The sequence below is a fragment of the Vulpes vulpes genome, chromosome 10 (genome assembly GCF_048418805.1).
Source record: "Vulpes vulpes isolate BD-2025 chromosome 10, VulVul3, whole genome shotgun sequence".
In the NCBI taxonomy this organism is placed as follows: domain Eukaryota; kingdom Metazoa; phylum Chordata; class Mammalia; order Carnivora; family Canidae; genus Vulpes; species Vulpes vulpes.
The window spans coordinates 67,243,293-67,387,471 of NC_132789.1; the positions used below are offsets into that span (position 1 = coordinate 67,243,293).

Sequence of the window (144,179 nt, forward strand, 5' to 3'; positions counted from 1 at the left end):
TAAAAATTTTAAAAAGTGACCATGTAGGTCTTCTGCCAATTTTTAAATTGGATTTTTGTGTGTGTGTGTTGAGTTGTAAAAGTTCTTTATATATTTGGGTTATTAACTTTTTATTGGATATATCATTTGCAAATATGTTCTCCCATTTAGTAGGTTGCCTTTTTGCTTTGTCAATGGTTTCCCTCACTGCACAAAAGCTTTATATTTTGGCCTGAGGAGACCTATCCATAAAATTGTTGCTAAGGTCATGTCTAAAAGATTGCTATGTTCTCTTTTAGGAGTTTTATGGTGTCAGCTCTCACATTTAGGTCTTTAATCCATTTTGAGTTTATTTTTGTTTATTGTGAAAGAAAGTAGTCTAGGTTTCATTCTTTTACATATAGCTGTCCAGATTTCCCAGCACCATTTATTGCAAAGGTTGTCTTTTCCCCATTGTATATTCTTGATTCTTTTGTCATAGATTAATTGACCATATAAGTGGAAGTTTATTTCTAAACTCTTCATTCCATTATATTAGTTTCATGTATACAACGTAATGATTCAACAACTTTATACATTACACAGTGCTCATTACAGTAAGTGCAGTCACCATCTGTCACCAAACAATGTTATTACAATATTATCAACTATATTTTCTATGCTATACTTTTCATCCCTGTGACTTATTTATTTTATAACTGGAAGTTTGTACATCTTAATCTTCTTTTGTAGTTCTTATCTGTTCTTCTCTTGCTCTATTCCTTTGAGGTTTGATGGCCTTCTTTAGTGTTATGTTTGGATTTCTTTGTGTGTGTGTGTGTGTGCGTGTGTGTGCGCACGTGTGCACACATACATGTGCGTGTGTATTTATTATAGATTTTTGGTTTGTGGTTACCATTGGTTCAAATATAACATTTTACATGTATAGGAGTGTGTGTTGAACTAATAGTCTCTTAAGTTTGAACACATTCTAAAAGCACTAATTTTTTACCCTCCATTTCACTTTTTACATGTATATGATGTCATATTTACATCTTTATTTTGTATATCCTTGACTAATTTTTTGTAGATAAAATTGATTTTACTACTTTCATGTTTAATTTTTTTTTTATTTATAATAGTCACAGAGAGAGAGAGAGAGAGGCAGAGACACAGGCAGAGGGAGAAGCAGGCTCCATGCACCGGGATCGATCCCCGGTCTCCAGGATCGCACCTTGGGCCAAAGGCAGGCGCTAAGCCGCTGCGCCACCCAGGGATCCCCTACTTTCATGTTTAAACCTCCATACTGGCTTTAGAAGTGATTAATCTAGTACCTTTACTGTATGTTTGCTTTTACCTGTGAAATTTTTTCCTTTCCTAATTTTCTTCTAGTTATGACCTCTTTTTTCCACTTAAAGAATTCTCTTTAACATTTCTGGTAAGGCTGGTTTAGTGGTGATGCACTCCTTTAACTTTTGTGTACCTGGGAAACTCTTTATCTCTTCTATTCTGAATGATAAGATTCTTGGTTATAGTTGTTTTATTTGTAGCACTTTGAATATATTATGCTACTTTCTGCTAAAAAAATCAGCTGATTACCTTATAAGTTTACCTTCTATGTAACTATTTTCTCTTGGTGCATTTAAAATTCTCTCTTTATTGGGGATCCTGGGTGGCTCAGTTGATTGAGCATCATAATCTCAATTTTGGCTCAGGTCATGATCTTGGGGTTGTGGGTTGGAGCCCTGTGTCAGGCTCCATGCTCACCGTGGAGTCTGCTTTTCCCTCTCCCTCTGCAACTCCCTCAGCTCTCTCTCTCTGAAATAAATACATAAAATATTTTTAAAATCTCTATTATTACTCTTTGCCATTTTAATTATTATATGTTTTGGTATGGACCTCCTCGGCTTCATCCTTTTAGAGGCTCTCTGTGCTTGCTGGTCTGTTTGTTTCCCCAGATTTGGGATGTTTTCAGCTATTATTCTTCATATATGCTTTCTGCCTTCTCTCTCTCTTCTTCTGAGATCATTATAACGCAAATGTTATCATACTTGATGATGTCACAGAGTTCCCTTAACCTATTCTCTTTTTTTTTTTTTTTTTTTTCTGTTCAGCTTGGTTGCCTTCCACTATCCTGTTGTCCAGATTACTAATTTGTTTTGCATTTTCTAATCTGCCATTGATTCCCTCTGGTGTACTTTTTTTTTTAATTGAATTCTTCAGCTCTGACTCTTTTTTAATATTTTCTCTTTGTTCAAGTCCTCACTGAGTTCATCCATGAGTATCTTTAGGACCATTGTTTTGACCATCTCTTTATCAGGCATACTGTTTATCTCCATTTCGTTTACCTATAATTTTTATTTTGTTCTTTCATTTGGGACATACTCTTCTGTCTCCCTATTTTTCTCTCTGTGTTTGTTTCTATGTATTAGGTAGGTCAGTTATGTCTCTTGGTCTTGAAAGTAGTGGCTTTGGGACAACTGGGTGGCTCAGCAGTTGAGCATCTGCCTTTAGCTCAGGGCATGATCCTGGAACCCTGGATCCAGTCCCACATCGTGTTTCCCCGCAGGGAGCCTGCTTCTCTGTCTGCCTGTCTCTGCCTCTCTCTCTCTCTCTCTCTCTCTCTCTCTGTGTGTGTGTGTGTGTGTGTGTGTCTCATGAATAAATAAATAAAATCTGAAAGAAAGAAAAAGGAAGAAAGGAAGGAAAAAAGAAAGAAAAGAAAGAAAGAAAGAAGGAAAAGAAAGAAAAGAAAAAAAAGAAAAGAAAAGAAAGAAAAGAAAAGAAAAGAAAGAAAAGAAAAGAAAAAAAATAAGAATGTAAGAATGTATTGGCCTTATGTAGAAGAGGTCCTGTGATGCCCTATGGCACAATGCCTTCTGGTCATCAGAACCAGGCACTCCAAGTGTGTCTCCTATGTGGGTTGCATGCACTCTCCTATTGTGGCCGAGCTGTGATTGTCTTCGGCCCAGTTAGTTTTAATGATCTATTTTGCTTGCTGTGGGCAAACTGGGCAGTTTCCTTCCCGCATTGTGGAGAGGCCTGTCTGTAGCCCACTTGGGCTTATTGGCGGGTGAGGCAGGCACTTGCCCTAGTTCTCTGCAGTTAGCCTCTGTGTCACAGCAGCAGATGCACCAAGGCAGGGTTTGCTCCCTGGCAGGGCAAGGAGAAGACCAGCTGCAGGAACTATAGGTGCACTGATGTGTGGGGTTATCTTTCCCTGCTCTCACCAGGGCATGAGTCACTTTTGTGTGCACCAGTCATGGCTAGGACTGCCTGCCAGGTACAGTGGGTCAGAAGCTGCTTTGGAGGGATGCCTGCTGAGGCAGGCAGGTTGGATGCAATGAATTAATAGTGGAATACTGGGCAGGTCATGTGGTTCTAACAAGATAGATGGAGGGTGTCAACGCTGGTTGCAGAAAGTGTATGGCTATCTAGTTTGAGGAATTGGAAAAGAAATGGCACCCACCAGCACTTTTATTTCTGGAGAAATCTGCAGATCCCTGCCCCTCCAGCACACATTCTAAGATTATTTAATGAATCTCCCTGACATATACCTCAGACACTTTTCAAACTGCGGCTTCTAAGCTGTGTCTTAGGCCAATTTTTTAATATGCTGACTTCTTAAGGGCAGCGACTCAGTTTTCTACCACCCTCTGGCTCTCCTAGAGTTAAACCTGCTTGTTTTTAAAGCCGTGATTGTTATGCCCCACCAGTTTTAAAGTTCTCGAAATTAAGCCCCCCTGGTTTTAAAAACTAGATGTTATGGGAACTGTATTCTCAGTGCAGGTCTCCAGTGCCAGAGATGCCCGTGTAAGCAAAAGATCCTTTTGCTTTTCTGTACTTGTGATGCTCTTCTTGTTTGTGGTTAGTCCTGCCAGGCCTTGGTTCCCAGCTATGTCGCTGTCCCTCCTACCCTCATGATGTGGCTTCCTCTGTCTGATGAGCTGTGAAAGGTCTGTTGTGTCAGTCGTCAGGTGGTTTTCAGAGTTAGTTGCATGGATGTAGCTGTAATGTATGTGTATCCAACGGGGAAAGGTAAGCTCAGAAGTCTCCTACCATCTTCTTAAAACTCCTAGGTCTTTGATAGATAAATATATAGATTACATAATCTCTATATCCACTTAATATATTTGAATTAGGAGTTTACAATTTCTCAATTGTTTTTATGAGCTATTCCAAAACATCTTTCCAGATTGGAGTTAAGTAATATGTCTGAGTCTGGTCTTTTTTCTTCTAATGTGTTTTGATTTTTTGTTTTGAGTTTTTAAAACTATATCTTAGAAGTCCTTAAAATGTCAATATGTCCCAACAGCCTTATGTTGGGGAGACTATCTTGTTACACAAAAACTCTTTAGAACATTTGAAAGTATGTTTAAAGAAATGCTTAAAGCTGCTATGTGAAAGACACTGTTAAGAGAATGAAGAGATAAGCCACAAATTGTAGCAAATATGTGCAAAACACGTATCTGACATAGGATTTGCATCTAAAATAAACAACCTTTTAAAATCCAATATTAAGGAAACAACCCAATTTAAAAATAGACAAAAGAGTCGAAAAAACACCTCAGCAGAGAAGATAAACAGATGGCAAATAAGCTTATGAAAAGATGCTCGCCATCATTTGTCATTAGGGAACTACAAATTAAAATAATAATGATATGCTATTACCCATCTATTAGAACGGCTAAAATCCAACAAACTGACAATAAAAATTGCTAGAGACAATGTGGAGCAGCAGGATTTATCATTCATAGCCACTGGGCATGAAAAATGATACAGCCACTTAAGAAGACAGTTTTGTGTTTTCTTACAAACCTAAACATAGTTGTACCATATAGTCCAGCAATCATGCTCCTAGGCATTTACCCAACTGATTTGAAAACTTATGTCTGCCAAAACTGAATGTTTATAGGAGCTTAATTAATAGTCACCAAAAAACTGGAAACAACTAAAATGTCCTTCATAGGTAAATGGATAACCAAACTGTGACACAGCCAGACAATGGAATATTATTCTATGATAAAAAGAAATAAGCTATCAAGCCATGAAAGACACAGATGGATATTAAATGCGTATTGCTAATTGAAAGAAGCTAGTCTGAAAAGACTACATATTGTGTAATTTCAATTATATGACACTCTGGAAAAAGGAAAAACTGCAAAGACAATTAAAATCAATGGTTTCTAGAGGTACAGGGAGAGGGAAGGAATATTGAATACATAAAGCACAAAGGCTGTTTAAGGGCAATTAAACAGTTCTGTGTTTTCTATAATGGTGGGCATACAACACTACATATTTGTCAAGACCAGTACATTGAGAAGCCTAAAACATGTGTCCTCATATACAGATTTTCTGGTTCCATCAGCATAGCAGTTTTATTAAATTCTGTTGTTTCCTCACAATTAAGAGGGGGGAAAATGTGTGGTTTTGCTTATAATTATATACCCTATTACTAAGCATTTTCTGGCTGGGGAAAGGTACCAAGGATTTGACCAGTTATTAATGAAACCTGAGTCTTCCACTTAATAATTTTACACATCAGGTGACTGTGATGATTGTGAGAATTTTTCACAAACTGGCTTCTGGCTCCATTCCTGCCAGGTCCATAAGTCACATTCACTAGGGCATCCTGATATGGCCTCTGGCCATACACTTTTGGGTCATAGTGTCCTAGTGAATTGGCATAGTGGCCAGTGGAAGTGTTACTAGAAGCCATTCCCAGAACACCAGAACACTAATACCTTAAAGATAAATGGAAATGTTTGCAAATTTTACAAAAATATATTACTACGTGAACACATTGCTAGCTCCTTCCTACGATATATAAAAGACCTACAGGTATAAGTGAGGACCAGAAATTTAAATTCCCCCAGCTTCACAGAAAATCAGCCTCAGGTGTTAGGAGTCTTTGGAAATTCTGTTTATCTATCTATCATCTACTATCTATCTATCATCTATCTATCATCTATCATCTATCAATCATCTGTCAAGGTAAAGCAGCAATCAAGATTATTAGCTAAGAGTGAGAATGGGAATGCAGTGGGGGGTTTGGGAGAGAAAATATACAATAGGGGTACCTGAGTGGCTCAGTTGATTAAGCATCTGCCTTTGGCTCAGGACCCTGGGATCGAGCCCCACATTGGGCTCTCTACTCAGCAGAGATCCTGCTTCTCTCTGTCTGACAGTGCCTACTGTGTTCTCTCTGTCAAATTAAAAAAAAAAATCTTTAAAAAAATAACGTATAAAATAGCTATGAGAATGGAAAAGTAAAGAGACTAGAGAAGAGAAATAGAATAGAATTATAATTGTTGGAGCAGCATTAAGACCCACTTGATGGGAAGGAATCTAGAGAAAAATTAGTAGGCATGATGGTGTATTGCATACCAGCCATGTTTAGCCATACAAGTACAGATAAAGAGTGGATGGAGAACTGGATTTGAGCAAGGGTGTCATTTACCAGGCAAAATTTAGGAAGTGAGAGGGATCAAGAAGAAAGTATATGCAAGAGAGTAATTATAATGCTGGATTGTTGGATTTTAACATGTTTAAGGAGAGGAGAGAGGACATCAAAGTTGACAGTAGAATCAATAGACTGACAAGCCCACTGGGTCAAAGGGAGTAAACTGGAAAGATACAAAGTGGTGGTGGTCAGAGATGGAATATATGAAATTGAGATATAAATGTGTTACAGTTAATTACAATGATAAAGTCTATAGGAAGACTTAGATGGTTAGGGTGATGTTAAGAACTGGTTCATTAGGAAAGAAGTTCAAGGACCTGAAAAGATAGGATGTTGAAAGGATCACATATGTTGCATATAAAAATCCCAAGAGTTAAGAATGAAATATATACACCAGTAGGCAGAGGAGTATAATGAAACCCCACGTAAGCATAATTTAGCTTCAACTTGACTCAACTACTGAAGGATCTTGTTTTATCTAAGTCTCCTATCTATACCCCCTTCCTACTCCCCCTTTCATATTACTTTTAGGCCAATACCTAAAAATATTTAATCTGTAAATATTTGTGTATATTACTAAATTATAACTTTTTAAAACATAACCACAGTATGCTTGTCACACAGTATGCTTGTCACACCTAAGAAAAATGGGGAATTCCTTAATATTAAAAAGTCAGTATTCATATTTCAATTGTCTCACATCATTGTATACTTCAATATTGCACTACAGCAGGGTATAAAATAGAGGCAAAAGTCTTCCTTTATTATTGAATTAGGTTCCTCTAGAGATCAACACCACTAAGTACTTTATGTTAACTTCCAGAACTTTTTGGCATGAGCAAACCATACATGTATATGTGTCTATGTATGTATATGTGTATACGCATATGTATATATAATACTATTCTGTAATCTTACCTTTTCCATTTATTAGAAGAATGTGTAACACTCTGGATCAGCCCAGAGAAATCTTTATCCACTGTGCCATAATGACCAGGAAAGTATACATGGACACTGAGATTGTAATGGAATGTGTGCCCTTTGGAATTCCAGTCTACATTTAGTACTTTCAGAACTTTTCCTTCATCTTCTTACTCAAAATTAAAAGGAGGCTCTCTTCTGAGGATTTATCTCTTTAGCCCTCTCAGTTAGTGACTGTGTTTCCTCCATAACTGGTAGTGGGACCAGAAGAGGGTTCTTTGCTCTTCATTGCTGCTTCTGTATTTTCTCCTCAAGTCCTCCCAGATTTGAATCTCTTATCATTAGACTCTATATCCACTGCCACTCCCTGTTGCTTCTATGTATAACTCCCGGGTTCCTCTCCTTCATTTCTTAATGAAGAAATCTATTTCTTAGCACCTGGTCACTGTCACTCAATTCGTGTTCCAAATTGTTCATAATAAAACGTCATAGAAAATAACATCAGACATTGCAATTGCAGTAGGTAGTATCTGTTCAGTTCAAATTTTTATTTCAATTACATCTTATTATTTGTATTAAATTTGGGGAATACAGTGGTATAAATATTCATAGTCCTACTCCTCATATTGTTTATGGCTTAAAGGGTAAAAAAAATCAATTCCCCAATCTCGCCCTCCCCAACCCCCTGCTAAAATTACAAGCTGGACTACAGAGGGTTTTGTAGGCTATATTAAGATATTTGGGTTTTCTTCTGTAGATAATGAGAAACCATTTAAGTGTTTTAACCAGAGAAAAATAACATCAGATGTCTCTATATTCAACTCTAACTTGAGAAACTGATTGTAAAAGGACTAGTGATGTGTGTAGCCTCAGTTAGAGGGCTATTCTAGTTGTCTAGGCTTATATTTGTAATAGTTTGCAATATAAACACTGAGCAAACAGGATCAGCAAAGTTTAAAAGAAAGGGGTGTATAAGCATTGCATCATAATGCTAGGGGATGTCATCTCAAAAGTCAAAAACCAACCAGAGGTCAAGCAGGATATTTATTGCCTAAACCATATGAGCCACCATGGTGTTTGATCTTGCCATTCCTCTTCTCAGAAACACAATGGGAAGTTTCCCATGTCCCCTAAGACTGTCTACCCTCCTTGTTATGGTATTCAAGGCTGTGCTCTCATCTCTATATTTCTTTTCGCATTATATGCACAGAGGATACTGGTTTGACCTGATCAAATAAGCCCAGAATTTTTATTGCTTCTTGTTTTGGAAAGTACTGCTCAAACAGGGCATAATTCCTCCATCAAAACTTGTCTTATTGTTGTAAGTCTTAGCCCAAATACCAACTCCTCCATAGTCCCACCTAGTCTTTCTCTCTCAAATTTAAAAAATGAAAAATGGATAAAGAATGAGAGCAAGAGAACATAAGCAGGGGGGAGGAACAGAGGGAGAGGGAGAAGCAGACTCCCCACTGAGTGGGAGCCTGACATGGGGCTCTATCCCAGGACCCGGGATCATGACCTGAGCCAAAGGCAGACACTTAACTGAGTCACCCAGGTGGCCCCATTTCTCCTTCTTGCATGCTTTAAGGACATGCTCTTAGCTTTGCATTTAGGTAATTACTTCAGTGTGGTTTTATGCATAGTACAGTAGTTTTCATATCGTCTCCTCACTAGAAACCTTTTGAGATCAAACAATGTTAACAGGCCAGGTAATCAAAGAAGATTTCAGTAACCAGTAAATATTGAGTTAAAATGATTCATTTCATGTCCATATGATGACAAAATCTAGGTTAATGAGTTTCTGTAGAAAAATTTGATATTAGTTTAATAAATGCTCAACCATTTTTTAAAGATTTATTTAGAGAGTGTGAACAGGACGGGGAGGGGAAAGGAGAGAAAATCTCAGACTCCATGCTGAGTGCTGAGCCCCACTTGGGACTAGTGTCACAACCCTGATATCACAACCTGAGCCAAAATGAAGAGTCGGATGCCCAACTGACTATGCCACCCAGGTGCTCCCTCAACCATGTTTTAAATATATGTGATAAGCTTGAGATATCGACAGGTCAAACTTATGAGAGTGCATAAAATTCTTTATTTAGAACAATAAAGTATATGTATATATAATGTAATTTCAAATTCAAACCTGTATAAAAAAGGGTCAGGACATATACCTAGTTTAAAAAGTACACATATAGTATATACACATACACATCACATTTTACAACCTTTTTTATTTAATTACACTTCAGTCATAATAAACTAGAATAGTGTTGACATACATTTACATTACAATATGCAAACTCCAATCTATGACTGAACTAGCAATATATCTATGCATCCATCTAAATGTTTGAATACTTTTCAAGTCCATCAATTTAAAAAATAGTGACAAGTGGACACTATAATCACACATTAATCCTTAGAATATAGGATATTTTTATTGAAAATTTTTGAGTCTTACAGTTGAGAAATCAAGTAATTGAAAATACTATGTTTTTTAGTTTAAAGAATTATCTTAATTTTATTTTTAAAAATAACATCATAAGAATGTAGTGGAGATGGCAGTTATAAATTTACAATGCTTAGGAAACATTTTAGGATTATGAATATCCCCTTTAATAGAAATTGCTTCTAAAACATCTTGTTAGGAAATGAAAGTACCATTATTTTACCTGTAACAAAGGCATTTCCAGACCTGTTAATAGAAGCAACAATAGCAGAAAGTGTCATCAAACACCATAAATTACTAGTTTCAATCTTTTTTTTTTATACAAAATAATACTGTTTCAAAGATAAACTGGCTTAATTAAAATTCTTATCCCACTTTCTAATTTTCAGATGTAATTTATGGATGACCCCTTTCCAAATGGATTATAAATTATCTTTTGGCACTCAGAAACTTTGAACATCTTACATTTTGTGCTCTAAGCTTTTAATAAAATAAAAGCATTTAAATGCTTAATTTGGTGCACTTCCAAATGTTACACATATCTTATAGTATCTTTTCCTAAAATGTACTCATGGTTTTCATTCTTCAGAGGCGATCCAAAAATGTTTACTTAAGCAAAGGAAAAAGCCATCTCTTGTGTAAATGGTTATCCAATTCACCCTACATGAGATTGAATTTTACTTTTACTAATGGATCCTATTTACATTACAAACAAGAACAGCAATGACTTTTTATGTTCAAATTGCTTATTCACAGAAATCAGAGTAGAATATTTTATGTGGAGTAATTTCAGATCTATTTTATTGTCTTTGTCAGTCATATATCAATAGGTTTCACACCCAAGATGTGACCTCCAACTTCACCATATAGATAAATAAAAAACCTAGATCCAAAGAGGTGACTTACCAATATCATTTAACGGCAGAGTGGAGGCTTCGGACAATTTCCCCCACATCCATCTCACTATGCCAAACTGTCTTTTTGAAAAATATTTCTTAAAGAATAGGTGAGAATGGCTAAATGTCTCATATTGGAATTACATTTTGAAACCAAAACTGAGCTGCGGAAAGACAGTAAGAGATACCCATGAATTCTGAATGGAATTTTCTGTTAATTTCAAACTTCAATTGAATTAAGATACCTAAAATATGCCCAGAATTTCCCCCAAACTACTTTAATACTCAATTAAATGTGTTTAATTCTTACTAAAAGCAAACACCTTTAGTAAGCCTTATAAACATACTTTCTCATATATTTTCATTCTTCACATACTTAATCCTTTTAAGAGAACAGGGGACTTATTCTGTTATATTGAAATAACTGAATTTGTCTGACTTATTAAAAAGTGGCAGTGGTAAGCACGTAAGATCATTATACAAAATCCAGCAACACTCCAATATCCAATATTACTGAGCAGGCACCATTTATCACAGAACCAGAGAACCAGTTTCTTTATAGGCTTGTGTTCTACCAAAGAAAGAAGTGCAAAGCTTTTAGTAAAATTTAGAATCTGCAGACTTCTGAGATCATTTTAAAAGGCAATTCTGAAATGTTACAGAAGATAACTATCAGATACATGATACCAATTTAAAAGGTGATTTCATGGTTTATAATATCAGTTGTGAGTTTTCCATGATGTCTGAAGTATATTCAGTACACGTAATGGATAAAATAAAGATATATATATATTTATCTCAGAGCAGATATGACAATTCCCAAGCAGCAAGCATCCAAAATAACGTTCAGCCTTTTTCTACTGTTCATGTATTTTATCGAACTTTAGCGTCTTAAAAAATTGGTAATTCACATAACTCTCAATGAGCCAATACGTTTAATTAGGCACAATATATTGCCCCTCGCTTAGCCATGCCATATTTTATAACTTGATGAATTTGTTTATTTAAGTCTATTGATTAGGACCATGCCCTTGAGTGGTAAAACCCAGCTCCTAGCTTTGAGAACAAAAGTGCATTTATTGTACTCTCAAGCTCATTAAATAGCATTTTCTCCTCCCGAAGGAAATCGAAACCACTGGTGAAATAAATCAAACCATTACATTGACCAGTATCAATCTTCCCAACCTACGTCTGACCTACACACGTAGCTCATACTAATTTATATCTATTTTCCTCAAAACAATCTATGTCACACACCGAGACAGGTCCTTTCAGCAATTAAACTGATCTCTGGTTTTATTACTAATAGATTATACCAGGGGGTGGTTAAGGGCCTGAATAAGTCAATGCAGCTTCCCAAAGCACCTGGGTTGTATCTTCGAGAAATGACTATCTCATGAGGAACCCCAGCACTTTAGAGAAGGAAGGGCTTAGAGAAATCCTCTGGGCTCTTTGGTACAAGAAAGAGCAAAAGCCACTTCACTGGAGTTCTATCTGGATCTGCTTTGAATATGATAAAAATCCAACTTGGCCAGAAATTCTTGTACTTTTGAAATCAAAGGAAAGCTCACAGCTTTTCATGCCCTTTTGTATCACTACACTGAAAATGGTCATCGAGGGTAGAACGTGACAATAATATCACAAGAATGAAGTTATGATAGAAAACTTTGGATTCCTTAATGTGTATGTTCATGATCTATTAAAAGAGTCTTCATCAAAATAAACCACAAGAAATCACTTTAGTCAGATGTTCCTTTGACTATAAAAAAAAAATGGTACTGAAAATTCACATACTGTCTTAAGTTTTAGTTTTATAAGCATGATGTCCATCTTGGGAATTCTTACCAAGTCACTCTCAATATGACAAACGCTGTCACACATTTTAAATAGCAAACTGACATGCATAACTACATAAAGCTCGCTATTTTTAATTCATAAACATTAATGAATATACAGTGCCTAATTTTAAATAAATGGATCCTTTAAACTGATAATGGTGATTATACAAGAAATAACTAAAGTTGCCTGATTCCTTGCCTTCTTATAAAAGCCAAGTAGCCTAGTTTTCAATACCCATGATACCATGTGGATGTGGTTTTCTAATTTGAGATACTAAATATAATTTTTACTTTCTCTCATGGTGTAAATTGAAAATGGGACCTTCATACATTCTGCAATTTTCCTGAAGTCCCTTTACATAACTCTGTAATAGTTTCAGAATATAAACATTTCATAATATATTTTGCAAGCACAATTTCTACACTCTTCTAGAGGTAGGGGGGAAAGGGTGCCGAATGTGTTCCTCAGTGAATGTCCTGCTGTTCATTGTTCATAGCTTCTTCAAGCCGTCTTTTAGAAAGTCTCCTCTCTCTACAGGCATCGATGTTTTCTAGGGGGAGTGGTAGGGTTTTTTTTTTTTTTTTAATGTTTTTCTTCAACTTAAACTAAAAACAAAAAACCCAGTTCATTCATTTCTCCCCCCACCCCATCCCTTGTAACTAGCAATCTGTCCTTTGTATCTATGAGCTCGGTATTTTTAATTTACTTTTCTAGATTTCACATATAAGTGAGATCATATAATATCTGTTGTTCTGACTTACTTCACTTAGCATAATGCCCTCAAGGTCCATCCATGTTGTCACAAATTGTAAGATTTCATCTTTAGAGCTGAACGATAATCCTGTGTGTGTACACACATATTTATCCATGCATCCATTGGTGGACTTACATTGTTTCCTTATCTTGGTTATTATAAATAATAATGCAAGGAACATAGGGGCTTATTTATCTTTTAGAATTAAGTGTTGTTTTCATTTTCCTTGGATAAATACCCAGAAGGGGAATTGCTAGATAATACAGCAATTCTATTTTAAATTTTTTGAGGAAACTCAAAATTTTTCATAGTGACTGCATCAATATACATTCCCACCAATAGTGCACAAGGGTTCCCCTCTCTCCACATCCTAATAATTTTCATCTTTTTGATAATAGCCATTCTGAAGGTATGAGGGGATATCTTATTGTGGTTTTGATTTGCTCTGGTGACTGATGTTGAGTATCTTTTCATTTATCTGTTGGCCATATGTAGGTCTTCTTTGGAAAAATGTCTATTCAGATCTTCTGCCCATTTTTAAATTAGATTTTCTTGCTATTGAGTTGTAGGAGTTCTTTGTAGATTTTAGGTATTAGCCCCTTTTCAGATGTATGATTTGCAATTACTTTCTCCCATTCAGTAGGTGTTTATTTATTTTTTATTTTTCATTTTTTTATTTTGTTGATGGCATCACTGTTATAATTCAGTACTGGCTCCCAGGCATGGATAGATCCAGCTAACCATGTCCATTTGTCTAGTGGGATGTAGGTTTATGTTGAGAAGAGACGGAGATCAGACCCAGACCATTAGCATCTACAAGGCTGACATGCTGCCTACTCCAATCATTTTGTTTCCACTGCTTTCTACATGTAGAGTTGTTGATGCTATCATTTGTTTTTAAATGTTTTTCCAGATCCCTTTAAGAAAAATTATTACCTCTCCACTATTCAGGATGAAATCTACTTGCAGAGACCAAGATAACTATGAACTGCAGGTTGTAACTGAAAATAAAGCTATGTGGCTTTTCAGCAATTAGACACTTCTGGAGGCATATAAAATGGTGCATGCAGTCTGGGACGCGTGCTTTCTCTCCCAACATTGGTTGCAAGTTCTAAATGAGACCACAAGTTCCCCAGGTCCTTAAAATAGAGTCCTGCTCCATGCAAGTTCTTCTTTATAGATGATTAATTCAGTGCCAGTTTCACAGTAAAACACTTTGTTCCAATTTGTGAATCATCCATATAGAGTCATGGGTAGCAAGAACAGATAAAAATGCAGTCTGCACTCCAGACAGAATATGAATTTGTTTAAAGCTGCTTCATTTATGAAGCAAACATGAACTGTTACCCGCCTAGAGAGGAAAGAAAAGAGAGAGGTTAGAGTGTATCTGCCTTTTCATTCTCAATAGCTGAATTCATAGAACTACAGATTGAGTAATAGACTAAAATAAATGCTTCACTTACACAGCCAGAAGAACTTGACAAATCTTTTCCTAGATGCAATGACTAGTCACTCTCTGTGATCTTCCTGGTAACACTTAACATTATCTGAAATGACCTTACTGTTTGGTTTTCTCCTCCCATTCGAATGTAAGCTTCATGAGGATAGAGAACTTTGTCTTTTTTTTTTTCTTCAAGATTTTATTTATTTGAAAGAGAGAGCGAGAGAGAGTGAGCAGGAGGAGGGGGGAAAGGGAGAGGGGAGAAGCAGACTCCTCGCTGAGCAGGGAGCCCTACACGGAGCTCCATCCCAGGACCCTGGGATCACGACCTGAGCCAAAGGCAGACACTTAACCAACTGAGCCACCCAGGTGCTCCATTTGTCTATCTTTTTTGCTGCTGTACTCCAAAAACCTAGAACGGTGCCTGACACAAAGGACATACTCAGTAAATATTCCTTGAACATAAGGATGGATGAAGGAACACCTGGTGGCTTTCACACCCGTTTGCATACCACAGATGGTTTCCATTTGTGGTAAGAGGGTTATCTTGTAGCCCTGAATTTCTCTAACCAGGCTATGAAAAGGTAGTAGGTAAGGGGAGAGGTTTTTAAAAGACAAAGGCAGTGTCTAGAGAGAAAAAGAGTAGCATGAAGGAGGTTTCCAGTGAAGTGGATCAGAGACCATCAACAAACAGCCTTCTGGCCACTGAGCAATGCCAGTGTCTTGACTGCCTAGCTAGGTTCAAGCCATTGCTTCTCCTAACAGGAATAGGAGCAGCAAGATCTCTTTCAATGCTGCCAGCCAAGAAAAAAAAGACAAATCCTGGCACCACATCCTAACAAAGCCTCTGGGGAGGTTCGTTTGGCCTACCACAGCTTATACTTGTTGAAACTTGAAAGCCAGACATTGTTTCAGTTCTTCAGAGCTGGTGTTAATCCACTGAACTTTGGACTCAGCTTTGAGATTTTCAACTTTTGAGTCAAGTATCTGTACTTCCTTAACTTTTTTTCAGTCACAATGCCTAAATAAATATATCTATTACTTTTTCTTCCCTACTCAATACTTTCTCCTTGTCATTACCTACCAATTCCAGAATCTCGCTTTTTAAATATTTGAGATCAGTGCAAAGGTTAAATATAAATTGTATACAATTCCATAGTATAAGTGGTAAGAAGTGCAGTATTTTTTCCAGTCTCTGTAAATGAATATGCTAAAAACCATGTTATATGACAATTTACCAAACAGAGAACTCTAGAAACTAGAGAACCTGCATCTGGGAAAGGAGAATTAAATCCTGAGAAAAAAAATAAGAAACATTAAGAAAACTTCATAAATCCAAAATATATAGCAGATGTTTTAAAATAAAGCTTGATTAAAAAAAGCAAAAGGAAATCACACAAAAAGCAAAAGGATATATTTTTTAAAAAGTTAGGAATAGCTTAAAATTCTAAACCTAAGTAGAGAAGCAAGATTGGAAATCTATTTCTAGTTTTGTCCCCAGGTGTCTTAGCAAAGAAAATAAACTTGAAGATTTCACAACTGTGTTCCCATAGAACAAAAACTACAATTTTTATAATGATACCCTGGATCCTAGCAATCTCATGAAATGGGCAGAGTAAGTTGTATTATTCCCCTTACTATCTTTGAAAAACCAGGAGTTAAAAGACAACTGACTCACCCAAGAACATACAGCTTATCCAGTTCCAGAGCCAAGGCCTCAAGTCTAATCCCTTCTTATCCTTTCTATTATAATGTGTATACAGAAGGAACTCAAAAATCCTCTGAAGCTCCAGAAATTCTTAGGAAATATCCAATAAAGAGTCACAGATCTTGCCAAGTCCTGTATGTGCTAAATGGCCAAACTTGTCTCAAGGTCATCCATGTTCCAACTCTAGGATCTATTATCTCTTAGCTCAGATCTGCAGGAAATGTCCAGGTTGTGTTTCTCTTATGAATCTCTCCACCAGCCTAGTTGTAATAAGAATTACTTTCAACACTTACCATGCTGGGATGTGTCACTAAACACTGCTGTCCTAGTGTCTACCAATTCATGCTACTTCTTACTGTCAGCCAAACTGGGCCTTCTCAGTGGTAATGCAGTCCTTCTCCTGAGGCCTCAATTAAAATTCTTTGTAGCTGACTCCCAAATCCCAAATCTATTATTTTCAACCATGACTGTTCTTTGAATTTCCAGTCTAACATATCTGGCCACTGGTCAGTATTTACTAACAGCTCATTTTCTTTTAATGGTATTGTCACCTCGTTAGTCCTATAGGTTCCAAATCATCCTTGAGTACTACTTGTGATGTCAAGCTTCACATCCCCCCAGTAATTAGAATATGTGGATTCTTTTACTGCATATCTCCAAAGTCGTTCATGCTTTCTCATTTCCATGGCCCTCATCCTGATTCAGGTCATCAGTCTCTCATCTGTTTGGAAGAATATCTGGTGGACTCCCTGACTCCGGTTCACTGCTCCCCACCCATCTGGTCTGGCTGCACCAACATCTCATTACAGCTTTTATTGTATCACTCACATTTTTTTTAAGGTTTTATTTATTTATTTATTTATTTATTTATTTATTCATGAGAGACAGAGAGAGAGAGAGACAGAGACCTAGGCAGAGAGAGAAGCAGGCTTCATGCAAGAAGCCCGATGTGGGACTCGATCCCAGATCCTGGGATCACGCCCTGAGCCAAAGGCAGACGCTCAACCACTGAGCCACCGAGGCATCCCACTCGTATCTTTTCTAAGCCCTCCAACAACTCCTTCCATTACTCAATACGGTCCACGTTCTGTACTTGGAATATTTCAAACCTATGCCCACATTCTTGTTTCTCAGCCCTTTAACTTCTCATTGTGTGGCCTTCCCCTGGAGTCCAACTGTACAAATGAACTCTTGAACACACTCCCTGCACTTCTGGCTTCCCTGACTCAGTTTATGGCATTTGCAGTATCTGGATCACCCCTTTCCTATTGCTATTAAAATTTTATCAATCATCCGAGGTCAAGCTCGGTATAAAGGCCACCACCATCACCTACGAGATGAAGACTTTCTCCTATTGCTGATTTCTCTCTCCCTTCCGATAAGGCAACTGTATATGGGTGCACATGGTACAGTTCAAAGAGGTACATCCATACCACACTTATGTTGAGGACATATCCTGTACAACCTTATGCAGTGATCTTACCTTCAACCTCTTTGCATTTTCCTTGTAAGCTCCTTTTATTGCTTTTTTAACTTCATAAACTTCTAGTTTCCTTTTAAAAATAGGTTATATTCATATGTCTTACTTCCTTTGGTAGGCTATAAGCAATTTGAGGACACAACTAGGTTATATTAAGCTCTGCATCCAACAATGTACTTAGTAGAGTGTGTTGGAATCATTTGTGGGAAATGAACAAAGAGCACAATTTTCCTATATTCTTTTCTTTCTTCTCAAACTGCTACACACCAGCTAATATATGAAAAATTCTTGTGGGATGTCACCTATGTATATTTGGCATCAGCTTGTTGGATTAAATTTTTTGTGTAGATATTTTCATGTTTGGTGTCAAATAAACACAACTTTAGTATGTTTTATCTTAGAGCCAGTTTCTTTTGTTCCTAGCTCATTACCTTATAATCCTTCTATTTTCTTTCTTTGTTTTTAAAGTATCAAACCTTCCTCCTCTTCATTTTCCATTATAGGTTATTTTTATTTGAAGAACTATTCCATTTTTTATTCTAGTATTCCAATATTTGTCGTAATTTGTTTTAGTTGGTGAAACTTCCACGTCAGGGAGTAATTGTTGCCATAAAGCTGCATCATTCCCTGTACTTTCCCCTTCCTTATTAACCAAGAAAATGGCTATAACCCAAATTATATCTAATTTTTAAAATATATAATAACAATTGCACATTATGTTTCTGTCTTGGGACTTTTTAGTACTGTTTTATTTCTTGGCAAATTTCTTCTCCTACCACATCATATTCTGTTCTCCTAAACCTCTTCTTTCACCACAATCCTCTCCACAAATTATACTTCAAGTTTCTGGAAAGATTTTAAACATCTGTTGGTATAGGGACAAGCAAAAGACTTTACACAACTGAGTACTCAGTAAATGATTACAAATGACACCTATACATTTTGACTTTGGGGTCTATAGATTCATGATGACAAGCTGGCTCATTTGTCTTCCTTTTTCCTATACTTTCCATGTCTATTTTGTTTACATTTTCACAATTTCTATTCTCACATGATTGCAGTTCTCGGAGGAGATTCTCATCCTCTTCATTTTTTTCCCCCAGCAAATATTCATTCATCACTTGCATGCACAAAGTATTAGCTATATAGTTTAGTGGGATTCCAAAAAGAAATTCAGAAACAAATCCTGCCCTGTAAGAACTTATGGTTCAGCAGAGGACACAAAATGTCTATAAAAGTAACTGAAGTCCTATTAATGTGTATAACATGAGTATTACATGTCCTATGAAACATAACATGAAATATAATTAGAGGGACCAAAATTTGGGGAGTCAGCCTTTTGGAAGTGGTGATATCTGAGCAGAGTCTTGAGAGCTTTGCAGACATGATGAATAAGGTACTTTATGAAGGAGAATGCCACCGTAGATTCCTTATCCATTTCACACCTACTACTCAATGTGTGAGGAGTTATTTCTAAACAATCCAGAACTTCTTTTAAAACCTAGTTTGATTCATTGTACATGAGAAACATTTCACATTTTAAGAAAAACAGTCATTTCCCATGACTGTATTTCCCCTTGCTATTGCCTCAAATCAGCAAATTACACATATACTACACTAAAAGTAAACCCTACTTCACTTTCTTAAAGATTTTTTAAAATTTATTTTATTGAGGTAAGAACTCTTAATGTGAGATGTACCCTCTTACCACATGTTTAAGTACACAATACAGCATTGTTAACTATGGGCATAATATTTTACATTCTGCATTACAGCAGGTTATCTAGAACTTTTTCATCTTGTAAACAAAAAAAAACCTATTTCAGAAGGACTGTCTTCCTTGCCAGTGGTTAACTTTCATTCAGGGTTTATTCACTCTGTTGCTCATTGAACAAACATTTAGCAAGAGTCTACAACACGTAGGCAACAAGTGAGTTGCTCATGAAGGAGATAGAGCAAGAACCAGACTGGTCCCTGACTGCTGCCCTGACTACATATAACTAAGCTACAAGTTGCTTGACTATGGTTGCTTTAAAATGCAGTTTTTTCTCTTAAACAGGTGCCTTGGGTTTTCCCATCATAATCCATTTTCCAAATGTCACAGGACAAATGCACAATTAAAAACCACATGATTAAAGACCTATGTGCCAAAACAGCATCCCAGCGATACAATCCAAAACCAAACAGAGGACATTACTTGAGACTTGATGACTCAATTAACCATGTAAAATGTGGTTTGTGGATGTCTAGCTTAAGGGAGCTGAAATGGCTTAGAAGCAACAGTGAGGCTCATGCTGGGGTTGAATGGCAGAGAAACTATTTTTCCTAGAAACCTATGATTTCAGCTTGCAGAGTATTGCTCCAGAAAATAAAAAGTATCGAGTGAAAGGTCTATTTGTTAACATTATTTGACAGATAACATGAGCTTAGAGAGAAGGTGAGATAGTGAGCAGGAAAAAAAGAGCTATTTATGCTTTGGATATAGTGATCAAGGGCCTGCTTAAAGGCCCAAATGAAGTCCCTGTAATAGCAAGGTTAAAGTATTAGAAAAATATGTGACATAATTATTATATCATGTTACTTGGGGCTGTTGAAAAATGTTTTCCAACTATCAAAGTGAGCTCCTGGAGGAGTCTAAAAGTTCTCTGACGCAGCATCCCTGGGGAAGTTCCAATCTGGAGCTAAATTTCTGAATCTGGGACAAAAATGAAGCTGACAGGATAGTGATCTATAAAGAAAAGGCAAAGCTCACCACAGACCATATACCTCATAACTCTGGAGAGTAAATGATCTTGTGACAAGGAGGAAGTGCAGGGAAAGAGCTGAAGTCCTAGGGAGATGAGAGGACTTTTTTTGTGTGTTCTACTGCAATAAATGTGCTTGAGATCCCATGGCCATGACAAAACTGGCAGCCAGTTAGCAGCAGAAGTGGAAATGAGAAGAGCATGAGCTGATGCTGGGTCAAGTTAGAGCTATTCTGGGGCCTGCCCCGACTCCTCCCCCACCCGCTAATCTGGGGCCCACAGCTCAGCCCGAGGGAGTAGACAGGAGAGGAAAGAGGAACATTAGTGTCTCCTGGGAATAGTTCCTCCCTCTCCTTTCTCTCACAAGCCCTCCAAAGACACACACTATCACAATAGGTATCTGTTTCTGGTTTACGTTTACTGTGTCCTAGGCTTTGGCTTGCGACGAGGCACAAATTACCACCAGCCATGTGGCAGGTGGCATTTTGCCTTGACACCTTTCTTCTCCTGATTTAGAAGATAGTTTGATCACTTTCTATCATTTTATAAGAGTCACACCTAATTGAAATTGATTGTATTTATTCTTCCTCTATTATTTCATTTTAGTCCCTAGTTTGTTCTATTCCCTTGGTCTAATTTTTTCTCTGGCCTCAAAACAGTAAACACTCCACTATTAGTTTTTTGTATACCTCCCATACAAGATGAATCCACTCACTAATCAGGACTACTGCTCACTGCTTGCCTCTCAAAATGTAAGCACATACATAACTGAACTGTGCATGTCTAATTTACTCTAACAGCTTCAGTTAACCTACTGATATCAATTTAACCATTGGCTTAATAAATTTTGTTTTTAAATTTTGGCATCTGGGATGCCTGGGTGGCTAAGTGGTTGAGCTTCTGCCTTTGGCTCAGGTCATGATCCTGATGTCCTGGGATCGAGGCTCCCTGCAGGGAGGCTGCTTCTCCCTCTGCCTATGACTCTACCTCTCTCTTTGTGTCTCTCATGACTAAATAAAATAAAATAAAATAATAAATTAATTAATTAATTAATTTTTGGCATCTAAGACACTGTACAGTTCTTGTTGAATCTTTCAGCTTGAATTCTAAAAACTTACCAAGGTACGAAAGTAACAGTGTTGATAGAAGCCACAATTACACCTCTTGAAACTCCCTCTCCTTCTCTTGCAACATACTGAAAAACAACAAGAAAAACGCTTATTTGCTTTTGGACAGAGATTCTGTACAAAGCCCAGACACCCCACCGTGATCTGGGCCTTATAAAAGGTAGTTTTTCTATAAATACAAAAGATGGCAAAATTGAGTAGAAAGTTTACCTTCATAAGCAATACTAAAGAGAATAAAAGACTTTATATCTGCCTCAATATAGTCTTTCTAAGTAGTGTAAAAATTCTCTCTACATATGCCTATACACATACTAAAAATGCCTACCTGTATTTGATACATATATATATGTATGTGTATATATATATATATATATATAGTATACACACACACATAGTATATACTCAAAGGCATGATAGAAGAGAAAGTAACATGCCAAATGAAAACTATAGCTGGAGGTAAATCAACATATTAGTACTGTGGCAGCATGGGGTAGGGTAAGGCGTGATCAGTGTCAGCTACAGTAGGTGGAATGATAATTTTGTGTTTGGCTTTTGAGAAAATACTCGATAGGTTGAGAAAAGTTAAGGGCTCTGAACACTAGCATGAAGTCAAATATATCAAGGATGTGAGAGAAAGTCACTGCAAGTATCCTGACTAGGAACTAACCTTATGAACTGGGGTTTAAGGAAGAATGTGGCAAGGGTATGGTTCAGAAGGGTGAAGGAAGAGCAAGATTCTGTGGAAGCTCAGCCAAGACATTATAAAGATATGGTTGAAGATGGTAACAATTGCCAAAGAGCTGAAAGACACAGAGAGGAGGAATCAGTATGTCTTGCTGGTAGCATGGAAGTGAAGGAGAATATGCAGATGGGCCTTCAGAGCTCTGTGACTGGGGCTCTAAGCAAGATTCTGCTGCTTATAAAAATGGAGCTGAGGTGACCATTACGGATACGTTAAGATGGGTCAAGAAGACATCACTGTGAAGGTATTTTCCAGGTAAGTGGAGATGTAGGACTGAAGCAAGTGGGAGAGGCAGCAAATGTGGATAAAGACCATTGATATATGTTGGGAGCTGCCACAGAGAGCAAACAACTTCTTAAAGATGTGTAAGCATGTGCATGGTATGGGAAATGGAGACGTCAAGCTGACTTATGCACATATGTAGCAAAACAGAATACCTTATTTCATTATCCTCTTCATTAATCTGTATATTTTCAACTGTCCTTGTGAGATTTGGTTGTTTCTTCTGGGAAAAGAACAAGGATATATATTGTAAGAATATCAATGAATGGTATAATATTTAAGATCTTGATATTTTATACTTTTATATTTTATGTCAATAACTCCAATATCAGGTTTTGTTTCCAGCATGTAAAATACTTTTGCAATAAAAATATGAAAAATGCACTGTATTATCAACTCAACATTTTTAGGGTGTTGCAGACAAAAAAGTAATAAAGAAACTGATATTTAAATAGTAATTGAATTCAAAAGACATTTCAAAAAGTTGACTCTCAATGATTTAGCACATTTAAAAATTTTAGCCAGGTCTCTGTAAGAAGAGAACACAAGAACAGAAATCCAAAATAGCAGATAATACAAATGGCATTTTATTTGGCTTGAAGCACATCATATGACTTGCAGTATATTTCTTCCTTTTTATATTTAGTTCAGGCAATTAAAACCAGTTCCCATTTCTTAAGTGTGCATTTTCAGTTACAGGGGTTGTCTCCTAAGCATAAGGAATAACGGGAAAACATTAAGATTTAGAGTTTGGTGAGACTAAGTTAAGGTAGGATCTTTTCTCAGGAAATGGCAGTTTTTTAATCATATATATTAACCCTTACCTTCCAGTATAAGGCTCCAAAAGCAAACCCAATTACAAGAGAAAAGAATGCTGGCAATGCCATGGCTGCCCATTGTAAGTTGGAGTCTCCAATGGAATTTGAGACCTTCCCTGTAATTAAAACAGTACAGTGGTGAACATAGCATATTCATGCTAGAGGTTTTGCTTTTATGCTGTGGTTGTCCCCAACTGTTTCCGTACTCATGACCTAGCTCTATTTAAAATATTTGAAACACAGATTTTTCTGAGTATTGTTCTGGGTCAGCAATACAAGTCCATGTCATCTCCAAAATACATAAAGTTGAAAAATGAGACCCACAGAAGGACATCTGACTTGGTTGACGTTGACACATACGGAACACAGACAACATATTCCTAAAAATGATTTATGCTATCAAGCAAATCCATCTTCTATGACTTTATCTTCTAGAACCTTTTTGCCTTCTCACTCTTCACACCCTGCCAAGAAATTTTAAAAAGGACATTTTGCAACCTGGATCAAGGTCAGTATGCATTAAGCTGTTTGGCTTGCTGCAAATATTAAGTTATTAAATGTACTTTGTGGTTAGAGTATTTTTAGGTACCTCATGCTCAGAGTCATGGCGTTTCCTCATCATATCTGCAGTATACATTTACTGGATGCCAGGACTGTGCTAAAGACTAAAGGTTTCATATTTCAGACCTTTTGTGTTGGAAATCCTGAGACCACGGAACACTAAAGAATGGCTAAAAGCACCAATGTCTTCTCATTGCTTACTCAAAGTAAAAATGAGAGAGTGAGAGAGAGAACATGTGAGAATAACTTGGGACACCTTTTTATCCTGCTTGGCTTTTCTGTGAGCAGCAGAATGATTTATGAATTCACCAAAACACATCTACAACAAGGGTCTCTTTTCTCTGTCTCCTTTTTTTTTTTTCCTTTACTCTGTCTCCTTACAAGGAACAACTTGGTTGGTTGTTAGAGACAATGACACATATGCCTACTTGTATGAAAAGAACTGAAAATCTTCAGTTTTCTGTTGATGATGGAATACATTTAGAAATTATACACTTTCAGCAAGTATAGGATCAAAATGTAAACTAACCCAAGGTAAAGTGACTGTTTCACAATATTTGGGTTACTGTGTCAGCCTACAGTCACCTATTTAACATACTAAGTACCTAGGTACATAATGTAAAAGAACCAAACCACTGTATGTGTATAAACATTTATAAGGAGAAAATGAACTTACAGATTTAACCTGAGAGGCAAGAAACAAATCTTATCTACTGCAGGGAGAACAGAAATTGCCCATTTCCCCACCATTTATAAAAATGGGAGCCAGAAATTCATTAATTCTAGGATTGCTGTTTCCGAAGGGCTCTAACAGGAAGCTGGTGTGTGTGTTGGGAGGGAGGGTGAGTCATGAGTGCCCCTTACACTTCAGAAAAGAGGATTGGGTAGGCAAGTGGGGTCTTCCATTCATAGAACCATGAATCACTTCCTTGAGACTAGACTAGCATATCATCTGGCCCACTCCCCATCCTATAGCTTCGTGGGAAATAAGTCTTAGGCATTTTAAAGTAGAATTCAACATGAATTCTTTCATCAAAATAAGCTAGAGTTACAAAATGAGATAACTAAAGTGGCACTATTATAATAACAGAGCTATTTTAAGGGTTATTTAAGATTGTGTGTACCAGTCTGGGATTTAACTACCATTTATCAAAGTGTTCTCTCTCAGAAAAATGGATTCAGAATTATAAGCAATTCTTGACATTTTAGGGATTTTAATATCGCTGTCTGTACATAATTTGGCTATTTGTGGTTGAATTCCAGTAACAAGTTTGACTCCTCCTTGATGGCCACTCTGCTATGGCCCACAGCATCTATCTGACCAGGTGACCTCCTGGAGGGATCCCCTAATGAAGGTATACAGAGAGAACAAAGGAAGCTACTGATATTTTTGTCCCCAGACTCCAGTGGAAAACTAATGAGCTAGGATGGTGCTATCGAACAGTCTATTACATGTTTGGGTAGCCAGATGCCCTGGAATAAAGGCGGCCAAACACTCTATTCTTGCTGGTCTTTGCAAATACCAAATCTTGACTTGAGCCACTCAGACGACAGGAAAGATCAGGACCACCAGTAACAAGTAGAAGCGCCTTACTAGACAGTAATTCCCAATTCTGGGATTCCTGCTCATAAGCTTTCTCAGGTAGGACAGCCCCTAAAGAAGGGGTTCCAAACAAATCCATGTTGGATGAGACCTATTTAAAGAGAACTCGCTTCACTCTTCCAGAGTACTGTGATTTTTTTTTTTTTAAACCACTTTAAAAGTTCCACCCACAGGACTAAGGCCCCAAAGCCCTAGAATCTGACTCACACACAGCACCAGTCCACCTGCTGGAGGGAGGGGCCTGGTAAAGACTAGGAGGGGAACAGGATCAGGGGAACTGAGCTTCACCTCCTTGAGAGGTCAATGTTACCTTGCTTTTGTTATTTCTTATTAACATTAAGAGTTTAATAGATAAGCCTTTAGTTTTCTCCACTGATACTTCCATCTCTCTTGCAGAGAGAGAGAAAAAGGATGCTATCAGCAAAGGGTTGTTCATGCTTCTGTGGTATGACTCCTAAGAGAGTTTCTACTGCTGTTATCTACTGGGATCACTGAGATTTAACCTGTGTGCCTCAAGGTTTATGTGGTGGGTATTTGGGACCGAAGTCCAAACTAGTAACAAGGCTTTGCTTCTGTGTAAAGATCGTCTCAGAAAACGTGTAGGGTGAGGGAGCTCATCTGGCCAGGATTTGGGTAATCCCAAATCCCTGGGTTGTTGTTATAACTGTATCTCATTATTATGAAAATAGTCCACTGTCCAAAATTCATGGGAACTGACTTGTTTGGTTTGACTTACACCCAACGTCTGCTCAAATACAGAACTTGAAAAACTGTACTATGATTTTGCTAAACTACTTTTTCAAATGGTTCTGCTTATGTGCATCACCATGCTGATGAGCATGGACTGCTTGGTGCTTAGAAAACCTGCAACTTAGTACTCCTCTTTGAGATTCAAAGCTTATTGTAGGCTTGCAACAATTACTGACCCACAATCTTGGTATACCTAAATGTTCTAATAATGATGAACACATACATAGGCATGGCTCCAAGTTCATGTGTGTTAACACGTTTAAAACTCACAGAAGCTCTATTAAGGAGGTATTATCATCCTTCATTAGACTGACAAATCCAGAGGATGACAAATCATCCACGGGTTAACACTGGGATATAACCCCAGGCAGTCTACCGAAAGACTATCTTTTTAGAAGATGTATACAGTAATGTCAAAGCAAGGATTTCTTCTGTATCATTTAAATACTTTCTTTTTTTTAAATTTTTATTTATTTATGATAGTCACAGAGAGAGAGAGAGAGAGAGAGAGAGAGAGAGAGAGGCAGAGACACAGGCAGAGGGAGAAGCAGGCTCCATGCACCGGAAGCCCGACGTGGGATTCGATCCCGGATCTCCAGGATCGCGCCCTGGGCCAAAGGCAGGCGCTAAACCGCTGCGCCACCCAGGGATCCCTCATTTAAATACTTTCTACAAGGATCTTAAACATCCTTTTAGCTTGGTACAAAGGAAATGACTATTACCTTGAACATATAATTCCTTTTGGATGACTTGAACAGTTTTGTAAGGGAGAATTATGGGATAATATAAGATTCAGAGAGGACACTCACATCTCAGGACTCCTTCATATACATTGGTCCTCCAGCTAGTATGGCCACTTTTTGGATCTTATCTCTGCAAACTAGCATGGTCACTTCAAATTTCCCTGGTCATATTCCCCCAAAAGTCTTACCTCCTTTATGCTACAACTAAAAACATTTACATACTTCTATTATAATACATATTGTAATATATATGATATATATGATAAAGTACTAGGACTGTTGCTTTTATAAGAATGCAAGCTCTACAAAAGCCAGTCTTTGTGGATGGGTATCTGAGTGCCATTTTGATGAGTGAGGTCTCTTGACAAAAAGCTGCAAATTATTCAAGATCCATATTTTTTTACAAAGAAGAAAAAAAGAAAGCAAAACAAAGAATAAAGAAGGCTAACCATTCCTTTTGTAATTTAAAAAAATCGTTTTATAGTCTGTAGTCTTTTGAGGTAAGTAGACTTTTGTTTCCAACCATGATAATAGCAGATTAGCCTTCCCAACCTAGGTAATTATTACACTAGACAAATTATTTGAGGCAGTTATTTTCATACATTAGCCAGAAAGTAGTTCAATAATGTAATCCCTAAGAGAGTAAAAACACACATGGTGAGGCCCATGATTGTCTTTACTTTCTGGCTAGGAGGTATGGGAGCTAGAACCCAAGTAAGGTTCAGTGGTCTCGCAGAGATAGGGAATCAGAGACTAAAATTCCAGGATGTAGATGTGGCCAGAGTCTGTGGGGCAGGGTTATTGGTAGGAAAAGAGCTGTGCAGAAAAGGAGCATCAGAAATCCCTGGAGGGGGGAAAAAAAGAAATCCCTGGAGGAATCTCAAGTCATTGGTTAAATATAAGCTGTACACAGACAGGGAGAGACTTCACAAAACCTGGCAATAAACAATACCTAGGAAGCTATGACCTTGGCAGTCATTCAGAGACAAAGGAGTTCTGACAAGCAAGAAGGGGAAGATTTCTGAAATATCAGAAATTCCATGCCTTAGAAATGAAGCCTATTCTCCCCCTTTCCTCTGAGAAAGCTTAAAAACAAGACTGGGAAGGAAAATAACCTGCCAATAACTGAACGCTATCTGAACTAGACTCAAGAAATGTCTAAAGAAATGCTACAAAATTTGCATTCTCATCAACATAGTAACAATAATATCCAGTATATATTCAAAAATTACTGGCCATTTAAAGGGAAATGAGACCCATAATCAAGGGAAAAAGTAGTCAATATACACCAACCCTGAAATGACCTACATGTTAAGAGACAAGAACTTTAGAGCTTTAGAACTACAGTTAGAGCTTGAACAATGCAGGGGTTAGGGCACCAACTCCCCTGCAGAGTTGAAATGTACATATAACTATTGACTCCTCTAAAACTACTAATAGCCCACTGCTGACTGGAAGCCTTACCAATAACAACAATTAGCACATATTTTATATGTTATATCTATTATATACTATATTCTTAAAATGATCTAAAGGAAATGTTCAGAAAATCATAAGCAAAATACATTTACAGTACTGTAAAAATCTGTGTATAAGAGGACCCACATGGTTTAAACCCTTGTTGTTCAAAGGTTGACTGTATATCCGGGGGCCAAAAAAGAAAATATCATATTGAACATGCAGATGGAAAATCTCAGCAGGAAAATATAAAATGAATTAAATGCAAATTCTAGAATACAAAGTACAAATTTAGAAATGAAAAAATGCACTAAACCCATACACACAGAATGTACAACGCCAAGAGTGAACCCTATGTAAAATATGCACTTTGAATGGCTATGATGTATCCATGAAGGTTTATCAATTTTAATAAAGGTCCCTCTCTGTGGGGGATGCTGATAATAGACATGCGTATGGTCCCTCTCTGTGGGGGATGCTGATAATAGATATGCGTATGGGTGGCAGAAGGGTTTGTGTGGGAAATCTCTGTACCTTTACCTCAATTTTCCTATGAACCATAAACTGCAATAAAAAAATAAAAATGCACTGGATGAAAAGTTCAGCAGCTTACAGATGGCAGAAGAGCCAAGAAATTTGAAAACAGATAAGTAAAAATTACACATTTTGGTGAAGAGAGAAATTGGGGAGGGGAAAAAAAAACTGAACAAAACCTCCATGATCTATGAGACAATATTGAACTACCTAATATGTGTGTGATTGGTATGTGTGTAATTAAATATACTATGTGTGATTCCTCTTGGGGAGAAAATGAAGAAAAAATATTTGAAAAAGTTACAAACAAATTTTCCCCAAACTTTGGGGAACATATTAGAACAAACAATATATAAACTCTGGTTGCTTTTTTGTCAGAAACAAAAGCAGGAAGACAATGGAGTGAAATCTTTAAAGGACTGAAAAAAAAAATCTATGAACCCAGAATTCCATATCTAGTAAAAAGCACCTGCAATACTGAAGACAAAACACAGTAGAATTTAAAAACCATTAAGATATTTAGAAAAAGCAGGATGCCCCGGTGGCTCAGCAATTACGCATCTGCCTTTGGGTCAGGGCGTGATCCTGGAGTTCCCAGATAGAGTCCCACATCAGGCTCCTTGCATGGAGCCTGCTTCTCCCTCTGCCTGTGTCTCTGCCTCTCTCTCTGTCTTTCTCAGGAATAAATAAATAAAATCTTAAAAAAAAAAAAGTCTACAAAAAGCACATATTTTAGACATTAAGTAACCCACTTTTATATTACCCATGAATTGAAGAAGAAATCACATGGAGGATTAAAAAATATTTTAAAAGAAATAAAAGAAACAACATATCAAAGTGTGTAGAATGCAACTAAAGCTGCTTTCAAGAACTTTCAAGTGCTTATATCAAAAAATTAGAATGGTTTAAATCACTAATTAAATTTTTCTACCTTAAGAACCTCAACTACAACTAAGCTAAACAAATATAGTAAAAGGAAGGAAATAATAAAGATTAGAAATAAATGACATATAAACTAAGAAGTCAAAAGCTGCATCTCTGAAAAGAGTAATAAAATCAGTAGTTAGTAAGAAAGACCTTAATGGCTAACACACAGTCCGTTTTTAAAACTTTTCAGATCTGATGTTACGTAATTCAGAATTTCAGATTTTAGAAGGTTCTGTTTCAGATATTGTATATAATATCCTCAGTGAGGTCTAGGTAGCATGCTGTAATCAAATACAATATTTCTGTAGTGAAATCTAAAAGTATTTACTTTTAGAAGGAAAAAGTCTAAATAAATAGCCTTATCTCAGTTGAGATCAGGTCAGGTTGTGATGGCAAAAATTCCAAAACAAATGGATGTTTGAGGTTTTTAAAAAGCTTCTGAATTGCAGATTTGCTCTTGTGGATTTGTACTAAACGGATTACTCCTTACAGGTAGGTCATCTACATTCCTGAACATAGGACAGTGTCTCACTAAGTCCTAAGGGAGGACTTTCTTAACTAAGATCATAGGATGAATTTTTTTTACTTATATAGCTTCCATGACACTAGAAGATCAGAATATTTAGTAAAACTCAATGACTTTTTTTTAATGATCTTGCCTGAAATCATTTGAAAGGAGGACATGAGACGTCCAGGAAATTGGGCTATTGGTCAAAGAGGACAAAAATTTCAGGAGAAGCATAATCTCCTCTAACACAATTCTATAGTAAAGTAACAATCATCAAATGTACAAACACATAATAGTAAATACTCATACACAAAACTGAAAATATCCTTGGAATTCTGTAAAACCAGCATTTGTTATTTTCAATTTTCTAAATTCCATTTTTATCAGGCAAATTCCAGATAAAATATATTAAATTGACAATGAAAAAGCTTAAACCATATTTCTAAAAGTAATTACATAACTTATTTAAAAATAATCTTAGCAGATTTGGGCCCAATTCTCTAAAGATCATCTTGAGTTTTAGGGAAATCCACTTCTACAAGGCTAATATTTATTTATTTATTCCACCTCCCCCATTTTTTTTAAGGTTTATTTATTTTAAAACAAGAGAGAGATAGCAAGCATGCACAAGCAAGAGAGGCAGAGGGAAAGGGGGGAGAGAATCTCAAGCAGACTCTGCTGAATGTGGAGCCCAATGTGGGGCTCAATCTCACAACCCTGAGATCACAACCTAAGCCGAAACCAAGAGTCAGATGCTTAACCAACTAAGCCACCCAGGCACCCCCAAATTTTTATTTAAATTCTAGTTGGTTAACATATAGTATAATATTGATTTCAGGAGTAGAATTTAGTGATCATAATTTATATACAAAGCTAATATTTAATTCTCAGGAAGACTAACAGGAAGAACAGTAACAGAACAGTATTAATAGTAATAATTGCAGAAATTTCCTGTAAAGCCCATGCAATACTCCCATAGATGCTAATTGGAGCCATGCATGCATTAAATCAGATGTATGTACTTACTATTACTGCTACTGCTGTCATTCCTAAGGGAGCTGGCTGCAACAGGGGGTAACATAAATGGTTTTGTGACACTGACTCTGGAATCTAAATAGAAAGCAATAATGTGTCAGTGTTGTATGGTGATTTACATAAATCACAGAGTGTGCAAAAGGTTGAAGTGCAATACCAGAGTACTTTCAAGGTCCGCTTCCCAAATTCTGATCATTCAGATCCTATTTATTTCATAGTGGGTCCTGTTCTATTTTATTAAGAAATTCGTCACAGTCACCTTGTAGAGCAAAGATTCATATGCCTATATATGTTAATAAATATAAGTAACATGAATTGTTGGTAATTAGTCAAAAAAAAAAAAAAAAAAGGCAATGGAAGTAGACTTTGTACTATAGGGACCCTGTAGGAAAAAGGTCTCAATACAGAATAACCAATGAAGATCAGAATTCATGACTCAGAGGTAGATCTTAAGGAAAAAGATTTGGAAAGGGGATATTAAGAAGACTGGAGGTGAAGAATAACATATACTACACAATTGTAGCAAATATCAGATAAAAATTATGAGAGACTATCTCCCATATTGTTTACCCACACACAATTCTTGTATTTGAAAATAGTGAGTGTTGCTTTGGTTTGAAAACCAACAGATCAACCAATCACCTCTTTCATGCCATTGATATACAACTTTTTATTAGACATATACACATACAATCTTTCTCTAACTACACATATATTTGAGTCAGAGGTAGATTCTTATCTATACAGCCAAGAATCAAGCTTGTTTTTGACATTTAAATTAGAAACGCTTATATCTTACCTTTTTCAGGACTTAAGGTTGAAGAAACCACACATTCACTACTTTTAGATGCCACCGTCTCCAAGTCCTTAAAGGCATCGATGGATCTATTAAAAATTCTAAAGAATTCTTCAGGAGTAAAAAGCCTGAGTTCTGGGCTCTTAAGTGCTTTTTTTACATTCTAGAAGAAAATAGGATTATATTTTTCAGATACTTTATAGATTTAACTGATGTCAAAGTAGTAGACTATAAGTATGTCCCCCAAAGACTCAAGTAAAATTAACACTTTTAGATAACTGTTTTGACACACATAATTCAAACTGGTACTGCAAGATGTGATCCCACCCAGTTCAGTGTGAGGCTTGACTCCAGATAAAGGAATGGAGTGGTGGCGGGTGTGAGTAAAGTGAACATAACATCAAAACAATGTTAACAACAAATTAAACACTGTTCTTTAGATATGCTCATTAAAATAATTATTCCTCATTAAAAAACAAAACAAAACAAAACCCTCTGTAACATATGCTCCAAATAGCCCAAAGTTAAAAAGTCTGATGATACTAAATACTGGCAAGAATATGGCAAAAAGAGGACTCTTATATACTGGTAGAAATGATATAAATCAGCACATTTGGTATCAATTCGTAAGGTTGGACATGTGCCCATTTTGTAACCCAGAAATTCCCCCTTTAGGTTGAATACTCTAGAGAAGTTCTTACACATATGCACCAGGAGACATATAAGAAAGTTCTTAGCAGCAGTGTTATATAAACATTACACCAAACAACAGAACAGTAGCTTAATATTGATATATTAAATCAACTCTATAAGCAGGAAAAACTTAGTTTCAGCTATATGTATTAAAATAGATATATGTTATAAACATAATGCTAAGTAAAAGAACCAAGTTCTAAAAGAATAAAGAATATGATTAATTTCTAGAAATTTCCCAAGAAAGCAAACCAGAACTATATTTTAGGAATTCATACATGCATGATTACCTACAAAGAAAAGTAGAGAATAATACCTATGTAGCACTTGCTATGTACTACTCTAAGTGCTTTATACATATTAACTCACTCTCCAAAACAATGGGAAATACCACCTGGGTTCTAGTCAAAGTGCCATGATTAGACTATGCCAAGACCTATCTTGTTATAGATGCAGTGTTCTAAAATAATAAATATATTTATTAGAATTTATTTTGTCAGATGTGGTACTAAGGCACTAATCACAAATCATCTAATGTCAACTCCATGAGATGGATCCTGTCATTGTCCTCGTTTTAGGCATAAAGAAAGTGACCACACAAAGGTTAAGTTCACAAAGGTAATTTGTGACAGAAATCAGGATTTGAACTCTAACACCTCATTCTTAATCTCTATACCTTATCAATATGCTTAGACCCTGAAGCACTGCCATGCCCACAATCTGAAGTTGGTGACAACAAAATCATCAAATGACCTGGAGATGATTTTTAAAATGCACCTCATTGTTGTGACATGATTACTGTGGATAAGAGGTTAAGTCTAAGTGTTCATTATAGACAATTTTCCATTTAAAGGTAAATGAACACTTGTAACCTAAAAGGAACGTTATAAGGACTTCATTTATGAAATAAAGGGTATTTTTCTAAACGTTGTAGTGCGAATAAATTTTATTTTTATGTTAAATGACAACACCTAAGCTTTAATGTATATCTCAGCATTGCAGTGTAACTAGCCACCTATTTTCTGTGCTCACCTTAAAAATATTTTAGTTAAAAATTTTTAAATTAAAAATTTCACAAAGACACCACCACCCCTGCCATCAATTGGCATAGGTCTTAGAGAAGAGTAGTAAAAAGCCATCCCAAAGAATACAAAGTTACCTCAAATGAGTATCCTTCTGTGCACTCCACAAGATCATCCACTATTTTCACAAGTTTGTCTATGATAGAATAATTACTCAGGCCTTCAGAAATATTTGAAAACTTGTCCAGAAGATCAGTCAAGCTGACTGACAACTGTTCCACCATCACGCTTATCCAACAATGACTAGGCTGCAAGAAATGGAAAGAAGAGAAGATAAAGCATCTATTGTAAATAAAGTCAACTTGGAACCCCCTTCTTCAAAAACATCAATGTAAAAAAAAAAAAAAAAAGAGAGACATCAATGTTTCAGTCACTGCTGAACAAAGAATTTCCTTATATCAGAACAGGTCAGTTCTTGTGTTTTGTTTAATACAGATTCAACATCTGCTTCAAAGTTTGCAAATGAATAAAGACCTGAGCAAAGTATTGACAGTAAAGAATGTTGCTCTTCCATGGAAGTAAATTAAGACAGAGCCCAATCTTACCAAATCTTGACAAAGTTTGTTCACTTTACTCACAGTGTTCTTAGAAAAGCTTTAGGTACAGAGGGAGTTACCTATATATATATATATATATTATTGTAGGAGAGCGCCCCTCAAGGACTTGCAGTCTTTTGGTGAACTGGAATACTGGAATATGAAACAATGCATTAAAAATAGCTTATTTTTCCAAAGTGCCTAATACTTCAAGTCTTCTTCATAGATTTAATTCATGTGGATATTTAAAAAACAAACAGCCCTGGCAAAAATGTGGTCTGAGGGAAAAGCACTTTTTGCTTTAGCAGCAGGACCAGCTTACATAATTTGTGGGGCCAAACACAAAATAATGTATTTATTGTTCAAAATGAATAATTACAAGATGGCGACAGCAGAGCATTAAACCAAGCATGGAGTCCTGCCCATTGGTTTGAAGCTCAAATTTGTAGTCAGTATAACTGGGTTTGATTCTGGCTGAGAAACTCCAAACAAGCTGCATAAATTCTCAGAACCTCTCTGTAGAATGGAATAAAATAGGACAAGGTGGCTGTGAGGAGATATTGAACATACATATTTGAAGGTAAGTTATATGAAGGCAGTTTTTTTTTTTTTAACATGGCCTAGAACAGTGTCCAGCATGTGAAAGTTGCTCAGAAACTATCTGTTAAACAGGTACATAAGTGCATAAAAAAATGAATGAGAAAAAATACTCTTGTCAGGGGTCTAAGCTTTCTGTAAAGGGCTAGATAATATTTTAGGCTTTGCATGCCAAGTGGCAGAAATAAAGGATATTAGTAGGTACATTTATACAAAGAAAGCAATTTCTATAAAACTTTTATTACAGAATTAAAATGTAGTAATAACTGAATGTCTTTTGCATAATAACCAAATTTAATCTTTTGTAATAGAGGTCTACCAATAAGAATGAAATTCTTTATTTTGGATCAACATTTTGTGTAGTTGGGTTTCAAAGTATTCTCTATTATCAAATAGGCTGCAAATGTTCATCTGGAAAAACCAATCTCACCTAGCTGGCCATATAAAATCAGGCAGTGGATTGGATCTGGCCTACAGGCTATAGTTTGCCAATCTGTTATAAATGACTCTGTGCCAATAAAGGTTTAGATTATTGGGAAAAATCTCCTTGGTGTATTAGAATGGATTTTCGTATTTATTAAATTAGTGAACATTATTTAAAATAATTACTTAAAATAAGTTCATAAACTTTGTATATTTTAACTTATGTTTTCTCCTATAAAGATCTTTTAAGTGGAAGCTCTGACTTTTTTTTTTTAAACTCTGCTACAATGTAACAAATGAGAAAAACAAGACTGGGGATAGCTAGAATTGTTTTGGCTTATAACAACCTAAATAATTTAAAATAACTCCAGCTGTAATAAAAACATTATAATCATAAGGAATAACTGATGCCATGTAAAATGAATGAAACCACTAAACTTGAATTCCCTTCTTACCAGCAGAATAGCTCTATGGGGGAAGGCCAACTAATTTATCCTAAATTATACAAGGGGGGGGGCATCTTCTATTCATTTAACAGAACAGTTTTAATTAATATAACACAGCCAAAAAGGAAAGTGGTTTATCTACAGATTGGTAAGCCCCAATTCCTGGAAGCACTAAATGTCATTCAAAACTTTCAGGAGTGTTGGCTCCGGCTTCAGAAAAGTAGAATAAACAAACCCCTAAATGGGAATTACTTCAATTAGGCCATTTCACTCAACTCATCAAGCAAGTTCTCAAAGACTGTGTTTCCAAAGTATGTTCAGAATGGATTCTTTGTTTTGTTTAATCAGTGCTTATCTGAAGCACATGTAAGTTCACATTTGCATCATTCACAGGTCTCTTTCCAAAATGTCAGTCTTTCCTTTGGGGCTGAATCGCTCTCCAAGTCTCCCTCCATTTAGGCAGTGATAATTCCCTTTTAGATAGCCCTGTCAGCAAGGGGTAGATTTCCTGGGATATGGGATACAGCACATATTGTAAATACTGTTTGAAGAGTATTTATACGGTAGGACAGCCCTCACCAATTAGTTCATTCCATTGCAACTGTGCAAAGTTTTCTGCAGCAGATTCTAGATGATAGTTTCTTCAAACTCTATCTTCACTTTATCTTCACTTTATAAATGTGCTTGCCTATTCTCCACTCAGATCTTCTGGCATAGAAGAACCAAATCAAATTCCCTTATTCTGAACTAAAGTACTCCTTTAGTTTCTGCAGTCTTGGTGCCTTAAGTAAGCAGGGGTTTTTAATTTTTCTTTCTTTTTTTTTTTTCCTTTTTGTGGTTAAAGTAGAAAAGACTTTGTTTATAGGTTTCTTATTTTTTAAACCACGGAATTCTGGGATGCTTACCGCCACCACTTCTGCTTATCTCTATTTTCAGCTGAACTCTATGTTTGCATTCTGTATTCAAGTTCTTATTTAGCTATGGTGACTCTCTTATGGCCACCCATGGTTCCCCCATTTTCATATACCTAATCCAACAGTGGAAGTAATCAACTTTTTCTAGCAAAATTCTCAAGTCTGAACTTACAATTTCTTACAGCTAAATCCTGGAAATCTCACAATCTAATCCTAGCCCAAAATTTACCCTTTTAAAATTATGAAGACTTCACGGATAGCTGATCTGAACTTCTGTGCTACTATACTGCTGAAAAAACACATTTCTAAACATCTTGTAAATTTTATTTCATTCACTATTTATTCTTGCCAAATTTCCTTGGAAGAAACTATAATCAATTCAGAGTTCTATCGTTTCAGTAATTTGCTTCAAGAGTTACATGTTAGGTTTTTAAAATTGTTAGACTTAATAAAGATAGATCTGAGGCCAAAAAAAAATTTTTTTCTTAATTAAATATCAGTCAGTTTTGACCTGTCTGCCTGTGAGAGAAGGCCATTTTGACTAGATCATCAAGCAGTTTTGTATTTTCTTTTTAACTGAATATAGTCAATGATTTGCAAAGAGAATGAAACACAGGAAACTCAGTATTTCATTTGTGAAATGATAGATCTGCTTCTTGACTCAAGATTATGACTAGGAAATGAGTGATTGAAGGCTGTAGGTTTCCCAAATGTAATTTTTCCCTTTACCTTAATAACAGGCATTATTGTCACTATTCCTTAGCTTTCACAGACCATTTTAAGCTCAAATGGTTCTGTATAAATATCAACTCTCAACATTTATCAGAAGAATGTAAGATACAAATAATGTTCTCTACTAGCAGAAGAATGTGAAGAATTAGGAAAAATTGATAAAGCCACACAGGAGGCCAAAGAAGTGAAGTAAGAAGTACTTCTCAAATTCTTTAAGTAAATATAATTTAAGGTTCCATTCACCTGCATATACATACAAAAAGAAATAAACTCCTTGTTTTGAAAGGGAAAATCTGGGTTTTCCTAAACTCCAGACTCTCAATTTCTTATTTTCTTTCTTGGTAGCTTCGTCTTACATTTTCTGGGTTAATTTCAGGAACTCTAGCTAAGACTACTGGGAAAGTATGCTCTCAAGTCCTATGTAACATGTATCATTTTACAATGCTATCTGAATCAATGATTATGCATTGATAATTCTTGACCAGCTACCACGCCACCACCATTGAAGATTTGTTTAAAAGCTGTAAACTTCCTAAGGGGTTTTAAAGTACCATGAACAAGTTAATGATTCAACTAAATGATTAAATAAAAGATATAAAAACTACTAAACTTAAAAGCATTTTAAACATAACTAAGAATAGGACTGCTTCCAAAGACCAATAATGAAAGTATTTATGCACATTCTAAAACCACACCTAAATTTAAAATAGATAATATAGGAGTATATAAAATAGATATGTGATATAACACCTCTGGAGTCCCAGAAATGATACATTTGAGACTTGGCTGAACCTGTGTAGGTTAAAAATATCCTTGGGACTTGCTGGGTCTGGCATGCTTTCTCTTCTCCATCCCCTGCTTCATTCAAGAAATTGTTCTGGTTTATTATCTGAAAGAATTTGACATGTTATTCTGCATAAATCTTAGATGCAGAGGGAGTCTCTAAGAGCAGTCACCATTAGCTTTATGGAATTAGATGAAACTGCACAAAACGTACTATAACATTTCTTCAGGCACACACTTGACACTACTCTCCATTTCGCAGCTATATGTAGAAATGCCTGTGTGCTTCCTTAGTTGGCCTAAGGTAGATAACTACATTGTGGGAACTCACTACAAAGGAGTTGGGATAATGTACCTATTAGAGAGATTCTTGGGGAGAAAAGCACTGACTCATAAACCATGAGCCCTCTGAGGAATATTCATAAGAAGCATGCACCCAGTCTTCTAATCCAACTAATCTAATTACCAGCATTATCGCCCAGTTAGATTGTTTTTGTTTTCTTTAATGTGTGCGTCAAACCTCAGTCTTGCCAGAATTAGAGGTATGAATGCCCAGGGCACAAAGCCTTCTTTTCTTTCCTCCTGTGCTTCCAGCATTTACCTCCTGGCTAAGAAATCAAAAGAACCTAGAATCATGCCATTAGAATCACAATAGCTTAGATCTGGAAGGAATACTGAAGACCACCTGCTCCAGTCCCACCAATTTCATAAATGGAAAGAAGGCCTAGAGCAATGAAGTGGTTTGTTCAAGGTTGTACAACAAATTTAAGACAGAAACATTAGAAAATCTAGACTCCCCTAGTTCTTTTATCAGTAGTACAAAGCACATACAGCTGCAGTATTTTTTCTGCTAGGTTGACCATGAGTCGTATGGTCTCACATCTGGACCAGGAATACTGGTCTTTAGACTCAATTAAGAGAGCTCTTGGAGGGATCCCTGGGTGGCGCAGCGGTTTGGCGCCTGCCTTTGGCCCGGGGCGCGATCCTGGAGACCCGGGATCGAATCCCACATTGGGCTCCCGGTGCATGGAGCCTGCTTCTCCCTCTGCCTGTCTCTGCCTCTCTCTCTCTCTGTGTGTGACTATCATGAATAAATAAATAAAAATCTTAAAAAAAAAAAAAAGAGAGCTCTTGGAAATGGCTCTTTCTGTGTCATTTCAATGAATTGAGTCGTTCTGAGGAAAATAAATTTCTCCAAGCCAGTTGTCACAACCAAACAGCAACTGCCAATTGCCTTTAGTGGACTTTCTTTATTCTCCTAATATTTACTTTTAGGGCTGGAGAACAGACACTCCCCTGCTACATTCAAACATTCCATGGCAGGCAAATTTCAAACATTTCTATAAAAGCACTTTGCAAAACAGTGTGTGCTTATAATCCTGGTGTGGAATCTCTAAAATCTTAACTCCCTTTTGGAGGAGCTGGGTTTTGTCATGATTTGGGCATCTTTCATTTTCTTGCTTGAATTAAAGTGATGCAGAAACCTCAATCTGATTAAGATGGTAATCAGCCCAAACACTATAAATATGTGTTGTTTCCCAGGGCAGGCCTATAAATGGTCCCTGAGCCAGACATAAAATAGCACAGTGGTGAAGGAACAGCATGGTGAGGTAAGGGCAGGCGTGATGAACCAGAGGCTCAGTGTCTCGTCCCAACTATTAAGACACTTTGTGATTCTAGTCAAATCACTTAATCTATTCAGAGTTTCATGTTTCTCCATAAAATAAAGGTGTCTATCTAATCTGTGCTAGCCAATACGTGAGCTATTAGACACCAATCGCTACATATCACTCAAAATGTGGCTAGCATGACTAAAGCACTAAAATTTTATTTTACTTAATTTGTTTAAAATCAGTAAGATTCAGTGACTGGAAAAAAAATTTTTAAAGATGTTATTATTTATTTATTTATTTATTTATTTATTTATTTATTTATTTATGGAGGGTGCTCACGTAACCTAGGGGAGGGGCAGAGGGAGACGGGGAGGGAGAGAATCTCAAGCAGACTCTGGCTGAGCTTGAAGCCTCATGTAGAGCTCAATCTCACATCCCTGAGACCACCACCAGAGCTCAGATCAAGAGTCAGATGCTCAACCAACTGAGCCACCCAGGTACATACGTGGAAAACTTTACACATATGAATCTACACCTTCAGTTGTAAATTTTATGAAAATCTAAATCTAAATATTTCTGATTAAAATTTAATGTCTGCACTGAAACATGCTACAGGTATGTAATACACTGTGGATTCTGAGTATAAAAAGCTTAAAATATTCCATGAATTTATTTTGATAAGGTTAAAGGATATTTTGGATATAGGGTAATAAAAATTATTTTATTTACTCCCCTGTTCCTTTTTACTTTTTTAAAAAATGTGGCTACTGAATAATTAAGATTACATACATGGCTTTCCTTATTTTTCTACCGGAGAGTAATAGTCTAGATATTCTGAACTGTGTCTTAATATAATCCACTTATTAAAATGGGCCCTGTAGTTTGAGTACACAAAAGAGCCACTTAAAAATAATCTTTAATGTTATATTTAATTCATTTAACAATCTATACTTATTCCTTTTAAATAAATACGTTCTATTATATGGGAGGTAGAAGTGGATACGTACAGTGTCTACTTGGCAGATTTAACCTATTTCCATAGGAAGTACTTCTAATCATAGAAGTTGACTCTCAGGATCCATATCTACAACTAGTCAATTTGCCCTGTGGCTAGAACTGATTGGATCACAGTAGACCCCTGAATCAGTTGGACTATTTGGAAAGTTTCTCCCCCAAACTGGTAGGTAATAGAAACTAAACAGTCTCTGAGCAGGTCTAAAACTGAAAATATATAAAGTTGGGAGTCTGGGGTAGCTACATTTCACCAGATGACTAGAACACAAAAAAATTCTTCACAGACAGAACAGAATAAGGCAGAGATGCAGAGATTCAGAGTGGAAAAGGAAAACATGGTAGCTTCCCATCTTGGCTGGAATCTCTTTCATGAAGCCTGGCTGTATCCTTGCCCTTTTACTTGAATGTTGTTCTTTAGCATCCTTATAACTGGAATTTTTCTGTCTCTCCTTTTTCAAATTAAGTGTGAGTTCAGGGATCCCTGAGTGGCTCAGTGGTTCAGCCCAGGGCATGATCCTGGAGTCCTGGGATGGAGTCCTGCATCCGGCTCCCTGCATGGAGCCTGCTTCTCTCTCTGCCTGTATCTCTGCCTCTCTCTGTGTGTCTCTCATGAATAAATAAAATCTTAAAAAAAAAAAAAAAGTTTGAGTTCATTACTGTTAGTGAGAACCAAAGAACTCTAAACAAATAAGATGGATTCCCTTCAAGATTTGGAAATCAGGACATTTTTTGCCAATAGTTAAATGTTTACTGGTTAGGAACTTTTGGGTAACACCTACCTGCTGGAATGGTGAAGAAATATACAGAGGAGAGAAAGATTTGATCCCTTATCTTTAGATAAATAAAACACAAGAGAAAACATAAAAACAAAATAATGATAGCATCTGACAAATGTATATATTCCAGATCTTGGGTTTTTCAGATCTTAATTATTTCTCACAACACTGTGAGACAAATACATAACACAATTTTAAAAGGCTATGTACACAATATGTGATCAGATACCCAAAATGAACAGTTTCTGGACAAATTCTATAAAAATTCAGAGATGATGAACTAAAAGGTAAGGTCCACAGATCAGATACCATGATGGTACTGGTGGCCACTGTATCCCCTGAGCATAGCAGAGTAGGGGTGATTACAGTTTTTACTGGCCAAATGATACACATAAGAGAGAGCACAGTCGAACAGTAGGAAATAGCTCTGGGGAGAAAGGGGGACCTTACCCCAACCTTGGAACCATGAAGAGGCTTTCAGCTGCAAAATACTGGATGATTCTGCAAGTAGAATTGGAATGAGTAGATGGAAGAGGAAAGGGCATATGTGGGTGGCATAAGGGAAATGGCACTGAGCGAAATCTTGGAGTTGAGAATAAGCATGGTAATTTTAGGAGGTAGGGGTGCATTTTGCTGGGGTGGCAAGTTTGTGTTGGGGAATAATAGATATTAAGATGAGGTGGTTAGGATGAGGCAAGATTATGAAGAGTCATGAATATCAAAGATTCAGGAATCTGGCATTCAGCCTTTAGTCACTGGGACAATGAGAAAGTTCTTGAATATGGAAATGACTCAATGAAAGTAGTTTTAACAGAAGCCTCAAGGAAACCATGATTCCTAAAAAAATGCATAATACCTTTTACCTAAGATTTTATTTTATTTTTTTAAGATTTTTAAAATTTATTCGTGAGAGAGAGAGAGAGAGAGAGAGAGGCAGGGACACAGGCAGAGGGAGAAGCAGGCTCCATGCAGGGAGCTGGATGCAGGACTTTATCCCGGGACTCCAGGATCACGGCCTGGGCCGAAGGCGATGCTAAACCGCGGAGCCACCTGGGCTGCCCTACCTAAGATTTTAAATAAAATGTACATACATCTGAAAAAAAAAAGATAGCAATAATGTTGAGGTGCAGGTATTGTGTGAGGAGTTACAGGCACTCACCTCAACACAATAATCTTGTGGATTCTATTCAGGTCAAATTTGTGCCTCAAGGAAATTACAAGAAATTGCATGGGAATTTCTACCTCCTTCTTCTCTTTCAGCAGATATGAAGTGCATATCATTCATTAGGCACTGACGATACAAAACAGCAAACATAGACAATCCCTGTCCTCGTGAAGTTTACAAGTCTAAGCGGAAGGTTATCAATGAAATAAATCCACAAATAAATGGAAAACTGCTACTTTGAAGGAGATCACAAAAAGAGTTTCCAGTTGGAAGATTTGGCTTCATGAAAGAAGAAAAGGAAGGTTCCCTTAAAGAAGTGAAATTGAAACCAAGAGTCCAGAGTTATTGGAATCAAAGGTCTGACCAGGTACAGAGGAAGCCATGCGCAGAGGAACAGTGGCCTCAGGGGGGCGTCAGGATGTGGGGCTGGAAGAGGATTTGGAAAGGTGCCCCATCATGAGAGTCTCAGGGGCCTTGCTTACAGAACACATTTTTTTTTTTCTGCTTCCTAAGAGTTATAGGCACACAGACATTTGAAATATATGAAGAAGGAAGGGTAAAGTAATCAGGTGTGTGTGTGTTTGTTTAATCATTGTCTACTCAAGAAGAGTCAAAACCTCGGGAGGCCCGGAGTGGCTCAGTGGTTGAGCATCTGCCTTCAGCTCAGGGCATGATCCTGATGTTCCAGGATCGAGCTCCACATCAGGCTCCTTACATGGAACCTGTTTCTCCTCCATCTGCCTATGTCTCTGCCTCTCTGTGTCTCTTATGAATAAATAAATATAATCTTTATTTTTTTTAATAAATAAAATCTTAAAAGAAAAAAAAAACAGAAGAGGGGTCAAAACCTCAATTGTTAAGTCCTGGAATGGCAAGGGAGGTGCAAGGGAACCTGAGGCAGTAGGGCCAAGCAGAAGAAGATGAGAAGAGTTAAGAATTGGAATCCTGCACGCCCTGGGAAGGATGCTGCAAAGGGAAGGTGGCCTGTAGGATTATGGTTAGATTGATATTTCATACTGCCAGTGACTTCTTTGTTTAACCTTGCCTTTAAAAGGAATTTTAGAGGAATCTTTTAAATCAAAGATTTAAATATCTTGGTTATTGCTAATTTTGGTTATTGCTTACATGACGTAAAGACTGGTTGAGGTAAGAATCATCAATAAATGCTAAATTTGGGGGAGAAACTTTGATGAGGAACAGTGCATGGTCTTAAAACATCTCCCTCAAATGTTGCTTAGGAGTTCCTAATGAGTAAATACATAGAAATACTGGAACACCTTAACCAGGTGGTCATAACAGCAACGTGAGGAGAAGATGGACACTGAGTGTCTGTGTGTGTGATAACCTCAGGATGTTTCATCACTTATGTAGCATCATGGCTTGAAATACATAATCTTAATGTAATCATTAAACATCAATCAAAGGTTTCAAAGATATACATTTTACTTAAAGGGGATGGCTGTATTACTCAAAAATTTCAATGTCATAGGGACAAGAGAGAGGCTAAAGAACTCCTAAAGGAGATAAAAAGACATGAGATATTTATACAAACTTAGTGGGCTTAGAGTAACACAAATTTATTATTTTACCAATCCTGAGTTCAGAAGTCTAACACAGGTCTTACTAGGCCCAAATCAAGGTGCTCACATGCGCTGGGTTTCCTTTAGGGGCTCTCCAGGAGAATTCCTTGCCTTGCCGTTTCTACCTTTGAGACCACCTGCATCTCTTGGCCTGTGGCCCCTTGCCGCATTTTCAAAGCCAACAGTGTAACATTTTTTAATCACTCTCTCTGGCTCTCACACTCCTGCTTCCCTCTTATAAGGATTCACAAGGTTAAACTACGCCCATCTGGATAATCCCAGATAAACTCATCCCCAAATCCTTAATTACATCTGCAAAATTCCTTTTACCATGTAAGATGCTATATTCACAGCACGGGACATCTTTGGGGAGCCATTATTCTGCCTATCATACTAATGTCAAATGCAAATCATTATCCTAGATTGGATCTTGTACTGGAGGAAAATAAATACTAAAAAAAAAAAAAAAAAAAAAGATAAAATTTAATAAAACTGAAATACAGCCAATAGATTCAAATATTTTGGTTATTGCTAAATTTACTGAAGCTGACAACCAGATTGTGGTTATGTAACAGAAAATCCTTTACTTAGGAAATACACACTTAAGTATTTAGGAGTAAACAGCCATTATGTATACAAATGACTCAATGAGTTTAGAAAACTAACAACACACATCTGTGCACAGAAAGCAAGCATTTAGTAAAGCAAATGAGGCAAAATGTTAAAAAGAGATAAATATGGATTAGAGTTTGTGAGTATTCTTAGAATATTCTCATAACTTTTCTGTAAATTTGAAATTATTTCCAAATAAGTTAAAACTGATAAATCTAAAATTAAAACCGATCATTTTCTTTTTACTCAAACACTATAAGCAAGTCATAATTTATATCATTTTATAAACATTAGAATGACTGCAGATGTGTGGTACAAATTCAGCAACCCAATTTTTGCTGAGCCACCTAGGTGTCCCAAAACCCAGAGCCTCCTTTTTTTTCCTTCCTTTTTTCAGAATTTATTTATTTATTTATTTATTTATTTATTTATTTATTTATTTATTTATTTTTTCAGAATTTATTTTTTTAAAGTAATCTCTACACCCAACACGGGGCTCGAACTCACATTCCCAAGATCAAGAGGCGCGTGCCCTACTGACTGAGCCAGCTAGAGGCACCGCCTATAACCACTATAGTGTTAACTGATTCAGGCAAGCATTATCCATAGATGCTAAACTCACAGAGTGAAAGATTCTTGGGGAAGGATACTCACAAAGTTTCAAAGTACTACCCCACAGGACTCTTTGTTTTTAAAATTGAAGTGAAATTCACATAACATGAAGTTAATAATTTTAGAGTGCACATAATTTTAGAGTGTATTAAGTACATTCACTCTGTTGTGCTGGTCTTCCTGTGGTAACATTACTGGCAAATAGAAGAATCAGAAACGTTTAGGATTCTTAAGGTTAGTGACTTAAAATCCTAACAGTCCGGCAATATGATAGTTTCAAGAGTTTAAAATAGAATTGGTAATTATCACTGGATTTAAATGCCAACTGGTTGGTCACACCCTGCTATTAGTGAGAGAGAATCCGCTAGGTAATTTCTAGGAGGTCTCTTAGAAAAATACTCCTTACCCCCATCCTATCCCCATTCATAGGAGTATTTAGCGGATTTTTAAAAGCAAAAGCGCAACAATGAACTGTATTCTATTCTAGAGCCTTCTTTTTTTTTTTTTTTTTAAGATTTTATTTATTTCTGCTCTGTGCCTCAAGCAGAATTTTATTGCTTTGGCCCCAGAGAATCTTTCTGGTACCCATTCTGATTCCTACTCTGCCCTCTATTGTTTAAAAACAAAAGATAAGGCAGCTGGGACTCTGACCAGTGACAAATCATCACTGGCCTCTCTACTGGGAAACTCCACTGGTCTTGGCAGAAACTAACATTTTAAAATAAGGGTAAAACAAAGCGTTAAGACCCCGCTTCTCCCCAGAGCCTTATGCACGGGCTTATTTTTCTTGCCAACTGTGGTAGCCGAGAACAAAGTTTCTCCAGTTGTGCCAGGACAGTATGCCAAGTTCAAATAATAGTGGACTTTTCTCAATTACAGAAACAAGAAAAAAAATATGGCAATGAATTAGCTTTATTTTTACAAGTTTGGCTCTTGCTACCACCAGCCCATACTGAAATCTGTGATTTGGCACAATCTATGATTATACCAGCACAACATAATTTATTTTGTTACTTTTAGTTTAACATTAAGAGCTGCATGATTTCTTTAAGTTTGGCAATCATAGATCTAAATGCTTCTACAGTCAGGAGCACGGTGCATCTTTATTACTTAAATGTTTCACTTAGAACACCTTCCCTTGCTATTGTAATTATTTGGAAACTCGCATTCGATAACCCAAGGTGAAATGTCAAGTGACCTGGGGTTTCTTTTTAAGACTGTCACTTTTTAGTTGTATAACTTTGGGCAAAACACTTGTAAACCCCAGTGTGTCATTTGTAAAACAGAAATCACACAAATCATAGTAGCTATCTTGACTTCCTGGTAGGGTTTTTCTAATCATCCGAGGAGATAAATATGTGAGATCATTTTGAAAATTTAAAAAAAGCATTATATAAAAAGGCCCAACCATCCCCCTCACCTAGTTATTATTAAAGTTTTTTTGCACATAAGGCTAGGTGATGTGTTTGTTATTTAAAGCACCTGGTAAAGTGCTGCCTCCACAGTTTTTCCTAAACAAATACTGTACTACTTGCTGCCTGAGTAATTGAGTGACAAGATTAATTCAATTTCAGGCTGCTATGATTTTACATTCCCCCCTAATTAGACACTCACCTTAACCTGAAGATATCTAGTTCAACATGATGCAACAAGTTCTAGGGAACTTTAGATAGTTCATGCTAACTAAAATGCTTAGTACTTTCCTAAGGAAAAGAAATAGGCCGCTGACATTCTCTTGAAATGATAACTTAGGGTCTTTGAAAGACTTTTTAAGCACAAGCACTTAGTGATGTGCTTAGCACACTTAAACTGGTAATAATTTTGATTGACTAACCCACAAAAAGTACTCAAGGCCTAAGACAGCTTGTGCGCAGTGGATTTGTAATAAGTACTTCATAAATCATGGAAAGAGGTCTACTTGCGGAGTAACCCAAATGATTTTAAATTAACTCAGGGAACACAATACAGCAGTTGAAAGGAACCAACATGGATTAGCACATTACATGTCAAATGTGTGTTGCAAAATATAAGCAAGTTGCAAAGTGGTATATACAGTATAATGCTATTAAGTACGAAAATACAAATATAGGATTCTTATGTGTATGAGTGCAGATTTGCAGTAAATGTAAAAGAGCAGCTATGCGTTGCTGCATTCAACTCAACTCAAGGTGATGCTATCCTCATGCCAGGCCTTGATAACATGCAGTGGGATGAAAAATTTCAGTTCAGAATACTTGTTTCTAACAGTCAAATTGTCTGTAAGAGACAAAGTGGGGACCAGTGGAGATAGGAGAGAGGCCATACTGGGGTCTTTAGTAATATTTATAATGTTTGATTAAAAAATACATTTGAAGTAAATATTGCACCATGGTAAAGTTTAACAAGGTTATGGGATAGGTACATAGGCATCTCTATGCTTCCAGGATTCCTTCATGTATGAATTCTGATCATTTGTAATCAGAAAAATAATTTAAATTTCTTGGTTGCAGTAATACAGGTATATTTATAATCATAATCTCATTTATATTGTAAGTTTCTAAGAATCTATTGACTAATAAATTCTTAGATAAAATATATTGTGATCTGAAATTAAATAGGAAAGAGACTTATAAAGGATCTTTTCAGGTATGCAAAGAATTTGCATAATTTTATACTCAAGCCTTTTTTTAGGAGGAAGCTAAAGGAAAGGGAGAAATCTGTGGCCAGCTCTAAGGAAGATGATCTTATTTACTTTAGAAGTACAGGTCTAGGACACATGTGCTGAAAGGCTTATCTCTAAGTAAAGTTTAGCAGTTATTTGAGGATAAATCCATGCAAGTCAAATTCCAAGGATACTTTCTTCAAATACTGACAATTAGCTAACTCCTAAATGGCAGATCATTTCCTGTCTCAGTAGAATGATCCCATCTCTCTTGTCAGTTCTTTTTCAGATAATTTCCTGTCTCAATAGAATGATCCCATCTCTTTTTGTCAGCTACTAAAAAGAAACTCAGAAATGTACAGTTTACGTACCAAAATATCCATCCCGGGGACATATTTGAGGGCTATCTTATAGTCTTTTGGAAGATTTGCCACCTACAGAGACCAAAACAAGAAGAAAAGAAAAAGGGGAAAAATCCATGAGAAAATTCATATATATCAATCATACTGTTTTTAGTGGGAGAAAAACACATACAAACCTGTTATATTGTTTTTGAGTTATCACTGAATTTCAATATTTACATAGTGATTTTCCATTCTTGACTTCCCTTTGTAATCAAAGGCACTCTCCAAAAATAAAGTGATAATGCAAGTCTTTAGATTCCAAATTCGGTAATGAATAGAAGTATAATCCAGTGAGTTTTAGAAACATCTAAATTTAATTTCTACCCGTGGTCTTAGAATTCCCTTCCAGTTTCCTACTGATTCATCAATGAATCAGCAATACAATGTTTTGTTTTGGGTTTTTTTTGATCAATGATTCTCAAAGTGATGTGTCAACATCACCAGGGAACGGTTAAAAAATGCAAATTACCAGGCCACATCAGCTCTACTAAATCTTACTTATGTCCTCCAGGTGATTTTGATACAAATTTGAGAACTTGTTGATCCTAGGAAAAAAAGGTCTGTGAAACCTCAAAAGAACAGTACCACTCAAGAGATGCAAATACTTTCTAATTTAAATAATTTGTAAAGACTCCATTCTGTAAAATAACTTAATCTCCTTACCGAGGCCTGAACCTTGGAAATGTCTCAAATATTTACCTAGCTTCTTTTAAAGGCTTTTTAAAAGTGTCTAACACGTTTCCATCAGTCATTGTGGCATATATTGAACAAATACCTGATTTGGAACCAAATCTAAATTCTATACTTTGGTTTCTTTCACCTGTAAGATGGAAACAAAAGTACCCATGTCAAAAAGACAATTTCCAAAATGAGATAACTGAATGTGCCAAACACATCATAAATAATCTGTATTCTATCTTGAGAGATATACTGGCAACTGACTTTCAAGGTATATATATCCTGGTATATTACAGAGTTCTAGGTTCCCGTATCTCCTTTCCTCCATATAGCACCAGCTCTGTCATACAATCACAATTACGATTTCCAGCTAAATATAGCCAACATCTGATTTAGACTATTGAGTCTTAAGAGAATATATGATGTAAAAAAGTAGTTTTGCACTATTCCATCTTGCACAAGTCTACCTTAATTATTTTCCCCTTCATCCTTTCTCTGAAAACTTTGCTCTTCTCCATATTTTTTAAAGATTTATTTATTTATTTATTTATTTATTTATTTAATTTATGATAGTCACGCACAGAGAGAGAGAGAGAGGCAGAGACACAGGCAGAGGGAGAAGCAGGCTCCAGGCACCAGGAGTCCGACGTGGGATTCGATCCCGGGTCTCCAGGATCGCGCCCTGGGCCAAAGGCAGGCGCTAAACCGCTGCGCCAGCCAGGGATCCCAGATTTTTTATTTATTTATTCATGATAGACAGAGAGAGAGAGAGAGAGAGAGAGAAAGAGGCAGAGACACAGGCAGAGGGAGAAGCAGGCTCCATGCAGGGAACCTGACGCAGGACTCGATCCCGGGACTCCAGGATCACGCCCTGGGCCAAAGGCTGGCGTTAAATCGCTGAGCCACTCAGGGATCCCTGCTCTTCTCCATATTAAGCTAGGACCTTGCTCATGTTTGCTGGACTAGGTCACCTCTTACAAATCTATAACATAATCTGTATGTTTCTTCTTGGCCATGCTAATAGCTTCTAGAATCTGAGAACAATTTTGGGGGAAAGAATACAGGCAAAGGCATAAGTAGTCAAAAGGGAGCCAATGTAGTAAGCAATCCCTTTGTGCTTACTACCATTCTACCTCCAATGGTACCACCTCACACTCATCTCAGTCTTGGGTCTAATATATTCTGAATATGTTATCAGGCACTATGTTCATAAGAGTACATGCTGCATAGTCACATTCAATCTTCCAATCTCTGTGACATCTTTCTCTATTAACTTGAGGTTCAAATAGGTCAAGCAACTAGACTAAGGTCGCACAGCTACTCATGTAAAAAATGGACTAGAACTCAGATCTCTGACAACACAGCCTCCCTTGTCTCTTTTGTTCTATGAAACATTTCATCTACTCTGTGCACATTTGTCCTGGGTACTAGAACCTCTCAGTAAAATTTCTGACCATGCTTCCATAATTTCTTTTGTCTTTTGGATTTTCATCTCCATCTTTGAAAAGCAAAATGACCCACTCACTTTATGTAGGCCCTGCTGGCAAAGACAGCTGATGCTTTTACAGGTATAAAAGCTGAAATTGGACTGAGCAGCAACATTTTATTATGTTATGAGCCAACCGTGTAAGTGAAAGTCATTCCAGATGGAGAAGCATGACAAAAAGTGGCAGTTGTTCTGAACACAACTTGCTTGACAATCTAGACCCTCCTTAAGGAGGGATTCTATCGATCTATCTATATAAAATTGACAGAATTAGTATTCAGAAAACTTAGGACTTGAGTGTATACATAAACCTGATGAGCAGAATAAAATGTAAGGGATATGGCCAATTCCATTTTTTTAGTAATTTACATACAAAACCCAGTTCAAAGAAACCTTACTCAATGAAATCTCCATATCTTACAACTTGGTGCAGTGGTGGTGGTATATAATAACAATTTCTGCATTAAACTGATTTACTGATATTTAATTCCTGGTGGGAAGAAAATACTAGTTTCGAAAAATGCTTTACAATTTATAACAAGTTTTCATATATAGTCTTTGCCATAACCTCATGAGACATATATTTTTAAGCCTGTCTTATAGATGAAGACATGGAGGCTCACAGGGGCTGTTATTTTAAGGTAGTGGGCATCAGGACTTTCTGATGGAGGGAGGATACAAACTTGGCCCTGTGTGCTTGGCTCAGCACTGTCATCTACAGAGTAGTCTCCCTTTATTAGTTTCTTGGCTTACATTGGTTCCTTTCCAATTACATTTGGAAGAGAACTTAGAAGTCAAGTTGTAGATTTTTATGGTTGCTTCATGAATTATTACAGGACTTTCTGAGCACTTAAGAGTGTGTTGAAGAGCACTCAGAAAGCACAGGTAACTGTGATTAAATTCAGCTTCTTTGATGTACATTGATGGTTATAGACAGTTTGGCAGTGTAGAGGGAAGGAGGAGCCTTTGGCCTGGAATTTAGAAGACATTCCTCTGAGTTTCAAGTTTGATGTAGGAGCCACAGTACAGGTTCTGGGGACACACTCTTCTGGTTGGATCCAGGCCTTAACATATGTTAACTCAGATCATGGGCAAGTTATTTAATCTACTTTAGCCTTAATTCTGACATGTATAAAATAGAAATCATAAAAAAACCTAGCCAGTGAATTTATAAAGACTAATAACTAAGAAACTCATTTAAAACACTTAGTGCTTAAGCATGACATGTATATGAAGAAGAGTTTATTAATTACAAGAGAGTGGGATATTCTAGGCAGATGAGGTGACACAGGCAAAAACAAAGAAACAGGAAAGCATAAGTGTGTTTGGGAGACCATGGACAGATGAATCAGGCTCTAGCAGGTAAAGGATAGGAAATACGCCAAGAAAGCTACATTAGAGAAGGACTTTAATGTTGGGCTAAGGAGGCCCAGTGGGAAGCAGTGAAGTTCAGTAGAACATGTCCTACCACCAAAACCCTACAAACAAGTCATTTCTGCCTCATTTCACTCTGTTAAACTTCTTGTCTGTAAAATAAAGGGAGTGAACTAGATAATTACCAAAAATTCAGTCTGATCAAACTCTCTCATGGAAGTAGTGGTGCTACACTGACTGTCCAAGCAAGGAGGAGGATCAGGATAGTAAATTCAGGAACATTGGTCTGGAAGGATGGATTGCATCAAGGACAGAACAGAGACCAAGAAAAGTTTAGGAGACCACTGGAAAAGTGCTGAACATGTATTAAATATTTATACAGAGACTAGAAGCTGAGAAATCAGAAATGAGGTTTAGATTCTAGGGAAGTAGCCTGTTGATAGGGTTAGATGGATAAGTAATCAAAACTATAGATTTTGAAAATAAATGCAATTCTAGTAAAATAAGTTCAGGGAAAAAAAAAAAAGGAATGTAATTGATGGAAAACTCTACTACCAAAAGCCAAATTATCCCAATGAGCTTTTGTCGTTTGGTGTTTGAGGATGTCAATACTATGCCAGATTGTAAAATGCATAAAATTGGTAAAACAAGTCACTTTATGATGGGTTCAGTCTACCAGATGGGCCCCATTGGGTGTCTTTAAGATTGACCATACTCAGTGACACTGGGAAAAACAAAAACAAAACAAAACACATAAGGGAATGGCATGTGGAAATGCTGAAAACTCTGCCAAGACAAAGCCTTCTTATGCCAAACAGACACTGGCTGCAACCATGTCCTAAAGGTATTTGGACTCTGGAGCAAAAGAACTCAAAGAACAGTTAATGCCCTCCCTACATCACTAATCTAAAATCTTTGGATCTCATGATTCAAGTATCATTGAAGTCTCTAAATCTCATAAAATCAGTGGCTTCTAGGACATCTTTACTGAGACACTTACTTCTCAGTTATTTCTGAGTGCAAGATATGAATCAAAATGCAGTTGTAGTACCTCCTGATTCCTTTGACACTGTACAAAAATGTTGTGCATAAGTGAACATCTCTGGGGGGATCCCTGGGTGGCGCAGCGGTTTGGCGCCTGCCTTTGGCCCAGGGCGCGATCCTGGAGACCCAGGATCGAATCCCACGTCGGGCTCCCGGTGCATGGGGCCTGCTTCTCCCTCTGCCTGTGTCTCTGCCTCTCTCTCGCTTTCTGTGTGACTATCATAAATAAATAAAAATTAAAAAAAAAAAAAAAAAAAAAGAACATCTCTGGGGAAAGAGTCTCAGCAGTTTCCAGAGTCTCAGCAGACCCAGAGAAGTAGAAGAATCACTGCTATGGAGGGGGGCAAAAAAAAAAAAAAAAAATCTATGCTTATATTTAAATATCCCAGCTCACTCATATACAACAGCTTAGTGTAATGCTGGTTTTCAGAAAGAACACAGGAGAAAGCTTTTCTTTTTTTTTTTTAATTTTTCCTTTTAAGTCATCCTCTGTTAATACTAACAATCTAACTCATCAGGACAATGGTCTTTAGTTTTCAAAGGTATTTTTTTTTATCATAACACAATTAGCGATTAACAAAATTAAGATGACAACTTTACAAGACTTTCCTGAGTCTTCTCAGTGAAGAATACCTAAATAAAGTTAGGGGACCCATCTTCCTCCAAAAAAATAATAAAAAGATAAAGATTTTCAAAAGAAAGTTGATAAGAACATCTACAATATGATCACTTCCTATTCATAAAGTGACTACTACCTAGGAAATAAAATTCAAGAGGTTACAATGATAATTCTTAAAACTGCAGTTGACATTTACATCTTAAATTCAGACATCATAAATTATGAACTATGTTCTTGTGTTCCAGACAGGAAGTTATGGGTTTGAACTTCTCTACTCAACTTCCTATTTCCAGATAGGGATGGTCAGGTTACTTATCACTAGGTCTCAGCTTCCTAATCAATAAGCTTGAGGTAAAAATAATTACCTCCTAGGGTTGTAATGATTAGAGGACAGAATCTATGTAAAATGCTTTGCATGGCACCTGGACACTCACACAGTAACTACTGCTTTAAAAAGGAGCAGGAGACATAGTACGTAAGTGGTTCATCCAAGGAAGAATGAATTTTTTTCTTCACAATAAAGACTGTCGTGCGTGGTAATATAGCAGGACATTTAGCTGTCCTTTTACAAGTATTAGCCTTTTACAAGTATTATTTCTGATATATTTCTGTCCTTTTTTTGAATACTGCAAGTCTAAAATTTAGTGTTAAATAGAAAAGGAAATTTCTACCAACTGTAGGAGAAGAAATTAAAATGCTGAGTGTAGTAAAGTAATCAACTTTAAAAATTATCCAACTGTCAAACCACTGTTCTTCAAAGGTCCAAAGTAGAAAAAAGAAAAACCAACCCCCCAAAACTAGGTGAGATCTTTTTTGTTTGTTTGTTTAGAGAGAGAGAGAGAACACAGGCATGAATAGGCAGTAGAGCAGAGAGAGAGAGAGAGAGAAAGAATCTTAAGCAGGCTCTACGCCTAACCTGGAGCCTGACTGGGGCTCCCTCTCACAACCCTGAGATCATGACTTGAGCCAAAATCAAGAGTTGAATGCTTAACTGACTGAGCTGCCCAGGTGCCCATAGAATCTCTGCTTTTATTTATTTTTTATTTTTAAAGATGTTATTTATTTATTTAGAGAATACAAAGTAGGGCAAAGGGCAGAGGGAGAGGGGGAGAGAGAATCTCAAGCAGATTTTGCATCAAGAGCAGAACCAGACATAAGGGCTCCATCTCATGACCCTGAGATCATGACCTGAGCTGAAATCAGGAGTTGGACACTTAACTGACTGAACTACCTAGGTGTCTCTGAAAGCTCTGTTCTTAAAGAGAAGATATGCTTAGAAAAGCTCTGAATTCATCTAGAAATGGGAAGACTCAGAGACTCAAACTTCATTTTAATGCAGTGGTAATTCTATTTGAAGAACATTATACTCAGGATAAAAATCAGAATTATTCAAAACTGTCCAAAGTGAAATTTACCAGAGATATTTTTATAATCTCCCATTATGTTAAACTCTAAAAGTCATGTGTTAAAATAAGTGCCTATCATAAGACCAGGAAAACCATGAATTGCGGAGCTTTCATTCTATTCTGATTTGGAGGCCCTTTATAAGATGGGGCTGGGGGATCCCTGGGTGGCGCAGCGGTTTAGCGCCTGCCTTTGGCCCAGGGCATGGTCCTGGAGACCCAGGATCGAATCCCACGTCAGGCTCCCGGTGCATGAAGCCTGCTTCTCCCTCTGCCTGTGTCTCTGCCTCTCTCTCTCTCTCTGTGCAACTATCATAAAAAAAAAAAAAAAAAAAAAAAAAAAAAAAAAAAAGATGGGGCTGGGACAGCAACCTGCCTTACACATTTTGAGGAAGACAAACAATTACTCAATAGATATTTTAAAACAAAACAGGTTTTTAAAAAGCAACAATCACATTTACTTAAATTCCCCCAAATGAAAGAAAACTATGATCACAAATGAAGGCAACAGTACAAAGAACAAAAGGGGAAACCAATTTGAATGATTTCAATATTTGGATGCCTCCTTTTATGAATGCAACCACTAAAAGCTGCAGCCTAATTGTCCCATAGATCCAAGTTTTTAAAGTTTGTTTCATCCTCTTCCCAGATACTTGACCCTTTCTTTAGGTAGTCTGAGTTTGCCATTTAAAACAAGTCCTGCAACATTTTTCAGAAACCAAGCAAAATGTTCTGTAAATAGATGAACTGTTATGCTGGGCAAACATGCCAGAAGGATTTCAAATGAAAACCATGGGGACTTTAGGGGCAGCACACAGTGTCCAAGAAGAAATTAAAAACACAAAAAAATGACAGTAAGGTCATAAATCATGTGCTTCTGTGACATGAGAATCACCCCAAGCAAATAGGCTTCAGGTATGTGGGCACAGTACCAGTTGCCACCTAATGCAGAGACAGAACTGGTAGAGACTGCAAAGAAATGATTTCAGTCAAAGAGATTACTGAGGGAGCACAAGGTAAAAAGGTACTGTCAACCTACTTTGTTTCTCTCAAATAGAACGTACCAAGGTTATGCCTGCAGAGCAAATCCCTCCTGTTCTGTACAACCTCCTGAGTTGGGGTATAACTGAATTACTCTAAAAGGTGCAACCTAACAAAGTATCATTGTGGAATTAAAGAATTTCAGAGCTGAAAAGGGCCTCCCAAGTTATGTGATTCAGTAGTTCTCTTTTTGGGGGGTATCACCAGCTTCTCTGGGAAGATGAAAACTTAGAAATTCATATAAGGTACAAGTAGGCATAATTTGGAGTTCCATTTGCAAGCGCTCAATGTCTATGAATCCTAGATTAAGAACTACTGATCGTGTCCCTGTTCCTCATTTTAAATTCCAGAAAGTAAATCCCTGAACCTTTCTGGGATTCATTTGTCCAAGTTCACACAGCAAGGTAAAAGGAGAGCTGATGTTCAAGTAACTCAGTACTCCTGACTACAAGATGCTCTGCTCCACTGCACCTTAGAGAGATGCTGTGATTATCTGTATCCACAGAACTATGAAGTCACTCATGTTGTTGTCTGAATTAGCAAATTAATGAATTTTAGGCTAAGGACGAGAACAGTTCCCCTCCCCCCAAAAATGGAAAAAACTCAACATTAGAAGTATGATGGCCTAACCAGTCCTGGCACTTCTATGTGAATCCCTATCACCTAGGATGTTTGGGGGAAACATTAAGGTTCCTACACCCCATCTTCACAAGCTGAAACTCAGTATTTCTGCAGTAGAGCCCTGACAGCTGTACTTTTAATAAGTATCCTAAAACACTGTAATTGAATGATTCTCAAATTATATCCTACAAATGCTAGTTTACAACAGTGACTTCCAATATTTTTTTCAGAAGCTCGATTCTTTTTTCAAATCAAGTCTTATTTGGAAATCCAGAGACAAATGAAGGCAGAGTGGCTGCATGGGCTCTGGGAGCCAGTTTGAAAACCACAGTTGTAGAAGACACAGTGCTGGTAATGGGACCAGGAGCTGGTCTTCACCATTCCTGAGTCTCAGTTTCCTTATTTATAAAATGGTTTGTCCAGACTGTCTCTAGATTTCCTTTTATCTCCAGTATCTTCTGATCCCATAACACCACCACCACCACTACTACTAGCTAGTATTTAGCAGGCACTTGCTGTGTTCCTAACACTGTTCTTATAAGGATTCAATCCTTATAATCACTCTATGAAGTACTATTAATTTTAATTCTGATAAGGAAACAGATCCAAAGAAGTTATAGGACAATAATTGTGATAGGAAATTTATATATGCATTCTCTTACTTAATTTATAAGACAAAATTGGGAAGTAGAAATGGAGATTTAGAAAGGTAATTACTTAATGTCAAAAACCTGGGATTTAAATTCAGGTCTACCAAATCCCAAAATCCATTCCTTAACCAACATATTGGCACAGCTTGCTGCTATGTTGTAACAGGAAATCTTTTAAATGGTGTCCATGTAGGTGTTGTTATTGTGGTATTAATGATATACATTCATATTTTTATGGAGATGATTTATCTCCCAAACTAGATTATGAACATTTTGAGGTCAGGGATTATTCTTCTATTTCCTACTCTCTGAAATATGGGTTGTGAATTATATAAGTCTTTATTCAATTAGGAGTTATCTGAGTCCTATTTTATTTTCTCACAACCCTGAGATCATGACCTGAGCCCATGACCAAGATTTGGATGCTTAACCAACTGAGCCACCCAGGCACCGAGTCCCATCTTTTATTAACTTGATTTTTTTTTTTCAATAATCCAAACTAAAGATACTAATTTCACTAGATCAACTCTTGAAATTAAAAAATTTCCCTGAGTCAGTTGCTGGGAGAAAAAAAAAAAACAAAACAAAAAAACAAAACCACCCTCTTTCTTTCAGCCTAATGATTTCACGTTTGCCCTTGGGGTGAGGAATTATCTTTTAGTGTCAATATTATTAAGTATCTCTTTTCTAAGCTCTTCTTTCTCAGTAATGCTTCTTGGCATTTTTCACTATATCAGCTGATAGGTAACAGACTGAAAATAAGCAGGTGGTTTAAAGACAAAGATGGGAAATATTGGAAGGTGTCTATAATACCTACTTATGCCACTTGAAAATACTGGTTTGACATTCCACAGGAAGTAGTGTTCATTAAGTAGTATTTGTTAAACACTTAGCAAGTAATAATGCATTTAAGTCATTTTTCTTAAATACTGTATTAATTTTTGGATATTCTTGGCCTGTGGTCATATACACTATCATCTTTGAACGATGATTCACTGCCAATATACTTGACATTTGTTCCTTAGGACTACTGCAGAATCTCCACTGTTCATCCTCAGCTCCACAGTTATACCAGCAGCCCTATGAGAGCTGCAATTTCCCAGTTGTGACCTACTTTAAGCATATTTTTGAGATTCATGTTAATCTAACATCCATATAAATTTATGTAACATAGATAAAGCTAGTCAAAATAAGAATTGGGATTAAATTAGAATCAAGACACTTTGGTCTCCAAATTTTGACTGAACAGACTCTCTAGAGCAGTAGTTCTTACATCTCCTTTCAGAAATTTCTTTAAAATGTAGATGCCCAGAGCCCTTCCTCAGGCCTATCATTATATCAGTTTCTTAGTGTATAGCCCAGACACCTGTTAGTTGAATAAGCACCACAGGTGATCATGATGCTTACCACAGTGAGGCACATCAGGTCTTCAATCACTGAACAAAGGAGTCGTTCAAAGCATTTAAGGAGTACTTTCTACCAATATAAAATTAGAATATAAGCACAGATTTTTGTTAGTATAGTTTCTTGGGTCATAAATTAATAAGCAACTTGAGGAAGAGGTCCATGCTCTATGGTCTTTTAAAAAAACAAAAACAAACAAAAAACAAAACAGGGGCCACTGGGTGGCTCAGTTGGTTGAGCATTCAACTCTATTCCAGCTCAGGCCATGATCTCAGAGTTGTGAGATCAAGCCCTGCATCAGGCTCTGTGCTTAGTGCGGAGTCTGCTTGAGGTTCTCTGGCTCTCCCTCTGTCCCTCCCCATGCTTGTGCTGGCTCTCTCTCACTCTAAATAAAATCTTTAAAAACCAAATGAAAACTTCCTTTACCTCATCCCTAATACCTAGTTGGGCATATAGTAGTATGTAGTAGGCAAACGCTACATTGTTCTAATCATCAGCCCCTCAAATAAAACACTGATAACTTTTTTTTTCTTTTTAACATTGATATATCTTCAGGTACTGCATCAGAGAATATTTTTTAAATGTGGACCCTCTGGGCATCATTCTAAGGAATGTGTGTGTGTGTGTGTGTGTTACTAACTACATTGAGGCTGGGGCGCCTGGGTGGTTCAGCGGTTAAGCATCTGCCTTCAGCCCAGGGTGTGATCCTGGAGACCCAGGATTGAGTCCCACATCGGGCTCCCTGCATGGGGCCTGCTTCTCCCTCTGCCTGTGTCTCTGCCTCTCTCTCTCTCCCTCTCTCTCTGTGTGTCTCTCATGAATAAATAAATAAAATCTTAAAAAAAAAAAAAAAACTATATTGAGGCTAAGCCAGAAAGACTCTGACCATAGCATTAAACTTCTGTTTTGAAGTTTGGCTGTAAACTCCAAATAAAACATAAACTGAAAAACGTATATCAAGAGTAGGGAAGACAAGTATCTCGACAAATGTAATTGAAGTATCTCAACAAATACCATTTTCTTTCTTTTCTCCATATCCCAACCCTTATTTCTTCCCTACTCTCGTATCATCTCTGTTCTCTAGAGAATTTGCAAATAATGGAATGCCACTTGGCTACTTTGAACCAGGCGCTTATAAAACTGCTTCTCAAAAAAACAAAACAAAACAAAACAAAAAAAACAAAAATGCTTCTCAAAGTTTGCTCATCCTGAAATCACACATCATAACTCAAATGGGCATGTAAAATCTCCCCTAGACCAGAAGAGCTAGGAAGAATGCATATTAGATGCTGTATTATCTCCCTCTCCGTGTTATGCATTTTAAGGGAATCATGACATGAAGCTAGCTGTGACCAAGGGGCACTGCAGGGCAAAATGGCTTTGGCTGAGGCAAGAGTTCCAATGTGACACATGCGGGAGATGAGTCTGTTTAACATTTGAGTAACACATCACTCCTCCAGCTATGTTCATACACACCCAAATGTGACGGGGTCTTCATGCTACTGGAAAAGGGAGAATGGCCACCTCAGATCTTTTTTGTTAGGCTTGTTAGAAAAGAGTAGGAAGGCATAGGGAGGGGAAATAAGACACACTGAGAAACCCAATAAAGAGATAATGGGGAACAAGCTAGTGCCGCCACATCAGCACACAGAGAACTCTCCAGTGTCCTTCACTGTCTGTAAAGGAGATGAAAAAAATGAGCAAAGAAACAAAGTCACTGCAGTGATGTACCAGTTTTACAGATTCTCCATAATCTTAAATGTCTCCCTACCTGCTCTCTCTAAACCCTTTAGAGTAACTCATTGATTTCTTTCCTTGTCTTAGAAAAATACTAACTTGTAACAAGAAAAAACCTTTTTCAAAATCCACAAGAAAAAAAAAAAAATCACAGCCTTGAAGGCATTCCTTACTTACCAATTTTGTAACGTCCTTCACATCATCAGTCACACGTTTCCCGCAGATCCCTTTAGTTTTGACCAGAGGATTAAACAGGAGCAGCTGAAGATAAATGCAAGTGATAATCCAAGTCTAAATGAAAACAGAAAAATTGCTGGTGATGATGGGTTAAAATCCATGAACACTTTAAGTCCATCTCAGACCTTAACGTGGAAAGACAATCTACATTAAAAAAAAAAAAAAATGCTACTGGCTTAAATACAATTAAATGAATAACTGAAGTATGCTTACCAAGTTTTTTTTTTAAATTGTCAATTAAAATGTGGTTTGGATTTTTCATTTCTATGACATTATTAACTTTTGTCAAAAGCTTTCTAAAACCAATTTCCTAATGGTAATTTAGGATCGAACGTGCAGCAACATCTACCACTTAAGGTGTTTTCTAAAAACTAGGAATGTATAAAATTCCTACCTTAAGGCACCAAATAAAAGTTTCTATACTTTAAGTGTAGACTGTTTGGCAAGTAGCAGCAGACCTGAGCAGTGCTTTAAATCCAATAGTGTATGACAGTACACCGAAGTGAGGCAGAGAGATGTATTTTTAGATCTAGGCAGAATTTAACCTCATTTATGAGACATCAAAAAAGAATCAGTTTTTAATCATAGCTTTTTAACCATTTACTATGGAAAAACATTTTCTTAGTGAATAGAAAGACATTCTTGTAATCACACACACATACACACACACACATATACACACGTGGTTACACATACCTCTCCTTGAAAATAACACAACCGTGTTTTATAGTTACTTTATGTAGGACTTATTTTTTTATACTATATTTTAGGTTTTTAAGAAATTTGGCACCCGATTCTCTTTTTTTGTTTAAGTATCTTTATAGCCCGTAACATGGCACCTTGCATATTAAAAGTTCTCGGTATTTGCTGGATGAATCCATGATGAAGGTCTAATGCTTCAAATTCAAGTCCATTTTATTGAGCAGATATTATGAGACAGGGACTGTGCCAGCCACTAGAGAAATAAAGGTGACGAAGGTGCCCTTGCAACTCAGAGGCAGGTACATAAATAACATGCACGCTCTGTGACAAAAGCTTTGGGAACACAAAGGAAGAAACAATTAACCAATTAACCATAAGAAGGAGAACCCTTGGCAGGAAGATGATGCCAAGAAAAGCCAGAGAGAAAATGTGACTCTGGATGGCTTTTGGAGGACAAGGAAGATTTTTTAAGAGTTGACAAGGAAGGGATGAGTATTCCAGGAAAAGTAAACAGCATGAGCAAAGGCATGGAGATGTGAAGATAATTTTATTTTATTTTTTTTTTTAAGATTTTATTCATTTATTTATGAGAGACATAGAGAGAGAGAGAGAGAGAGAGAGAGAGGCAGAGACAAAGGCAGAGGGAGAAGCAGGCTCCATGCACCGGGAGCCCGACGTGGGACTCGATCCCAGGTCTCCAGGATCGCTCCCTGGGCCAAAGGCAGGCGCCAAACAGCTGCGCCACCCAGGGATCCCCGTGAAGATAATTTTAAAACGCAAGAGTTCATTTATGAGTTAACATTCGTCTATGGCATCTTAAAATGACACAACATCCATTTGCACATGGCTAGAAATCTTTCCTATTTATGTAGCTGCCATGTATTTAAAAAAAAAAAAAACTGGGATTATTTTCCACTAATACCTGCATGCTACCTAGATAGTACACTGGACCAAATGATGATTATCATTTACTGAAATTTCTGAGATTACAAGGCTACCTACATAGATAATAATAGCTTATAAACAAAATTTAAACCTTTTTATTGTTTGATGAATGTGATCTAATTTTAGCAATAATCCCGTTTAAGTTTGATTAAGGCTCCTTTGAGTCCTGTGGGGTCACACTCTTCATAGCACGGTCTCCTCTGGACCAAAATGAAGACTGAATTGTGCAAAGTCTTTCTGAGAAGCAACCAGGATGTTCTGCATAGGTGGATAAATAAATTGTGGTATACTGGGCCATGGACTATTATTCAGCACTAAAAAGAAATGAACTATCAAGCTATGAAAAGCCCTGGAGGAAACTTCAATGAAAGAAGCCAATCCAAAAGGCTACATACTCTATGTACAATCCCAACTATTATGACATTCTGCATAAGGCAAAACTATGGAAACAGTAAGATCAGCGGTTACCAGAGGTTGTAGGGTGAGGGATGAATAAGTGGAATATGAGATTTTTTAAAGATTTTATTTATTTATTCATGAGAGAGAGAGAGAGAGAGAGAGAGAGGCAGAGACACAGGCAGAGGGAGAAGCAGGCCCCTGTGGGGAGCCCGATGCGGGACTTGATCCCAGGACCCCGGGATCACATTCTGAGATAAAGGCAGATGCTCAACCACTGAGCTACCCAGGCATGCCAACAAAAGATTTTAAGGGCAGTGAAAATACTCTATAATACTCTAATCGTAGATACATGTCATTATACATTTGTCCAAACTCACAGAATGTACAGCATTTATGCATTTGTCCAAACTCACAGAATGTACAAGTCCTAGTGTAAACAATGGACTTTGGATGATTAAGATGTGTCACTGTAGGCTAATCAATTCTAACAAATATACATAACTCAGTACACATGTAGGGGCAGGAAGCATAGGAGGAATCAGAACTTTCTTCTCAATTTTGTTGTGAACGTACAACTGTTAAAAAAAAAAGTCTAAAAAAATCACTTTGATTGCTGCGCTGAGAACAAACTTTGGGGTAGCAATAGGTAGAAACAGGGGCTCTTGTTATAATCCGAGCAAGAAAGGGTTATAGCAATGCACTCACTGACCATGGGTGGTTAGACTCTGGAAGTCTCCTGTAGGCTCAGCCAATAAGATTTCCTGACAGCTGGAGTGTGATTTGAAAGACTCAAAGGTTACTCCAAGGATTTGGACTTGAGCAAATGGAAGGACTGTGTTGCCATCAACTGATATGGGGAAGGCTGAGGGTAGAGAAGGCCTGGAGGGGGAGATCAAGACTCAAATTTGGAGTGTGCTAAGTTTGAAATGTCTCTGAGGTATTTTAGTGATGATACTAGGTCAGGATATTTGAATCTGGATTTAGAAGGGAAGTTTGGGCTGGATATATAAATGATAGCCCTTGATGTATAAATGGAATTTTAAGCAAAAGAGTCGATGGACCTACCAAGGGAGTGAATACAGACAGAAAAAAGAACAAAGAATTGAATCCTACGGTGCTCCAACTCTAAGAGGTCTGGAGGAAGATTCAGAACTCACAAAAGAGCTCGGGAGCTTGAGAGAGAAGCCAAAGGAGTTGGAGGAAGCCAAGCTTAAAAAAAGAAAAATTACCTGGAGGAGGAGGTCAAACATTGTCAAATACTCCTAATGGGTCACGTAAGAGAACTGACCACTGTATTGCGAAGAACACAGGTCACTGGTGACACTAGCAAGGACATTTTTTACTGAAGCAGTTATGAGAAAAAGCCAGTCTGGAGTGGGTTTAAGAGAACGTGAGAGAGTAATTGGAAACAGTGAATGGAGACAGCTCTTTTAAAGAGCTGTCCTTCAAAGGGGAGCAAATAAACTAACTAATAAAAACAAAGCGGGGTAGCAGGTGGCAAGGCCTTGGGGGGAGGCAAGAGTTTTCTCTGTAAGATGGGCAGAAACACCAGGCTGTCCATATGGATTATGCAGCAGGAGGGGGCACGGGTGATGTGGGGCAGAAGAGGGGCAGCCTCTTGAGCAATGTCCTTGAAAAGGCAGGAAGCCATGAGATCCAGCTCTCAATCACAGGGCCTGGCTCTAAATAAGAGTATGTATGGTTCACCAGTACTATCAGACAGCTTGTCCAAAAATGCTGAGTGCAGATGCTAGTGGTTTTTCTTTCTTTTTTTTTTTTTTAAATTTTATTTATTTACTCATAAGAGACACATACACAGAGAGGCAGAGACACAGGCAGAGGGAGAAGCAGGCTCCATGCAGGGAGCCCAATGTGGAACTCGATCCTGGGACTCCAGGATCTTACCCTGGGTCAAAGGCAGGCGCTAAACCGCTGAGCCACCCGGGGATCCCCCGGTTTTTCAACACAGCGAGCAGCAGCTACTATTGACTGAGCATGTATTATGTACCAAACATTGTATCTTATCACAAACAAACTTTAAATTTCATATATCCGAATTTTAAAGATGAAGAAATTGAGCTACAGAGAGATCTGGTGACTTCTAAGTGCTAAAAACCAGATAGGTCCTGTCCTAAATATGTCCTAAGCCCTGTCCTCTTCACAACCCCATACTATCACAGCGTTCTCACAAAGCCATCAGATTACTGAAGAGGGCTCCAAATGGCATATCTCTAAAACTTTAATGATTTTTCAAATATCAAGCATCTGGAGACAAGTATGTTCCATAATCCATGCCACAGCAGAATATTCTACATTTTTCAGATTACTATAATTTTTAATATATGTTCTATCACAGTTTTAAAAAATATTCTAATACAGAATTCTATAAGAACTGCTAAATAATCTCACCAGCGTACCCTCAATATATTTTTTCTGTGCATCAGCTATATACAAATACCTGTAAAGATGGGATTTTGCTCATTTTATAAGAATCTATTTGGTCAAGGCTAAAATTAAATCTGTTAATATATTCACACATCTGAATCTGACAAACTTCTATTTCTGGAAGCACTTTATTTATTTATTTTTAAAGATTTTATTTATTTATTCATAGAGACACAGAGAGAGAGAGGCAGAGACACAAGCAGAGGGAGAAGCAGGCTCTATGCAGAGAGCTGGATGTGGGACTCGATCCCTGGTCTCCAGGATCACACCCCAGGCTGCAGGCGGCACTAAACCGCTGCGCCACAGGGGCTGCCCAAGCACTTTGTTTTAAAGCTGTTAAATAAACTTGTAATTTAATTTTGTATATACTTAACTAGTAGTATGGAATATTCACCTTTCGTAAAATTCAACAATTCACTCTGGCATAACTAAACACTAGAACAGAGGAGCAGTCATGGGATAATGTCCTTCATCAGTATTCTTGTGAGGGGGCTGAAATGCAGAGCTTACTTCTTTCTTTATATGGAGAAATAATTTTCCAGTACTATTCTATGTAGATTACAGACATTTTTCTAATATATAGTGCAAACATTTCCTTTATTTCTTAACAGTGGGTAGAAGTATTAAACCTTATTATTATTTTTTTGATTCAGGTTCATCAAATAAAAGACTAAGTGAAATAAGCCAGACATAAATATTGTATGATTTCACGTGAGGAATCTTAAAAAAAATTAAAAAGTCAAATTCATGGTAACAGAGTAGAATAGAGTGGTGGTTATTAGAGTCTGGGGAAGATCTAGTTCAAAGGGTACAAACTTTCAGTTATAAGATGAAGAAGTTCTGCAGGCTTTATGTACAACACAGCGATTATAGTTAATTATATTATATTATATATTTGAAATCTGTTGAGATCTCAAGTGTTCTCACACACAAAAAAAGAGTAACTGTGAGGTGATAGTCAGATTGCAGTCATTTCATGATGCAATTTCAAATATCTCATTATATACCTTAAATATACATGATTTTTATTTATCAGTCAAACCTCAATAACGGTGAGGGAAAGACAGCATTTTGAGCATGTAGTTGTAACTGTCTTCTTCTAAATGGCTCCAAATTGCTGTACTTGTCTGAAAGTCTGTTTTTAAGATTTTATTTTAGTTTTTGTCATTTGGTTTCTCAGTTTACCTGTTTATCCTGGACTGTCAGGTCATTACTTGCAACATTTCTTCCTGTCAGGATGCCTATTTCTAGCCTCCTATAGTCTCAATGGCAACACACAACACATGGCCCACAGCAGGTGCCTATGGTAGGCAGAGTAAGGGTGAAAAGAGAGCCACACCCTAATTCTTGGAACTTGTGCATTTTTTCCTTGTATGGAAGAATGGACTTTACACATGTGGCTTACCTAAGGACCCCAAGGTTGAGAGACTGCCCTGGGTTCTCTGGGTCCAATAGAATCCTACAAACAGAACCTTTTCCAGCTCTGGCTAAAGAAATGCAATAAAGGAAGAAGGGTAAGATGTGACATGAAAAGGACTTTACTTGCCATTCCTGGAAAGGGGGCAGGAGTCAAGGAATGCTAGTGACTTCTAGAAGCTGAAAAAGGCAAAGATCAAAGTCTACCTCAGAGCCTTCAGGAAGGAACAGTCCCAAGGACACCTTGATTTTAGCTCAGTAAGCCTACCAACTTTGGATTCCTGAATCCCCCAAAACGGTGACATAATAAATTTGTATTATTTTAAGTCACTAAGTCTGTGGTAATTTGTTACAACAACAATAGAAAAATCAGAGCTCAAGAAACTTTTGAATGAATTAATGCATGAATGGCATAGTGTTGTGATGTCTAAGCTTTCCTGGTAAGGAAAAGAAACTGCCCCTGTCAGTATTCTGGGCCCCCAACCCCTGCTTTAAGCAAAGCATCTCAGCTTTTTTTCTGTTTTATTTGTTCATGCTTCTGGGTACAATTTTACTTGAACAAAGGTTTCCAAGGGCAAGAAAGAAAGAAAGAAGAAACACATGCTTTTGAAAACTGGCAGTGTGATGGCAGAGAGTAGAACACGGATCCAGGAAACCTCTGAGCCCCTTACCGTGTGACCTCAAACAAGCCTATTAATCCTTCTAAGTATCTGCTTATCAGTCTATAAGATGAGAATTGAGAATAATTTTTGCCTTACCCATTTCATAGAGCAATGGTGAGAATCAAATGAAAACCTTTCAAACTACAGGTGCTGTGCAATTATTTGCTGTGCGGTTCATAGGTTTTGGATCATCTAGGAGACCAGGGAAACAAGGACTTCAAAATGAATAAAATAGAGAGAAGGACTTTATAGAGTCAATCTTACATGAACAAAGGAGTATGACCTTTAGTGCATGGATATTCTGATACCGACTTTAGGTTCAGAAACCGTTTTTCAATTTATTTCTTAGTTCTCAACTGTATTTAGAGTAGCTTCAAATAACAACTGATTTCCAATTAAGTGAGTTATTTCCATATATCACTGAAATATTTATCTCTTTTTTCCCCCCTCTCTCTTCCTCCTACCCTGATTTCTGGAAACTCCAACAAGAGTAATACGAGTTCCTAAATGTGGGGGGGGGGGGGGGGGGAGGTTCACGCACACACCCCCTATCAGAGATAGAATGCTGAAGCAAAATGTCCCTGTGTTTGTGACTTCTGCTCTAAAATGTATCTTTTCTGTTTGGGCAATCATCTCACTGTCTCTTTCTGTAACATTGTCTGCTTCTGCTTATGAAATTTTTCTTTGGCTACTTTGTTTTAGCATTGTACAACTTTTCTCTCTAGGTCACGCTCATTGTGTGATAACCTCTCATTTCATGATAACCTTTCATTGCACAGACACGCTGAACTAATCTCATTGTCGGCAGTTCTAGATTTTTTATTTAGAGGCATGCGTCAAAAGTGTCCCCCACGTACTCCCCAAATCACACAAAATTCTAATAACCCTTTCACTGCTACAAGTTGCCTTTACCTTATGTGATGAAAAGAAAAAAAGAAATCTGTATGTGCTTTTAGAACTGTTGTTAAACCATACAACAGAAATATAGTTTTGGTAGAGCAAAGAATAGTGACTAACATTCATACCCCATTGTGAGTGACAGATATAGCAGATCTTTTTCTGGGAGGTTTAAACAGTGGCAGATAGTACTGAAAAGATTCTTGGAAGAAGAAGGGGAAAGTTACAGGAAGATGAGGCTGGAGACCCTGAAAGGCCAAGGTCTTAGCGGTGTCTCACTTTTGTTGAGAGCCAGGCTCAGCAGATATCACTGGGCTATTTATGCAATCATCAATTCTTTCTGAACATAAGAACCTTCCTTATAATAAAAAGCCACATGCCAGGAAAAGAAGCTGCAAAAGTCCCCCTAAAGCAAACTATTTACTTGATCTGAACATGTGTTATAACACAGAAGTGACTTTGCAGACTTCTTTCCTTTAGTAGAAACTGACATGCATGCAGCCCAAGAACATCAGGGGAACAGATGTTGTTTGAAAAAAATCAGAAGATTTCAAGCTTCTAAATTTGAAGGAAAAACAACAACAAAAACCCCCAAACTTCCCTATGAACTTTAGAAGTGATTTTAAAATAAGCGTTGCCAGGGCCCACATTACACACTTCCCAAAATCGCAAAGGTAGTAGAGTCTGGGTAGCTCATTCTCTTTATGCAAGACCTACAAAATGGTATTAGGTCTGCCCTGAACAAAACAGCAGCTGCTGCCAAAAACAACATTCATCTTCTCTTTAATCTTGAATGCCAGCTAGCGAAGCAGGCAGTTCCCTTGTAGCCTAAATGTGCTTTGGAAGCAGGCCAACTGGCTTAGCTACCCACAGCCAGGAAAGCAAGTTACCAAGATACAGGTATAGTAATTAGTCCTGAGTTCAGGTCTTTTGAGGTCACATGAACAATATCCTTCAAAAATAATCTTAATGTAAACCAACAACAGATTCTGGTTCAGTGAATAACCATTTAATTCTGGGTGACTTCTTCCTTCAGATTATTAATTTAAAAAAATATACTATTAGACATTATATACAGAAAATACCTAATTATCCTATACAGACTCAAGTTCTTCACTAGTGATTGTCCAGTAAGCTCAAAGGGGCAAAAGAAACACTCAAACAGAAAGTTTGGGAAAAAAACAAGTCTGTTACCAGGAAAGTGGATGTTAACAGGATAGCTACGCACAACTCATACCAGCGTCAAGTCCAAATTGGTACACTAAAATCATGTGAAGATACACTTCCACATCTCTCCATGTAGATCCTTTTGTGAAAAAGTGAAATGAGAATATCCTAAAATATGGATGATCTGTAAAATGTGTGAATAGGGTCTACTAACAAAAACTAAACATCTAGATATGACTTGTTTAATATAAAAAGATAGGCAATGGCTTTAATATAAACAAGGAATTTAAGGATTTCAATATATTCAATCTATGGGGGAAAAATGAGAAAAAATGACTCTTGACGGTCAGTCCTTACTCTAAATGTAAACACTATGTACAGGGACAATGACTCACATATATTGACTTCTAAGGTCCACACACAAAATCTGCAACCAGATTTTGTACCCACCAGATTTTGCAGGTGAGTAAAACATGCTTCAGTGAGATTAAGTAACTTGTTTATGGACACTCTGCTAGTAAATCCCTGGGCTGGGTTTAAACCAGGACCTACATTATGTTAAGAACAAAAATACTGAGGGGGATCCCTGGGTGGCTTAGCGGTTTAGTGCCTGCCTTTGGCTCAGGGCATGATCCTGGAGTCCCAGGATTGAGTCCTGCATCAGGCTCCCTTTATGGAGCCTGCCACTCTGCCTCTTTGTGTGTCCCATGAATAAATAAATAAATCTTAAAAAAATAAAAAAAGAACAAAAATACTGGGTTAGTCGGATAATAAAACAGATTTCATTTATATTTCATGAACTACTTAATTTTATTTATAATACCTATGCAGTGGGTGACATAGAGGACCATGTAGCTGAATCAGTTTTTGACTGAAGTCACAGTGTCAAATTATTACTATTACTAAACAAGGAATTCAGGTAAATCAAGTTACACTTGGGGGGGGGCAAATAAAGTGTGAACTGCTCCTTTTGATAAAAACAAAATTGAGTGCTTTCACACTTTTTTTAAAGACTTTATTTATTCATTAGAGACACAGAGAGAGAGGCAGAGATAGAGGCAGAGGGAGAAGCAGGCTCCCTATGGGGAGCCCAATGGGGACTCCTTCCGAGGACCCCAGGATCATGACCTGAGTTGAATGCAGATGCTCAACCACTGAGTCACCCAGGTGGCCTGAGTGCTTTCAGACTTCTAAGAAGAGCTGCCCACTCATTTAACAAACATATATGGAACACCTGATAAGTATAGAAGATAAAGACAAAGAAGATACTGACTTTGGCGTCTGCTAGGGAACACAGCAGGGAGACAGGCTGAGAGGTGAGGGGTCCAGTAGGGACAGCTCAACCTGACTTTGGGGAGGGAGGGTGTTGAAGGAGGGGCTCAGAGATAGCTCCTGGGAGTTGAATTGTTCTTCAACTGTGAATAGCAGGCAGCCAGAAGCAGGGGTGAAGAGCCCTGACAGAAGTAGCAGCAGGTGCTCATGCAAGTGAGAAAATAAAGCATTTCACAGAACTTCACATTGATAATCCAACTGGAAAAGAGTTCCAAGGAATAAACAATAAAACAGACAAGGCTAGAGAGCTGGGCAGAGGTCCTCCCAATTTTGCCAACTGATTTGGATTTTATCTTAGAGACATGGGTAGCTCCAGGAGGACTTTAAGCAGGGGAGTATCAAGATCAGATTTATTTTTGAAAGGCTTATCAGACATCATAATGAAGGATAGATGGGGGGGGGGGGTGGCTTAGAGGCCACTGAAATCATCAACCAGGGCAGAGGCAGTTGAGAGAAATGGATAAGTTCAAGAGGATATGGAAGTAGAATAGGACTCGAGTGACTGACAGTGTGTAGGGCAAAAAGGAGAGGAGTCACAAATGACCCTCTAGCATCGAGTTAGGCAACTGGGTAAAAGGCAGTGCTATTCTCTGATATGTAAGAGAAGTAGAGGCTGGAGATGGGAAGTTATCACCAAAAACTCTAGAGGACAGATCCCGCATCTAAGGAGGAGAAAGAACCATCTGTCTAGGAGATGAGAAGGAGAAGCCAAGCACATGAGGGGCACATCAGCTGGTGACTGTGGATCTGCAACCACTGTAAAAAGAATGCACGAAAGGGTAAGTGTAAGCAATAAAATAAGCACTGTAAGATGTGAACCTGATGGTTGCAGAAAAATGCCTCACAAGTGGCACCTGGCTGGCTCAGTCAGTTGAGTGTCTGCCATCAGCTCCCATCGTGATCCTGGAGTCCCAGGATCAAGCCCCAGGTCGGGCTCCCTGCTGTGCAGGGAGTCTGCTTCTCCCTCTGCCCCTCACACCTTGCTTGTACTCTCTCTCTCAAATAAATAAATAATATCTTAAAAAAAAAACTCATGGATTTGATGCTGACAAGGATAGTTTCTGTGGGACTGATAAAACTAGGAGTCAACCCACAGTGGACTCACGGATAAATGAGTGTGGGGAATTTCAAGGGTACACTAGAACAGCTTGAAAAGGAAGGAGAGCAAGCAATCTGGAAAGGCAGGGGGTTAACTTTGGTCTTGGTAGAAAAGGCGGCAGCTCAAAAACAGTGGAGCTAAAATGATAAACATGGTCTTCCTCTTTCTTAGATGGTCTGTGCCTGGGAACAACTCACCTGTGGTTAATGGAAGCCAGGTGAGCTCAGAGGCTTTGCCACTATGTGAAAATCCATGTGAAGAATTACCTTAGGCTAGAATCTAGGGCCTAGGTATTCAAAATTTGTTATTACTATTTTTATAATAGACACATACACGACAAAAGAAGCACTTACTCCAGCAGTAGACATTATTTCATTAGAAACACTGGTAATAGATGTTATTAGCTCTTCATAAATATAGGTCTTCAGCAGTTATATAAAAACACAGGGAGAGAATTCCCTAAACAGGATAATCCACTGTACCTTAGGGAGATGCTAGCTGATGACTAATTCTAATCAATTTTATGAGGATGATATGTAATAAACTGAACTCTAGAAAACTGCTGGCTGCTAGTTTAATGTTGAACCTAGATTTACATATTTGTTGCTAATTATTTTTGCCATAAGTATGTATTTTCATAGAAATAAGAGACGGGCCCCCCAAACTGGCCAAAGTATAGGAACATCGAAAAAAAAATTCACAACAGTTTTGAAACGCACATATCCACGTTCAGTACTCCATGGGCACTGGTTCTTTCTAGATGGCGTTGTTCACTATTATGTCAATTAGTTGCTCTTATAATTAAACCACAATAAGCACGCTAAGCATTGTAGCTTTCAAAAAACAAAAACAGCTACAAAAACATAAATTGTAATTTATACTTTTTCAACTTTGTGACTCACTTCTGAAAGTGTGTTCTCATGTAAATCAAAAGCTCTGCAATTTTGCAAAATCCATAAAATCTTGTATACTCCGAACAATGGAAAATGAATGTAGGTTCCAGTTGCTATCCAATCCCATGTGCTGAATCTGGACTGAAGGACTGAATTTCCTAGAACTTGTGGTTTTTGTTCTCCTATGGTTGCAATTAAACATGCTCAGATGTCTTGTCAGATCAGCTACCAGGAGTCTGACAAGTTCGGTCTCTCAGGGCCTTTTAAGTTTTAAGAAAACTTAATCTGAGGAAGCAAGCTCAGGAAATCTCCAAAGTTTTTTTTCCCCACCTAAGCTTTTTTTTTTTTTTTTACTACATTAAAATAAACTAAATTTTCATACTCTGCTTTAACTACTTCCAAACAGCATCAAAACCAGTGGGGCCATGGCTCAAAGAACACTCACAATCTTGATCATTTTCTCCATCACGTCAAATGAAAAGCCCGATTTGCAAAGGTCACAGCAAAAAGCATTCTTGATTACTCAATGTGTGCTGGACACACCAACTGCATTTGGTTGAGCTGAATAAATTTGAAATGTTCTCTCCTTTCACTGAAGGTGCTCTGAAACAAGAAGAGTCAGCTGTTTTACTTTTAGATGAAAAGTATAATTATCTGAGGGTGTTTACTAAGGTTGCAGATTCCTGAGCGTCATACAGAATCTAAATTTCTAAGGATGCATCATCTCAGGAATATATACTTTTAACAAGCTCTCCATGTGATTTCTTGGTATTCTCTAAAGTCTGAGACATGCTATTTTAGGCTGTACTAACTCAGGGTTACTATATCATTAGGGAAAACGAAAAGGTCTAAAAAGGTATACAAAGTTATATTTGGTTCAAAGGCTACATACATATTAGATACTCCCGATTTAGAGCAACCCTAAAAAAGAAAAGTGAAATGTAATGAACAAGGTAGAGGATACTGTGGATTGGCTCTCCTAGCATACTCCCCTGCACTGTGGGGGCTGCAAAACTTCTCCTACTCTTTTGCAACTAGCTACAATTGCAGATGTGACTTAGGTTCTGCCACTCAGGCAGGACCCTACAAGACTGTTAGGGGAAGGATTTTCTTGAAAAAGAGCTGGATGTTGGGCATGCATTTTGCTCACACAGGACAGTAGTGGGGGCAGAGTCCCTTCAGTCAGCAGCAGTAACAGCTACGGCCTAGCTGTTTACAGTTTTACAGACAGCAGTGAACTTAACTGGATTCTAGGTGCCCAAAGTATTCTGGAAGCTCAGCTTCCTCTTCTGGCCTTTCTAGTGGTTTTTATAAGCCATCATATACATTTCATTAGACCTCCCCACTTTTGTTTAGCTAGAATGGATTATATCTTATGCAACTAAACCCTAAGCAATACTAGGAGAAAAGAACCCAAATTATTAAGCATTTATTTCTCATAAAGGTTAGTCTAAACTTTCCTTAAGAACCTTCCATTAGTGTTTCAAACTGCAAATTATAAGCATCATTTTAAGATTCAAAAATAAAAAAAAAAGCAATTTTTGGCAACCCATGAGAATGTGAATGCCACTCAACCACCTAAGGCACAACAAAGCATTTATCTTTGACATGCCCAGGACATGTTCCTTTGGTAACAAGATACCTTTTTTTTTTTTTTTAGATTTTATTTATTTATTCATGAGACAGAGAGAGAGGAGAGAGAGAGGCAGAGACACAGGCAGAAGGAGAAGCAAGCTCCATGCAGGGAACCTGATGTGGGACTGGATCCTGGGACCCCGGGGATTACACCCTGAGCCAAAGGCAGACCTCAATGGCTAAGCCACCTGGGTGTCCCAGAACAAGACACTTTTCACTGCAAGTTCATTGTTGATGAAGGAGATGACGCTGAGTGCAGAAAACATCAGCGAAGACATGGACTCAAATCCCAAGTCTGTCACTGACATGCCGTAACCTTGAACCAATTATGTAAGCTCTCTGAGCCTCAGTCGTCTCGTGGGGCTAGCATTTGAAACAAGACAGTGTTATGTCAAGCATCTGCAAGAGGTATGTGACAGATCATGACATGACTGCCGGTGCTATAGTTATTTTATTACTAATCCTTTAGATGTTGAATTCAAAACTAAAAGTCATACTAATAGCGAAGGTCACATCCCGTGTATGTTCTGCTCCCTGCAGATTGAAGATCAGCACAGGAAGATGATAAAGAGGTTGTGAAACTGCCCCTGGGCTTGCCTTTGGATCAGCTCTCCCAAAGCAGGCAGGCCCATCTTGACCTGGTATAAAAGTGAGAGTGAATTGTTTGGCAATGGGTGAATGTTAACCTAAACAGCAGAGTTTCAAAAGTCAACTAGAGCTGCAGTGATAATTTCAAGACAGCTTTAGAAAACATTCGTGTTTACTCGTGCACAGAGAGGCAGTGGGAGTTGGGGCTGGGAGGTGGGGATTCTAAAATCCGACTGCCCACCTCGGAGTCTCTACTCTGCCCCCGACCAGCCTTGTAGCCCTTGAAAAGTCACTTCACCTTTCTGTGCTTTAGTTTGCCCACCTGCAACATGGGCCTAATCATAGCACCTACTTCCTAGGCTTGCTGAAGACTAAAAGGAGTTATAGATGGAAAGCAGTTGGGATAGTACTGGACAAACAGCACACCCCCATCGATGCTTCCACGGTTCCTATTATTGCTGTCTTCGCAACCACACTTAGCACAAGCATCCCCACACTTGAAGCATGGTGGTTCAAGCCAAAGCCCTGGGCCCAATCCTTGATTTTTCCTCTTCCCCTATTTCCACATCCAGGCTGTTTTGTCCTATTAGTTCTACCACCAGAATAAATCTTGCAACATTCACCTTTCTCTGGCTCCCCCTGTACTGCTATAGGACATGCTCCACGCCTGCCTGGAAGGCCTCGAGGGCCCCTAAATAGCCTTCTTTGCTTTCATGCTTGCTACTTACAATAGTGTGGTCCTCTAGGAATATAAAACAGCACTGGCTGCCTGCTTAAAATCTCTGAATACCTTTCTATTCCATTTATAACAACATGCAAGCTGCAGAACAAGGCCCACCAAGCTCTATGTATTTAATGCAAACTTGCCTACCTCCATGCTCAAATCTTAGCACATGGCCTTCTCTCTTCCCCCATACTCCCAACAGCCACACTGGCCCTTTATTTTGTTGCTGAAAACACCTGAAATGTATTCATGCCATAAGCCCTTTGCACTTGCTGCAGAGAGCTTTCTCCCCTTGGGCTCTGCAAAGGCAAGTCCTTCTCATCATTCAGGATTCCATGAGACTACCACCTGCTCAAAGCAACCTTCCCAGGTGACCTGTCTTAAGTAGCTCCAAACCTTCTCATATCAGTTTTATTCCCACTGACACTTTTCATCAGAAATTATCCTCATTACCCAATTAGTTTACTCTTTTATCACCTGTCCCTGCTGACAAGAATGTCAATGGTGTGAGGATGTGAATTATGTTATTCTGTTCTTCACTTTTGCCTCCAGTTCCCTGAGCTGCCCCTCACTCACGGTGCATGCTCCTTCACATTTGTGGATTGCATGTGGTGCAAACTGCCACTGGAGTGCCCACACAGAATTCAAATCCTCTTATATAGGACAGACCATGATGGTTACAGTACAAACTTGGCTTTATGAACTGGGGTACAGATGAGCTCTGGATAATGTAGGATTCAATTCTCAGCAGATGGCGTCCATATTCACACAACGGAATTACAACATCACCCACCAGTTTTGCTTATAATTTATCTCCTGCACTCGAGTTTGAGCACCATAAGGCTGGTACTTTCAGAGCCTCACTGTTTTGTCCAGAATGGACACAGCACTGCTGAGCACAGAGAAGCCTCTCATAAATATTTTTTAAATGAATGAATACAGGATAAACAGAAGACTTTTACTCATCAGCAATTGGCCATAAACCATTGTCACACTTTTCCCTCTAGGGTCCAATTACTGCTAAATCCTAACAACAAGTGTGAGTAATGTTGCAACCTTCTCTTAATTACTTGAAATAGGATGTTAGCTACATGCTTTTTGGGTTTAACTTTTAACCATTTTCTCCGTGCCTTTTTAAAAGAAAATTTTTTAAAGATTTTATTTATTTATTTATTCATGAGAGACACAGAGAGAGAGGCAGAGAGACAGAGGGAGAAGCAGGTTCCTACAGGGAGCCCAACGGGGGACTTGATCCCTGGACCAGGATCATGCCCTGAGCTAAAGGCAGACACTTAACCACCCAGGCATCACTTCTCTGTGCCTTTAAATACTTCTCTGGCTCCATGAAAATGGTAAATCAGAATATAAAACCAAGGATAGACTATAAGCTCCATGAAGCACAGCAACAAGGTAATCTTTTTTCACTATTATATTCCTAGCTCTTCCCAAAGCACTGGTTGACTTACTAGTCATCGCTACTAAAGCAGGCAAAAAAAAAAAAAAAAAAAGTTCATAGAACTGATGTGGTTTTTGTCATCCGGATCCATTCCTAGTTTGACTAAAGAACAAAAATGTTACCTTTTCTTCAGAGTAACAGAGGCATGCTATTACTGCTCCCCTCTCACAGGACCTGGATGCAAGAAACAGAAAGTTGCATGCCAGATTGCTGCCCCAAAATAGGCTTTAGTTGTGTCTATTAATGTGAAAATGCAATAATAAGTGACAAGACAAGCTCTTTTATTTCAATTTTTCACCATGATACTCATGAAATTATACTTAACCTTCTCCATAATACCACTATATAGGAACAGACTCCAAATTCAGTAGAGAAAGAAGATGTACAACAGAAATTAAAAAGAAGACCTTTTACAATATATAAGGATGTGACTATTGGCACTGCAGATTTTTAGAATTTTTAAAAGGGTTCTGAGATAACAATCTCAAAGTAAATGTAAACTACTTTGTGTATTAAAATTCTCCCTCAAGTTGGACTTGGAAGCTTACTTGATAATATTCCCTAGTTTAAAAAAAAAAATACGAAAAATGTACTTTAAAACCTCAAGTTCTTACTCTAAATAATGCCAGAAGGAGGAAAAAAAAAAAAAAGGAACTTTCTCCTTGGGTCAGGAAAGAGGGTGAGTGGGTAGCCATTGCAAGATGATCCTTTGGGCTTCTTTTCAAAGCAGCTGCTTTGCGGAGGAATCAAAGGAGGATGGCGGAATAAATGTAAACAGAGGGACTGCTTGGGTAGCACAGAGGTTCTCTCACCATAGGGGGGAGAATGGGGATCTACTTCCTCAGGAAGTGAAGAGAGGCCTGTGTGAGCAGGGCATCCAGCTAAATGAAATTTAAAAGATATGCTTCAGCTGCTGTAGGATTTAAGTGCCAAGTCTGCACAAATAATTTTGCACATCTATTTCATTGTTAAATTTTTGTATGTTATCTCTCATTTATGGTACTTTTTTGAGCTTTCATTTGCAAATTAGGGCAGGAGATAGACTTTGCTCTTTGCGACACAGTAATTATTCAAAACCTCAGAAGTTTTATAGGTTCCAGAAATGTTAACTTTTTCATTCTACACCCCAAACTGAGCTTGATTAACGAAAAGGAAGGGGAGAAAAATGAAAATAGACCATGCTACAACACTGCCTAACTTTAACACTTCAGAACTTAGATACAGTGAAATACTACTCAGCCGTTAAAAATGAAATCCTACCATTTGCAACAACATGGATGGAAGTAGAGGACATTATACGAAGTGAAATAAGTCAGAGAAAGACAATTATCATATGATCTCATACGTGGAACTTAAGAAACAAAACAGGATCATAGGGGAAGGGGGGGTAATAAAACAAACGAAATCAGAGAGGGAGACAATCCTGTAAGAGACTCAATCATAAGCAACAAACTGAGGGTTGCTGGAGAGGAGCAGGTGGGGGGTGGGGTAAACTGGGTGATAGACATTAAGGAGGGCGTGATGTAATGAGCACTGGGTATTATATAAGACTGATGAATCACGGACCTCTGCCTCTGAAACCAGTAATACATTATATGTTAATTAATTGAATTTAAATTTAAAAGAACCTTCAGAACTTGGAAAACTTGGCATCAAAAGAGTTTTAGGAATTTTTTAAAGTACACAATCTATATATTGCTACTCTATCACTGTAAAGCATTTGTATTACCGCTCTAGGTCACTAACATGGTGGGTTCTCATCACAGATGTCTGAAAACATCACTTATTAATCCTTCTCTAACCTTCCTCCACACATAAATAGATCTTTGATCTTAAGTTTTGAAGCATCATTTTTTTGCTAAATTCCTTAATTGCACCTGTCTTCAATCCTTAAACACTCAAACTGAACTATCTAAAATTTCTATTGTCACATTTCTGTCTTCCTTCACTTTCTTAAATAGACGTTATACACATCAGTATCTAAATCTATAGGACACCCTGTCTTTGCCTACTGCACTATTAACTAGCACAGACTATGAAAAGAAAATCTAAAAGGAAGCATCTTAAATGCAGGTAAGCCGTGGAAGAGCCTACTTATTATATTTACAATAGTCTTATTCATTATTATATATGAAGAAAAATACCCTATGTAGGCAATACAAGATGATGACATATATTGGTATGAAGCAAACAAAGGCTTAGGGCAAAGAGACCAGGTGTGAAGACTGTCTAGATGTTAAGATGTTGAGTAACTTGCTCAACCTCTCCAAACTCACATTTCTCTTCTGCAAAAAGGCATATCCACAATACCACTCTCATAGATGGAGAGAATTGGGGGAGATACACTGTGTATTTTCTTTGTCAGCAACTGTATTAGGTCTAAAACATTTTCTGGATCTTAAACCTTCTATATATCTTGAATTAGCAGACACTTGCTGTCACTTGCCATTCAACCTATAATACTATTTCCTTAAAGATTGCCAGCAACTTGCCCATGACCCCCTTTTTACAGAATTCATGGTCCAAAAAATTTTTTTTAATTAAAAAAAAAAATCCATGGTCTCCATTCTCTTACACAAGCCTAAGTGGCCCATTTCTCTCTCCAAATAGAATTACGTTTGAACACTGTATGTTCATGCACGCCAGTGTTGCACGGACAATTACATGTTATTTCTTATTGACATCTATACATAATAGTAATGTTCTAAAGTTCCTCCTGCCTTCCAAATCACTTTCCTTCTATCAACTGAGATCAGCAGGCATAAAAAATGAGAAATACCAGATCTACACTTAGAATGCTGATAGGTGTTCAGAATGCTACAGTTTGGTCTGAACCAACTAATCATGATTTGGTTCAGAAAATCTTCAAGATTTAAGTTCTGAGTCACTACCTGGAAATACCAATATGAGGCAATTTAGCCAGGTAGACAGGTAAATAAGAAGATAATTTCACTATGGTATTTTCATACTATATGATTTTATTTATTTTAAAGACTTATTTATTTGAGACAGAGAGAGAGAGAGAGAGAGAGAGAGAGAGAGAGAACAAGTGGTGGGCATAGAGGCAGAGGAAGGGGGAGAAGCAGATTCCCCACTGAGCAGGGAGCCCAATGCAGGGCTCCATCCACGACCCTGGAATCATGACCTGAGCCAAAGGCAGATGCTTAACCAACTGAGCCACCCAAATGACCAGTCTCGGATTTTTTTTTTAATTTATTTATTTGTGAGAGCGAGCGAGCAAGTGGGTGAGCTGGGAGTGGGGGGGCAAAGTGAGAGGGGAGAGGAAGAACCTCAAGCAGAGTCCCTTGGACTCTGGAGCTCCATCTCATGGCCCCTCAGATCATGACCTGAGCTGAAACTAAGAGTCAGATGCTCAATGAACTGAGCCACACAGGTGCCCGATTTTTTTTTTTTTTTTTTTAATGCTGTGGAAGCTTAGGGTAAAGTCACTAACACAAGACCAGTGGGAGTTGAAGTATAAAGGCAAACAAACATCACAGAGGGCTTCTGAGGAGAGAGAACATCTCAGCTAGACAAACGGAAGATGGAATAGCCCATGGCACCCTCAAGACCAAGGGCAATGTGGTGGGTCCATCACCATACCACTGCACGGTGTTATTAGAGGTTACCACTTAGAGTGGGGGGAATAAGCAACAAACAAGTCAGAGAAGCTTGTAGAAGGTGTTGAGGGTTTGGATTTTATCCTGCTCATAATGAAAAGTCAGGGGAAGATTTTAACCAGGGTAGTTACATAGTGAGACTTCCTCTAATCATTCTAGATTGTGTGCATTAAAACCTTTAAAGCTGCAGAAATCACCACTTGTTTTGTTGGATAATGAAATGGACACGGACTAAAATGCTAACGCTACATAACTGAATTCAGGACATGATCTCCCATGTTAGCAAACTCTTATTCTGATGTTCCTACAGAACCCCCCAAATGCCAGGACAAAAATTTTCAGGGAAAGCTGCAAACTAAGTTCCCTCATACTCCAGTTCTCCTCCTAAACTACTTACCAAAATAATATATGCCAGTGTTTCCATTCCATTCTCCTTTGGGTTTAGGGATCCCTGGTGGCTCAGTGATTGAGGACCTGCCTTCAGCCCAGGGCGTGATCCTGGAGTCCTAGGATCGAGTCCCAAATCAGGCTCCCAGCATGGACCCTGCTTCTCCCTCTGCCTGTGTCTCTGCCTCTTTCTGTGTCTCTCATGAATAAATAAATAAAATCTTTAAAAAATAAAATAAATTTCACTCCTTGGTTTCACAGTCTTGGTTCAAGTTTTTGTGCTAGATCTACTCTGAATGAACTCAAAATTACTTCACACATTTCTGGATTGGTAGTTTAATCACAGAGGTAGCAATGATCAAAGATTCAGTCAAGAAACCTCTAGAAATGGCCTTAAGATAATAGGATGTCAGAACATAGGACTGTTTGTGGTCTTTTACAAGTGCTTTGAACAAGTCAGCACTCCATCAAAAGGTACATAACAGTGTCATGTTCTGTCAAAGGATGTAACACTTGTTTACCTAAAGTAATCTGACTGATAGAAGTCACTTGCATCTGTTTGATTGACACAAAACTTGAAAAGACAAACCTGGACAATCAAGCCCTTACTCCTGAAACACAATTACCTATAAGAAAATCTGAGGGATGGGGATCCCTGGGTGGCACAGCAGTTTAGTGCCTGCCCTTTGGCCCAGGGCACGATCCTGGAGACCCGGGATCGAATCCCATCTCAGGCTCCCGGTGCATGGAGCCTGCTTCTCCCTCTGCCTAGGTCTCTGCCTCTCTCTCTCTCTGTGTGTGTGACTATCATAAATAAAAAAAATAAAAAAAATAAAATCTGAGGGATGCCTGAGTGGCTCAGTGGTTGAGCGTCCGCCCTTGGCTTAGGTCATAATCCCTGGTTCCTGGGATCAAGCCTGCTTCTCCCTCTGCCTATGTCTCTGCCTCTCTCTGTGTGTCTCTCATGAATAAATAAAATCTTAAAAAAATAATAAAATAAAAAATAAAATCTGAATTCATACTGAAAACACCCCCAAACTGATTCCAACACACTTCTTAAATTCAACACATGCAAAAAAAAAAAAAAAAAAAAAAAAGCTTTGAATGTAAAAATGCATTTTGCTTAAAAGCAGTTAGCATTTACCTAGGTATTTGGCATGGTACTAGTCCTTTGCATGTACTGGCTCATTCATCCTCACAGCCACCTGAGGAATGAGACACTATTATAAACTTCATTTTACAAATGAGAAAATCAGAGTGCTACAAGAATTAAGTGACTCAAAGTATCCAATCTGAAAAGCTGACCAGATCGAGGAGTCTCCAAAGCTATCAATACATCCTATATGTAAAGTTGTTTGAGGCTCATTCTGGAAGACATTAATAAACACAAAGCTCTTAAGAATTTGTGAAGTTTGAATCTTTTAATCACTCAAGGCTTAGAATTAAATAATATGACCTTAGGCCCCGGAGTAGAACAGTGCAGTCTTCAGAGCTCTGCTCTAATAATTACCTCTCTCTCACACACACACACACACACCAGCTTGTGAGATAGGCAAGATGTATGTCAGCATCCTTAGTTACAAGAAGGATGCTGAATGTGATCCAGATCCCTTACTAATCTTAGTTCACCATTACAAAATCCCATTTCCCATAATCACTCATTATTTCTGCTTTTCAATGACAATATTTAAAATTATTATAGCCAGCACACAAATGGAACAAAACGAAACAGTATATAGTCTGATGTATACTGCTCTTTTGATGGTAAAATACAGCCCCACAGATTATGGATACCACCGATCAAACATCAGTTCTGGGTCAGCCAACTTCCATATATTATCTCATTTAATCTTTATATTCTTCCAACTGCATACTATTACCCTTATTACCCCATTATACAGATGGGAACCCTAAGGCCTAGAGAAAGAAAGTTGATAACATGCACATGGTCTTGGTTAATAACAGAGCTAGGACTTGGGCCTCCTCTAACTCCAAAGTCTGTGGTCCTAAACGTGTCTTTGAGGCCAGTGAGTCAAGCCCTTTGCACAAACATATAATTTTGTCCTTAACAGTATAGTAGGAAAATATGTGTTAACCCTGAAAATTATTTAAAATAGTACAATTTTGTGAGTGACAACCACAAAGCAGATAAACAGCATACTATTTCTAAGTTAAAAAAAATAAGGAAGGGGGAAAACAAGGAAAGGATAGGGGTAGCGGGAAGAAAAAAGTAGGAGAGAGGCAAAAAGGAAGGAAAGCTGCTAAGCATTATTCTTTTATGGAAAAGAAAATCTGGGTAAGAAAAGGTTAAGAAAAGTTAAATAATTTGCCTAAGATTCGCCCTCCATAAGCTAGAGTCAAAAGCCAAAGGGAAAGCATAGGTGCTCTGACACAAAAGCTCTTTCCATTCTCCCTTGACAAGTGGCTACATTTCTGCTGATGCTGAAAACACCAGCTCTTCCGAGACAGGGAAAAGTGGGAAATCCACTCACCAATTCATGGAAAGGACTCATGTTCTGTCCCACCAGTTCCAGGGACAGCATACATAGAGTTTAGAAATGTAGACTCTGGTTCCTGACTGCCTGGTTCATAAAGCAGCTCTACCTTGTACTAGCTCCGTGACCTTGGGCATATGATAGAAGTAACTTTGCTCATAGGTAAACTATCTTGTGATTATAATTATGCACATTTAGCTCTTTTTTTCCATTTTTGTTAAAGTAGGGAATGAAAACAATCAAATTATTCAAAAGTAAAGTGAATCTGAAGCCTGACTTATCTGGATGAATGGCTTCAACTTTCCCTTTCATGCTGACAGTGGAGACTTTGCAATAAAGGTCCCTTGATGAGAGAAGTCATTGATATTGGTAAATTTACCATTTGTTTAATACTCATGATAATAGCAAATGTTTATTTAGTATTTCCAATGTGTTGGGCATTGAACTAAGGACTTTTTGTGGATAATTTAATCTTTATAACCACCTTTGAGCAATGTACTATTGGTCTCCCTGTCTGGCAGATGGGGAAACTGAGACTCAGGATTATATACTTAGTCAAGCAAAGCAGGCCATCTAACTGGTGTCTGGTTCATCATACCTCTGTTCTCAAATGATTCCTTCTAGCTGACACTTTCACTTCCAATAAAGTGTTGCTAAGTTACATAGTGATACTGCTGATAAGGGTACTCTGACAGTTATTTGTTTAAACAATCATGACATCAATGTAGAAAATGATTTTTACTATCCATGCATTTGGACTGAGCTGACAAGGAAGTACAAGGCAAAGGTCACAACTTAAATGGCTGGTAGTTTTAAAAGCCAGACATAGGCATAAGGGTATTATAATTAAATAGTTTTCTAATCTGATCATAGCTACTTAAAATTGTCTTCAAAAATAGCATGAAAGAAGGTCAGAGCAAATTGATGAAAGTAATCCCTGATGCATCATTTTCCCCCAAGAAGTTTTTTTTTTTGAAACACAATTTTAAAATATCTTTAAAATGTGCCCCCTGCCAAAAACAGTATCATTTTCTTTGAAAGACACCAAGGATTTGGCAGTAATTCTTAATACTGCCTCCTCTCAGTCTTGCTCGTATAAGATTAGAAGACATCATTCACACACAAACACAAGCTCAAGCCTTTCAGATCGCATGTATACTTAAATACGACTGCATTCTATTGCAGTGATTCAGAGGAATTTAGACTTCAGAATTAGGCTTGGTTTGAAAAGAAGCTCTTCCACTTACTTGCAATAATTTCTTTTAATCTTGGGCAAATTTTCTTAATCTCTCTGAACTTCAGGTTCCTTATTTGTTTAAAAAAAAAAAATCAGTATCTCCTTAACATTTTCTTTCTTTCTTTTTTTTCTAGAATCAAATGAGATATACCTGTGCAGTCTGTGGCACAGTGCCTCATCCATGGTGAGCAGCCAAGTATTAATTTATTAACTAGCTATTCTTCTCTTCTTAAGCCGCTTGTCTTTTGGCCTGTTTTGTATAACCGTTTCCTTTTTCAGAAAGGGAAGAAAGCTTAAGGAGATCAAAATGGGGGAAAATTTTGTTGAATTTACTAAGAGTGCTTATAAGGGTTAAAGAAAGTAGATAATATATGTAAATAAGGTTAAGGCATAAATCTCTAAGGATTATTTTAATTCATTTATTCAGAATACAAGCCTTATAGCCACAGCCAGGTATCGCTAATAAATTTATTTCTTACAGCATGTGGACTTGCCGTAATGTTCCATGATTCACAATTCTAGCAGAAAATGAAATGATTATTTACTAAGTGTAAGTCACTGTCCCATTAGACACTATTTTACTTAATCATCACATCAATACTATAACAGGTAGTTATTTCTGCACCCATTTTAAAGATCAGGAAAGTAAAGGTCAGAGAGAAACACTACAAATCATACTGACGGTAAATCGCAGAACTAATAATATACTTGATCTAGAACTCAATCCAGTGTTTTCTATTTTCTTGCATGGTCTCCAGTTTTAGCTAGTAAATGATATTTGCATATTCACTGAAAATTTATGCTGTAAATATTTAACTAGCCCTTCCAGTCATCAACCAAACATGTTTGTATAATAAACTCAGGACAGTAGTTATAATTTGCCTTCTGCTTAAAAAAAAAAAAAAAAAAAAAGCTTCTAACAACAATATCAGCACCTAACAACCTGAATTAGGTATCTATTCATTCCGCAACATTCAATATGTATTTACTCAGCATCTAGTACAAGCTGCTCTGCTAGGCAACTAGAGTCATGAAATTTTTCTTGTCCACATTAATATCACTGGCAGCTGTTTTAATATCTGAATTGGATTTCTTTTTTTGATTCAAGGTTCCTATAAACAGAATGTGTATCTTTGAGGTACTTAATAATAAGCCTCACGGATACACTGTGGTTGTGCCACTTAAGTCTCTTCGGGTGTTAGTCTTGGCAATAACCACTTGGAGTTGGTAGAGGAAAGATTTTATCTTAGTTTCCTTACCTGTGAAATGGGATTTGGAAAAAAAAAAAAAAAGTACCTACCTCCCAGAAGAAAACGTCTATGAATTAATTAATCTTGGAACAGTTTTCCACTAAGTGCCATTTGGCATGATCTTAGTATCAGGGTAATCTGATTTTATAAAACAGTGATGGAAGCTATTTAAAATGGCTACACGTTTAAATGTCAAACAGTTGACACATAACTACAGTAAATTTCCTTTCTTCGAGCTGAATAATTTATGTGTGACATTTGTATAGAAGTACAAACAATGGTCAGATCAGTTTGGGATTTAAAAGTGTACTGAATTGTTCAGGAGTACACAGATCCAAGTTTCAAATCGATGGGGGGGGGGGATGTCTACTATTTTCTAAATATTGTTTAGATATAGTACTATGGTCATGGAACATTATAAACAAACATGTGCTAAAATCTTAAAAATATTTTCCTGGGCAGGGGTTAAAAAATGAAAAACTTTAAAGATTAAAAAAAAAAAAAAAGTCGGTTACAATTGTCACAAAGACAAGGATTATAGAAAACCTATTTTGTAGCCCTGTGCTTTTCTACATAGAATTTATTTCATCTAATATTAAAAACATTTTGCTAATAACCTCCTTTTCATTTTTCTGAATGTCTTCTAGCTTCTTTTGTATTTCTGTATTTCAGTGCCCATTTTGGACCACCTGGAGGCAGAAAGGACCAGCCAGCCACCCCCCACTACTGTGATAATTTCTCTAACAAGCAGTGGAATAACATGTTGTTGGTCCATCCTCTACTTTAACAGAACACATCAGAGAGGTCTGGGCAGGGCCAGATAAATAGAACAGTTTTCTAAAATCACCAGAAGATCCAAACTAAAGCAATTACAGGACATTTTAGTTGATCATCAAAAACATAAATCCCTAATGTGTTGGCTATTTCAGAAGCAATAAATTGTAGGTTCACACAGAACCATAATTAATGATGTGTGACTGCCAAGGCTTGTTTTGCAATCCTTGGGTTTTCAAGATCACATTAGAAACCGTTTCATATGAAACCTCTCCAACCCTTCCTCCCTCTGCCCTCATATGAAGGTCTGCAGTGCATATAAATTTTGATAGCTATCCATATGGACAATACATCCCAGGAGGGGGTCAAGGCCTTTAGAACACAACCCACTTTTTCAGCAATGCTCTTCTTGGAAATCAAGGAATCTGGGTGTTTCCACAAGGCAGTTGCTTAGGAGGGCACTAAGAAAGGAACTCCAAGGGAGCAGTAGAAAACTCAGTGTAAGAAGGACTCTCACAGTAGACAGCCTCTATTAAATTGTCATTTCTATCAGTGGGCTGGTTACCCTACCATTCAAATGCTTGCATTAGGAGAAACAAGCCAATTATGAGAAGAGTTTTGGTCTTAGAGTTTAGTCAAGGCACTTAGATGGAAAGGTCACTGGCTTCACAGATTCTGCATCAAGGTAAAAAGGAGGCAAAAATCCTCAGCAGCCACAGGGCTTTTGTTCAGAAGATGAACTTCCTTTGGCCCCTGGAAGGGCAACAGAGGGTATGTAGAGGAGACAAACACAAAGCCCCCCTCTGGGCCATGCTCTTTGGAGGAAAATTATGCACGGGGATACCTTTTCTGCAAAGGTGAAAGAGGCTGAGGCTTGCCTTTTCAAGTGAGTGCTGACGGTGGGTTTGCTCTTGCTCTCGCCTTTACACCCTTTTCCATGGGAGCAAGGCATTCTTTGCAAGGCAACTGCCAGATTTTTTGAGCTGCTGTCTGTGCACCAGGAACAAAGAAAAGGCACCCTAACTGCCCCCATTGAGATGGCATTCTAATCAGAGCTCTCAAAACCCTAAGGCAACAGCTACACCTGCAAAGTCAAGTGCTGAATTCCTGCATCCAGGTAACTGGAATATAGCTACCGCTACTTGTTTAACTGTCTGGATCACTGCCTTTTGTTTTGTTTATTTTAGTAGGTGGCTCACTTGACTCTGTGGGCATTTAGAGGAGAAGAGCATTACTGTCATCGTCAAGACTCTCTTTTCTGAGGAACCTATGGTCTCTTGTCTGGAGGAGAGGGCCAACTGATCTTCGAATATTCTCATGCCAACAACAAGAAAAGGACTGTCATGGTTTCTGACTGCTAAGGAAAAAAACTACTGCTGGCTACTAGCTTGCCCCAACCCTCAGCAAATGTCAGTTTTAGAGAGAAGCTAAGGAAAGGAGGCAGGTGAGAGATCATATTAGATCTGCAAAAAGCCAGGGCAAGAAAAGACTCTGCCAAGTGTCATCTATGGGAACTGTCTTTTCCCTGAAGCAAAAGGGCTGTTCCCTTTTTCTTCAGCTTCTGTGCATCCAACTATAGACCCCTCCCCTCCTATCTTCTCAGGATTAACTCTAGGGTGCAATTCACAGATACTACCACCACTCAGAGACTTGCCTGTGACTTGCCCATGACTTGTCCAAGACTACTAAGACTCAGCAATTGGGTTCTGGAGCCAGAGCCACACATACGACCCATTCTTTTGATTCTGCCCACTAATACTTCTGCTGCATGACCAGCTGCTCTCCATTTCTACTCCCTACACACAGATGCTGGAGACTACTGGGGAAGCAAAGTGAAGCAAATATTGGGAGGCATTCATTACCTTTTGTAAACTGACCTCCTTTGGCTGTCTGACCTTGCCTTAAGATTCTTCCTCCCCTAGAGAATGTAAAGATTAGAAGAAAGAACCTCTTCAACCATGGATATTGCTAACATAGGAAGTGTAAGTGTCATTCTTATTATAGAGAAATATCGTAGTAGGTGAAATGGCTAAAAGTACAACAGTCTATACTTAAATTTCTTTCATTTCTCCCCACTGGCTGGTTCATGATCATAAAATAATGATTATAATTTGTATTCACACCAACCCAAAGCAATGGCTACATAAATCTCAGAATCAAAGGAAGCTTAAATGCCATGAGGTTCAAACCTCTATCTTACTAGTATCTTAGAGAATTTTACTGCAAGGCACTTAGAAATTCCCTACTCCTACTTTCTCACTTTACAGTTGAGGAAACCAAGGTTTGAGGAGATTAAAATGCCTTTCCAAAGTCATACAACTTAGTATCTGGACTAGTAAAAGAACTCCATCCCCTAATATCCAAGTCAATGTGGCAGCCTAGAAAAATAGTAAAATGTAGCCAAAAGAAAGAGAGCTACATAAAGAACAGTCTTTCTTTAGATGACACACATTGTGATTTTAAAAAAAGAACCATGAGGCCTAATTATAAGAAAATCACTCATCCCTGCCCATCTCCCTTTTTTCTGGACAGAAGGAAATAGGTAGAGATGAAATAATGACAATTTTATCAAACTCCTAACCCTTTAAGCAATTTTTAGTATACACATACTTAAGTGAAAAGACAAAAACATCTTGCTGCATCTATAAATCAGTAAGGCTACAGTCAATGGTTTCTATGAGACAAAGTCTATACAAAATAATTGAAAACAGCATAGATTATAAAAGCATCCGGTGTTCCAAAATTGGTTTCATAAACTGTTCTGACTACACAGGTGACTAACACCAAAAAAAAAAAGAAAACAAAAAAGTCTCTTAGAGCTGCTCATGATTCATGTACTAGGAAACATAGATAAAATCATTCCTCAGATTTATATCCAAATTTATATCCAAATTTACACCCTAATTTACAAAAGGGAACACTAAGGTAATCAAGAAGAGAAAAAAAAAAAAAAACTCACAAACTTGCATAATGAAAAAAAAAAAAAGTCATGGCATGTTGCCTGGTAAAGACACCCTGCAGAAATGAATGCATGGCCCCCCTTAGAAAATCAAGTATCTTTAGTCTACAATAAATTCTCCGAATCATACCAGGGGAACTTAGAAAGCAAGAGTGTGGAAATATGGAAGTGAATCAGACATGGTAGTAATATTTCCAGTTTCTTTTTTTATCTTTAATTCTTATAGTATTCAGTTTTATCTTTAAAGAATAGCTTTAAAAGATTTAACATCTCTCATGCTACATAGAGCCTTTTTCACATAATCCAAGTTTGATGTGTATTAATTATAGTCTATAAGCAGGTAACAACCTATAATGGGAGACACTGAATCCATAGATTCAGATTTATAAAAACTTGGTCTCTCTGCTTTGCTGGTTAAAGATCATTTGCAATAGTTTTTCTATGGCTTGTAAGTTGCCGGCAAGGCAATTCTCTTCTTGGGGACAATAAATTCTAACTACAGTAAACTAAACCATTGTGCTGGGATAAAGGCCTATATAATTTTGTTTAGTCCTTTAAATCATCAAAAGAGAAGAATCTTTATAACTAATTGATAATCATACAGATTATAAAATGGAAATCCTAAGAAGTTTAACCATTTGCCTGAGGGTCATTTGTCTTACAGTGGTAAAAGAAAAATCAGAATTAAGTTTTCAAAAGCAAGAGCCTAGAATCTTTCCATTATAGCTTAGGTAACTCCCAAGACATGGATGGAGAAGGCACGTGCAGTGGGGTTTAATGGACCACGCAAGAAACTTTCCCTGCAATATTCTGACTAGCTATTTGGGCAGTGATTTTTTTTTTTTAATGTTAATTTATGGTGATGGAAGAATTTTAATCACTCATCATTAAAGAAAAAATGTGACTCAGAATTGCTATCTTCAAATCAGAGGAGTTAGACATAAATAAAATTTAGCAATTTTAATTGGTTTGGCTCAGGCCCTCAGATTTCCATATGGTTACTTTCCTTGTTTTATATTAAATGTAATTGACTTAGCACTTGACTTTTAAAGTCTTGGCAAAATGTATCAATTAAGAGCTATATAAATTAGAATTATTTAAAGCACGCATTCCAAATTGAGTGACTTTAAGGACAAAATTTAAAAACGCTCTTTTCACAAATGTTAATTTTTTTCTATAAATTTGTGTCATCACTCAGATGACAAATTTCATAAAGACAAAAGAGGATATTTTCTTTGGAATAACATAAGCTAACAAGCATTCTATTTGTTTCTTTTCTGAGAATTAGTGTGTACCTAAAATGGCCTTTCTATACTGTTTACAAAATGAATTTTTCCAGTCTTAGTATTTCTAAAACTGACAGCAGTCATGAAAACTCTCACAAACCATCTCAAAACCAAAATATAAGTATAACATCGATAAACATGGCACCAGGCCCATTAAACTGACAGCACTTTTCTAACTGGTCTTGCCAAACATGCTGCACAATTGTTATTTAATATACCACTGTATCAGAGCATCACATTGAAAAAAAAAACACACAATTGCACATTGAAATAGATGTTCTTTCTAAGCTAGAGCCACAGTTCTCTTCTGAAACTATAAAACCACACAATATGAATAAAATACAATCAGAAATCCGAAAAAATGCAAAGCACATTCATTTCTGTAGGCTCCTGATTCAATTTACTGTTACAATTGCTCCCAAAGACTATTGCCCGTGTAATTACTTCCCAAATACTTAAGTCCATCACACACACTAAATAAATGACGGAATCATTTATCAAACCCCAAGTGGTTGTTGATAGAATTTCCACACTTGGCTTGAGTGAGAAGCCAGAACACTTGGTGTCCCTGAGATTCTTGGAGAGCTTATAATTCAAGCTAAAATTTATTATTATTATTACTACTATTAAATTCTCGTTTTGTATCTTGGGTAATGGAAACCTACTGAACCCCTTGCCTTACGATGGAACTCTGGTATTCATGTCATTTTTTTTTTTTTTAAGATTTTGTTTATTTATACGAGAGAAAGAGAATGAGCAGGGTAAGGGACAGGGAGAAGGAGACTCCCCGCTGAGCAGGGAGCCGGAGGCTGGATCCTCGGACCCAGGGATCACGACCTGAGCCAAAGGCAGATGCTGCACCTTCAGAGCCACCCAGGCTCCCTTGATGCCATCCTTCTAAGTGATTATTTAAACTGTTGAACATGAATAGACGCTCCTCTCTGGCAAGGATAACACTAGGTGCAGTAGAACAAATGACCTTACTTATTAATGTCTAATTTCTCTAGGCTATTCCTCATCCACCTAGAATTGCACAGCACATTTCTTTCTAACTTTTGGATTAGGAAATTTAACAACATGAAGGAGGAGGAGGATCTAATCCCCCTTCCCTATTTCCAAGATTTTATTGATTTCCTACTATTTCCAAGTGTATTCTTTTGCAGTGGCAAGAATGTGGAATTGCTAGAAGTATCCTTAAAGGAAACCTTGAAGGTCATTGGATCCCAGGCTATGAATGCCTTCATTCAACAAGGGCACTGCCCTCCTTTGCTTGCAAACCCTTTAACATCAGCAAGATCCCCCAAGGGCTTGCACTTTAACTTGGTTGGAGCAGGTCACATTTCTAAAATACTTAGCAGTCTCAAATGTCCCTGGTCAGCAGCACAGAGTCACTAACGCCACAGCGTTTCAGGCTAGATCGACCTCTTTCTAGTTTTCAATGGAATTATTCCATGTAATCCGATTTACACAGTCATTTAATCAAAGTGAGAAAGGAGATTACGGAGCTCACGTTTGTTTTGCAAAGCAAGGGTGCAAGGATCATCAATCCTACTGACTCTCAAAATGACACGATAGTACATCGTCTCCCTTTGGAGTGTTGGACATTAACCTGATCTATCTCCCGTGTTCTTGTTTAAATAGGAAGGTTTCGCCGCCGCCCCCGCCCCGCCCTAACTAGAAGGTAGCGGTTTCTCCACCAGCTCTCATCACTACCATCCACGTGAGAAGATGCTACAATAACCAGGAATTACTTCCCCTCCCTTATTATTCCACAAAGCAGAAAGCTTGTGCAAGTCAAATAATGACATTAAAACTTTTCTTTCCGTGCCAGTTTTTAACATTTGTATTTCAACAGCACGGTGTGGTGATTCGAGGTGTGGTGTTCAGTGCTTTGCCTCTGAATTAACCTGCTCACCAGACGAGCCTGTGCTCCGCTCCTTAGTCTTGGGCAGCTGCCCTGGGGACGGCACAAACGTCCTTTCTGCCAAGCAACGTCCCTTCCCCCGGCCCTTCCCACACCTGTGCATCGGGCTGGGTTCTTCCTACTTCCTTCTGACTGTGCACATTTCCCAGGCCTACACATCAATCTAAAATAGGATACAAAGCAATTCATTCAGTAAAGCATTTTCAGCACATGGATGCCACTCTAAAAACTGATGATCCGGCCAAATTCTCAATCCGCCCCCCCACTTCCACCCCTGGGAATTGCATTCTCGGATGGATCCTCTGGGGGGGGTGAAAGGGCAGCGTCGCCCAACTCAGCGCGGATACACAGGCAAATCCCTAAGGGGAGAAGTGGGGAGAGGAAAGGACTGCGACGGAGAGAGGCACCGTGGGTGGGGGTCCCGTGGCAGCCTTTTCCAAACCAGAAGCCAGATATTTGCTTCAAGGGGTGGGGGTGGGGGGGGGGCGAGTCTACTATTCCCCCTGGGCGGTGCTTTACCCACCGCGTTTAGGTACTGTGCACAATTTAGATGCGCAGGGAATCGCCTCGCTGTCATTGGAGGTGCCTGTTTAAAACGCAAAACAACAGAAAACTTTTCTCTCTCCTGTGATGGAAGAAGGTGGGTGCAGTGTGGCGGTGGTCGCCCATCCACGGCTCCCTGGAAACCCCGGCGGAGCCGCACGCCGGGCGGAGACCGCCGCGCCAAGTTTCCCGGCCGGCCGGGCAGGTTCCCGCCGCCCCGAGCCCGGGAGCCCCGCCGCCCCGAGCCCCGGAGCCCCGCCGCCCCCGCAGCGCCCCCGCAGCGCCCCCGCAGCGCCCCCGCAGCCCCGCCGCGCCCCCGAGCCCCGGGGCGCCCGCTGCGGGTGCACACTACCCTGGGGTCGGGAGGGCGCGAGCCCGGGCGCCCGGAGCGGCTCTGTAATCTCCCGGGACCCACGGGAGACCGTCCCCCGCGCGGATGCCTCCACGTGATAACCTGCGCTCCCCGGCCAAAGAGCAGATCCTTCCATTTACAGGACCCGCGGCTCCCGGCTGACAGCTCCCAACTTTGCGGCGGCGGCTCCCGACGGGACAGCGGCCGGGTCTCCGCGCTCCCGCTCCTCCCCCGAGGCCCCCCAGGCCCCCCAGGCCCCCCAGGCCCCCCAGCGCCCCCTGGGTCGGCCGGCGGGCGCAGCCCCACGCGCCGGGGCCGGGAGAGGCGGCCTGCCCCGGGGCGCCGCGCCCTTCCAGGGGAGCCGGCGAGCCCTCGGCGCCCCACTCACTTGTGCCTTCTTCATAAGGAAAGGCAGCGCTGTGATCCAGCCCAGGCAGCGGTGTGGCGACTCGGCTCAGACGCTCCGGAGCTGCAGCATATTGCGCGAGCGGCGGCGGCAGGTAGTCCCCGCATCGGGCAGCCGAGCGCAGCGCCCCCTCCGCGGCCGTGCTCCGCGGCGCTCCCGGTCCCGGTCCCGGTCCCGGCGCAAGGCGGCGAGAGAAGCCCGGGCCGGCGCGCCGCCAGCACTTTTATACCGGCCCCTCCCGCCCGCTCGGACACGCCTCCTTCCCTTCCGGAGCCCCGGGGAAGCCAGACGCGGCGGGGCGCGGCAGGGCGGCCGGAGCGCGGCCAAGGCCCCCGAAGTTGAACAAGTCGGGCTGAGCGCGTCCCCTCGCGCGGGCGCCGGGGGTGAAGCTCCTGCAGCCGCGTGCAGGGCGCGGCGAGTCCCCGCTCGGCCTCGGAGCTCCGCCCGGGCTCACCTGGCACCGCCCGGGGACAGGCGCGCGCCCGCTGGCCTGGGCGCTCCCCGGACCCTGAGGCCGCAGGAGCTCCCTGGGCGCCTACCAAACAGCTCACCCCGCCCCTCCCCGGAGGGCGGGGGGGTGGGGGGCGCTCAAGGGGGTCTATAGTTAGGCCATTGTCTTGTTCCCTGTTGTTGTTTTCTTTTTTTAACATTTAAGTGAATGAATGAATGTTCATCATTAAAAAAACGTTGACTCGGGGTTAAGTTTTGCTAAGGAAGATGCTATTTTCAGAATGGTTTACTGCTCCTTCTTCAGAAATTACCGTCGAAACGGAAGGCATGGTTTATTAAACGTGCAGGTCGACAGCAGCAAATGTTCCAAAGGTGTTATTTGTTAGAGAAATCGGGAAGATAATGCAAAAACAGTGATGACACAACACCATTGTGGGATGCTCTTAATTACATACCACGTGCCATGCAAAGGACTATTTCCTAGAGTATCTTGTTAAATCTTTTCCTCAAATCTAGTGTACAGATCCTATCATTTTTATTCCCATTTTACGGATGATGAAGCAGAGGCTTAGATCAATTTGCCCAAACCACAGCTAGTAAATGGTACAGTCTGATTTGAATCCAGAGCCCTCTGGCTACATAATCTTAAAAAATACTTAAAACAAGTATTTTATTGTCTCTCCAAAACCCTTCTATATATGTTCTTATAACTGGAGACCATTAAAAAGAATTGTACTAATTTTTTTAAAAAAAAAGGTTAACCAGATATAACATCAATAATTTTTTGGAACAATAATAACGTATAAATTTAGGAATTTTTTTTTTAGTGAGAGTAGGATTCCAAATCTGCATTAATTAGTGCAGTGTGCCTTTGTTAAAAAATATATATGTCAGGGATCCCTGGGTGGCGCAGCGGTTTGATGCCTGCCTTTGGCCCAGGGCGCGATCCTGGAGACCGGGGATCGAATCCCACGTCGGGCTCCCGGTGCATGGAGCCTGCTTCTCCCTCTGCCTGTGTCTCTGCTTCTCTCTCTCTCACTGTGTGCCTATCATAAATAAATAAAATTTAAAAATATATATATATATATGTCAGACTTACAACCGTAAGAGAACAAGAAATTAGGTAATATTTGAGGCTCGCTGTATTAGTTCTCTATGACTGTTATAACAAATAACCACAAACATAATGGCTTAAAACAACACAAATGTATTATCTTACAGTTTGGAGGTCAGAAGTCCAAGATGGATTTCACTAGGCTAAGTGTTGGCACTGCTGCATTTCTTCTATAAAGAAGCTCTAGGGGAGAATTCCTTGTCTTGTCTTGCCTTTTTCAGCTTCTAGAAGCTATCCACATTCTTTGGCTCATGGCCTCCTTCATCTTCAAAGTTGGTAAAGGTGAGTTGAGTTCTCCTATTAAACCACTCTGATTTTCCCTCCCCTCTCTCCCTCTTCTACTTCTAAGGTCCTTGTGGTTATATTACACCCACTTAGATAATCCAGGAAACTGCCTCTTTTAAAGTTAGCTGATTAACAATATTAACTCTATCTGCAATCATAATTCCCCTTTGCCATGTAATATAATATATTCACAGGTCCAAGAAATAGGATGTTGACATCTTGTGGGGGGGTGGTTCATTATTCTGTCTACCACATTCACTTAAGAGTAAACATGTTTGGGACTTGGAAATGTGGACTTGATAGGACACTGTGCGTCCTTCAGAAAGTGTTTTGCTCCATGTGACTGGAACTCCCAATTGGAAGACTATTTCCCTGTCTATAGTTATGAACATAATAAATTATGAACAAATGAGAAAAAGGATCACAAGAAAAGTTTGCAGTATTAAACGATTGTTTTTACTTTCAATCAGAATGGTACTGCAAACTATTTTAAGCAATAGTGGAAAGAAGCCTGAAAACAAAAGTATGACAGTATTGGTAAATCATTTAATTAATAACTCCTCCCTGGTAATCCCAATTTTAACCAGCCCTTAGGGATAATTTTGCTATGTCAAAGTCTTCCAAACACTTACATATATATATTATGCATAAGGGATTTACACTTCTAAAATGTATTACTATACTCTGATAGAAAGGGAAATGAGTATGAGAGGGGTTGTTTCTGATTCTGCTGCAGGCTCTAGGAGCTTGCCTCCAAGCATGGGTATAGCAGTATGATATGCATAGCTATAAAGGTTCCCAGGATGATTTTAGGTGGTACACAGATCAATTTTTTTTTGTTTTATCAAATGAGCATAAATTAAATATATATATTTAAATGTATACATATATAATATGCATATATATATCACTTCAAACAGATGATTCCAAGTTGTTTCTTAGAAAAAAGTTAAAAGGCTAATTTAAAGACAGTTTAATGTATATTTTTGTTTTGTTTTATTGGAGTTCAATTTGCCAACATATAGCATAACACCCAGTGCTCATCCCATCAAGTGCCCCCCTCAGTGCCTGTCACCCAGTCACCCCCACCCCCTGTCCACCTCCCTTTCCACCACCCCCTGTTCGTTTCCCAGAGTTAGGAATCTCTCATGTTCTGTCTCCCTTTCTGATATTTCCCACTCATTTTTTCTCCTTTCCCCTTTATTCCCTTTCACTCTTTTTTATATTCCCCAAATGAATGAGACCATATCATGTTTGTCCTTCTCCGATTGACTTCTCTCACTCAGCATAGTACCCTCCAGTTCCATCCACATCGAAGCAAATGGTGGGTATTTGTCGTTTCTAATGGCTGAGTAATATTCCATTGTATACATAGACCACATCTTCTTTATCCATTCATCTTTCGATGGACACTGAGGCTCCTTCCACAGTTTGGCTATTTTGGACATTGCTGCTATAAACATCGGACAGTGCAGGTGTCCTGGCATTTCACTGCACCTGTATCTTTGGGGTAAATCCCCAGAAGTGCAATTGCTGGGTAATGTATAATATTAAATAAATAATAATAAGTACTAAAGGAAGGTGTATATGACAAAAATCATGAAGTTGGTAGAATTACAAAAACTTGGCAAACAGGGACACCTGGATGGGCTCAGCGGTTGAGCATCTGCTTTTGACCCAGGGGATGATGCTGGAGTCCTGGGATTGAGTCCCACATCGGGCTTCCTGCATGGAGCCTGCTTGTCTCTCTGCCTGTGTCTCTGCCACTCTCTCTCCGTCTTTCACGGAAAAAACCAAAAACAAAAAACAAAAAACTTTGCAAACATCAATCTATACTAATTTTATGAAACTAATAGAAACAAAGACTAATAAATTAGGCCAGGTTTAAAGAAACCAGGGGGTGAACCTCTCAGACATTCAGGTCAATCTCTTTTTATTCAACTAAGTCATCTCAGAACTCAATGTATTCATCTTCTATTGTGTACTCTCACACTCTCTCCCCCTTCCTCCCTCCTTCCCTTCTTTCCCTTCTCAATTGTCTCTTCCCCCTACCTGCACAACTCAATGGCTCTAGCTACATTTAAATCATCACTGACTTTCATAACTTTATCTTTTGTTTCCTTCATATTGGTGCAGTACAGTTTTGCTGTATAATCATGTTATTTGACATCAAGTCAAGAGAATAAAAAAGCAGGTATCAAAGAGATTAGGAAGAGCTAGTATGCAATTCACAGATTCTCCAGCAAGCTGATGGGGAGGTCAAAAGTAGGTCAGAAAGACTGAGATTTCCCTTTCAGGCAGGCCTTTGGGGGAGACACAGGCTAGTATCCAGTGCCTCAGCAGAAGGAAACCAGGAGCTACTTACAAGTGAACAAGCAGCAGGGCTGTGCCCCAAGTGGCTAGGAGGCATGGGGAATGTTTTCTTATAGAAATAGTAGGCTCCCATTATAGGGTTCAGGGAGTTCAACATTTGGTACATTTGGAAGAATGTCTCTCCATGATAATCTTGTCTTCACTTGCATTCTTTCAATGCTACTTTGTCCATCATGCTGTTTTTTGATTAATGGTTGGAAACAGTTTATGTTTTTTAGTTTAATGTTTTTGTTAAGAGAGAGGTTTAATTCAGTAAATAAGTCTTGTAAGTCTTGTCTCATGAATGTGAAACACTTCTTGTTCCCTCACCATTTGGTGACTGCCCTGTGTTAGACACACGTGTCGTTTTCACTACCTTTCTTTTAAAAAAGGCACCCCCAAACTGAAACTGTTATTGTCTGACCAGGCCAGATCAGAGGCTTGCCATCTACTCCCATCGTTGTGGGAGATAGAAATGGAGTACGAATCAGTTTTTGATGATGTAACTCCCCCTGCTGAAAACTCTTTGGTACCTTGTCATTGCTCTTGGGATAAAGAAATAATTACTTTAGCAAAGGCTTCACAGCTTCCCGTGTCTGGCCCCTTGCTGCCTCTCCAAAGTCAATTCATGTTGTGTTCCCCTGCTCAGACAAGGGCCTTCTTTCTGTTCCTCATAATTCCTTCCCATTTCAGAGTCTAGATCTCCTTCCTTTTGCCTCCACTTACACTGCTTTGGTCAACCCTCTTCTCTTTGCCTAGTAAATATCTTCTCATCCTCCCATTAGATTTCAACTCAATATTCTCTATATTCTCTTCCTTAGGCAGGCTTTCTCTAACCTCTGATTCACTCAGCTCCCCTCTTATTATAACTCAAGTATGAATTCCTTCTCTTGTGTGGTGCTTGCAAAGCAGCTGCAGTTTAACATTTGTCTGTGTGATTATTTGATTAAAGTCACTGACTATGACTGTCCTCACTCATTATTTTATCTTCAATGTCAAGTCCAGTGAGAACATAGTAAATCTCTTAATACTCTTCTAATTAAGTTACTGATGCCAGACATGAGGCAGGGATTGTGCTAGGCCCTTAAGCTTATACTATGTCCCTAACTTCTCACAACCATCATGTAAGGGAGATAATTTTTCTATTTGAGAAATAAGGAAACTGAGAACCAACAAGATAAAGTAGTTTCTTACAGGTCCTTCAAAGAGTACGTAGAAAAAGCATTGCTCTAATCCAGGCATATGGACTATGGTAAGCATTTACTATTTGCCCAGCACACTTTCCTATTCTTCTCTGTCAGCAGCCCTGCTTCTTTCCAGTAGAATTCACAGTGGATTCCATGTCTTTCAGGAGGGACTGTAATTCACAAGGTTCTGTTTCTCCCCCTCTGCAGCCCCACTTTAGAGGTGGGTTTAGGATCCAGGGCTGTCCAATCCCCTGACCTGTAAGGTAGGGTTACATGACCTAAAGTGGACCATTCAGAATCCACTGTGGGACTTATCTGCTAAAGTTCATTGGAAAGATTACCTCTTTCCTGTGGAGTTGCCAAACTACAAAAATGTGAAACTTCCTTTATCCTTATAGGTGTGTAATTTTACCAGCCTGAAAATTGATGGAAAGCATCAGTTTATGGAGTATTCTTTGAATAATCCATATTTTCTAGTATTCAGAGAATAGCATTAAACCCATTGTTTCATTATTAATTTTTTTTCTTGGTTATGGAAAAAAAGATTAGCAAATATTTTCAAAGATACCAAATACTTAAATTTTTGGTAACTGGCCTTTTTTCCTTTATGCTGTGGCTAAAAATCAATCATAGGCCCAATTTCAAAATCGTCAGTAAATAACTAAATTCCTGAAAATAGGTGAATCTGGATAATACCAAATCAGGGATTCTTTTAAATGTTATTTAAACTCTTTTTGGGAAATTCTAGAAATGTTCATAATATTAACTTAGATTGTTCTATTTAGTGTTATCAAAAAATACTGCTCACATATCAAATGGAGGTTCATTGACAACAGAATTAATGTTTCATGGTGATAATTATAATACAGATAGATCATCATACTCTACCTCTAACAAATAATCAAGAAGATATTAGCCATTAGGACCCAAAGAAAAAGTGGTATTATCAAGAAATTCTAAAGGAATAAGCTTATCTCAAGATTCTAGTAGGAATATGAGAGAAAAATCCAATGGATCTTTGAGAAGGAATTTACTGGCATATTTAAAATTATTAGTTTAATTTTATAGAAATAATTCATATCATTTATTCATCAATCTATTTGACAAATATGTTTAATACCTCCAGATGACTAATACTTTCCTTTAAAACGTATTATCCATTTCCATCATTCACTGCCCTACTTCAGTCTCATGAATCTTACTTAAACTATTTCAGCAGATCCACCAATGGTCCTCTTGTCTGGTCTTTTTTTATTCCAGTCCATTTCAACTTCACTGCCAACATTTCAGTAGCATCTGTAAAAATCTAGTCATACCACCTCACTGCCTATAAATGTATTTTGATTCTCAGGACCTGGAGAATGAAATCCAAACTTCCCCACAACTTGGCTACAATATTTATAGCTCCCTAGATTCATTTACTATACCAGCCACTTCTGTTTAACTAGCCATATTGGACTTCTTAACATCTTCTGACACCTTTGTTCCCATGTTCACATTGTTCTTTTAGCATGCAGTAGCTTTTTCTCTGTTTTCTGCCTGAAATCTCCTTTTCATCATTCAAATCCTAGTTCAAATAACACTTCCTCTTTAAGCAGAGTGTTCATTCTTTATAACCTTAATTAGGTTTATAATTAATGGGAAAATTAATTTGTAATACATGAGTACTCATTCAGTGAAGGAGAAAAGGATATTGTTCAAAATGTGATGAGTAAAAGAATAAAGTGAGCTGTGGGAATTTGATGGGAACATTCTAGAGAGAGAATACGAAATACTGCTTGATAAAAGTTAACTATGTCTTCATGTCATTACATCTGCTAAGTTTAACAAATATTTTTTGACTCTATTTTCTAATGGAAAATATTATTGAATTAACTTATATAAACATTTTGCTTGTCTTCTAATCCTTGTAGATTTCAAAAACTTATTTCATGAACATAGTTTTTAAAACTAGAAGATAATTTTCATAAATGTAATTTATGTGGTTAATCTACCAGTGAAGAAACTGGGGCCAGAGAGGGCTAATTTACATCTGGAGAATTCACATCTCCAGAACTGACTCATGAAACATTAGTCCAGAAGCACCACCTCTAAGGAATCAAGATCAAAGAGCAACTATTCCACTCTTGTTTATAGTCAACAGTGATTTATTATTAATAAGAAAATGATTTAAAGATTATTCAGAGAAGGATTTCTAAAGAAGAAAAGTTGAAATTGATTTTCTAAATGATATGTATATCCTGAGAATATGCTTCTCTATAGTCTGTATTCCCAGAATATAGGACACTGTTGAAATCTAAAATATATATTTTAGGTGCTCAAATACCATGTTACAAATTTTATGTATTTTACCAGAGGCCCCTCTTCTCCATGACATTTTGAAAAGATATCATCTAGTTGTACATCTTTGCATAATTTTCCTTGTTATGACTTTCACATGTGTCTCATAACTTTTCTGTGTATTTTTAAAAAAATATTTTATTTATTCATGAGAGACACAGAGAGAGAGAGGCAGAGACACAGGCAGAGAGAGAAGCAGGCTCCATGCAGGAAGCCGGATGTGGGACTCAATCCCGGGACTCCAGGATCACACCCTGAGCCAAAGGCAGGCACTAAACCGCTAAGCCACCCAGGGATCCCCACTTTTATGTGTATTATATTAATTTGTTAGTGTTTTTGGCAGTGATGTTACCCTCTTCAGTTATTTGTCTTTAAAAGAGATTTGTGGCTCCAACTGTGGCAATGTTCTTTTCTACATTCTTCTTTTGAAATATGTGTTCTCTACTGAATCACTTAAATGAGAAGTTTCTAGAGCATGGCTTATTCCCTAATTGACAAGTTAGTTCTGTACAACTTTTGAATGGCGCTGCAATAAAGAGTGTAGAAACATGGATGAATATACTACTTTATAAAGCTCTATGACAAGATATTATGCAACTCCCTTGTTATCTTTTTCTATAAAAATTATACACAGGGAATATCAGAGAAGCTGTCACATATTTGGAATTTTTCTTTCTTTCTTTTTTAGGCAAGTGTCTTTAGGTGATAGAGAATGGGTTTGCCATCAAGGTGGCTAGTCAGCAGATAACTCTACTATTGTGGGTTCCACAGTCTGAAATAAGCATTGTAGATACTTTTTAAAAAAAAATTTTTAGTGGATATGCAACTTAATTAGACAAGTACCAGATTTTTCATGTCTCTCTCAGTGTCATCAGACCACTTATCAAATTTGGATAAAAGACATTTGTTCACAATGTACCTCATTGTCTGTATTTTCCCTCAGCTAGAAACTGTTTGCAATGACCCCATCTTTAGAGGTTATGGGGATCTTGACCAGTTTTCAACCTATTCTCTAGAGGCCTTGAGGAAAGTGAGGTCTTTCAGAATCTAGACATCCAACTTTAAAATGGCTACTAAGCTCTGGACATTGTCATCACTAGCCACATACACTAGCCACCGTCACCTACCTTCCTCTTTTTTATTGTTTCCATTCAGGGCTGCCATTCCATGCTATGAAGGCTCCTATGGTATCTGAGATACCACCTTTTTTATTCTAAAGACCACATTCCAGGTGAGACAGTACATAAGAGTAAGGGTATTGTTACCATAACAATAAATTTTTAAATATATACTTTCTTTTTCACTTCTAAAGAATGCATGCTTAAATTGGACTGTTTATTGCTCTGATATCTTTCATTTATCTTAAAATATGTAGGATAGTATTGTGTGTGTGTGATTTAATTGAAGGTATATCACCCAGGTGCTGTAAGGGTTCTATTCAGGAATTTCAGTTCAGGGCTAGCCAGCCAGCTGTGTAACTAGAAGTTCCCTGCTCTAGAGGATACTAATGCCACTACTTTTTAAAAAAAATCCATATCTGTATCATATAAACTTACTTTACTTATATATGTTGGAAATATGTTAGGAGTAAGAATGTTAGATATCACTCATAAATAGCATACTATATTGCAAAATAATTTTTTAAAGCAGGACAATGGTTGCTTAGGCAGCACAATGGCAGGACACAATTCATGTACGAAAGGCTCATCAGTAAAATTAAAGCTTAGGATATATGAATTGGATAAAATCGTTCTGGAGGCATAGATAGGAATAAGGTATAATAATACAAGGAAGTTAGCTTTTGGCAGTAGAAATGACACTCAAGGCTTGAGCCACAAAGAGACTGATTCCAGTCACTGGTGTGGGAGGATTTCTAATGATGTGTTTGTCTTTAGTAAATATTTCATGCAAGATGTTAATGAGAGCACTTAACTATACAAAAAGCTGGGACTTTATCAAGCTTTAAAGAAATGTAGTATGACCTGTCTATATATCAGCATACCGGTCTCTATGTGTTACAGAATTTGGTCTGTGATTTGTTTTCAGTATGATCCAGAGGCCACAAAATAAACCACAAATAACCTAAAAGTTGTGCATAAGAAATTGACTTGAAGTGAGTTCACAATTGTTTATGGAGCACTCATCCAATGCTGAGTACTTTGCATATATTATTTCATCTTTATAGTAATCTACACAGTACTCCTTGCAATACTCCTAACACAACTATTACTTTCTGGTTTTGGTAAACCATCTATATATAGGGTGTTGCTAAGCATTGCCATTACTTGGATAAAGAAAAACAAGGTAATCGAATGCACCTATGAGGTGGGTATAATTATATTGTTTTACAGATTAGGAAATTAAGCGGCAGGGAGTTAAGTGACTACTGAAAGTCACAGAGCTAGACCAATCTTGGATTTAACTTGTGCCTGATTAATTCTAAAAATCCATCCTTCTAATCATGATGTTTTAACTGCATCCATGAATGTTTCTTGTTATATAGAAGAATTTATGGTCTAAGAAGTGAGGTAAGTATTTCTGATAATACAGTATTAACATTGTAGAGTTTTTTTGTGTAGTCAAAAGGTAGAAAATAACTTGTCAAGTCCTGGGGCAAACTGGGTCGCTGTCAGGACTATAGGATAATCAGACACCTTTCAAAGGAGTACTCTCAGCAAGGAAAATGTCCTTAAGGACTCTGATTCAAATGACTGATTTCATGACAATGAGGGACTCTGAAAGCCGAACAAGGTTCTTTTATGTAGAGCAAAGGAAATAGGCTAGCATTGAGTCTTTTCAGAGCAAACACTGGAAGCTGAAGATTATCTGTGCTGATTTTTACCCTAATCCCCAGTTATTGGGTTTCTGGTTACCTGACCTTAGTATAGCTTGTACAATATCATCTCTGTAACCTTTGTGTTTCTCGGTTTATCTTGATCAACTATCAGTGCAAAGTGAGAAGCTGCCTTTCATCTGGTTTCCAATGGTGCTAACTAGAAAAGGAGAAACTAAAAAGTTTGCATTGAGCAGAAATAAAGTAGTCAAGGTATTAAAGCACCTGACGGTAAATCTAAAGAAGGTATCTGAAGAAGGAAGGTTTCCTAGGGAGAAGGTTCACTAAAGAATATTGGCACCATAGGACATTGCGAACAAAGAGGGTTAACTAAAATCTTGATTTGCAGTGGTACAAGTGGTACAAAGTTTTCCTATCTGAACCTCAATAAAGAGTTTTTGTCAATTCATCCTTATGCTGAAGCTGTGCTCCTAAATCTAATGTATCAAGGATCTGGCATCATTAAGGAAGATAATCCTAAGAACTCTTAGCAATATAAGCAAAGCTGGCCAAAAAAAAAAAAAAAAAAAAAAAAAAAAAGAAGTGTAATACTATATAAGCTTTCCTCTCTGGAAAGAAAATAGGACAGGTTTGACTTTTGGAGACCATCTAAATCAGGTAGAGGAGCTGAAAGAGGCTTTGTAGCCAAAGAGGGAGGAGAAAGTGAACAAGGGAGCTGTAAAACACAAAATGATTTATTTATACCTGTTTACTAGATGAAAAGAAGAGGCATATTTTACTTATCTAATGTGCTTTTTTTTTTTTTTTAGTGGAAAGAACATTATGAATTCAGTAAACAGACCTGGGTTTATTTATTTTTTGTAAAGATTTTATTCATTCATTCATAAGAGACACAGAGAGAGAGGCAGAGACATCAGCAGAGGGAGAAGCAGGCTCCCTGCAGGGAGACTGATGTGGGACTTGATCCCAAGGACCTGGGAATCACTACCTGAGCCAAAGGCAGATGCTCAACCACTGAGCCACCCAGGTGCCCCAGACCTGGGTTTAAAGCCTGGCTTCACCATTTTCCACTTGGGAAATTTAGAGCAGATTCTTTAACCTCTCCAAGTCTCGGTTTTCCCAGAAGTTAAATGGAACTTCCAGTATCTGTCTCCCATCAGTGCTGGAGTCTCTGTCACTAACCTTCTGTTTTTGACTTTGGGCAACTCACTCTCCTGAGCATTAGAAGCTCCATCTTTAAAATGGGAATAATTATGCCTCTGGCTCCACTTGGGGAGTTTTCCCCTGCACACATGGACCAAACATACAGGACTGATGCTCTTGGTGGCTTTTGTTCCATCAAATCAGAATAATAATGACTACCTAGTAGTGGCACTTTAAATTAGACACTAATGTATTTCAGATCCTTAGTTTATGTTAGCAAGGTGATAGATGGTGCATAATATGCATGCAGTAAATATCAGAATTACATTATTAAATTCACACAAGATCTATAGGTGGCATTGGCTTACTCAGTACTTGCTTTCATAGAAAAAAAAATACATGCCATAACAGACAACATACAAAAGTTTCTCATATTTAAATTGTGTTCTCCTTTTTTTCCCAAAGAATAATCATATCCTCTTAAAGAAGGACACACATACATCATACTCCTTAGTGTCTAGAAAAGAAGGCTGAGATCCAGAGAAATTTAGTGATATTTACCAGAGATGGTATGACTTTAGGGAGTCAGGCTTGGATTCTGGATTCCTGAATTCCATCTTAGTGATCTCCTCATTACACTTATTCTCTCTGTTCTATGGGTCTGGCACACCTTTCTAGAAATCCTGTTACGGTAAACTGTAAGAGCAAGAAAAAAAATAGGCTTTCATTTTATGACTTCATGATATGTTGATATCCTTGGCTTATTGTTTCACTTTTTTAAATGTAAAAAAAAGATAATGAATTCTCTGTAACATTTAGAGAGGAACAGAGAGAACACACTTTTGCTAAATTGAGTGGACTCGTGCCACTATCAATTTTGAGCCTTGACCTGATTTCAGACCCTTGAAAGTTGAAAATTAGCAAAATGTTTTTCCATTTTTCCGAAAAAAAGATTGAAGCTTTTAGATCACAAATCAAAATCGTCAACTTTAAATAGCTAAGGAAAAATATTTTGATCAAAAAAATATTGGAATATCAACAGTTACTTCTTTGAAACATGTCTGCTTATAGCAGCACATGGTTACTAAGTACATATTTAAAAGCATTGGGTTTATAAGAATCAAGCCTAAACTTCCTTTGATTCCTTAATGTAATTTTGTCCAGCTAAATACTTTACTACTTGATAATGTTTTTCTTTGCATTAGTAGAATACTTACAGAAAGAATTAGAAATATAAAAACAACAGTAAATGTAATACACTATCTATTTTAGTTCAGTCCAACCTGCAATAATTTAATTCAACCTATAATACTTATAAAGAGTCTACTTTCTAGAGCATAATGCTAGCCCTAAGATAACTAAGGTCTTTGAGGAATTCAACGTCTGAGCTTTATGATAATAAAAGCATAGCGTTACTTTTACTGATCTCTTGCATGCATCGGCCACTCCACCAAGAATTTAGCATATGTTTTCTTATTTAATACCCCCAACAACATCCTTTGGAAATATATCAACCCCATTTAATAGGTAAGGAACAGTGGCTTAGATTATAGAATATATCCAGAGACACACAGCTCATAAATGGTTTAGTTTATTCACATAATTCATATATTAACACAAATATGCAGACACAAACCAGCTTACTTAACAGAAGTAGACACAAACACTTGCAACTTAAAAAAAAACAACAACTATGAATATATTTTTCCTTCTTTAACTGAAGCAAAGGTGTTTGCTGTTACTGGTGTTTCTCCTGCCAGCTTATGTTTAAATAATGACTATGTGATAGCTGCAGCATCATTGTACAGAAAGGGCAATGCATTTATAATCACAGAGGAGTGCAAAATCCTTTTATGGCTATTAACTCCAGTCTTACACACTCTGGCCCTAATACTGTGCTCTGTTCACTTTTTAGGGTAAATTATAACCAAAATGATATTTAAATTTTAAGTTGACTTTGTAATAAAACTTCTCCTCTTAAACCATATTTGTGTTTTTCCTAGGGAATTGTGGTAACACCATGCTTTAAATATACTCAACTGTCTTTTATAAAAGGATCCCAAACACACAAGACTGGAGAACTTCAGACACGAGTGCATGAGGGGCAAAAGTGTAGGAGGGAAACTCAGAGAAACATGAAGTTTTAAAAAGAATAGACTCCCCCAGTCCTTGCTCCCGTTTAGTTTTCAGATAGAAAACTCTTGATAGAAAATTTGGAAAAATAGGGACGCCTGGGTGGCTCAGCGGTTTAGCGCCTGCCTTTGGCTCAGGTAGTGATCCCGGGGTCCTGGGATCAAGTCCCACATCAGGCTCCCCACAAGGAGCCTGCTTGTGTCTCTGCCTATGTCTCTCTCTCTGTGTGTCTCTCATGAATAAGTAAATAAAATCTTTTTTAAAAATTAGAAAAATAGAGCTATCTAACTCGAAATAGTAGATTGAGCGACTATTGGTTTATTAGGCTGCCATAACAAAGTACCACTGATTAGGTGACTGAAACAAGAGAAATTCATTTGCTCACAGTTCTGGGGGCTGGAAGAGTTGGCTGCTTCTGTGACTTCTTGGCCTGCGGATGGCTGCCCACTTGCCGCGTCTTCCCATGGCTGTATCTCCGTGCATATACGCCCTGGGTGTATCTCTTTGCATGTCCGCATTTCTTATTAGAACGACGGCATTTACATCAGATTAAGGTCCATTTTATTGGCCTCATTTTAGCCTAATTACCTCTTCAAAGGTCCTCTCTTCCAAAAAAAGTCACATTCAAGCTAGGGGGGATTAGGGTTTCCACATAGGAATTGGGGGGGGGGGGGGACATAATTCAGCCCCTAACAGTGACCTTTAGCTGCAAAGGACTGAGAGTTCTTACAGATCCAGAATTTGTCTCTTCTACAAAATTTTCACTGTGTATAAATTGGGCACAATCAGTTTTACTAATACAATGCTGTTCTTTACTTATTAAAAATGACATTCCCTCTTTTGTGCGCTATGCTGAACGGGGTCCCTACCTATTACATTGTCTGCGTTTCCCCTTGTAACTTAAAGGGAACTTTCCATCATGTCTGGAGCCCTGGATGTCCTGCAAGTGAAGGAGGAGGATGTGCTCGATTTCCTCGCAGCAGGAACCCACCGAGGCACCTCAAACCTTGACTTCCAAACTGCAGTAATTAGGAAAAAAATAAAATTTAAAAAAAGCTCGGGGATGGGGTGGGGTGGGGAATGGCATTACCTCATAAACCTGAAGAGAAGCTGTTAGAAGCTTCTGCGGGGGGATCCCTGGGTGGCGCAGCGGTTTGGCGCCTGCCTTTGGCCCAGGGCGCGATCCTGGAGACCCGGGATCGAATCCCACGTCGGGCTCCCGGTGCGTGGAGCCTGCTTCTCCCTCTGCCTGTGTCTCTGCCTCTCTCTCTCTCTATCATAAATAAATAAAGAAGAAAAAAAAAAGAAGAAGCTTCTGCGGGCAGCTCACACCATCGTTGCCACCGAACACCCCGCCGAGCTCAGGGCCTCATCCCCTCGGCACATCCCGCCCGGGAGCTGAGGTTTGCCGCTGCCCCCGGGGCCACGCCTGCCGGCCCCTCGGCTTCTGGAACCTTCCTAACCTGACGCAGGCCGGCTCCGCAGCCGTGACTTCCGGCAGGTGCCGGGCCCTCAGGCAGGCGCCTCGGTGCGCGTCGTCGGCCCCTCAGAGGGTCGGCCGCGCGGGAGGAGGAGGCGGGCCTCGAGGCTCTGCGCATGTGCGGCACCGTCTCCCATGAACCTCTGCTTCTGCGGAGATCCGGAAGGGCTGGGGATGGGCGCGTGGACCGCCGCCCAAGTGGCTGTGCCCGAGCAGGGATTTCAGGGCGGTTGGAGTCCTCAAGCTCCCAAAGTTACCTGAGGCCCCAGACAGGTGTGAGGGCGTGCAGGTGTCCTCTGCTTCTCCTCCACGGGTCCCCGCTGGGGTGGAGGGGCCCGCCTGCCCCTGAAGACGCCTGCAGCACCAACTGCTCCAACTACTGCGTGGGCAGGAGCAACCACGGAGGGGTCTTAAGCTCTTCTTCCACACACTTTTTTTTTTTTTAAATACCAATTTAAAATTGTTTTTTTTTTAATTTTTTTTTTTTTTTATTTATGATAGTCACACAGAGAGAGAGAGAGAGAGGCAGAGACACAGGCAGAGGGAGAAGCAGGCTCCATGCACCGGGAGCCCCACGTGGGATTCGATCCTGGTCTCCAGGATCATGCCCTGGGCCAAAGGCAGGCCCCAAACTGCTGAGCCACCTGGGCTGCCCCTAGTTTTTGTTTTTCTTTTTTAAAATTTTTATTTGTTTATGATAGTCACACACAGAGAGAGGCAGAGGGAGAAGCAGGCTCCATGCACCGGGAGCCCGACGTGGGATTCGATCCCGGGTCTCCAGGGTCGCGCCCTGGGCCAAAGGCAGGCGCTAAACCGCTGCGCCACCCAGGGATCCCCCCAGTCAAGAGGTGAAGTCTGTGTCTCTGCCTACCCCCTAACTGCATCTTTAAAACTTGTATATAAGCATATGTCCCTACAAAGACTTGGATACAAATGTTCACAGCTTCTTTATTTGTAGTAGCAAAATAATGAAACAACCCAAATTTCCAATAAGTAAATGGATAAGCAAACTATTTCATATACATGCAAGGAAATACTATTCAACAATCAATAAAAACCACCTAGGGATACACAGAAAATCATAGGTGAATGTCTATTAAAATAACTATATGGAGTGAAAGAAGTCAGACAAAAAAAATGAGTAAACTTTAAAATTCTAGCAAGTGCAAAATAATCAATAGTGACAAAAACCAGATCAATGTTTGCCTGAGGATATAAGTGGAGAGTGGATTAGAGGGATACAAAAATATACGGGAAACTTTTGAATATGTCCATTACCTTGATTAATTTGATGGATATATATGAGTATACACATATATTAATATCTATCAAGTTGTACACATTAAATACATCTTTTTGTGCACTAAATATATTTCAAAATGGCTTTAAAAATAATGTAAAAAATTCTTTAAAAATAAATGAAAGGTGTATGAAAGCTATGTAAGGAAAATTTTGACTTAAATATGTACAGTATCTGTGGGACATTTTATGAAATTCTCGGCAGAATTTTTATGCCTTTACTGAATGACATGATGAATATTTTATTTTCCAGTTTTAATAATTATGTACCTTTTGAGTTTTTTGATAATGACCTTATATTAATTTGAAGCCAGATATTTGAATAATTAATATACATCTATGCTCATAATAATAATACATATTTTAAAAATTTAGGTGTAACCAATGTTAATTTATTGCTACAGAAATATTCAGTTTGCTGTCTTGCTGAAAATTGTGGTTTTCTAACCTGATTTAATGCCAGTTAATTACTCAGCATACATGTTTGAACCACATTATGATAGGGGTTGTGGTACTGAGATAATGTAAAGAATCAGAGAAAGTTTGAAATCAGTTAAAGGGGTAAAGACTCATGTAACTATAATAGAAAGTGCTAGATACTTTTAAAGAATTAAAGAAAAATAATTACACAAATAATTACTTAAAACAATGAAGAAGTATGAAAAAAAGACCCTACTCAAAACCAAACCAAAAACAAAAAACCTGTTCCTGGGGCAATTCATCACTTTCAATGGATAGAGATTTCTTTCCTGTAAATAGATGACTTGTGTTTGAGAAGACCAGGGATGTCCAGTGGGAGAAAGGCTATTTGAAATGGCATTTGAAGCCAAAAGAGAATCTGAACATTAGGATTTGGTTTAGAGAAAGAATATTTCAAATGAAGGGAACTATGTGTGCAAAAACAGATGGCTAAAAATGCCGGATGCCCATAGAAAATTTTGACTGGTTCAGGTTGGCTTGAATATTATTGTGTGAGGGCCAGTATTTGGAGGATAGCTGGAGAGGTAAACTGAGATTAGATGAGATCTGAAACACTTTATTGGTTAGACTTGAGTTGGTAAGCTACAGAGAACCATCAAAGTTGTTGAGCATTTTCACGTCATGATAAGGTCTGTATTTTAGACAAATCATGTGGCAACAAAGCATAGGAAAAGTTGTAGGAAAGAGAAAAAAAATTCTCTGCTCTAAATAGTTTATCATTTTTAATGGTCACCCATATTCCCAAAAGATATTTTCTTAAGCAGATAACATATTGCTTTTATTAGGGATGCCAAGAAAGAGAAGTTATTAGGAATAGTATAGGTTGAATAGCTAGTGACTATATAATCCAACCTGTAGACTCTGGTTTACTTATACTGATCATACTGTCATATCAGATCATACTCTGGATAAGAGGGATTTATCTCCCCTGCTGGGGCAGCTTTTGGCAAATTATAACGCCTATGCTAAGACAGGGTAAGTTAAAAGATAAGGAACTGTGAACCTGGCAGACAGAAAAGATCAGGTAGGCATGATGATACATCTGTGGAAATTAGGTAAAATAGGGATCAGCATGAAAATTTATTTATTTAAATTTTAAATTTTTAAAATTTATTCATGAGAGACACAGAGAGGCAGAGACACAGGCAGAGGGAGAAGCAGGCTCCATGCAGGGAGCCCCATGTGGGACTCGATCCTGGGACCCCACCCTGATCTGAAGGCAGATGCTCAACCACTGAGCCACCCAGGTGTTCCAGCATGCAAATTTAAATTTAAATGCAGTCAGTGGATTAGAAGCAGTCATGAGGGGTGGTGAGGGGGGTGTGGGATTGGGAGAGGAGAGGAGAATTTGTAGCATGTACCAATTTCCCTGGTGTAAATATTCCGACCACAGCCAATTTTACTCTACCAAAGTGGGATCAGCAGGCTCAAAACAAAAGTTTTGAAATTTAAACAGTCCATTATTGTGAGCCAATATGGGCCAGCTCCCCACTACCAGTACTACCACAGAGATTTCTAACCTAGACAGGATTATAAGAGATTAGGATTTAGGCAAACAGACCGGGCAAGAAGTTGTCTGAATCCAGGCAAGGCATCTGGGTGATATATACCAATATCATCAGCAAGAAAAAGCTGGTTATATTATGGAAAATTATATGAACCATGGTTTCCCTCTATTCTTTAATCTCTGAGGGGGTAGGTCAGAGGCAGGTGGAGGGAAATTGGAGTATCTGCCTAAATTGTGAGCATGGGCTTAAGAAGCCTCATGTGGCAGTCACTGTCTTCTTTCTCCTGGATAGTTATGGTGGGTTTCTAGGTCGTTAGTAAGGCTTTGGCTCCTCTTTTTTATTAGAGGCTTGAGAATGAAGCTTGACAAGTATGGAATAGGTAAAAGTAGTCACTGAAGGAAAGCGTTTCTCCATCGGTAGTATGTGGCCTTCTTCTAACTAGTTTTTAAAATGAGATAAATAAGATAATTTGTACAAACATCTTTCAGCCCCCCCCCCCCCATGTTCTGGCTTGCTTAAAGCAAGCTATTATTCCAAGTGACACGATTCACCAGTATGGTATTATAGGAATATTCTTTAGCTCACATTCTAGGATGGGAGGTTTTAGTCTTTAAATCTGTGAAATTATTTTAGTAAAATTAGTAAACTTTTATTTCCAGAAGAAATTTGTAATCTAAATAATAAATTCTAAAATGACCATATGATGACCATAATTTTCATCACTTAGTAATTGTTTTAACTTTAACTCTTATGACTAATAGATGGGTTAGAGGGAACAGGCTTGTAGGAAGTGGGTGAGAGAGACACCAGCTTGCTATTATACATGTCATGTTTGAGTTGCCTGATACTATTAGGGAGATGACCCCTGGGCTCAGGGTAAAATGGGGCTGTAGAGGAAGATTTGGGTATCATTGCTGAGGCTATAGGATTTCATGAATGCCATCAGGTGGAGGGTACAAAGCAAGAATAAAAGCACTCCTAGGAAGGAATTCTGAGGTACATGAGTATTTAAGAGAAATTGGTAAAGATGGAGAATAAATTCTCAATTTTACCATAACCAGAGCAGAAAGAAGGGAGGGGAAATCTTTGCAGAAGGAAGAATCATCAACCAAAAACTGCTGCAAAACTCAAGAGAATAGAACAATTAAGAGTTTTGGGTGACCTTAAAAAGAGACATTTCAATTGGGTGCTAACAGTGACAGCTGGATTGTGAGGTCTGGAAGGTGAGAAAGCAAACTGAATGCTGTACATTTTATATGAATGTGTATTAGCATCCCCTGTTGCACCCTTCGCCCCTCCCCATGCAACCCTTTCCACAGAAACAGATTTGCAGTCTTGCAGGACTTACAATGAATTGAATTAATTTAGCACCTTGTGCTCACATGTGAACTCTATAATAATATTCACAAGTTGTACAGTGTGACCATGAGCCCTTTCCTTTTCCTTTAGCACCCTTACAAATCCTTTTTATGACTGAGGCATACCACTTATTGAACAAAATGTTTGAGGAAGTGAGTGAGGAAGTCTTTATTTCTGAAAAAATCAAGGGTAGATGCTCTGATTACCAGTAGCAGTCATCTATCCTGAGGTGTCCTTGACTTATGTTTGTTTCTGAGCTGATGATAATAGCCCCTGTTACCTATGTGATGAAAAAAAGTGCTGAGATCATTTTATAAGCAGAGTTTTTGTCCAAAAGCAAAAGGACAGAAAGAACACACATACCCATGTGTATCTATGTGTGTAAATGTATGGAAAAGGCTGAAGCATATACACCCAGTAGTTATTAGTGAATAATTTTGGGTGGGAGAATGAGATTAAGGAAGGGACAAAGAACTGTACTTTTTAATTTGTATTCTCCTGCACTATATAAAATTTTCAGTCAACATCTATTCATGCAATACAGAATTCTTGCTTTTAAGTTGAATTTTGGTTAGTTAACATACAGTGCAATATTGATTTTTGGAGTAGAATATAGTGATCCATTGCTTACATACAATACCCAGATGCATTACTTCCACAGTTCTTTAAAAGAAGTAGTATCTCCTTGTGTGGAAGACTCCTTTCCACACCTACCCTACACAAAATACTAGACAGAGTATATAATACATTGAGTTTAAACATCTACTTGTTGGGGTATCTGGTTGGCTCAGGGGTTGAGCATCTGTCTTTGGCTCAGGTCATGATCCTGGGATCCTGGGATCAAGTTCTGCAGTAGGCTCCCTGCAGGGAGCCTGTTTCTCCCTCTACCTATGTCTCTGCCTTTCTCTCTGTGCCTCTCATGAATAAATAAATAAAATCTTTAAAAATTTTCTTTATCTACCAAACAGGATGCTCTGAGGGTCAAACCTGGGAGCTTGGTTTTTTTAAAGAACACTATTGGTTGATTCTCAGGTAAACCAACATTTAGGGATCATTGGTACATGTAAGAGAGTACTAACTTGGGAATCTGCAGGCCTAAGTTTTAGTCCTAAGACTTACCATTTAAGTGGCCTTGCCCGAATGATTATCTTCTCTGATACTCACTTTCTCATCTGACAATTGGTATTCCATTTCAGTTCTAGGGTTCTATGATATGTATGATTGTGAGCATGGCATGGCTCTGTGAAGGAGAAATTTAGCTCTAAATAAATCTCTTTGTTATCATGTTTATGTTTGTGCCTGGTCCTATCAAGTAAGATGCCTTTAGTGAAATTGTGTTTATTATTTCAAACTTTTAAAATCGCAGCATATCAAACCCTCAGATGCTTATCTGGGGCAGGAATTCCTCTGCTAATGGTCATGAGTTGTCACTCATAGGGGGAATCCTTGCCAGTATGACAAAACAGCAGTCATTAAAGTTTTTCTTATTTCTTCCTGATTTGTAAATATTTAGATATCAAGTGTCTGTAAAGTGGCTGGGGCAGGAGATGGGGTTGGTGGTAGAGGCATGAGTAATGAAGGGAATCTTATAAACATAAAGAAGTTTAGTTCTTTAACATTGGAGGGTATTAAAATTCTAAGCTTCCTTTAGTGTGGGTATGATCTTTCTTGCCTCCTGTCTTTGTTTAATAGCTGGGTAATTCGGTTTCTTGCAAGCTTGCTTTGCTCTTGTTCTGATACTTTGGACAAGATTCCCCATCTGCTGGCAACAGTAACTGAGGGTTAACTTGGTGAAATGATCTTGGAGTTAAACCCTAAGGTGAGAAAGCTGGAGCAAGCAGTTCGTGGACATCAGGACAGAGATTCTCTCTTTTGTTGACCTTTCCTTTGCTTCTAACCTAGAGAAGAAAAAAGGAAGGAGGATTGCTGTACTTTTGGTATTTCACTGTACATTCATGAGAATTTCTTATATTTGCTTAAAATTACAGTTGTTTACCGACATAAAAATGTGGTTTCCCTGTTATGTGCAACACTCTACTGAATTAGGTGTAGCTTAGTATATCATAACCATTACAAAAATAACCACATGCACACACACACACACACACAAATACAAACAATACCCTGAAATTTCCCAATGGTATTTAGGATACCAAAGTCCCAATTGTATTTTGTAAGACAAATGGCTATGTTTCCTTTTCTTTTCTAGTACTAGAGCTATTGCCCACCCTTTTTCTCTCCCTCTTTTCCTTCCTCCTTTGAAAATTGGTGTCTAATACATTTGAGATCCAGAGGCATTTTTTCATAGACTGCAGTGATTTAATACATGCAGTGGAGCCATATTTTATGTATTTGCTTGTTTATTTTTAATGGGGCCATATTTTTAAAAGTGCGATTACTAATGAATTCTATGGTAAGAGGAAGTTGAAGGGAAACAGGATGTAGTTTTTTTTTTATTTTTATTTTTTTATTATTTATTTATGATAGTCACAGAGAGAGAGAGAGAGAGGCAGAGACACAGGCAGAGGAAGAAGCAGGCTCCATGCACCGGGAGCCCGACGTGGGATTTGATCCCGGGTCTCCAGGATCGCGCCCTGGGCCAAAGGCAGGCGCCAAACCGCTGCGCCACCCAGGGATCCCCAGGATGTAGTTTTGAGTGGAGACTCTCCTTTCCTTTGGAAAAAACCACCTTAATAGAGCTGTTGCTTATGAAAAGGCAAAGTCCAGAGTAGGTTGGGTGAGGTTTGCACAAAGAATCAAAAATGCTATGCTATCTAGTGAAAAAGACAGTGCTTATTGAGTAAGCAGGCAGTTCTGAGAAATCATTAGGCTGACTGTTTCCTCTTGCTGGTGGATGATACGGACAGGGAACAGAGGTCATGGGGGGATGATGAGAGATAGTAAAAGACCTGGAGTTGCTGAGATCTAAGGCTCAGCTCGAGGAACTAGGGAAAAAGCAGGGAGATTTTAAGTAGGGTTTTTTTTTTTTTATATAAGTAGGGAATTTATCATGGAAGGACATGGCCATGAACTTTAGGAGCTCAAATAATATCTGATATTAATTTTTTCCTTATTTTTATTCCTTTATTTATACTTAAATTTATAATTAAGCTTTATTAATCACTAAAGCCTGGATTAAACTTTGCTGAGAGAAATGATGAGGCAATTCTTTGATCACAAGTATACTGAGTTCATAATGTGAGAGTAACTGGGTTCCCCGTTTGTTCCCCTTCCAGGCTAATGGGAAGTAACATTCTTCCAATGGGTGTCATCAGTCAGTGAATTCTAGGAGTTGGCAAGCAACAATAAAAGTAGCTTATGAAAGAGCAAGAAATGAGTAGAAACACCCAAAATTGGCCAGTAGAATATGCAAATATTCTCCACAGTTGCCTATGAAATTAAGAAAGGAGAATGTGAAGGGAACATGCATATCTGCAATCCTGCAAGAGGTAAGGTTGAATGATTTTTATTTGGATGTTAAAAAAGGGAATCTCCAAAGTCTTGCAAATTTGAGACCCCTCAGATTAGTCATAGTATATTGTGTTTTCAAAATGCCTAATATTGGGACTCCTGGGTGGCTCATAGGTTGAGTGTCTGGCTCAGGCCATGGTTCTGGGGATTTAGTCCCGTGTGAGGCTCCCCACAGGGAGCCTGCTTCTTCCTCTGTCTGTGTCTCTTACTCTCTGTGTCTCTCATGAATAAATTTATAAAATCTTTTTAAAAATGCCTCATATTTAGGAGTATTCATTTTGTAAACATGAATATCATACTTTTACATTGTGTAAATTAACATTTAAACATTTTTTTTAAGGTTAGGGATATCCTGTTAAATGTAATTCTATGTAATATACCCTATGTGATGAGTATATCCATAAAACTTTATCCATAAAAGACTACTATTTGATTGCAATTAAAAGATGGGTAATGGAGAGACTGAACTCTCAGAGGTCATCTGATTTTAAAAAAGATGAATGAGTTTACTTGATTGACAGAGTTCATAAAAGAGAATTTTGATGGAAAAACAATCTGACTTTGTAATCATTCACAGTGTTGTTTTTCACTATCACCCTGGAATTCGGCCATTGATACAATGCCTGCTTTGCAGTCTGTTTTTTCTTAGTCACTGCTTTCTTCTCCAAAATTCTCTTCAGATTAAGAAATACAAAGCCACACTCAGTAACAGTGATTCATGAATAAAAAATTCACAATCCATAGTCCTTCTATAGCTCTGAATTTTTTTTTCTTCTCCTTGAGCTTTTTTAGCTGAAAATAAATAGAGACACTTCTAGGAAGTGTCTAAATTAATTTGTTCTCATCAAACTAAAAATCATATGATTCAGATTTGCCTCATTCTAGCCCAAACAGTAAGAGTTTTATAGATAATATTCCTTAAGCATACTTAGTTTTAATCTCTGGTGGAAAAGGATCTATTCCTAGTCAGTGGTCCAGTTCCTGGGATTAGAAGGTAAACGTGGGTATGAATTGTGGCTGACACTGCACACCCTACATCAGTGATTGTATCAGGAGTCAGAGGCCTTACAGGGAGATACAGATCGGTGCCACAGACTTGGCGCCAGGCACAGACAGGGCCTGGCTTTCATTCATGACCAGTGTTGCACTGTCAAAGTGATTTCTAGATGTTGTGACCTATTACTAGCTTCCCTGCCCTGGGATGCACAGCTTGTATTGAATAAACTTGCTGTTAATTTGTCTTTTTGCTTTTGTGTTCCTTTACTTTTCCGGTCTCTCTTCTTCACTTGAGCTCGTCAGTAGTTAGAAGAGTATCAGCTGGAAACTGAATCTTGAGAAGTTGACTGAGGGACTGTGACTGAGATAGAATTAAAGCCTCCACCCCCCTGCCCCCAACATTGCAGGAAATTTGAAGAAGCACAACCCCAGAAAATGTGGACATTAGAAGAAGAATCTTAGGAGGGAGAAGGTATCAAGAAAAAAAACTTGACAGATGAGAGATTTTCTCACAGGATGTCATAACCGAAAGGAACGTAAGAGTGTTACCTGGGAAAGAAAACATCATAGCTGAAAAATCAAAAGAAGCCAGGTAGAGAAGGAAATGAAAATGAAGAGCTGGTAAGGAAGAGGACTTTTCTGTAATTTAGCAGCCTTCAAAACAGAGGCATTACCAATAATTAAATATCTATAAGATATTTATTATGAAAATTCATAAAAATAAATTTGATTATTAGATATGGAAATCAAATTGCCTTTTTCCCCTTCTTCAGTCTTCAGTACCTAATGGAGAAGGGCCTCAGAGGATTTCCCTTAAGTCATTATTTAAAAAACTAATAAATCTTGTCCTCTTCTGCCATTAAAACCTTGCATGGCAGTGGACCAAAGTACATTAGAGTCATATTGGGGAGATGCTAGTGAGGAAAACTTACAGTAACAGGGATGAGAATGCTTCTGCTCCCCTTTGATCCCATGGGCCTTAGTTTACTAAAGGCCCCATCAGCATTTTTCTTAAGCTGCATTCACTGTATATATTCAATTTTAAATTAACTGTACACAATGTATTTGCTTCATGGGTTATCTAAGATTCCTATTTTAAATATCCAAATACCCAAATATAAAGTTTTAGTGTCTGAATTTCCTCCCATTGTACAGTTGACATGTAGTCATGAAGAAGGCTGTGATGTGTAAGCAAAACAGGAAAGCTTGATGTGAAAAAACTCAAACATACAGAATATCTAAAATCAAATACAGTATGCTTTAGATCATTCATGGTTTGAGATTATTTATGTCATTAAAATTGCTCCTCTTTGTTATCATGGATAGCTTCCAACTGCCCAAATTCTGGTGCCTAGAACTCATAGATAAACAAGAAGACTATCAAATACTGAAGAATCATCGATAGCTACATTCTTAAATGACCAAACATTTGATATTTTTTCAGAATCATTCTTGGTCTCATTTTAAAATCCAAAGAATAGTTAAAAAATAATATATATATATGCACACACACACACAAAGAATAGTTAAAAAATATACATATACATATGTATATGTATATATATATTCTCTGTGTATATATATGTATATAGTTTCAAAAGCTTCTAGTTTTTGAACTTATGATGGGTTAGAGTATTACATATACATTTTTGCAAAAATTAGGCCACTTCTGCTAAGATAAACATTGTGTAACTCCCTAAACTATTACAATGCCCCAGAAGTAGACTTCCAAACAAATAAAAAGAAAACAACCCTTTACAAAAAGCATGATCAGCAAGGCACACAATGCGGTGCATTCTTGATAGACATTTAATGCATGCTTTATCTTAAATGGAATATAAAAAGAAAATATTTTTGCTTGTATTTTGGAATAAGATCTAAGAAGCAGCTCATACGTTTGTGTTGTTTAGTTTGCTGATGTTAGAGAGGAATTGTGTAATACCTATATGTCCTCTTAACTGCTTTGTTAACAATATTTAGTCAGACTCATCTGAATAGTCAGCAATAGCATCTTTTTTTTTTTTTTTTTGGTTCTACTTTGGAGTGTGGTTGGTTCCCCTAAAAGTTTCTCTGTTTATCTTTCTTTTTTTAAAAAATTTTTTTTTATTTATTTATGATAGTCACAGAGAGAGAGAGAGAGAGGCAGAGACACAGGCGGAGGAAGAAGCAGGCTCCATGCACTGGGAACCTGATGTGGGATTCGATCCCGGGTCTCCAGGATCGCGCCCTGGGCCAAAGGCAGGCGCCAAACCGCTGCGCCACCCAGGGATCCCTCTGGTTATCTTTCTGTTTGAGGTCACTGTGTTGTTATGTGTCAAGTTGGTTGGGCCACAGGGTACCCAGATATTTGGTTAAACACTATTTTGAATGTGTCTGTGAGGGTGTTTCTGGATGAGATCAACATTTAAATTGGCAGACTAAGTAAAGCAGATTGCTCTCCTCAGTTTGGGGAAGGCTCATCCAAATGTTGATGGCCAGATTAGAACAAAAAAGCTAAGAGGAATTTACTCTCTTTGCCTGAGCTTTGAGCTAGGACATCAGTCTTCTCCTGCCCTTGGCGTCTGACCTTGGAGTCAGACTCAGACCAGAACTTACACCATCATCTAGTGTGGTTCTAAGGCCTTTAGACTGAGAACCTTTTCCATTGGCTCTCCTGAGTCTTCAGTTTGCAGAATGCAGATCTTGGGACTTCTCAGCCTCCATAATTGCATTGCCTAATTCCTTATAAAAAAAAATCTCTTTATATGTGTATATATATTCTATTTGGTTCTTTTTCTCTGGAGAATCCTAACTAATGCAGTCACCTATTTAGCTTTCTCATGAGCTTGTCAATGGGAGCTACGCTTGACTATAAGAACACTAGCTTCCGAGATTTGTACTCCCTTTCTGCGAAGTCTCTTTGAAGAGAGTTCTCAGAGGGAAAAGTAAAGGAAAGTCATTCCTATATATGTGCCTAGAAGCTGTCCCAAGGCAACTCCATTCGAACAGAGTATTGTCCAAAACACCTACCTCGAGCTCATTTCATGTAACTTATGTCTGTTTGTCTCTGGCTTGGAGTCCCAAAATGCTTTTAGCATCTGGCAGCCACTTGCTCAGTTCTCAACTACTCATACTCAGCTGAGGACTCACTCAGCCTCTGGAAGATTAACACTGTCTCTGAAAGTCATCTTTGCTATTGTTATTTTTTTTTAAGATTTTATTTAAATTTATTTACTTATAAATTTATTCATAAATTTTTGAAGTTTATTCATGACAGAGAGAGAGGCAGACACAGGCAGAGGGAGAAGCAGGCTCCCCTCAGGGAGCCCGATGTGGGATTCGATCTCTGAACTCCAGGGCCAAAAGCAGAGCTCAAAGCTGAGCCATCCTGCTGTCCCTGCTATTGTTATTTTTAAAGCCTACCAGTTTGGTTGCTTCTACTGGGACTGCTTCTGAATTCATCAAGGGTCTTTACTCTCATGGATGGGCTTTGGAGACTCTGGACTTCCATGACATATATAAATATAAATATAAATATATATATATATTTCATATATGTATATACTTTTTTTTTTTCTATTTCAGTTGTTCAAAAGATCCCATGACCCAAAAAAAGATCTTTGTCCTAGGGAGTTGGTACACTTGCTGGTTCTTTAAGGGATTCTGGTTCTTTCCTTTAACTGCCCACGGAGAAAAAACAAAACAAAAAACTGCCCAGGGAAGAGGTAGCAGTCAAAAAGCATTGTTTGCTTTGTTGAGCCCAAGGAGTTTATCAGTATTTTAGCACTTTCTTAACCAAATGTCTTCCCCTAAACTAAGAAGGTTGCATATATTTGTTCTCAGAAGTATATATCAAGCATTCACAGCTGTCTCAGAGTGATAAAAATAGCTCAAGGTTAAGCCCAAATATATACTTTTCCAAGGAAATCCTGTAGTCTCTATAAGTTTCCAGGGTAGGACAATATACTAGTTTACTGTTTATTGAAATTTTAGGATATCTCATGTTTTGTTTCTTAAACATGCATATTAGCAAAAGATGTATTTTTCCTACTTTTTCAGCATGTCTCCTTTCTTCATCCCACCTTTATTTGGGGGGCAATGAAGTTCAGTTTTAGGGTTTTTAATGATTTACAGCAAATTATGGAGTACCTCTGTTCTTTTAATCCCTGGATGTTTACAGTTGTAAGCTACAGGGACAGGATAAAGTCACTGCCGTAATTTTTCCCTGAGTAAAGGAATAATACTGCAGTGCATTCGTGTTCTGCCAATTTGCTGTTTCACCATTACACCTTCAAGAGGTTTTTCCTAGTTATAGAGTGGTCCTTGTCTGCATGGAGCTGTCAGTCTAGCAGGAGAAAGCTTCACAAATACACAGTGATAATCAAAAGTGACAACTATAATAATGGTGTCTATAAAGTGCAGTGGAATTGAGCCTGGGGAGCAATGAACTCTGCTTTCATGCTTGTGGGTCAGGGAGGGCTAAGAAAAGCTACTGAAAGACTTTTCTCTTGGGTCTTGATAGGAATATAATTTGGCCAGGGGACAGTGGAAGGGAAAAGAGGGCAATCTGAGGACTATAAAATACTTTAACACTTTAAAAAATTTACAGAGACATTCTTTCTTAAACGAATGTTTGGAAAGCAATTATTGTTTGAATTAGAGTATTTAGGCATTTATTTTTAGACATTGTCTTTGAAATGCTCACAATCAAGTTTTGTGCCAGTTGTTGTTTTTTTTTTTAGAGAAACAGCTGTATGCATTCAGTGCTTTATTAGTTTTAATTTTATACAACAATGTAAAAACATTTTAAGGAGTAATTTTTCTTTTGCTTTGGAATTAAATTTATTCTTTCTATATAGAGGCACTCTAATTTTTTTGTCTAACATTGATGGAATGTATGGTATAGTTTAATATATATTTATTCTCTTAGGGAAGAATTTGTGTTTTCTATAAAACAGAATTGCTACTGCCAGTTACTATGTGATTTGATTTATTACAAGAGTTTATAAGTTAGACTCATTAACACACTCCTTACAAAGGGTCTTTCTGAAAGAAGTTTGATTTAAACTTTTAAAGTTGTCATAATTACTGGTCAGAACCTCCTGAAATATCTAGTGCTAAATCATAATAAGGTATTAGAAGTCTATATTTTTTATGCCTTTGTAGATTATGGTTATTTTTGGATTGTTTTGTGAGGAAGTATATTTGAAAGAAGTTATGCACAATTATTCAAATAACACTTCAAGGAACATAGATTTTTGTTGTTTCAAAACTCCAGTATTAAGTGTTTTTTTTTTAATAGGCTCTTTGCCTATTGATTGTGTAGGTATTTTTATTGTTTTAATGGCAATTGAAATTTCTGTTTAAAAATACAATAAATTTGAGCACCTATAAAATATCAGTGTGCTCAGTACCTATAACACAGTCTTGAGGGAAAATAAACTTGTAGACAAAGAATTATAGTGCAATAGGTTAAGTGCTATAAGAGAAGTATGCGTAAAGTATTAGAGACTCACAAATTATGAAGCACTAAATTCTATTTAGGGAGAGGTAAGATGGCTGAGAAGTTACCAAAGGGAGAGGATGTTTGCAAAAGGCCCTAGGGGAATAAAGAGAAGAGTATTTTAGTGGAAAGCAACATAATGAGTGTAGTGCATGTGAAGAATGGTGAAAAGTCCTATGGGGTTAGAGGTGGGACTGGGAACAAGGTGGGGCCCACAACAATGTAAAGGGTCTTTATGCACCACTTAAGCTGAAAACAGAAAGGGCATGTACCAAAGAGATCACCTTGATAACAGAAAGGGGAATGTGTCCTTTCTAGAAAAGAGCAATGGCAAGGATGCAAGTTAGTAGTTAATAGGCAATATGAGAGTCTCAAATGCAGTACTCACAATGGCATATGAGAATTGCCTGGAGATGGTAAACTTGACAGAAGCTGGTGGCCGATGAGGGAGAGAAGAAGAGGTAGACATAATGGAAAAAGAACAGTGTAAATGACTAATTTTTTACTTTGGGAAATACAATGAATAGTGGTATTATTAATTAATCTAAGAAAGATAGGAAGAAGAAGCAATAGTACTTAGTTTTGGAAAGAATATGGACTTAGGTTTCAAGCTTGGGTTTTCTGCTCTATTACTTCCTAGCTATGAGAAATGTGGCCAAGCCTCTGCAACCTCTCAGAGCTTCCTTTTCTTCTTTTAAAATAGGGAAAATTATACTCTCTTTGAGGAATTGTTGAGAGAATTAAATGACAAAGATGTATGTAAAGTGACCAGCACTTTTCCTAAAATATTAGAGACTGTTACTGTTATTGTTACTTCCACCTTGACTTTGAGGAGCAGTAAAGATCCAGAATAGTTTACCAGCTAGGTAGTTAGTGCTACTGTAAAAAACAAAACAAAACAAAACAAAACAACAACATCTAGTCAAAGGAAGGAGTCAACAGAAAGATTCCAGAGATTGTTTTTTTTTTAGAAATATGACCTGGGTGGCTCAGTCAATTAAGTGGCCAGCCGGCTCTTGATTTCAGCTCAGGTCATGATCTCAGGGTCCTCGCATTGACCCCGGCATAGGACTCTGTGCTCAATGGGGAGTCTGCTTAAGGATTCTCTTTCCCTCTCCCTCTGCTTCTTCCCCTGCTCATGTTGTCTCTCTCTCAAATATTTTTATTAAAAATAGGATCTAATTGATTTAAATTATATGAATCTAAATTATTCTCAGATTGTTTTAGTGATTATATTGGTATATAAAAATAAAGTACCTCCTAAGTTCTTAACATGACCAAGTCTAGAGAAAAGTAATTTGACCTTTATTACCACTTATTATTACATTATCTGTAGTTAGTATTATTTAATTCTGATCTCTGATAGCTACTTTAGAAATACATTTTATTCCATTATTTCAGTTGGCTAATCTTCCTAGTTAAGACAAAATTCAGCTAAGGATTATTGAGGAAATGAGAGCCACTAATACTAGTCAGAGGAAGGTATATATTTTAGAATTATATGTATATGTATATATATATTTATAGAAATATATTTATATATATATATTTGGAACACATTTAGTTTTCTGATAACATCAAGATGTAATGTTGTACTAATATTTTTTTATTGTGGTAAGATATGAGAAATGGAAAAGGAAGTGGTCACTGGCGTGCAATTGGCAAAAGATAATGATTTGCTGGCTGAGTAAATATATCCCATTGAGCATTTTGAAATGAGTATATTTTAGACCTCTCTCTTCTATGTCATTATTCATTGAACATTTTTTTCTGTTACAAGTATAAAACAATTTTTTCCCACAGAATGTCTGAATATTTATAAATATCTCAATGTCAGATTCAATCTCTTGTATAGATTAAGATCCCCAAAACCCTTTACCCGTTTTTCTCTTTTATTCCCTACCACAAGAGGGCAAATATCTCATCTTTTCTTAGAAGTTAATAGAAAAAATGGGAAATGAGTGCTGTTTCTAGTCTGTCCAGTTGTCTACCCTGTCCTGAGATCTCAGATTGAGATTCCCTACCACTTCAAGGTTGCCTTTGGTATGGTAAAAGGTCTACTTATTTTCAAACATTCCCACTTAGTATCATGAATTTATCCAGAGGCTTTCCCAGTTGGCTTGGGGATCAAACTTCAAAGGAAACAGAATGGTGTTTCAGAATAAGTTTGGTCAAGTTGTAGCTTTGGACTTGTTACACTCTTATTCCAGATATACATTTATTCCAAAACAAACGGATTTTATTTTTCTAAATTAAATTCTCCCTTCCTTTAGAGTTAAGAGGGATTACACGACCTCAAAATATGCTTATTGTCTAGGCTTACAAGGCCTGTAGGAAGGCTGGAGGCTCTGTGGCTGACAGCATGCACTTTTGGCTTCTCAGACTTTCTATGAAGCTTCCAAGGCTTTGGTTTTTAGGTTTTAGTCCTGAAACAATCCACCTATATTAGATTACTGCTTCCTCCCAGAATGTTTTGCAGTCCTCTGAAACCTCCCCTCATTCTGAAGTTATGGCTCTTTTCTGTTTAATTCCAGTGAGATGTTCTTTCTCTAAAACAATCCATCTTTTTTAAAAATTAAAGAGAAAAAGTCTTTATTTTTTTTTAATTTTTATTTATTTATGATAGTCATCAGAGATGAGAGAGAGAGAGAGAGAGAGGCAGAGACAGGGAGAAGCAGGCTCCATGCACCAGGAGCCTGACGTGGGATTCGATCCGGGGTCTCCAGGATCACACCCTGGGCCAAAGGCAGGCGCTAAACCGCTGCGCCACCCAGGGATCCCAAGAAAAAGTCTTTAGAACACAAAAATCTTGCTTATACCCTAAAAAGGGAGGAGGAAAAGTGGTTCTGATTTTCCTGGTGAGCCTATCGGGGGAAAAAAGAAGTACAGCTTACTTCATCATCTTTTTGTTCTGTTACATTGCTTTAGTTCCTATTTTAATGGTGTTAGAGGTTTCTAAGTGGATGCTTAACTATTATTCCTGGTATTAAAAAAATGAGATCCTAGCAATAGGATTTTGTGTGTTAGAGATCTCTTAGGTTGAGCAGATTTTTTGGTGTGTATTTTTATATGTGCAGGTATCAATACAGTATGAGTTATAATAGTCAAGTAGACAATCAGGTATTCATCCCTAAAAGATTTTATGGGACACCATTATGTTCTAGGTACTGTTATTGGCATTGGGATTTGGGGTGCAATTGTGAATCAGAACTTATATTTTATCAGGAATTTTTCTGGAGCAAGATGATTAAAATGATGATAGGAACTGTCATAAATGTTGTATGTAAATTATTTTATTTAATACTTGCAATAATCCTGCATTTAGATATAACTCATTAGTCCCATTTTATAGATAAGGAAACTGAAGTGGAAAACATTCAAGTGGTTTGCCAAAATTTAAATTGCCTATAAGTGCTTGAGATATAATTGAAATCCATGTGTTCAAAGCCTGTACTCAATGCTGCCACACTAGTCAGGATGGTGGTAAAGACTAGGAAGATACATATATATATTTTTTAAACAGATGAAACATCTTGAATACTTCTTTTGAAATATGTTTAAGGTGCAGGTTTATTTAGTGACAGACACACAATCTGATATGTGTTGAATTGTGTCCCTTTCAAATTTGTATGTTGTTGAAGTCTTAACCTCCTGTACTTAAAAATATGATTTTATTTGGAAATGGTGTTGTCAATGTAATTAGTTAAGCCTCTAACCTAAAATGATGTCTTTATAAAAAGGGGAAATTTGGCCACATACACACAGGGACGATGCCATGTGAACATGAAGGCAGAGGTGGGAATGCTTTATCTACAAGCTAAGGAAAGCCAAAGACTGCGAGCAAAATGCCAGAATCAAGAGAGAGAGATAGGAAATAGATTCTTATTATGCAGAGCCCTCAGAAGAAATCAAATCTCTTAACACCTTAATCAACCTTCACAACTGTGGACTTCTATTTCCAGGACTGTGAGACAATACAGTTCTTGTTTAAGCCACCTAGTTGTGCTACCTTTTTGCAGCAGCCTTAGCAAACAACCTAGCATGCAAACCATCTAAGGCAACTCATCACAGATGAGTGTGTAAAGATTGATGAAAATGCTCCCTTAATGTACTAAATTTATTGATGTTGAGGAACAATACAGTGGACAGATTACATACTGTAACATAGTAACAATTTAGTATGTAGGTTTATTTATGTTGACAGTTGTTTTTTTTTAAACATTTTTTTAAATCTTTATTTATTTATGATAGTCACAGAGAGAGAGAGAGGCAGAGACACAGGCAGAGGGAGAAGCAGGCTCCATGCACTGGGAGCCCGATGTGGGATTCGATCCGAGGTCTCCAGGATCGCGCCCTGGGCCAAAGGCAGGCGCCAAACCACTGCGCCACCCCGGGATCCCTATGTTGACAGTTGTTATAGCCACCCTGTATCTTTTACTTGAGAAGTTGATTCAGTTTGTTTGTTTATTTATTTATTCATGAGAGACACAGAGACAAAGCTGAAACACAGGCAGAGGAAGAAGCAAGCTCCCCATAGGGAGCCTGATGTGGGACTTGATCCCAGAACCCCGGGATCACGCCCCGAGCTATAGACCAGATGCTCAACTGCTGAGCCACCCAGGCATCCCCAAGAGATTGATTCACTTTAAATAATCAATAATTAGATTTATACATCATATCCAGAAAATACTGTTTGGTTTTCATTAAGGAATTTAATCAAAGGGAAAAGGGAGACTTATAAAAATATTAAAAACAGAACAAAAATTATTTAATATGAAACCTGAAAATAAGCATTCAAGATTGACAGCTGTAGCATTTTGCATTCCCATCAGCAACGAATGAGAGTTCTTACTGCTCTATACTCTCACCTGCATTTGGTGTTGTCAGTATTCTGAATTTTGACCATTCCAGTTGGTGTTTAGTGGTATTTCATTGCTCTTTTACTTTACATTTTCTTGATCACGTATGATGTGGGGCATTTTTTCATATACTTACATGCTATCTGTATACATATATATTTTTGATGAGGAGCCTGTTAAGGTTTTTGTCCCATTTTTTAAAAATATTTTATTTATTTATGAGAGACAGAGGGAGAGAGAGGGAGAGAGAGAGAGAGGCAGAGACACAGGCAGAGGGAGAAGGAGGCTCCATGCAGGAGCCCGATGTGAGACTCGATCCCGGGTCTCCAGGATCACACCCTGGGCTGAAGGCAGTACTAAACCGCTGAGCCATCCGGGCTGCTCTGTCCTATTTTTAATTGGATTTTTTTATCATCAAGTTTTAAGAGCTCTTTGTAAATTTTGGATTACAGTCCTTTATCAAATGTGTCTTTTGAAAATGTTTTCTCCCAGTCTGTGGCTTGTCTTCTCATTCCCTTGACACTGTCTTTTGCATAGCAGAAGTTTTTAGTTTTGATAAAGTACAGTTGTCAAATATCTCTTTCATGGGTTGTACCTTTGGTGCTGTATCTAAAAAGTCATTACTATTCCCCAAGTCATCCAGGTTTTCTCCTATATTATCTTCTAGGAGTTTTATAGTTTTGTGTTTTACATTTAGTGTGCAACTCATTTTGAGTCAATTTTTATGTAGAGTCTAAAGCCTATGTCTAGATTTTTTTTTTGGAATATCCAGTTGTTTCAACATCATTTGTTGAAAAGACTATCTTTGTTCCATTGTATGCCTTTGCTCCTTTATTAAAGCTTGATTGACTATATTCGTGTGGATCTATTTCTGAACTCTATTCTGGTCCGTTGACTTTTTTGTCTATTTTGCAAATATCATACTGTCTTGATTAAAGTAACTTTATAATAAGTCTTCAAGTTGAGGCATACCTGATTTCTGACTTTGCTCTTCTTCAACATTGTGTTAGCTATTTTTGATCTTTTGTCTCTTCATACAAACTTTGGAATCATTTTTTGGTATCCCAAGTTTTTCTTGCTTGGAATTTTTACTGGGATTTCATTGGATTTAGAGGTCAAGTTGGGAAGAACAAACATCCTAATATTGGGTCTTCTTACCCGTGAACATGGAATCTCTCTCCATTTATTTGGGTCTTCTTTGATTTCTTTCATCAGTGTTTTGTATTTTTCCTCATACATATACATATTTTGTTATTTATACCTAGTAACACATTTTTTGGGAGTGCTAATGTAAATGGTAATGTATTTTTAATTTCCAATTCCATTTGTCATCGCTGATATATAGGAATGTAATTGACTATTAACCGTGTATCCTGAAACTTTAACATAATTAGGTAATTACCTATTAGTTCCAGGAGGTTTTTTGTTTTTCTTGTGTATTATTCTTTTGGATTTTCTACCAGCAATCATATTATCTGCAAACAAAGACAGTTTTATTTCTTTCTTCCCAACATATATTCTTTTTATTTCCTTTTCTTGTCATATTGTATTAGTTAGGACTTCAGGTATGATGTTGAAAAGGAGTAGTACAAGAGGACATACTTAACTTGTATCTCATCTTAATGGGAAAGCTGCAAGTTTCTCACCACTGAGAATAATTACTGTTGGTTGTTTTTGTAGATATTCTGTATTAAGTTGAAGAAATTCCTCTTTATTCCTGGTTTTTTATCATGAATGGTTATTGGATTTTATTAAATGCTTTTTTTTGCTTCAATTGATGAATTCCTGTGACTTTTCTTGTTTGTAGCCCGATGTGACAGGTTACATTAACTGATTCTATTTCCAGCTTTATAGTTATAATTGGCATACATCAGTGTATTAAATTAAGGTGTAAAGCATAGTGGTTTGACTTATATGTACTATTGAAATAATACATTAATTGATTCTGAATGCAACTAACCTTGCATACCTGGAATAAATCTCATTTGGTCATGGTGGATATTCTTTTTAATATATTGTTGGTTTCACTTTGTTAATATTTTATTGAGAATCTTTACAACTATGTTCATAAGAGATATTGGTCGATGGTTTTCTTTTATTGTAATGTCTAACTGTGTTTGGTAATAAGATAATGCTGGGCTTATAGAATGAGCTAGAAAGTGTTCTATCTGCTTCTATTTTTTGGAAGAGATTAGAGAGAATTGTTACAATCTTTTCATTAAGTATTTGGTAGCATTCACCAGGGAAACCATCTGGACCTTGCTTTCTTTTTTGGAATGTTATTAGTGACTTAATATTTTTAGATCTAGTTTTCCTTGAATTATCTATTTTTTCTTTTGTATATTTTGTGTTTGTGTGCGTGTGTGTGTTTTGTGTACTTGTGTCTTTCAGAAATTGGTGCAGGGTACCTGGGTGACTCAGTTGCTTAAGCACCTGACTCTTGATTTTGGCTTAGGTCATGATCTTGGGGGTCCTGGTATTGATACCGATGCTCCATGCTCAGGGCAGAGTGCATGTCCCTCTCCCTCTGCTCCTCCCCCTGCTCGCTCATTCTCTCTCTCTCTATCTCTAGTTCTAAAATAAATAAATGAAATCTTAAAAAAAAAAAAAGGAAATTGGTGCGTTTACCTATTCATAACATTCCTTGTTTATCCTTTTTATGTTCATAGAATTGGTAGTAATGATCCCTTTCATTTCTGATACTAGTAGTTTGTGTCCTTTTTATTCTTGGTTAGCCTGGCTAGGAGTATATTGGTTTTATTAATCTTTTTAGAGAACCAGCTTATATTTTTATTAATTTTCTTTACTGATTTCCTCTTTTCAATTTTTACTGATTATTCCTATAATTTTTGTTACTCCTCCTCTACTTGCCTTAAGCTTATATTGCTCTTCTTTTTCTATATTCTTTTTTTAAAAATATTTTTTATTTATTTATTTATTCATGAGAGACAGAGAAAGAGGCAGAGACACAGGCAGAGGGAGAAGCAGGCTCCAATGCAGGGAGCCTGATATGGGACTCGATCCTGGGACTCCAGGATCACGACCTGAGCTGAAGGCGGCACTAAACCGCTGAGCCACCCAGGCTGCCCTCTTTTTCTATATTCTTAAGGTAAAAGTGTGTATTGCTGATTTTAGATTTTTCCCTTTTTCTAATACATACTTTCAGTGTTATAAATTCCTCTTTAAGCACTGCTTGTGCTTAAATTTATCAGTTTTTTTTTTAATTTACATTTAGCTTAAAGTATTTTTAAGTTTTCCTGAGATTCTTCCTTGACTCATTAATTTCATTTTTTGAATAATTATAAAGAAACTGGGATCCCTGGGTGGCACAGTGGTTTGGCACCTGCCTTTGGCCCAGGGTGCGATCCTGGAGACCCGGGATCAAATCCCACATCGGGCTCCCGGTGCATGGGGCCTGCTTCTCCCTCTGCCTATGTCTCTGCCTCTCTCTCTCTCTCTGTGACTATCATAAATAAATAAAAATTTAAAAAAAATTTTTAAAAATTATAAAGAAACTGAAAAAATAAAAAATAATTGTAAAGACACTATTATTTAGAGTTTATTAAATACTAACTACGATAAATAAACTAAAAACTCAAAGTTCTATATTTTTGTAGTATACAAAATTAAATTTTTATTCATTCTTTTATTGGTATACAGAAAAATCCATCTCATATATTTTTAAAAATAATTATTATCTAATGAACCTAAGCCCCTAAGATAAACAGATTTACAGTTTGAGTAAGCTTCTAGGTAGCTAAGTATATTGCTGTTAAGTGTGATTTACTTATGGAATATCCATGTTAAATAGTGTCCAGCTCATTACAGTGTTAAGGCTTGTCTCATCTCCAATACTATTACTGTATACCTATATCTGTATGACATGTATATGTATGCATTACAAAAGATGGTCAGCATTAAACAAATACCTCATTTGACTTAATTTACTCAAATAAATTATACCTAAATCTTAAGAAAAGAGAAAAAAAGTATTTCTAGTAATCATATCACTTAATTTAAATCAATCGCTGTCTGACTCTGCTAGCACAATAGCTGATACTTTTTTCTGCTCACCCTCTCTCCTGCTCTACAAAGTATTTGAAGCCCTTCATTTTGGGTCCAAGGTTGTAGCTTCTTGCTTGTTGTGGTTTCAGGATCTTGTACTTCCTTCCCTGCTTGTCCTTTCCCCCTTTTGCTGCCCTTCAAATTACCTGGGTTTTGAACAATCTTCCTTATCCTACTCTCAAGAATTGTCTTCTGGTTCTGTTGTGTTTATCTGATATTTGACCGCTTACTTCTCCTGACCTCATTTATTTGGGTGAGAAAAAGACTAAAAAATCATGGCAGGGGCAGCCCGGGTGGCTCAGCGGTTTAGCGCTGCATTTGGCCCAGGGCATGATCCTGGAGACCTGGGATCAAGTCCCGCATCGGGCTCCCTGAATGGACCCTGCTTCTCTCTCTGCCTGTGTCTCTTCCTCTCTCTCTCTCTCTCTCTCTCTCTCGTATCTCTGATGAATAAATAAATAAAATCTTTAAAAAAATAAAATAAAATAAATCATGGCAATTGAAGGACATGGGAAGGGATGTAACTCTCATGACAATTCTTTAGCTCTGTCTTAAGTTTATAATTGAAATAAAAGCAGACAATCTTTATAAAGGCTAAGGCATCCTTTACAGAAAGAAAAGATGACATCCCAGTTATTGTGAAATGCTAACTTATAAGTATGTTCCATTACAATAAATTATCTTGCCTTTAAAGAGCTTTTAGATTTTCAACAATGAGAATCATTTCTAGAGTGAGAAGAAGAAAAAAATGTGTTTCTTCCACAGCATGATTACAAATCATTTCTCCTGCTATGTAATGCTTTTCAAAATCATAGTGCAGTAAAGAATCCCTCCATTTCCTTTGTTGAAAAAGGAAGGAACTGAAGTCTTTAATGGTTCTGATGAAATTAGGAATTTCATACTCACCCAGCCCCAAAGAGAATATATTAAAAGTTTTAACAGCTTAAAAGTCTCTTTCAACTTCTCTCTGTGTCATTAAGAAAACACACGAGAAATTCCCATATGGAAAGTATGGATTTTTCTTTCCCCTAATCAGATAAAGTAGCTTCTTATCTCTCCTGTTCTTTGTGCAGGAGTGAACTGGACTAACCACAGGCTGCTGTCTGTTTCAGTGCATTCTGGTCCATCTCTACTGCCGATTAATTGCCTATGCTCAAAGACGGAGGTAATCAGCTCTTACGCTTCTAGAAATGTGTTGACCCCTTCTCCTAAGTACACACACACAGCCTTTTGCCAAAGTTTCTAGGCATTTTGTCAAAGATGCACTGTCTGTAATGAAGTTGGGGGAAGCCAGGAGCACTAAGAGTGAAGCCCACAGCTGCTTGAAGAAACACTGCCAAGATAAGAGCAGCTTTGAAGGATAAACTGGGAGATTATGTTAGCAAGCATGGCTAAGGCTTCTGGAGGGCTGGGGGAGGCTGCACTTCCATCCAACGTTGTATTACAAGTCTTAGAGTTTTATTCTTTTTTAATGAATTATTTATGCCCCTGGGAACACCAAACAAAACGTTTCTTTCAAAAGAATGATATTTCATGGAAAGTGCTTAGACTTTGGTGTAAACATTTTAGGATGTAACAAAATCACAATGATTTCCACAAATGTCTTAATCTATTAGCAAGGATTACTTAGGTGGATTCTCTATAGTCACACCATTGCCTTTTCTGCAAATATTTTCTAAAGGAATGGATAACCTTTAGGTCAGGAACCCACACTGTGGTATATAATTTTAAATAAGATCTATTTTTTCTTCTCTGTTATAGTTATATTTCATTTCTTTGAGATAGTTTCTTTCCCAGATTTATGGTGTCCTAGGTTAAAATATTTCTTAAATTTTTTAGCTCTCTGTATGCTGTATTTTCTTCTTTGTCCTTGAGCACTGCTTATAAAAATTAAATTTCAGAAGCTGGTATAGACATTGATAATATATGGAATTCATGCCTACTTATTCATACATATTCACCTGTACTTAATCATGCATATTCATGATATTTATTACCCCATATGTGTGGAATTTAAATGAATATCTAAACTCTAAACTTCAGATTTTGTGGCAGTCTGTATGATTTTCTTGTTGCAATCTTGCCTTCGCAATTATAGTTTTTATTGAAGTAACATTAAATTTAGTTTCCTTCCTGAAAAATACATACTAGGAAGTACACATAAATAAGGCAATATAGAACAATACCTACACATAGTAAGTGGCAAATATATACTGGTGGAATGAGTGAATGAAGGGATGTTGCTAAATGAAGCCCTTAAGAAAATCAGAGTTAAAAAAAGTTTTATTAAATATCAATGATTACATAGTATATTTAATGTAGGTAATTGAGACTATATCGTATTTTTCAATTTTTCATTATCATGGCATATTGCTATTTATATTTCCAGTGTAATAATTAAGCATATGTGTATATATTTTTACTTGTTTTTAAAGCATAATGTTATGAATGTTTAATGAATATTGAATTTACCTAGATAATCTATAAGAAAACAGGGCTATATTTTTTAACAGTGCATATGGTATTATTAGTAACTACTAAAAGAATTTTAAAGCTTTGGTTCTAACTCAGTTATATTCAGATCAAATGCTCTTTGATATTGGTCTGAATGGCTGTTGAATCAGGACACATAAAGGATAAGAGGGTACTCTTGATCACAGTTTTAATCCTTAAGTTTTTTTTTTTGTTATCAAAATACATTTGTCAGAAATCTTTCTTTCTAGCTGTATATTTATAACAATTACTCCTGGCTATTTTGAGAATGATGCCGTTTTTATGTCTTTATTCCATGTAGCATAGGATATTTTTATAAGGTCCGAAAAGACTTGATTGATACACTCAGGATATGGGAAAGGCTAATTTGAGAACTGCTACCAGAAAAAAGACATTATAGATATTGTGCAGGAAAATATCATAAACCTCCAGTTCTGTTATTCAACTGATGCTTCATGAATTACATAACCATTACTCTACTCTTGAATCTTTGTTTTTGAGCATTTAGCTTCAATAGTGATCTCTCTCTAAAATTATTTTTTAAGAACAAAATTAATGGGCCCAAATATATTAGTATTTTTTAATAACCTATTTTTGTATGTTTTTCAAAATGGTTGTACTGATGTACAGTGCTAACTGGGCTAACAGTGTGTGATAGTAAAGTAGCAATTTCTCTGGAGGGAGTTAGAGGGAAAAAATTAATCTTGTTTGAGGTTATATAGCAGCTGGAATTTAGAATACAATGCAAAGACACTTAATAGTATGTTCCCCCAAAAAACTTTAAAACAATTTCAGAAACCTGCCTTGTGCTTGGTTGGCAAATGTATCATTTATTTATACCCCGCCTTATTCCAGAACATATTTCAAAATGACTAAATGCATCTATAACAATGACTCAAGAACAAACTTGACAAAGCTGAGTGGAATAATATACATCAAATTTCTTTCCGAGAGAAAGAGAGTAGAGGAGGCAAAAGCCACTTAAAAAATCCTTTAATTCCGATTTTTATGTAGAGCTTGATCTTCCTTAAAGCTGATATAGGCAGAATTAGTCTCCTGGCATTAACTTTGATATCTCTTTTGGAAAGCAGTTTGGCAACTCACTGTGAACCATAAAAATGTGTGTACTCTAATTCACTAATTTCACTTCTAAGAATCCTAAAAAATAAATTATAAACATAAGAATAATAAATGTGATGCATTAAATGTTTATTACAGTATTGTTTATAATAGTCAAACCTGGAAACTACCTAAATTTTCATTCAAAAAAGGAATAGAATTATATATACTTGTTAGGATAGCAATTTGGATATTAAAGTATGGTTATTAATCATTGCAAAAATTAATATGTTAAGTGAAGAAGCAGAATATAAAATACAATGTGTGACTATAATTATGCTACAAGAGAAAAAGACCATCACTTGAAGGAAAAAAAAAGAAATAAAATAGACCAAAATATTTAGTTATTATACTAATATGAGGGGGAACTATGGATACATTTTATATTCATTTTTGTTTAGTAAAATTTTATTATGAGCTTATAGTACCTCCAAGTAAATTATATCAGGAATAATTAAGCCTCTATATCTGAATAATATCATTTTTATATTCTGATGTAATATTAAGAAACAGGAAAAATTACCATCAAGAAGTTACCATCTGATAGGTGTTTGGATGTGCTACGGCTTATATTAGCTCTCAGCAGGACTGCAGTAGATTTATGTAGAGTTTTGCAGTGGGAGGACTTTTGCGATTAAGGAGAACAAGTTTTTGAGCAGGAGAGATAGTGGAAGCTTACAGGGTTTGAGAATTTGGGAAGAACCAATAGTTTATAGCTGAAAATCAAAATGGAGGTGTAATTTAGGCAGTCTTGTATAAAGATTCCCTAAGGAACCAAGAAGATTCTACATGTATGGAATCAGCACCTGTCAGAGGGGATGTGCATACCATAATCTATGCTAGTTTAGGCCAAAATTCCACTCCAGCAAAATACAAACAGTCATTGGAATCTGTCTCTACTCCTTATAGATGCGAAATGGAAGGTGATGGCCCTACCAAATTGGAATGAAATCACAAAGGATTCTCTTTGTGTGTGTGTGTGTGTGTGTGTGTGTGTGTGTTTGTTTGTTTGTTTTTAACAAAGGATTCTCTTTGAACATGGCAAGAGAGTTCTCATTTTTTCTTGAACCTTCTATTTGTCAAAACTTGTGTTCTGTGCTTTATTTATGTTGGTTTATTCAATTCACACAAAACTCTATGAGATGGTGATATCACTCTCATTTTACAGAGGAGGAACCTGGATTCTAGAGAAGTCACATATTTTATCTAGGGGCACACACCTGGTGGTAAAATTAGGATTTGAACCCAGGTCTGCAAAAGCCATATACTTTCTGTTATTTCTAGTGGGTCTAATAGTGAGATGACCCAGTAGCTTAAGTCTATTGAGTTATTACACTTGTTATTACAAGTGTTATTACACTTCCAACCCAAGGCATAGGGCAGGAAAGGTGACTGTATTTCACTTTCTCTGGAAAACAATCGAGTAATCATAACCTGTTGATTAACCTGTAAGTGATAATACAAAGACCATGTTCACCCAACAACATTCAGGATAGTTGGAATGTGTCTAGTCCCAGAGTCAGACCTACACTTCAGGTGATATTAATAGTGCTAATGGCGGGGATCCCTGGGTGGCTCAGTGGTTTGGCACCTGCCTTTGGCCCGGGCGTGATCCTGGAGTCCCTGGATCGAGTCCCGCATTGGGCTCCCGGCATGGAGCCTGCTTCTCCCTCTGCCTGCGTCTCTGCCTCTCTCTCTCTATGTCTACCATGAATAAACAAATAAATCTTTAAAAAAAAATAGTGCTAATGGCATCTGTAGAGAAAATCTTAGATGTTGCCTCCAGTCTTGTGAAATTCAAAGCTACATAGACTCATGTTGACAAAAGTACAAGTTTCCAGAGCTTGTCTGTCCAAAATCAATCCAGACCAACCCAAGCCAAACTAAGTAAACCAAACCAAACCAAAATAGCTCTTATAAACAGCTAGTGACATTTTTATGCAATGTAGTATTGTAAATGGTCAAGCAATGAAACAATTATATACATAGTTATATTTATGCAGAAGAAAAATATCACACACCAGATGCGGGTGCTTGTGAATATGTACATTCCATATTTTCATTTTATTTATTGCTTTGCATTATATCTTTATTATAGATTTTTTAAAAATATTTTATTTATTTATTCATGAGACATACACAGAGAGACAGGCTCCATGCAGGGAGCCCGATGTGGGACTTGATCCCGGGACTCCAGAATCATGCCCTGAGCCGAAGGCAGATGCTCAGCTGCTGAGTCAGCCAGACATCCATTTATTATAGATTTTGAAGTCAAGAGTGACTTCCTTTTCCTAAAATTATACCCATTTCATAATCAATTTCTGTGTTACTCCAAAAGACTTGTTTCAGCCTTACAATATATTTTTTAAAGATTTTATTTATTTATTCATGAGAGACACAGAGAGAGAGGCAGAGACATAGGCAGAGGGAGAAGCAGGCTCCTTGCAGGGAGCTGGATGTGGGACTTGATCTCAGGACCCCAGGATCATGACCGAAGCCAAAGGCAGACGCTCAACCTCTCAGCCACCCAGGTGCCCCTCAACCTCACAATATTTATTGTCCTTGGCTCTTATATTTTTCTAAATTTCCTATTGAAGTCATGTATTTTTAAAATGCTAACCTAGTCATATCTTGCTATTGGAAGATCCACTGAATAGTTTAACTTTTAAAACTAGCATATCTTTTACCAGGTGTCTGGTGTTTGGTAGAAGATTCAGTTTACATCCTTAGTAGAATGAGGCCAGCTCTTTTCAAAGTAGGAAATTTGAATCGCCCTAAGAATTGGTTAGTTCTCTGAAAGCAACAAAATCTAATAAAAGCTTGATTAAGGCAATATAGGTCACTCTCCTTTTACTGAAAGGTAATCACCTTTTATAGACTTACTGTAGTAGGTCAGCTGAGAAAGCCTCTCTTCCTGCCTTAAGACCATTAACAGCTGACTTCCTTAAAATGTGATCATCACACCTGAAACTATCTGTTGTAGAGCATTTTTAGTCATAATTGAAATGTGTGACAGGAAAGAATTTAGAAGAGGGAAAAAATGTTATTATTAAGCTTCTCTGTGTTGAAACTCCAGAGTTCTTAGTGTCCAGTATATTGAGGAAGATTACAACCTCCCCCCCCCCTTTTTTTTTTGCCTCTGCCCTCCCTTCTGCTGGTTCTACTGCCCAGTCTCAAAGTCCCTCTCTTCCTGAGCATGGTAAATATTACTGTTAGATGTTCTTATATCAGCCCAGCCTATGTTGAACTGGTCTTTGCTTTTCCCAAGTCCTCACAGCTGGATTCATTGATTCTTAATCCCATTTTCTGAGCCAGCTCTGGTATAGCCAACCAGGAGTACAGGAAGGGAGGGATGAATAAACAGAGCACAGAGGATTTTTAGGGCAGTGGATATACTCTGTATGATACCATGATGGTGGATACATGTGATTATATAGTTGTTCAAATTTATAAAATGTATAATACCAAACATGAGCCATAATGTAAACTGTGGACCTTGAGTAGTTAGTATAGATCATCACTTGTAACAAATGTACCACTCTGGTAGATGTTGATAAGAAAGAGGTTATATAGGGGATCCCTGGGTTGCTCAGTGGTTTGGCGCCTGCCTTTGGCCCAGGGCGCGATCCTGGAGTCCGGGGATCAAGTCCCACGTTGGGCTTCTGGCATGGAGCCTGCTTCTCCCTCTGCCTGTGTCTCTGCCCCACCCCCCCATCTACCATAAATAAATAAATAAATAAATAAATAAATAAATAAATAAATCTTTAAAAAAATACAATAAAAATGGTGAGAAGCCTTTAATGAGGGAAGTGCTTTATTGGGCAGTACTTGGCCTCCTCCAGATCTGTCCCATTTCCCTTCTGGGAGTAAAACTTAACACAACCAAGAGGGAAGTGTTGGGCCTCCTAAATGAAGGAAATTGTACTATTTCACAGTCACTTTTGGTTTTCTATGATTTGTGCTTTTTTGTGTTCTATCTGAAAAATAGTTGTGTAGCACAAGGTTGCAGATTTTCTCCTATCTTTTCTTTAAGAAGGTTCATAAGTTTAGCTTTTACATTTAGATTTTTATCCATTTTGAATAAATTTTTGTTTGTAGCATGAGGTAAATTTTTTTCACCATATGGATATTCAGTAATCCATTCTAGCATCGTTTGTTGAAATAACTTTTTCTCATTGAGTTACTTTCACATCTTTGTTCAAAGTTAACATGTCATATAACAGTGGGTTTCTTTGGGCCTATTTTATTTCACTAAATCATTCATTTATTCTTATGCCAATACCACATTATAATGATCACTGTAGTTGTGTATAAAGTCTTGAAATCAGATAGTTTCTCCAACTTTGTTCTTTTAAAAAATATTCTCCTGGTTTATTCTTTTAAAAAAGTTATTTTGGCTATTTCAGGTCCTTTATGTTTGTATAAAATTTTACAGTAAGTTATTTAATTTTTATTTTAAAAAAAGCCTTCTAGGATTTTGATTAGAATTGCATTTAATTTATAGGTCAATTTGGAGAGAATTAACTTTAAAAATATTAAGTTTTCCAATTTATAAACATAGTAAATCTTCTTTCGCATTTCTCTATAATTTTACATTTTTAATGCACATACCTTACATATATCTTGTTTTTCAGAATATTGTAATTAGTATTGCATGTTTTTAAAAAAATATTTCCCACATCTTTGTTGATAACCTGTTATTTTAATACTTATCAGAAGATAAATAGTTTGCAGGTTTCCAATATCATGGTACATTTGAATATCATATATGAGTCTGGCTACTTTATGGTCATTTAATAAGCCTATCATTTTGAAGGAGCATATATATATATATATATATATATACATACATACATATATGCTATTCATCATAAAATAATGAATTTGGATACTTTGCAATCCTGCAAGTTTAGGAATAACAATGTAAAGCATACATGTTTCTGAGGTCACATTAAAGTTTAGTTCCTTCTGATTCTACAATTTATTTTACTGGGAAACTGGTAAAGCATAAATTTGTTTAAATGTGTCTGATAATATCCTAAGTATTTCTCAGTTTGTGTGTGTATGTATGTAATTCCACATTCTTCTGTCCCATTCTAACTTTTTGATGTTCTATATAATTATTGTGGTAAAAATTCAAAACAATTACATGGCATTGTCACTGGTTTCATCTTCATAGCAAGCTGAGAGGTTTATGAATAAGGTAACTATAGAACTATAGAACAACAAAAGAATATAAGTAAGTGTCCAAAAGCTTTTCATTCCTACATAAAAACTAAACACAAAACAATTTTTAAAGATATTTCATTTATTTATTCATGAGAGACATACACAGAGAGAGAGGCAGAGACACAGGCAGAGGGAGAAGCAGACTCCATGCAGGGAGCCTGATGTGGGATTCATCCCAGGTCTCCAGGATCAGGCCCTGGGCTGAAGGCAGTTTACGCTGAGCGACCCGGGCTGCCCTTTTTTTTTTTTTTTCTTTTTTTAAGATTTTATTTAACACAAAACCCTTTTAAGAATGACTAGAGAGTTTAGGATGGAAATATCCTGATGAGAAGCACATCTTAACTAAATTCTGTTTGGGATATCCTGCTCATACATTGGAGGATTAGATTTTGTTATAATGCAGACAGATATGCCATTAGTGTAACAACACAGAACGTGAGTACTCTGTGAGATCAGGGAAGGAAGAAAAGAAAGGTTGGATCAAAACCAACCATAGAAGTAGGAGAGAAGAGATGCTCAACGATGCTAATTCTCCTTAGGCCCTGCCTTTCCATTTAACTGGATCTTTTTTGATGCTGAGCAATCCTCTGATTAATTTGTTGTTGATTCTCTAGAACAGGGATTGACAAGCTATGGCCCACAGACCAAATACAGCATTCCATATGTTTTTGTAGGTCCCAAGAACTAAGAAAAATAATAATTCGGGACGCCTGCGTGGCTTAGTGGTTAAGTGTCTGTCTTTGGCTCAGGTCGTGATCCCGGGGTCCGGGGATGGAGTCCCACATCAGGCTCCCTGCGTGGAGCTGGCTTCTCTCTCTGCCTGTGTCTCTGCCATTCTCTCTCTCTCTTGCTCTCTCTCTGTCTTTCATGAATAAGTAAAATAAAATAATAAAAAAAGAAAGCTAATAATTCATGTTTGCAAAAATACTATGAAGTTGAAATTTCAGTTTCCTTAAATAAAGTTTTCTTGGAACACAACCACACTCATTTATCTACATATTGTCTATGGCCACTTAAACACCACAACTGCAGAAATGAGTAGTTGTATCAGAGACTTTGTGGTACACTAACCCTAAAATATTTGCAATTCGGGACTCTACATATACAGTCAACCATCCATATTTTAGATGGTTGCCTAACTTTTCTGGCTTAAACAAATGTTATTTTCCTGGAAGAGACAGGAAGAGAACTAATATTTATAGGGTATCTATTTGCTAAGTTATTTCACCCCATTACTAACACCCCAGTTACATAGACACTCCATTTCAGAGATTAAAGAACTAAAGTTCAGAGAATTTAGGCAATTTAGAATGTTGTGTAGGTTATATGTTAACTAAAATTTACATAAAAACTTAGAGGGGAAAAATTTTTTTATTTTTTTTATTTTAAAGATTTTATTTATTTATTCATGAGAGACATGGAGGGAGACAGAGGCAGAGATGCAGGCAGAGGGAGAAGCACACTCCATGCGGGGAGCCTGATGTGGGACTC

The 144,179-nt window shown here is 37.7% G+C and overlaps 1 protein-coding gene across 2 annotated transcripts; it reads right to left on the reverse strand.

The window, feature by feature from the left end:
* Positions 1 to 9,417: 9,417 nt before the first annotated feature.
* KITLG (KIT ligand) lies at positions 9,418 to 95,560 on the reverse strand. 2 transcript variants are annotated; one of them, XM_025992201.2, is made up of 10 exons: positions 95,033 to 95,560; positions 61,398 to 61,511; positions 49,131 to 49,193; positions 34,393 to 34,563; positions 32,544 to 32,703; positions 31,736 to 31,819; positions 23,632 to 23,741; positions 22,963 to 23,030; positions 21,775 to 21,851; positions 9,418 to 14,634 (listed from the first exon to the last, which is right to left on the reverse strand). In XM_025992201.2, exons 1-9 carry the CDS (start codon positions 95,045 to 95,047, stop codon positions 21,812 to 21,814), a joined length of 825 nt encoding a protein of 274 aa, XP_025847986.1. In that variant the 5' UTR covers positions 95,048 to 95,560; the 3' UTR covers positions 9,418 to 14,634; positions 21,775 to 21,811. The 2 variants fall into 2 exon arrangements, with proteins under 2 accessions (XP_025847986.1, XP_025847987.1); XM_025992202.2 differs by lacking the exon at positions 31,736 to 31,819.
* Between the last annotated feature and the right edge of the window lie 48,619 nt (positions 95,561 to 144,179).

Coding starts and splice junctions, on each gene's coding strand:
- KITLG (XM_025992201.2), bottom strand. Junction 23,031..23,631: donor TTGGAGCCTTATACTGGAAG/GTAAGGGTTAAT, acceptor TTCTTTTCCCAG/AAGAAACAACCAAATCTCAC. Junction 21,852..22,962: donor GAAGAGGATAATGAAATAAG/GTATTCTGTTTT, acceptor GTTGTTTTTCAG/TATGTTGCAAGAGAAGGAGA.